The following is a 118,320-nucleotide window of genomic DNA, read 5'->3' as shown; positions in this document are numbered from 1 at the left end:
CGGAATGGTATGAACATTGAATTTTTCCAACTTTAAGTAATATCTCCTACACCTTCCTATCACCCTACTCATTTCTCTTCCATCATACACTCATCTCCCATCCCCAAGCCCCATTACCTTTTCCCTCCTCTTTCCACTCTCCCTGTCTCTTTGCAAACACTCCCTTCCCTTTCCTTTACATCTCACTCCTCCTCACTTCTTATCTGACACCACTTTGCGTACTTTTCACATCGAGCCTTTGTCGCTTATTCCATCCCTCTGCTAATCAAACCCACCTCAACTGTATGCACATCACTTGCTATGCTTTGTTCTGTCCCTACCTTGCTTTTCACACTCTTCCCCCCCCTACTCCAATCAGTTTGATGAAGGGTCCTGACCCAAAATGTTGCCTATCCATTCCCTCCCCAGATGCTGCCTGTTCCACAGCACTTTGTGTTTTCCTCAATATTCCAGCATCTGCAGTCTCTTGGGTCTACATGTAATTTTTCCCATATTCAGAAATAAAATCGCGATTTAAAAAAAATGTGAAAATGGGCAAAGTTCCCATGGCACCAAACACCTTACATTTGTACATGCAAGTATTGTCTTGGTATTGTGATCACTGATTTCTAGGTTAAACCCATTATTGCAGAATATGTATCTGCAATTGCCTGGGAAGACAGTCCATCTAGGAGAGGGAAAATTCTGATTTAAAACCTCCACTGCCTTGTTGCCATATCCAGTCATGGAAAAGGCTCCAGGAATAAACCTCAAGAAAATCCGGTCAGAGCCCCTAAGGCAGTTTGTCGTTGTCCACAACCTCGCTCTGCGAGCTCCTGCCGTTCCTTTGGATTGATCAGCGACGTGGAGAGGGAGGACGTGCTGCATGGGCAACAACCTGTCCTCCATATGACCGCCCAGGATGCATCACCCATGGTCAGTCATGACCGAGAGGGGCCTACTACTGTATATGCAATTGAAGGCTCCCTCTTAAGGAGAAAGTGAAAATAATTGTCAAACTTTTGGGAATGTTCCAGTTTTGAGATAGAGGTATGGAATGACTAAACTTGCACATAAGCGAGAGTTGTTAACATGCCATTAATTTTAACATGGATGACACTTAAAAAAAAAATGATAGCAAGGTTAACCACAGTTGTGCAGCTTTCTCCACAGGGCTCAGTTTGATAATGTATATTTGTTGCAGTTAACAACCTAAGAGAGTTGAGGCACCAAAAAGCCAATTGGGTGGCTGAAATGAGTTGCTGGTGGTTTAGACTTTCCCTCTGGTGGTCGCTCAGAGTGAAACTTGGTTGTCTTCATAATGTACGAAGGAAATTTAGATGCTGAGGTCAGAAACCAGAACAGCACTGCACTCTCGCCCACCTGTAGCCTCAACACAGTAGCCAATGTAATCTGCATGTGGTAATTTCAATCGGCTTTTGCTGAAGGGGAGGAAGTTGACATTAAGGACAATGTAAAGAAGCCTGTGTTGAGATACAAAAATGCTGTATTTTCTTTTTCCAACTATTTGTTATTACTGATAAATGTCATTTTATTACTTTATGAGTGTTTTTAAGTGAGTGTAAAGCACCTCCAGAAATGATTAAAACATGACCTTTTAAATTACCAGATGCTACTGATGATAACAATATTTCTTTTTTTTCACTCTGACGAATCTTCTTTCATTGTTGTGGCTGTATCTCCTCAACAAAGACAGAAAAGTAAAATTCCCAATCATGATTTCTAAAAACAAACCTATTGTCATTTTTTAAATTAAACTTATTATGAAATTAATAAATGGGGTATTTAAAAATACAAATGTAAGAATTGCCCACCTGAATCGGGCTCAGGGTAAATTGCTCTGCTGATAAAAATGGTCAAATTTTATCTGTAACTCTTGTTGCACGGCTCATGGCAAGCTGATAAAAGTTCTTCAACTTGTCTATCAAGGCCGTCTGCAGCCTCTTCAGCTACAAAAAAACAGCCGCCCGCCCATCAACTCTGCTGCAGCCACTGAGAGACCACCGCCATAAAATAGTAGTAGTATTAGAAGCATAAAATAACAGTGGAAGCACAAAGCAAATCTCTAATTTTGCTGCTATTACTAGTGTTGTCGGCCAGACGAGACAGAATTCAGGCAAGAGGGAGGGGGTGTGTTGGTTGATGAACAGAACGCTGTCCCCATCAACAGAACAGCTATAGAGATGACTGACAGCGTCAAGTTCCTAGCCATCATATAATCGGCAACCTAGCCGTGAGTCTTCACACTTCTATAGTGGTCAAAAACACATGTCAGCGTATTTACTCTCAGGCATCAGAAGATTCGGTATGCACACAAAGATTCTATCAAACATCGATAGAAAGTATTCCGATCGAATGCATCTCAGCCTGGTACAACAACTGCTCTGCTCTCGACAGCCTGAACTTGCTCAGCCCAGTCCATCATGAAGTCCATCTTCATGGCACATTGCATCAAGGACCAGCCACGCTGCCGTTCCATTTTATAACCTGGCTTCTGGGAGAAGATACCAGAGCTTGAAAACCCAGATGTTCAGACTTAAGAACAGCTTCTTCCCCCCCTGAATCAATCACTTCTTCCTCATCCTGTAACTAGCGGAGTTGCACAGAGGTTGGTGCGGGGGCTGCTCCTCTTCACGTTGTATATTAATAATTTGGATGAGGGGATTGAAGTCTTTGTGACCATGTTTGCGGATAATACAAAAATAAGTGGAAGATTGTGTAGAGAAAGCAGGGACTCTGCAGAAGGACTTGGACAGGGGAGTGGGCAGAGAAATGGCAGATGGAATGTAGTGTAGCTAAGTGTGGAGTCATGCATTCTGCAGTAGAAATAAAGGCGTAGACTATTTTCTATACATGAGAGAATCCAGAAACCGAAGGTACAAAGAGACTTGGAACTCTCTGCCACAGAGGGTAGTTGAGGCCACTTCATTGGCTATATTTAAGAGGGAGTTAGATGTGGCCCTTGTGGCTAAGGGGATCAGGGGGTATGGAGAGAAGGCAGGTACGGGATACTGAGTTGGATGATCAGCCATGATCATATTGAATGGCGGTGCAGGCTCGAAGGGCCGAATGGCCTACTCCTGCACCTAATTTCTATGTTTCTATGTTTCTATGTTTCTATGATTCCCAAAAAGTTAATCTGCAAGTCGAATTGGTTGCAGGGAAAGCAAACTCAATGCTAGCAATTATTTCCAGTGGGCTTGTATACAAAAACAGTGATGTGATGTTGAGGCTCCATAAGGCGTTCGTAAGGCTGCATTTGGAATTTTGTGTGCAATTTTGGGCACCGTATCTGAGGAAGGACTTGCTGGCTCTGGATAGTGTCCAGAGTTGGTTTACAAGAATGATCCCAAGAATGAGTAGGTTAACCAATGATGAGTGTGGGTCGGCACTGGGCCTGGAGTTTAGAAGAATGAGGGGGGACCTCATTAAAAAATACAGAATAGTGAAAGGCTTGGATAGAGTGGATGTGGAGAGGATGTTTCCACTAGTGGGAGCGTCTAGAACCAGATGTCATAGCCTCTGTGTTCTTTTAGGAAGGAGATGAGGAGACATTTTTTTAGTCAGAGGGTGGTGCATCTGTGGAATTCTAACTTTTACGACATTCAACCGATCGTAACGAAACTTGGCCCACTCGCAGCAATCAATCAATCAATCAACCTTTATTGTCATCTTGCAAGCAACAGTTGTTACAGTGCAAAATGAAAAGACGTTTCCCAGTGAATAGCGGAGCATCGCACATGAAATTTAAACACTTCACACATAATAACACTAAAAACAATCCAGTCCCTGATGGAACAGTATAAATAGTTAAAAGCAGGTAAAAAAAAAACACAATGTTAAAATTCAATAAACCAATCATAAAAAATGTCCGGGGCCGCTGATTCGAGTGGCCAGTGCCAGTATTAAAGTGTCCGTGCCAGCCGCAGAGTCAAGTCAAGTGACTGTGGGTGCAGAGTGACTGTTTAGCAGCCTCACAGCCTGTGGTAGGAAGCTGTTTAGCAGCCTCGTAGTCCGGGCTTTGATGCTACGATATCTCTTGCCTGATGGCAGGAGATCCAGGTGTGCGTGGAGGGGGTGCAGTTTGTCCTTGGCAATTCTCTGTGCTTTCTTCAGACAGCGGCTCTGGAACAGTTCTTGTACCGAGGGTAGGGAGACGCCAATGATCCTCTCTGCTCCCCTCACTACCCTCTGCAGAGCCTTCCTGTCCGAACAGTTGCAGGTGGAGTACCACGTATTTATGCAGTACGTGAGTACAGACTCCACCGTGCCCCTGTAGAAAGTCCTGAGGATGTTGGTGGGGAGTGAGGCCTGTTTTAGTTTCCTCAGGAAGTGCAGTCGCTGATGGGCCCGTTTGACGGTCCAAGTGGTGTTCCTGGACCAGGTGAGGCTGTCCGTTATTTGCACACCGAGGAACTTTATGCTCTCCACTCTCTCCACTGCAGTGCCACTAATGTTGAGCGGTGTATGCTTTGGCTGCGCCCTCCTGAAGTCGACAACCATCTCCTTAGTTTTGTCGACATTCAATTCTAGGTTGTTTTTGCCGCACCAGTCCACCAGTTGTTCTACTTCCTCCCTGTACATTGTTTCGTCATCTCCACTGATGAGTCCCACCACTGTAGTGTCGTCCGCGAATTTTATGATTTTATTTTCCCTGAATCTGGCAGCACAGTCATGTGTGAGCAGAGTGAACAACAGCGGGCTGAGCACACAGCCTTGAGGGGAGCCGGTGCTCAGCGTGATCGAGCCTGAAGTGTTCTTGCCCACACGGACTGACTGCGGTCTCTCTGTCAGAAAGTCCAAGATCCAGTGACACAGGGTGGTGTTGAGGCCCAGCAGGGTTAGTTTCTCCACAAGTCTCTGTGGGATGATGGTATTAAACGCTGAGCTGAAGTCAATGTACAGGATTCTGGCGTATGTGTTCTTGTGTTCCAGATGCGCGATTACTGTGTGCAGCGTGGTAGAGATGGCATCCTCTGTAGAGCGGTTGGGGCGATAGGCAAACTGTAGGGGGTCTAACGATGAGGGGAGGCTGGCAGTAATGTGGGGGTTTCACCAGGCGTTCAAAACACTTCATTATTATTGGGGTCAGGGCGACAGGGCGGTAGTCATTTAGGCAGGCAACCACTGGTTTCTTCGCTATGGGGATTATCGTGGAAGTTTTGAGGCATGTGGGGACAATGGCCTGACTAAGGGAGATGTTAAAGATGTCTGTTAGCACATCTGCTAACTCCTCAGCACATTCCTTTAGCACACGTCCTGGGATGTTGTCGGGTCCGACTGCTTTCCACGGGTTGACCTTAGACAGGATTCTCCGTGTGTCCATTGTGTCTATGGTCAGGACTGGCTGGTCGGTTTGTAGGCAGGGGCTGGCTCTCCTCTTGGGTGTGGTGTTTGCTGCATCAAAACGTGCAAAGAAGTTGTTTAATTTATCTGGGAGAGAAGTGTCCGTGTCGGTTACCTGCTGCCTTGCCTTGTACCCCGTCAATGTTTCGATTCCCTTCCACATCCTCCTGGTGTCTCCTGTGTCGCAGAGGTGTCCCTGGATTTTCCCCGCGAAGGCACGTTTCGCTGCCCTGATTCCTTTTTCCAGTGCAGTCCTGGTAGATCGAAGAGCGGCTGTGTTACCGGCTCTGTAGGCTGCATCACGAGCCCTCAGCAGCGAGCGCACCTCTGCTGTCATCCATGGCTTTTCGTTTCCACGTGCAGTGAAAGTTTTCATGATGGTGACATCCTCAGTGCACTTGGCAATGTAGCTGGTTACAGTCTCTGCGTACTCCTCGATGTTGATGAGGTCATCATAGGATGCTGCTGTCCTAGCACAGGAGACCGGTGAGTGAACTGGTGAAAAATCGTAGCGCTATCGCAAACGTTTTTGCGCAAATAGAAAGACCGCCAAAAAAGAAGATAACAAGATCAGAGTTTTAGTTATAGTTATGTATTATGTATGTATAGAAGATAAATAGATAGAAGATAGATGGGGTCTAGTGTTAATGAAAGACCCCCGCAAACACTTTCTTCTGAATGAACATCTGGTGGCCTATGGGACAGGATACATCCAGGGATGGTAATGGGGAGTTTGGAATGTTGCAAGAAACTGTGGATGCTGGAATCTTGAGCAAAAAAATAAAGTGCTGGAGGAACTCAGCAGGTGAGGCAGTACTGTATCTGTGGAGGGAATGGACAGACAACATTTCAGGACTGAAGAAGGGTCCTAACCCAAACCATCATCTCAATTCTCTCCACAGATGGTGCTTGACCTGCTGAGTTCTTTCAGCACATTGTCTTTTGTTTATGAACCAGGAAAGCTTGGTTAAGAACTGTGCCAGGCTGTTCATAACCAGGCTTTCCTGATTGTCTGAAGCTCCCCAATGTTAGTAAGGAGTGCTTCGATATATATTAGACCCATGCTGAGTGGCCCTTCGGGTTTTATTTTTGATATTGATATTTGTACTAATTTCAATACAACTCTGTCAATAGATCAGGTCAATAAAAATCAAATCACATTCCTATGATATCAGGCAGAATGCATGAAGACAGCAGATTTCCTACACTGTAAGTAACTGACAAATCAGATGAAATGTGGACAGCCAAATAGTTAGCAGATCACGATTATTGATTCTTGCTTTTTATTTCAGATTTAGTTAATTAACATTATTTAAAATTCCTATGATGGGATTTAATTCATATCTCTGGATTATTGGTTCAGGCTATTAGTGCAGTCGTATAAGCATGCTGTTGCTATACTTGATGCTTTTAGAATTTAGGGAACATTGACTGCATAAATATTTCTGATTTTTATATCACTATGTGGTAGCTCACGTTATGCTCAAGGAAAGAGCATTCACGTCGCAGTCCTGTTTCCACCAATCTTCCCAAGAAGCGACAAGACAGACACCATTGTATGCAGATGCTGAGATGTGTGTTCAGCTCTGGCTGAACAACTTCTAATCTTCTGTGTGGACTCGATAAGAAGAAGAAGAAGCTCATGTTGAAAGGACAATATAATAAATATTCTACCTGATTTATGATAGTTCACTCAGCATGGTTTTAAAACTGCACAATATATTATTTATGAACAATTTATTGTCCTAGATATGATTATGTCAAGATACTCATTTAGCAAATGCATTCCACTCTTAATTCTTACAATATCCTCTTCAAAATATTTCTTATATAATGGCCAAATAAAAGGACATATAAATTATTATAGTTATTGGATTTAATTCAACTGAAGGTGATTGCAGGATACACTTGCCTTTTAAAATGCAAAAGTGTAAAGAAATAAAAATCTAAATACGATGTACATTAGTTTGAACTTTATGCAAAATGCTTTTAGTAGTGAAGAAGCAGGATCCACAAGTAGTGTGATTATTAATTAATGAAATATTTATATGTAATAAGAGCAAAACATAATGAAACCCATCCTGTTTGGAATTACATTTCTGATTATTTAAATATTTACTGTTGTACATATTTTAATGACATTAGTTTCAGCCTTTTGTGGGTAATATTTAATGAAATGCACCATTTACTGTATTGATACTTGTTAGCAGTGAGAAAGTGTAAATACTAAAATGACAAATTATCAATGCAGATTTTGCTACATATGCCAAATAAGGCCCTTTATAGTTTAGTTTCGTTTAGATTATTGTAACATGCATTTTTGGTTGCATGCTATCCAGTCAGCACAAAGACTATACATGATTACAATCAAGCCCACCACAGTGTACAGATACAGGATAAAGTGAATACCATTTAGTACAAGATAATGTCCATAAAAGTCCAATGAAAGATATTCCGAGGGTCTCCAATGAGGTAGATTGGAGGTCAGGACCACTTTCTAGTTGGTGATAGGATGTTTCAGTTGTATGATAACAGCTGAGAATAAACTGTCCCTGAATCTGGAGGTATGCATTTTCACACTTCAGTACCTTTAACCTGATGGGAGAAGGGAGAAGAGGGAGTCTCGGGGGTGAGACACGTCCTTGATTATGCTGGTGGCCTTGCTGCAACAGCATGAAGTATAGATGGAGTCAATGGAAGGGAGGTTGTGTGATGGTCAAGGCTTCATCCACAATCTCTGCGATTTCCTGTGGTCTTGGATGGAGCTGTTTCCAAACCATGCTACGATGCATCCCAATAAAATGTTTTCTTAGGCGCATCTGTAGAAGTTGATGAGGGTTGTTGGGGACATGCCAAACTTCCTAAGCCTTCTAAGGAAGTAGAGGGATTGGCATGCTTTCTTGGCCATTGGTTCAAAATGGCTAGTCCAGGACAAGTTGCTGGTGATATTTACTCCTAGGAACTTGAAGCTTTTAACCATATCTAATTTGGCACCGGCAATGTATACCACTGTGTGTACCATTATGCTTCCTGAAGTCTCCTGTCTCCTTTCAATCTCCTTGGTCTTGCTGTTGATCACAATCTCCTATGTCTTCCTATTGTTTGTGGTGAAATATTAATTACATGAATCTACAAATGTATACCTGTTTTGTAGTCAATCATACTAAGTATGTACACTTTCAAAATAATTGTTGCATTAAGAAGGCCTATTGCTTGCTTTCAGAATTAGTGGGTGAATGTGAACACCTCTCCTTTTAGGTTCAACCAGATGCACACCATTCTGAATAGAAAGTACATGACTGATCTTTAACAATCTCCTTCTCACCGGCTTTAAAGCTTAGAACTCTCTTCACAGCATTATGGAAGTACCTTCACCAAAATAACTTAACATGGTTTAAGAATATGGCTTACCTTTAGGGTTTAAGGGATGGCCAATAAATACTAACCTTGCCAGCATATCCGTACCCCTAACCCTGATTTAAAATAAATCTCTGCGATAATGTAATATTTATGTTGTAGTCCTTTGACTTAGATATATTTATTTAAGTTGAATTTTGAGATTGGAAACTGGGTCCTTGAGGTTAAAGAAAAATGAACAGGTAGTACATTCCAGCAAGCTTCTGAAAAACAAGGTTACTTTGTGAAAACAAGAATGGGAAGCGACAGAATGATAAAGTTATGTCACTGGAATATCATCGTTGGCAAGATGACACAGATATTCCCCATGAACTATGGAAGGTTTAGAAATCTGTAGAAAGATGCACACTGGATAAATCTTCACTTTTGGAATTAACTTTGAACCTTATCTGGTAATGAGATATACCTTTTGAAATGGTTTTATCAAATTTGTACTCCCCATGATCCTGGAACGATTAGAAATTACATCCTGTGTAAGAAGGAACTGCAGACACTGGTTTAAACCGAAGATAGACACAAAAAGCTGGAGTTACTCAGCGAGACAGGCAGCATCTCTGGAGAGAAGGAATGGGTGATGTCTTGGGTCGAGACCCTTCTTCAGACATATTTCCTTTTATACTTGGTCTTTCCAGTCCCTTTTTTAATCTTTTATCAGAATTATGAAGAATGGTGATCCCACCACCATTACGTCAGTCACCAACTGACTGCTCTCTTGAGTTTATTAAATCCAATGAGCTCTGGTTTCATGAAGATGACTGTAAAGCAAAGAAGTAACAACACAACTGTCTCTCAAGATTCAAGAAATCTGCACCCTTCTCATCTTCTCAATTAATACATGACCACAATGCCAGAAACCAGCTGGGTAAGACTTTCACAGCAACACATCTGCATGTAGGTTTCCTGGGTTTGCATCACCACATTTCAAGGGTCATCATGGCCCCATTGCAGTCCACTCCGCGGTGCTAGAAACTGGAAGTATCCTGAGCTAATTCTGCTACCACCATCATCTATTGGTGGTAGCAGAATTGATGGCTCCCACTGATTGTCAACGGAAGCTTGCGTCCATTTCAGGACGGACGATGACAGCGAGGTCAACATTTGAAACATGGAAGATGGACACGAAAGATGAAGGGTCATCATGTGAGAACTGCCAGCACCACATTGGTTCCTCTGAAGCAACTGCAGAATTCCTATTGGCAGTGGTAGTTAATAACATTTTTTATAAGTATGAAGCAACAACCAATCATTGTTGACAAAATAGTTCACTAATATATTCAGAATTAAGTCATCACCTATATCAATTATGTACAATGGTCTAACATTTTATTTAATTATAGTTTGTCTGTTTGCATTGTCAGAATATCATTGATGTAGTGATCAGATTTGTTTCAATGTTCTTTCTCATAGAATGAAAAGGATGATGAATGGTAGGATATATTGTGAACAGATAGTCATCTTTTCACTTTATGATGGATTTAAGCAGCTTTGGCTTTTCGCGTTACAATGTGGTTCTTTTGTACCATTGCTGGCATTTTGCGTTTTAATGATGTTGTAGCTATATGATCAGATTCATTTGAATGCTCAGAATTTAGAAGACAATAATCTTGCTGCCTGCTATTGTTGGGTCAAATTGTACTGAAACCCTGATTGTTAAAAGAATATGGACATTGCATCCAGGTATTAATGATACTCCGTGTGGCCCAACAGTTATTTTTCTACCTATGCTGCACAGATATCCTGTAATGATAGGGATTCATGTGCCAAGAGTATCACTTGCCCCCAAGCAACCATAATCTGACACTGCAAACACTGAAAAGGCAGAGGTGAATGGATGGGCATTAAGGAACGAGGGTATGGTAACTGGTTTGATAGTGATGATAAGACAGCAGCTGAACATTGATGGAGTCAAAAAAGCTTCTGACATTCTGTGATGCCCTTAAATACTAATGCATATAATCTTTAAGGTAGATTAAAAATGCTGGAGAAACTCAGCGGGTGAGGCAAGATCTATGGAGCGAAGGAATAGATGACGTTTCGGGTCGAGACCCTTCTTCAGCCTGATGTGGGGGTGGTGGGGGAGGGAAGAATAAAGGAAGATGCAGAGACAGTGGGCTGTATGAGACCTGGGAAGGGGAGGGGAAAGAGGGAGAAAGAAAGCACTACCTGAAATTGGAGAAGTCAATGTTCATATCGCTGGGGTGTAAACTACCCAAGCGAAATATGAGGTGCTGCTCCTCCAATTTATGGTGGGACTCACTGGCCATGGAGGAGGCCCAGGACAGAAAGGTCGGATTCAGAATGGGAGGGGGAGTTGAAGTGCTGAGCCACCGGGAGATCAGGTTGGTTATTGCGACTGAGCCCCTCAAAAATGAGGGAAGGGATTCCACGCCAGTAGGCCACATGAGTGGGAAGGAGGTGAGGTAAAAAAAAGTGATTTGGGGGAAACTGTATTGTATGTATGTATAGCCTCCAAGAATGTTAGATGGAGTTTTGTAAGGGTCATGTATTGTATATATTTATTTCTCAAATTAAGTCTAGGATATTGAATAGGCGGAAGAGGAGTGGGAGAAATAGGTAGCACAGTCAACACTCTTATAGGTGTCAAGAATATCTTGCCAGAACTAGCTTTTGTTGCCAAGGAACCAACATGAATGTGGTCATTAGACCATAACAAGAACAAGGGGTCACAGTTTAAGGATGAGGGGGAAATCTTTTAGGACCGAGATGAGAAAACATTTTTCACACAGAGAGTGGTGAATCTCTGGAATTCTCTGCCACAGAAGGTAGTTGAGGTCAGTTCATTGGCTATATTTAAGAGGGAGTTAGATGTGGCCCTTGTGGCTAAAGGGATCAGGAGGTATGGAGAGAAGGCAGGTACAGGATACTGAGTTGGATGATCAGCCATGATCATATTGAAGGCTCGAAGGGCCGAATGGCCTACTCCTGCACCTATTTTCTATGTTTCTATAAGACAGATGAGCAGAATTATACCCTTTGGCCCATTGAGCTTGCTCCGCCATTTGATCGTGGCTGATCTTTTGTTCTCTCTCAACCTTTTTCTATAGACAATAGGTGCAGGAGTAGGTCATTCAGCCCTTTGAGCCAGCACCGCCATTCAATGTGATCATGGCTGATCATCCCCAATCAGTACCCTACCTTTTTCCTACCTTCTCTCCATAAACTTTGTATGCACTTACTAATTGAGAACCTATCAAATCTCTGCTTTAAAATACCCAATGACTTGGCCTCCGCTGCTGTCTGTGGTAATGAATACCACAGATTCACCACTCTAGCTAAAAAGATTCCTCCTCATCCAGATCCTTCTCATCAATTTGTCTGCCCATGATGTTGCCGTAATGAAAAACTCCCACAGACAATGTCTGTGCCAAACATGATGCCAAGATAAATTAATCTCATCTACCTGCACAGTGATGCTGCTGGTGGAGCTGTTGCCTTACAGCAGCAGGGACCCAAATTCAATCTCACCTTGAATGCTGCCTGTGTGGAGTTTATCCATTCTCCCTGTGACCATGTGGGTTTCCTCTGGGTGCTCCAGTTTCCTTCCACATCCCAAAGAAGTGCAAATTTGTAGGCTAATTGGCCTAGATGTAAATTACCCCCAGTGTATAGGGAACGGATACGAAAATGGGATAATATAGAATGGATGGTCGGTATGGACTCAGTGGACCTGATTGCATCTGTATATTTCAATCAATCAATCAATCCATAATCCCTCCATTTCCTGTACATCCAAAACTATCTAAAACCCAAAGATCCTATAGCGAGCAAGATAGTCCGATCGACGAAAAAGACGTAGTACGGTCATGGGCAGATTCATGGGTAATTTTCGGCCCCATTTCAGCAACCGGCTCTTGTCTCCGCACCAAAGATCCCATAGGATAATAGTGCGGAGACGGAAGCTGGTTACGGAAATATCCTTGTAAAAATAAAAGTTATTTGGTAAAAATCTTCTCCTCATTTTCAGAATTTTAATTTATTGACACAAACTGTTCCCCCGCAACATTGATTGCACTGCGAGTCGGGTCGGGTCCGGTTACAGAAATGGATGAAAAAAAGGCTTCCGCTCCGTTGCGTACTACACGTCAGCCCATTAAATTTAGCAGGAGTGGTCTATCTTGCTCCACTAAAGGATCTTTGCTAAAACCCTCTTTAAAGTCACTATCAGATATGTCACCAGCATCCATGGCAGCATGTTCCAAGCACCATCTTCTGCTTAAAAAATGCCACGTACTTCTCCCTTAAACTTTGTGCCTCTCACCTTAAAGATATCCCTTTGACATTCCACCCTGGAAAAATGGTTCTGACTGTCTATTCTGCCTACAGCATGCCTCTCGTTATTTTAATATACTCTGATCAGGTTACTCCTCAACCTCTTGCTTTCTAGAGAAAACAATCCCAAATTTGTCTAATCTGTCCCTGTAGCTAATGCCTCCTAATCCAGGCAGCATTCTGGGTAACCTCTTCTGTACATAAAAACTCATTTGGTACATCAATGTTTTTTTAGGTGAGGAGATCTGCAGTTCTTACATGGTCTGACCCATGTATGAGTCCCAGACCTTTCATAAACTCTGGATACATCATGTGCAACTAACCAGAACCACCAGGAATGGCAGGGCAATGGTATGCAGTCGAGAAGCAGGAGGAGCCTTCTGCATTAGCTGTGGAAATCTTGTGGAATCAGATCAAACACAAGAAAGGAAAACTGGCCGATCACTAGCTACCATCTCCCTTGCCACATTTTTGCATGTTGAACACCACTTGGATGAAGCATTGAGAATAGAAAGGGGATAGAATCTACATCTGATGGGGGATCTTTGTCTCCATCACCAAGGGTGGCTCACAGCAACACTGTTGATTGACTCAGTCGGCCAAGGCCTGAAGAACATAGTTACCAAACTGGGTTTGCAGTAAGAGATGTGAAAAATAAAACAAGTCTCATCCTAACAGATAAGTAATTGCAAACACAGCCATCATGATGCAAGTCCTTGTGAAAATGTAGTCCCATCCTTACACTGAGACCCTCCATTTTGTGCAGGAAGGAATGCAGATGCTGGTTTAAACCGAAGAGTTTGAGCTACACAATATAGAATTCCACCTAAGATTATGGAGGAACCAGGGATAAACACCCAGATAGCCATACTGATTACCTGGCACTATTAATTGGGTCAGATGCACAACAAATCAACGGCTCCAAAATTGTATGCATGAGGCACTAACGGCAAAAAAAACACAGCAGAATTGTATTGTACGCAAATCTAACTGCCCTGGCATATCCTTTACTTGGCCTTTACCATTTTCTTCATTACAATTTATCTGCAATTCTCGTGTTCTGTACCTCCCAGATTCAATGTTTTACACTCTACTCCATCTCATTCATCTCTTCTACTTACATTTACTTCAGACAGATTTTGTGCAATTAACAAACCTTAATCATCTTTTCTCAACTGGCAACACTGCCCTTGTGGTTATTGTTTCTCTTAATCTCCATCCTATCACAAATATCCCCTTCGTTCACTACACCCCTCCGTCTTCTCCATAACTAAATATGTCTTTTTTTTAACTTTACCTAGTTCAGTAGAAAGGTTAATGAAAATAAAACATTAGCTCTGTTTTGCTCTCCACAGGTTTCAAATTACAACATAAATAGATTAGCTATAGGTAGAAAAGCCACTTTAATTAATGGCATTAGTGGCAGACATTTACTTTAGAAGCTTTTAAAATGATACTAGACCAAGTGGGACCCGTTGGGTCCCATCCCTAAACGCTGGGAGGGGGGGGGCAGCGTCAAAGGGAAGGGTTGGTCCGCGAACGCAATATTCCACCACTCACCCAGAGGTCCCAATTCTCACTACTCCTTAGAGAGAGGGGGGGGTATAGAGGGGGGGGGTAGATAGAGTGGGGGGGAGGGGGGTAGAGAGGGGGGGGTTAGGGGGGGGTAGAGAGGGAGGGTAGGTAGAGAGAGAGGGGGGGGGGGGGAGGGGGGAGAGAGGGGGAGGGGGGGGGGGGGGGGAGAGAGGGAGGGGGGGGGAGGGGGGGGGTAGAGAGGGAGGGGGAGGGGGTAGAGAGAGAGGGGGGGTAGAGGGGGAGGGAGGGGGGGGGTAGAGAGGGGAGTGGGTAGAGAGGGAGGCAGACAGAGAGGAAGGGGGTAGAGACCCTTCCCCATCCCCCTCCCCTCACCCCATTCCCTGCCCCAGGTCATAGAGCAGTGCCAGACCCTGGACCACTTTGGCCTGGACAGCTTAAGAGCCCATTGTGATTGGTGCACTGTGAGAGGCATTGTGACATCATCACTGGATGCTCTCTGAGAAAGTAGTTTTTGCTTTTTTGTGAAACTTTAAATCATGAACAACTTCTGAAATAGAGATCGGAATGCGATGGGAAGATGTTTATTGCTTTGACGGGAGAAATGTGAGTAGAATATGTGAAAATGGGAAGGCTGTGGCGTAACGTTTGGAAGAAAATAGGTAAAAGCATAGCAGAGTGACATTGCCGGCACAGAGTTTTAGTGATATAGATATATACTCATCCTACCTTCCATGTATGAAAATAATGAAATTGATTATTAAAATATCAAACAACAATTTTGAATCCATTAGTTGATAGTATCAACATAGAAGCATGAGACTTTCAGCTGCCGAATCACAAAGTAGCAAGTTTATGAGCAAGTATGAAAGCACCTGCTGTCTATTGTATTTGATGAGCCTGATTAATTGTCATAATTTCAGGATTATACCAGATGTAACCCATCAAACATATAAATAAAAGCAAGATGTCACGAATGTAACCTGAACATAGCTATTAATTTAAATTTTCTTTATGTTATTTTAAAGTGCGGACCACATTGCAGCCCATTTACAGGCATTGTCTGTTGCAGATGTTGGTTTCTGTTAAAAGCAGGAAACAAAACCACTCCATTCTCTTTGAAGTATGAAAAATACTATTTGAGCAGGCACACCACATAAAGAATGAGACACAATAAAAGCAGCATGCGTGCAATGTATACATCCAAATATATGCAACTTGAAGTCGGCTTGTCCTTTTGTGTTTGCTTAATTAACATTGCAGCATGACTGTTTTCATTGTTTAAGCCTGTTGAATCCAAGAGAATTGCATGATAGTATAAATACACAAAATAAACTAGAAGATAAGTTTATCAAGTTACTGTCCAATAATGAAACTTTTGAATTGCCTTGGTGATCAGATGTATAGAACCACTGAAACATAAGGGATTTGTTAAGGGTTGGTTAGTACAAACTGAGCGGAGGTGTTGGGCGAAGTGATCAACGAGACCAAGCGCAGGCTCGTACTAACCAACCTGATCTCCCAGTTGCTAAACACTTCAACTCCCCTCCCATTACCAATCTGACCTCTCTGTCCTGGGCCTCCTCCATTGCCAGAGTGAGGCCCAGCGCAAATTTTATTCATTCTCTCATTTTAGATAGCCCTTGCTTTCTCCCTCCTTCCCCTCCCCCTTCCCAGCTCTCTCACAAAGCCTACTGTCTCCGCCTCTTCCTTTCTTTTCCCCGCCCGACATCAGTCTGAAGAAAGGCCTCGACCCGAAACGTCGCCTATTACTTCTCTCCATAGATGCTGTCTCACCCGCTGAGTTTATCCGGCATTTTTTTTCTACCTTTGATTTTTCCAGAATCTGCAGTTTTTTCTTAAACATCTGTTATACTTGTGTGTGGCTTAATTGTACTCATGAGTGGTGTGATTTAACTAGATGGCACGGAAACAAAGTTTTCCACTGAATGTCAATCCACACAACAGTAAACCAATACCGCAACATATCATAGCCTAGTTTTTGCTTGAATCCAGGTGATGGGAATGTGGGAATATGTATCTCCTGTATCAACATTTTCGGGTGGGGGAATGCACTCCTTGTGGAGAATGTCCTGCTTTGTGATCATAGTTGTAAGTGCAGCAATCAACAGATTTGAGTTACCTTTTTATGATGCAGAGATGACATGAATTAAAGTTAAGCTAACATAAATGCTCCCCAAAGATTCGTAAAGCTATGGACTCTTCTTGAGATCCACTCTCCCCTCTTGCTTCTTTCCTACTAACTCTGTGTTCCTCTCTGAGAGGCCATGTTCATTCTTCCTATCATATTCAATTATTTGACAAAGCCCTACCAAGCCATTTATGTCAAGAAGCAATTTCTTTCAGCACAAGCTTTTCAGCACAAAAAAATCACTTCTGCATCAGCCAGATATCTCTCTGTAAAATATTCAAGTGTAGCTCCTCCTTAACAATAAAACTTCACAGATGTATAACATTGGACCCGATCAAAAACAATCTGGCAACTAAACTGAGTACGTAACCCCTTTAAAGAGCTGGGGGTGGGTCCTTTTCTTTACTGTTCTGTTCAAGTGTATGTAGTTAGAACATAGAAACAGTACAGCACAGGAACAGGCTCATCGGCCCACAATGCCAGTACGGAACGTGATGCTGTTAAACTGATCTCATCTGCCTGTACATGATTCAAATCCTTCTATTCCCTACACCTCCATGTGCCTATCCAAAAGCCTCTTAAACACCACTATTGTATCTGCCTCCACCAGCCCCCCATTATTCTCTATAACAAACTTATCCCACACATCTCCATTAAACTTTCCCCTCTCACCTTATACCTATGCTCTCTAGTGTTTCCTCCTTGTGAAAAAAGCTTCTGGCTGTCTACCCTATCTATGGCTCCCATTATTTTGTACACCTCCATCAAGCCTACCCTCAATCTCCGACGTTCCACAGAAAACAAAGTGTATCCAACCTCCCCCTGATGAAACCCTCCGATCCTGTCAGCATTCTGATAAACCTCATCTGCACCCTCTCCCAAGCCTCCACATCTTTCCTGTAATGATGCAATTGAAAGTGTATACAATACTCCAAATGTGGCCAAACTGAAGTCCAATAGAGCTGTATCATGACTTCCTGATCCAATGCCCCTGGCAAAGAAGGCAAGCTTACCATAGGCTTTTTTTACCAACCCACCTTCTATGAACTTGAACTCCAAGATCCCTCTGCACATCAATGCTGTTTAGGGTCTACCATTAACTGTCTACTATCCCCTTACATTCAACCTCCCAAAGTGCAACACCTCACGCTGTCTCCACCTGTCATTTATTCACACATTTCTGCAGCTGATGTATATCCTGCTGTATCCTCTGATATTGTTCTTCGCTGTCTGCAATTCTGCCAGTTTTGGTGTCATCAGCAAATTCTACATGCCAACCCATATACATTTACATCTAGGTCATTTAACATGGGGGATTGATTGTAATTTTGAATTCAGAATGTCAGCACTGGTAACAGATTGGCACTTCCTGTCCCAAACAGGACTCTATCTTGCACCACACATTATTATTTTTATCTGTACATTGTGGACGACTTAATTGTAATCACATATAGTCTTTCCACTGACTGTTTAGCACGGAACAAAAAAGCTTTTCACTGCATCTCAGGACATGAGGCAATAAACTAAACTAACTGAACATCCTCACATTGAACATCTCCTTTAACGCTGTTCACTTCCTCCAAACAAAACCATTGACATGAAAACTTGTATCTGAGGCGTTGTGGCCTCTGTGGAACTCTGTTTCAGTTTGACTCGTGTCTCTCACTTCTTTCTGATACATTGACGTCTATATATATGACATATGAATGTGATGACCTCCACACTGCAGAGACCAAATGAACACTGGGCGAGAACTTTAATATTCTGCCTCTCATCCATTCTGACCTCTCTGTTCTTATCATCCTACACTGTTCTGATGAAACTCAATATAAACTTCATCTCTTCAGAAGCTCAACCCATGCTCAATCTCAACATTGCTTACCAAACAAGGTTTCCCCAAAATCTCCTTCATCAGACTTAAATTTCAGGGTACATCTTCATTCTCTGGTGTTGATCTGGTTCTTAAAGGAGCAATAGAAACATAGTCAATAGGTGCAGGAGTAGGCCATTCGGCCCTTTGAGCTAGCACCGCCATTCAATATGATCCTGGATGAACATCCAAAATCAGTATCCCGTTCCAGCTTTTCCCCCATATCCCTTGATTCCCTTAGCCCTAAGAGCTAAATCCAACTCTCTTGAAAACATCCAGTATTGGTCTCCACTGCCTTCTGTGGCAGAGAATTCCACAGATTCACAACTCTCTGGGTGCAAACGTTTTTCCTCATCTCAGTCCTAAATGGCCTACCCGTTATTTTTAAACTGTTACATCTGGTTCTCTACTCCCCCAACATTGGAAACATGTTTCCTGCATTTACCCTGCCCAATCCGCTAATAATTTAAAATGATTCCATAAGATTGCCTCTCATCCTTCTAAATTCCAGTGAATACAAGCCCAGTTGACCCATTCTTTCATGGTATGTCAGTTCCGCCATCCCAGGAATGGTGAGCCCACGCTGCACTCCCTCAATAGCAATAATGTCCTTCCTCAAATTAGGAGACCAAAATTGCACACAATACTCCAGGTGTGGTCTCACCAGGGCCCTTTACACTGCAGTAGGACCTCCTTGCTCCTAAACTCAAATCCTCTCACACTGAAGGCCAACATGCCATTGGCTTTCTTCACTGCCTGCTGTACCTGCATGCTTACTTTCAGTGACTGATGTACAAGCACACCCAGGTCTCGTTGCACCTCCCCTTTTCCTAACCTGACACCATTCAGATAATAATCTGCCTTGCTGTTCTTGCCACCAAAGTGGATAACCTCACATTTATCCACATTACACAGCATCTGCACCCACCTATCCAAATCATCCTGATAGCATAGCATAGCATCCTATGAATACTACAGTTTTCTATCCATGGCAGCACTCTACCCCCAATACCTTGTGCCCTAATTTTGCCCACTTATCTCCTATGTGGGACCTTATCAAATGCAGGTACACTACATCCACTGGCTCTCCCTTGTCCATTATCCAAGTTACATCCTCAAAAAATTCCAGAAGATTAGTCAAGCATGATTTCCGCTTCCTAAGTCCATGCTGACTCGGACCGATCCTGTTACTGCTTTCCAAATGTGTTGCTATTTCATCTTTTATAATTGACTCCAGCATCTTCTCCACCACCGATGTCAGGCTAACTGGTGTATAATTCCCTGTTTTCTCTCTCCCACCTTTCTTAAAAAGGCGTTCTCGCCAATTGAGTCTCAGCGCTAGGATTCGAGTCACAGACCTGTCCGCTGCTTGGATTGGAAGTGTTGTCTGCCAGACAGCTCCCCAGAGGGTGTACCCATTCGCACCGAGTTCTCCTGCACTTGCTTCATCCCCTTTCTTTCCGTCTCTACCTGTCCCACCTCCTGCACTCTTGGAGTGATGACCTGACTAGGTCCTGTCCAGGAAGTCCCAAACGGACCGCAGGCCATCCAGCTGCTGCTCCAGTTCCCTAACTCAGTCCTTGAGGAGCTGCATCGGGACACAGTTCCCACAGGTGTAGTGGTCAGTGACACCAGCACTGCCCCCTGACTTCCCACATCCTACAACAAATGCATTGCAATCACATTCCTGCCGTCACAAGTTTAAATATTTAAATTAAATTAAACACAACCGATTGAAGTGTAGCCTCCTTGCCTCAGCCTCCTCGCCAAAGACTCTTGGGCCAAAGACTCGCACTCCAAGGCACTTCCCCTCAACAATTCCCTCCCAATAGGCCATATCCTTAGACCTGAACTTAAATTTATCTAATCAATGTTTTCACAACTAAAAGCTAATTGATTATAAACACTATCAAATATTGCAGATTACTTCAGTTAAATCTAAGTGTGAAAACAGCTTGAACTCCAACGTCCCAAATATTTTCTTTAGCAGAGCTCTTGGCAATTTGCTCCTATACAACATACATCAATGCTGTTGGCTTCTAACAGTGAGTCAGTGGCATGGCTTGCAAGTAAGGCCTGCAAGTTCAAAAAAATAATCTCTCTTAAGCTTCACATTTCATATTTTCAACTGTTCTACACTCACTTCCATCCTTGTATCATGGTTCTGGTAAAACTGATTCTGCAAATAGCACATAGACAAAAATGCTGGAGAAACTCAGCGGGTGAGGCAGCATCTATGGAGCAAAGGAAATAGGGAACGTTTGAGGTCGAGACCCTTCTTCAAATAGCACCTTGTGCATTATGTCTATACTTTCAACTGCGATGACTACCATCCAAGCTGAACTCTCCTTAATGATCAACAATTAGGAAACAAGTGCATTTCTTACATTTCTCAAATGAATCAATGAGAATGAAAACAGACGATTTTTCAAAAAATGTTTTTTTGGTAACTTAGTAGCAGATACGGTGACATTTAGTCGCACCCTTTATAGACGTGTTAAACCACAACAAATGCCTTATTTTTCATCTTGTTGATACTGCACTAATTGTGTAGGTGTTATAAAACGGATGTAACTTCTTTTGCAAAATTCATTGTTTTTTTTAAAGTGAGGTCATACACAGTTTTGATCTATGTCTATTGTCAAATTCCCCATCATCAACATTCGGAGTCACTTATTAGCCAGAATAGATTCTCTTGCGCTTTAAAAACATTCATTGTGGCCTTAAGATGGTACACAGCAAACAGGTATTTTATGTGTTTGATATTTATTTGTGGGACTTAAACATTATCATTGGAAAGGTCATTATTTATTGCCCATTTCTAATTGTTCTCAGCACCAAGAGCTGAACCCCCATTTTGAACCTACACAGCCAGTGTGGTGAATGTAGTTTCATGGTATTAGTGGCGATGGAGTTAGAGTTGGTGTTGTTTCACAAGGGTTGGTGCTTTGTCCACTACTGTGTGTTACATACATTAACAATGTGGGTGGCACCTTAGACAGTGTGAAAGGTTGTCTAAGTTTATAACAGGATTTAGGTTGGTTAGGAAGGTGGGCCAATGAATTGTAAATGAAATGTAACTCTTACATTTATGAGGTGTTGCATTGTGGTATGTCGAACCATGGCAGGACTTACACACTAAATGGTAGAGCCCAGGAGATTGAGAAGGGTATTGAGTACAAAAGTTGGCAAATCATGATCCAATTGGTGGGCCCACACTTGGAGTACTGTGTGCAGTTCTCATCACCCCGCCACATTAAGGCCCATGCCATTGTTTGTGAACCTCTGAAAAATGCTTTGACAGCCAGTAACGCAAACACCCCTACCTTTCTGAGATAGGTAAGCATTTATTATCGTATTTCACTTTAATATACCAATGTATTAAGTATTATAAATATACTTTTAAAAAGTATGGAACATTTCACATATTATCAATCAACACTTACTGTTTTATGGTAGATATTCTAGATCACTGCATTTGTGAGATGCTGCTGAGCTAATGCAGTGCATCTTGCAGATGAGACAGAGTTCAGCTACGGTACCAGTTGTGGAGAGCAGGAAGCTTCATCATGGTGGGCTTGGCGTTAGTCAAGTGCCTTTCTTTCTCAACGTTGGCACTGGGCTTCTTGATTTTGGTGGATCGGCACTTATGCGTACAAATAGAGAGGATTCGACCACATTCCCGACATACCTTGTGGTGGAGAAAGTTTGGGTGATTAGTGCATGAGACACACACAATAGAATACTTGGCTTGAACCGGTGTTCACCACAACAACATTTATGTGACTGGGTAAATTCATTTGCTGGCAATTAATGATCCTAGCGTGTTTATGATGGTACAAGAGGTCAACTAAATCAAGATGAATACAATAGACAATAGATGCAGGAGTAGGCCATTCGGCCCTTCGAGCCAGCACCACCATTCAATGTGATCATGGCTGATCATCCCCAATCAGTACTCCGTTCCTGCCTTCTCCTCATATCCCCTGACTCCGCTATCTTTAAGAGCCCTATCTAGCTCTCTCTTGAAAGCATCCAGACAACCTGCCTCCGCTGCCCTCTGACAGTGGGAGGTGGGGGAGATGGGGAGAGAGTACTCAAACTCTTCTCTCTTGCTGTTGACATGCATCATCTGTGTGTGAAGTTGACAACAACAAAGCACAATCACCAGCAAACATTTGCACCTCAATCCTTCTAATGGAAGATCAATGATGATGCAGCTGAAGACATTTGAAGTGAAGAAACTACCTCCAAGAACTCCTTCACTGATGCCCTGGAATGACATTATTTATCTTCACCGACCACATTCAAGCCGTCTTTCTCTGTGTTACACATGACTAACCACTGTTGACGTTCCTTCTGACTAATTTCACCAGGGCTCCTTGATGTCACAATGTGCCAGATGATGGGAAGGCCAGTTAATCTCAACTCTACAATCAACACATTTGTCCGTGTTTGGGACAAGGCTGATTGAAGTCTGGAGCTGGATGGTGTCAGCAAAAGTACATTGAACATCAGTTTAGTTTAGTTTAGTCTATTGTCATTGGTGAGTAAGCACTGTTAAACAGCGCTGTGGCTGGCCCATCCATCCATTTTCCTGATAATTGAAAGTAGACTTGATGGGGCTGAATTGCACTTGCCCTGTTTTATGGACAAGGTGCTCCTGAAAATAACATGTCTATATCCTCCTGTATTTGCCAGTATTGGTTTGACTAGGGATTCAGCTGGTTCTGGATGCACTATAGTTGGGATGATATCAGGACACACAGTTGCATCCTGTGTGCTCAGCTTTTCCTTAATATCCATGGAGTGAATCAAATTGGTTACTGACTGATTTCTGTGATGACTAAGTTCCCAGGAAGAGCCGGAGGTTGATCTGCTGCTCAGTATATCTGGCCAAAACCTTTTGGTTTTCAGCCTTGCCTATTATACCCCACCTTATTGGTTGTGGGACTGCTTTGGCTGTTCAGTAAACAAGTAGTCTTACTTAGTTTGGGTTTTTTCTGCACAATTAACACAATTTGAAATTTCATATTTATTCCACTTGATTAAATAAAAGGTCACTGCAAGAAATAACCAGTTTTATGTTGTTCACACATTGGAAATCCCCTCAAATTGACCCAAATAACTGCCTTGTGGTGGAGTGATTGGGACACACAACTGAGATACACAACTCTATTTTTCTCCAAGGTAGACAAAAAAACTGGAGAAACTCAGCGGGTGCAGCAGCATCTATGGAGCGAAGGAAATAGGCAAAGTTTCGGGCTGAAACCCTTCTTCAGACTGATCGGGGGTGGGGGGGGCGGGGACAAGAAAGGAAAAAGGAGGAGGAGCCCGAAGGCTGGGGGATGGGAGGAGACAGCAGGGGGACTGAGGAAGGGGAGGAGACAGCAAGGACCAACAAAATTGGGAGAATTCGATGTTCATGCCCCCAGGATGCAGACTCCCCAAGCGGAATATGAGGTGCTGTTCCTCCAATTTCCGGTGTTGCTCGCTGTGGCCATGGAGGAGACCCAGAACAGAGAGGTCGGAGACAGAGTGGGAGGGGGAGTTGAAGTGCTGAGCCACCGGGAGGTCAGCTTGGTTATTGCGGACCGAGCGGAGGTGTTCAGCGAAACGATCGCCCAACCTCCGCTTGGTCTCACCGATATAGATCTGCTGACATCTAGAGCAGCGGATGCAATAGATGAGGTTGGAGGAGATGCAGGTAAACCTCTGTCACAACTGAAACGACTGCTTGGGTCCTTGAAAGGAGTCAAGGGGGGGAGGTAAAGGGACAAGTGTTGCATCTCTTGCGGTTGCAAGGGAAAGTGCCCGGGGAGGGGGTGGTACGAGAGGGAAGGGAAGAATTGACAAGGGAGTTACGGAGGGAGCGGTCTTTGGGGAAGGCAGATATGGGGGGAGATGGGAAGATGTGGCGAGTGGTGGGGTCACGTTGGAGGTGGCGAAACTGACAAGAGGATTACTTGTTCTTGCACTATTTCTCTCCAAATCTGTCTAGCCTAAAAAATCCAATGGAGATTCAAAGGTTGGGGACCCAGAGAAGTTTGACAAAATTATGAGGTGACAGTAACAGTTCAAATTGTTACTAAGCCAGTGAAGAATAAGACACTTATTACCCACCAATCTTTCATTGCCATTACTCACTGCTGTATCCCACTAGGAGTAAATTGAAAACCACATTGTTGAAGTACTGTACTTTGTCCTTATCTTTTGTGGCTTTCCCTCTGGATTGAGGATGGATAACTTGCTTGCTCTAATTCTCTGGGTTCTAAGATGGCCAATGTGTGTACGAGAGTGATAGACTCATACAGCACGGATACAAGCTCTTTGACAAAACTCGTCTACGCTGTTCAAAATGTTCTATCTAAGCTAGTCCCAGTTGCTTGTGTTTGGCCCATATCCCTTGAAACCCTTCCTATCCATGAACCTGTCAACATTTCTTTAAAATGTTGTTATTGCACCCGTCTCAACTACTTCCTCAGGCAGCTTATTCCATATATCCCCCACCTGCTGTGTGAAGAAACTGTCCCTCAGGTTCCTATGTAATCTTTCGCCTCTCACCTTTAACTCATGCTCTCCAGTTCTTGGTTTCACTACTCTGGGGAAAAGACGGTGTATTCATCCTTTCTATTCTCCTCATCATTTTATAAACCTCTAGATCACCCCTCAGCTTCCTGTGCTCCAAATGATTAATTTCCCAGGCTGCACTACCTCCCCGTACTGTTTAGTTTGTGTCTTGGCAACATCCTTGTAAAATGTCTCTGCACTCTTTCCTGCTTAAGTGCAGCTTCACCAACATCTTGTACACCCCTAACATATTGTCCCAATTTGTATACTCATTTCCTTGACGGTGAAGAACTATGTACTTGTACTCCTGGATCATTCTACATGATCCCAGGGTCCTGCCATTCATTGTGAACGTACTGACTTTGTTTCACTTCCCAAAATGCAACACCTCACAGTTATCTGCGTTAAACTCCATTTGCCATTCCTTGGCCCACTTGCAGCCCAGCTGATCAAGATCCTGCTGTAATTCCTGATAACCTTCTTCACTATCTACAAAACCACAGGGTATTCCTGCACTAGCTTCTTCCATTCCTTGTGGCCACCCATCTCCTTCCTGCCTACTCCTTAGGCATGACCACTTCAATACAACTCTTATTAATGAAGCCCTCAATGTCGCTGACAATCCTGACGTCATCCAGCTGCAGGTCCAGTTCCCTCACACGGTCGGTCAGTAGTAGATGTAGCTGGATGCACATCCCACAGGTGTAGTCCGTTGGAACACATGCAGTTTAGCCTCCGTGCCAAAACCTCTTGAGTCAAAGTTTCAACATTTACCATCAATGACAGCACTTTACCTCTATACAGCCTCTCCCATAACAGCCACTTGTGAATGGCTGCTCCAGTGTATAATGAATAATACCACAATAGATTGATTAGGTCAGTTACATCCACTGCGTAGATGCAACATTAATAAAGACTTTACTTCCAATCTGTTCCTCAAACATTTGATGTCACCCTTCAAGCCCGTCTCTGTTCCTCCTGTGTATTCTCTTCCTTCTGATTATACTTGCTCTCCCTCACACACACATGCATCTTTATCCAGTTAGATGTGGCCCTTGTGGCTAAAGGGATCAGGGGGTATGGAGAGAAGGCAGGTACAGGATACTGAGTTGGATGATCAGCCATGATCATATTGAATGGCGAATGGTGCAGGCTCGAAGGGCCGAATGGCCTACTCCTGCACCTAATTTCTATGTTTCTATGTTTTTATCCCTCTCTCATGCTGAAGAAAGTAATGTTTATTTTAAAAGCTTTTCCTCTTATGTGCTGTCAACCAATTTCCTTTCAAAACTACATTTCATGTTTCATTTATGTTTACCTCACCACTTAATTCACAAATCACGTTATTCCTTTTCATCCTTGTTTATTTTCTTAGCCTGAGCTAACCCTCAACTAGTGTGCATACACTAATAACACACCACAGACCTTGCTTGCTTCATTGAGGTGTCTCTGTGGATATTTCAAGCCTGTTTTCCTATCTCTTAATTGGTCTTCTAGACACACGTGTGTGAAAGACCGTTCTTTGTTAGCACATTCCTGATTCTGTTCTTTATCTCGAAATTAAACTCAACTAAGATGTCAGATTCATTCACGATATTTTCAAGAAATATGCTAACAATGTATTTGGTGTGTTTTTGTTTCTTTTCTTGCCATCACTGTGATACTGTGCATTGCCAGACATCACACTACACTACACTACACTGCCAGAAGCGCGGTATTTCTAAAATACAAGCGTAGATTTATGTTTTGGTATTAAATAAACAAGCGTGTTTTTCCAAAGACACATATATCTAAAACACATAAAATGCAAGGTGGCTGTACTGACCCAGGGTACGTTTGTAGATCTCATTAGGACAGTCCTGCTATTCTGGATAATTTGACACTTACGTTTCACTGGGTTCTTAGATTAAATCACCAGGCCTAATGCAATAAACTGTTCAATTTTAAAATGATATTGAATTCCTAGATTTTGTTCTATTGCTAATTTAGCAGAACACTGGTTTACCCACAGAGCAATCGAAACAAAGAAAATCCTTTGATTTTCCCCGGGTTCACACGGTTCACTTTGGCACTTTAGTTGGTGTAAAGACACATTATAACACCCATATTCCAATGTGCTAAACCACAATAAAGGATGGTAGTTACTTTATATTCTGTGGTGAGATTTGATGAACCATGCCAACTACGGCATTTTGCAAAAATCTAGATCATCCTCGATATGGCCTGAACACAACTCAATCATATACTGTACCCAACAAAAGGTTGTGAAAAGGTTGTCCCTTAGGTTCCTATTAAAACTTTCATCTCTCACCTTAAACCTATGTCCCCTGGTTCTTGATTCCCCTACATTGGGTAAAAGACTGCATTTACTCTTATGTATTTCCTTCATGAACTTATACACCTCTATGATCACCCCTCAGCCTCCTGCGCTTCAAGGAATAAAGACCATGCCTGCCCAACCTCTCCCTATAGCTCAGGCCCTCAAGTCCTGGCAACATCCTCGTAAATCCTTTCCACTCTTTCCAGCTTAACAACATTCTTCCTATAGCAAGGTGACCAAAACTGAACACAATACTCCAGAATTTGGCCTCACAACATCATACTGCATAACATCCAAACCTCTTTATCCAATGCCCTGACTGATGAAGGCCAATATACTAAAATACTATTGACCATCCCAACTACCTGTGACAGCACTTTCAAGGAGCTATGTACCTGCACTCCTAGATTCCTCTAATCTACAGCACTCCCCAGGGCCCTGCCATACACTGTAATGCTCTTGCCCTAGATTGACTTCCCAAAATGGAACAACTTGCACTTATCAGCATTAAACTCCATTAACCATTCCTCAGCCCACTTGCTCAAGATCCTGCTATAATGAGTGTAGTTGTTAGCTTGCTTATCTCCTTTCCCCTGCCAGAATCCCTCTATCCTCTTCTGATGTGGACCATTCTTCAATCTTTCTCCATGTCTGAATCTAAACAATGAATGGCAACAAGGGGTGCAACTGCAAGTATGGACAGAACGCAACCTTATCAACAACTAAAGTCTTCAGAGATCCAGCATAGAATCAGGCCCTTCAACCTATCGAGTCCGTGCAGACCACCACTCACCCTGTACACTAGTTCTAACCCACATACAGGACAATTTACAATATTTTTTTTACCAAAGCCAATTTACCTACAAATCTGTACTTTTTTGGTGTGTGGGAGGAAACCGGAGCACCTGGAGAAAACCCACAAGATCACATCGAGAACGTACAAACTCCATACAAACAGCACCCAGAGTCAGGAACGAACCCAAGTCTCTGGCGCTGTAAGGCAGCAACTCTACCCCTGCACCACTTTGCTGCCCACACCCTGATCCCCCAGCAAGATCAGCAGATAGGAATCAGGAGTCAATCTTCTCTCTTCCCACACTAGGTGCACATGCCTCCTCAGCTAAGATCAGCTCAAGCAACACAACCTGGGATTGAATTTGACATCTGTGCCAGGCATAGTATGAGTGATTGTTTGGGCACAATCAGCCATAATCCTGCACCATTGACTCCTCAGCCCTTTATACATCATATCTCAGAGCGTTGATCAGATTTTATTCTCAATAATCACTATTCTTCATATGGGAATCTTGAGAGGACACTTGTGTCACCATCTGATGTGAAGTATCAGGTACTCGGCTGGTTCTAATGGGCAGATTAAATTGTTTGCTTGACACCAGATTCCAAGAACATGGTCGATTCTGAGCTCTCTTCTAGCAAGTGACGACTGAATGTTCAAGGAGATGGTCCAAGGAAATTGCCAAAACCTTTCTGAGAAAGTGTAGCACCCACCCAACTCATGACTGCTCAAAGTGGAGGAGTATTCAGGATGGTATTGAGAACCTGGAGCTCATTCATCGGAAGCACAGGGAAGTCCACCATACGGTTCAGAGGGAGTGTGCCAAACTATTCACCTACCCGTCCCCATCGGCGACACCTGAAGCATGGTCTTCAGATACCACTTTGGCCTCACCAGCACCTTCAAAACCCACAGAATTCGCAATCCCAAGAGTCTGCCCTAGTGAAGGAGAGGATAGGAGAGGTCTGGGTCCAGAAGGCAGTTTTGGAAGTATAAACCTCATGTGCTTTTGGAAATTACTTAATTGGGAGGATGAATGCTCTCTCAAGCATCAAATAAAGGTGGCAACCCAATCTCAGTTGTGATTGAAGCCACCAAAGGGATCCTCAGTGAGAACAATATATATTTCAACACTGTTTCCAGATTATCTCCCATTACTTTGATGCCTGATCAACCACCACAGATGCGAGGGAAAATCTGATCCCATCTTGAAACTGATCATCATGGTTTGCATAATCCATTTCGGACCCACCAGTAAAGTGGTGTTTCCCATTGGGAACCACCTCTCCAAGAGCTCCTGCTATGCTGAGATCCCAGGTTTCTCTTGCAATTCTGGAAACTATGCAGTTGTTGTAATTGCACCAAAAGTATTCTTACCATTGAGGGAGTGCAGCGTAGGTTTACAAGGTTAATTCCCGGGATGGTGGGACTGTCATATGCTGAGGGAATGGAGCAGCTGGGCTTGTACACTCTGGAGTTTAGAAGGATGAGAGGGTATCTCATTGAAACATATAAGATTATTAAGGGTTTGGACCCGCTGGAGGCAGGAAACTTGTTCCCGATGTTGGGGGAGTCCAGAACCAGGGGTCACAGTTTAAGAATAAGGGGTAAGCCATTTAGAACAGAGACGAGGAAACACTTTTTCTCACAGAGAGTGGTGAGTCTGTGGAATTCTCTGCCTCAGAGGGTGGTGGAGGCCGGTTCTCTGGATGCTTTAAAGAGAGAGCTAGATAAGGCTCTTAAAGATAGTGGAGTCAGGGGATATGGGGAGAAGGCAGGAACAGGGTACTGATTGGGGATGATCAGCCATGATCACATTGAATGGCGGTGCTAGCTCGAAGGGCCAAATGGCCTACTCCTGCACCTATTGTCTATGTATACATTTTTTTTTTATTTTTTTTTTTTTTTAAATCGCTCCTCTGCGAACCCCCTCAAGAAAGTGGACTGGTTCCCTGTAGCACCATTACAGCGTGAATGTTCTTTCATTACTCATTTCCATTCCAACCATAACGTTGACATTTAAAATAAATTAAAAGTTCACCTGAGTGCAACACTGTTGGAAGAAATGCATGTAGGTGTAGAATGTTTTGAATTAGAAGATTATTTTCTAACCAGTTTTACTTTCCAATCCTACACAAAAGACTAAAAATACTAATGTATAAATGGTGACAGCAGAGGATGTTCCATGTGGTGATGTCTGTTATTTCCGTTGGTTGGTAACTTTGAGGCAGACCGCTCTCAGCAGCGGCAAACTAGAAGATAAAACCACGCGGGAACATTATACTAACAAGTATACTAAACTCATTGCACAAGCTGTTCAAGTTAGGTGCCAAATTCACTGATTTGTCTGGCTGATAAAAGTCTGACAGCCAAGATAGTGAAGACTCTTTTCCTCAGGATTAACCTTTATTAGAAGCCGCTCTGACCAATGTCTCACAGAATTAGAACGTAGAACAAAGCATTGTAGATATATTCAGAAGGTCAAACAGCATCTGCGGGGAGAGAAACAAAGTTAATGTTTCGGGTCCATAATCTTGATTAGGCTAAGGATTTACCTAGACCAGACGATGGGGAAATGAATTGAAGTTTATTTAACTATCAGGAGCTTGGAGAGATTAAAGAGAAATAAGCCATTTCCCTTTCACAGCAAAGTCAGAATCCAATGCTCATTGATTTGCTCTGATAGGGAGAAAGAATGGGATACATAGGGAAGACAATGGGATACAATTTCACACAATCAAACAACTTCAGGTGGTTGGATCTCACTGCTTGAATAGTAGATAGAGGAAGAGAAACAAGATGAAGTTGCAAGGGGCCACAGGAGCAATGAAGGTAAACAGAGGGTCCATCGATGAACAGAGGCAAATGGAAACCAAAATGAGGACGACACGAAACACCAAAGGCATTTTGAAGAGAATTGGTGATGAATGAAACAATGAAAACATTGAGTGTTGAGATATGTAGAGTCCATAGTTGTTGACTGTAAGGGACCTCTATTTGGCCATTGTTGACCACAAGGCCCACCCTGTTGAGTGCCTCCAAAAGTGTCTACACACTGCAGCTTGATGATTGATGCTGGCTGCGCTCAGTTCTGGACTGGAGGTGACCAGGCTGAAGAGTTTCCCATTGACTTTATGATGTACTTCCACTCCAACAGGAAGCTTGTTGGAAATGACAATCAGCATTGCAGTGATGGAGAATGAGGAAAGTGCTGGGGATATTGTCACAGCCTTGCTTGTACTAAGATTGGCCACATAGTGGATCCACTGATTATAAAGGCATTGCTTGTGATTGAGGCAGTGCAGCGTAGGTTCACGAGATTGATCCCTGGGATGGCGGGACTGTCATATGAGGAAAGATTGAAAAGACTTGGCTTGTATTCACTGGAGTTTAGAAGGATGAGGGGGGATCTTATAGAAACATATACAATTATAAAAGGACTGGACAAGCTAGATGCAGGAAAAATGTTCCCAATGTTGGGCGGGTCCAGAACCAGGGGCCACAGTCTTAGAATAAAGGGAAGGTCATTTAAGACTGAGGTGAGAGAAAACTTTTTAACCCAGAGAGTTGTGAATTTGTGGAATTCCCTGCCACAGAGGGCAGTGGAGGCCAAGTCACTGGATGGATTTAAGAGAGAGTTAGATAGAGCTCTAGAGGCTAGTGGAGTCAAGGGATATGGGGAGAAGGCAGGCACGGGTTATTGATAGGGGATGATCAGCCATGATCACAATGAATGGCGGTGCTGGCTCGAAGGGCCGAATGGCCTCCTCCTGCACCTATTTTCTATGTTTCTATGATTACAATAATCCTGATGAAAGCACAGACATCGTGGCCTCATATGATTAGAATATAAAGTAGTACAGCACAGGAACAGGCGAGTCTGAAGGAGGATCTCGACCCGTAACATTATTTCCTCCACAGATGTTGCCTGACCCACTGAGTTCCTCCAGCACTTGTATTTTGCACAGGAACAGGCCTTTCAGCACATGATGCTAATCTAACTAATCCCATCTGCCTGCACAAGGTCCATCTCTCTCTCTATTCCCTGTCCAAGTGCTGTCTAAAATAAACTATCCACATTGGAAGGGTCTGAAGAAGTGTCTTGACCCGAAACATCAGCCACTCCTTCTCTCCAGAGATGCTGCCTGTCCCGCTGAGTTATTCCAGCATCTTGTGTCTACTATCCATATGTTTCCACCACCTCACATTCTACTCTCTGTACAAGATAAACTTGACACGCAGCTGGTTTAAACTTTCCCTCTCACAATGTCCATTAGCATTAGTGTTCCATCCTGGTCTATCAACCCAATCTAGGCTTCTCAACTTTACATATTTCCGTCAGGTCTCCCCTCGACCTCCAGAGTGTCAAACAAAACAATCCAAGTTTGCCCAACCCAAGTTTGCCCAACCTGTCTTTATGGCCAATACAGCCTACATACTGTACTGTAGCACATGGAACAGTACAGCACAAGAACAGGCCCTTTGGCCTGCCAAATATGATGCCAAGACCAACTCTTATCTGCCTGTACATAATCCATATATCTCCCATGCCCGCATATTTTATATGCTCTCTATAAGTTTCTAAAATGCCACTGTCGTATCTGCCTTCACCATGACCCCTGGGTCTGAGTGACCCTAGTGTAAACAAGAAATTGCCCTGCACATCATCTTTAAATGTTACCCCTCTCATCTTGAAGCTATAGCCTCTAGTATTTGATATTTCCATCCTACCCTTATCAGGCACTGCCCTGGTAAACCTCCTGCACCATTTCCAACAGTGAGTCTAAGGGGTGATGTTGGTGACCGACACAGATGGTTGCCGCACACACAGAGACACCAATGGAGCACTGATTGTCACCGATGGCTCCTACTGTCACTTCATAGACAAAGGAACAATGTTGGTGATTCTCCTGTCTTCTGCATTCTCACCTGTAACTGGATACAAATATCTCAGTCCCTTAAGGCCCCAGGAATCTCCCTCCTTGCCCCCCTCAGTACGCTGCGACAGTCCACCGTGCCCTGCGGACTTGTCCACATTCATGTTTTTCAAGAAAACTTTGATTCATGTTTCTCATAATTTTGTGTCAAGAACAATACATTTTTCCATATAATGTGACAGAAATGTCTCTTCATTTCATACAATATCAATGGAACAATTTAAACAACTGTTGGGCCAACACAGAGTTATAAACAAAAGGACACAAAGTGCTGGAGTAACTCAGTGGGTCAAGCAGATTCTCTGGAGAAGATGGGTAGCTGACATTTTGGGTCAAGACCCTTCTTCAGACCCAACATGTTCTCAACACCTGATTCCAGAGCTGCTGCTTGGCCCGCTGAGTTACTCCAGCATTTTGTGTCCTTTTGTGTAAACCAGCATCTGCAGTTCCTTGTTTCTACAGACACAAATAGTTGCTAACTACTTTCAAACTGGTGGTTCTAACTTGAGTAAAGACCCTGCTTCATATTACTCTGTATTTTAAATGTTCTTTAAAGCTGCACTCACTTAATGTAATCAATGTTGAAGGGGTTTCACTAACATGAGTTGATTAACAGTAGAGGCAGCCTGATTCTACACTGATAATGCTTTGTGGATGTTGGTCTCCCTCTGCTGCTTTCTGTATGTTTCAACCAGTACTGGAAGTTGTAGTGATCAATGTCATTATATATTCCATTCATTTCTAAATATTCCACACAGAGTCCACACCGCCCAGCAGTCACCCTGCACTCTAGCATTATTCTACACATTGGGGACAATTTGACAATTTACAGAAGCCAATTTACCAACAAACCTGTGCATCTTTGGAATGTGCAAGGATACTCGAGCACCAGGGAGAAACCCAAACGCTGTCACAGGGAGAGCATACAAATCCCATATAGACAGCACTCTGTAATTTCACCCATGTTAGTTGATAGCTGTTTGCTTATCACCCAGTAAAATAATGTAGCAGATCTCACCTAGGCTGTATCAAGTGTCGCCATGTTTTGGTGCCGACAATGTTACAAACGTTCACCAAACAGTCCTATCTACTGCCTGTCACCGTAGTTCTAGTCATTGCCACCGGGGGAAACATCCTTCACCCTGTATCAATCCCTGTTCAATCCCAGTTCCCCACTGAAGCTTTCAATGAGAAATATAAACACATTTGAAACATATAAGATTGTTAAGGGCTTGGACACACTAGAGGCAGGAAACATGTTCCCCATGTTGGGGGAAGTCCAGAACCAGGGGCCACAGTTTAAGAATAAGGAGTAAGCCTTTTAGAACGGAAATGAGGAAACACTTTTTCCTCACAGAGAGTGGTGAGTCTGTTGGAGGCAGGTTCTCTGGATGCTTTCAAGAGAGAGCTAGATAGGGCTCATAAAAATAGCGGAGTCAGGGGGTATGGGGAGAAGGCAGGAACGGGGTACTGATTGGGGATGATCAGCCATGATCACATTGAATGGCGGTGCTGGCTCAAAGGGCCAAATGGCCTCTACTCCTGCACCTATTGTCCATCGAGACCACCTGTCATTATTCAAAACACCATTGCATGGGGGTCTAAACAGTCCAATGTTCACTTAAATGACAATCCATCATGCCAGGAATTTATCCAGAAGCCTTTTGCTCCACTGAATCCACAGCAAGAATATTTTTCCTTTAATAAGGAAACAATAAATGTGAAGTGCTCCAGGTGCAAAGTCACCTTAGTGTTGTGGCTGTACCAAAATGTCCTTTTTCTTGCAGTTCAACTCTGTAGCAAAAGCCAACATTCTATTTATTTTCTTAACCAGATGCTGTATCTGCATGTCAACATTCTGTTTCCTGTAGATGGATATATATATATATATAGATAGATAGATACAGTATGTGGATGGATAAGTACACACATCTAATAGTTTTACATCATTTAAATACCACTCTAGTTGAGTTACAGGACACAGCATGCTCTGTTCCTCCCGATTTAATTTATGAACATGGTTTCCAGATCAGAGCAAGATGCTTTGGTAAGAAGATAGCCCTCTTCTCCTGCTAGCTACCTTCTGAGATTGATATGGTGGCTCAGAAATCGACAGACAGATAGAGTCATAGAGCATGGAAACAGGACCTTTGCCCAACTTGCTCACGCCAACCAACATGCCCCATCTACACTAGTCCCACCTGCCCTGCTTGGCCTATAACGCTCTAAACCTGTCTTATCCATGTACCTGCACTAATGTCTCTTAATATTATGATAGTCCCTGCCTCAATTATCTCCTCCGGCAGCTCATTCCATACACCCACCATCCTTTGTGTAAAAAAGGTTACACCTAGGGATCCTATTAAATCTTCCCCCTCTCATTTTAAACTAATGTCCCTTGTTTCTCCATTCCCTTACTCTCTGCATTTACTCAATCTATTCCTCTCATGATTTTGTACACCTCTCTCATTGTCCTGTACTCCAGAGAATAAACTCCTAGCCTGCTCAACCTCCCCCTATAGCTCATGGCAACATCCTGGTAAAGATGAAGGCAAAGCTTGACTAATTGCTGGAAACTGGTATGTTTTGTTCAGTCATACATCAGCTGTACTCTCTGGGTGTGGACTCCTGGATGAATTACATTTTGGAGTTTACAAATGGCATTGACAACATGATATGCATCCAGTCAATGATCCTTTAAACCTTCAGGAACTCCCAGGAGAAAAGCCCCATCCTTGCTCTGCCTGCTGCTCTCGTGCAAGTGAGAAGGGAGTAAATTCTGCGGCCTAGTTTACATTTCCCTGCTCCAACCGTGCAAAATGTTGTAGATATTCTTGCTCCAACGCAGAAGGAGCAGGATGCATTTTAGAAAGACTGATGGCCAGTCTGATTTTGGCAAAGAGGCTCTAACTCACTCCACAGCTGTAGTCTATGGCTGCAGCACATACTGTCTACTCATAATCTGTTCAGCTGCTACATGCAGAGCTGCAAGGTTAGCTCCACACCCCATCACGTTTTTCCAATCGTTTTTAGAGGGACCAATAGTGTTATGTACTGCCCAGAACAACAGCACCAACAGAGTAAGTAATTTAACAGTAATTTACTAACTAGCTTCGAACATGGTATGTTTTGTTCAGTCACATACCAGCTGTACACTCTGGGTATGGAATCCTGGATGAATGACATTTTGGAGTTTACAAACGACATTGACAACATATGTATCCAGTCAATGATAAATAAAATGGCTGCAGCCTTTCAAATTGTGTCCCACATCATCGTCTTCTGATTGGATGGCGTTCCCTATCCACCGCGTACACACGCACTACTGGCAGCAATGCCGATGTGTATACACGCAAACTGCTAGTGTGTGTGTACACGCAAGATGCCGGCGTGTGTACACGCAAGATGCCAGTGTATACACGCAAGATGCCGGTGTGTGTACACGCAAGATGCCGGTGTGTGTACACGCAAGATGCCGGTGTGTGTTTACACATAAGATGCCGGTGTGTATACACGCAAGATGCCGGTGTGTGTACACGCAAGATGCCGGTGTGTGTACACGCAAGATGCCGGTGTGTGTACACGCAAGATGCCGGTGTGTGTACACGCAAGATGCCGGTGCATATATATGTAAGATGCCGGTGTCTGTACACGCAAGATGCCGGTGTGTATACACGCAAGATGCCGGTGTGTGTACACGCAAGATGCCGGTGCAAGAAGATGCCGGTGTGTGTACACGCAAGATGCCGGTGTGTGTACACGCAAGATGCCGGTGTGTGTACACGCAAGATGCCGGTGTGTGTACACGCAAGATGCCGGTGTGTATACACGCAAGATGCCAGTGTGTGTACACGCAAGATGCCGGTGTGTGAACACGCAAGATGCCGGTGTGTGTGCACGCAAGATGCCGGTGTGTGTGCACGCAAGATGCCGGTGTGTGTGCACGCAAGGTGCCGGTGTGTGTGCACGCAAGATGCCGGTGTGTGTACACGCAAGATGCCGGTGTGTGTACACGCAAGATGCCGGTGTGTGTACACGCAAGATGCCGGTGTGTGTACACGCAAGATGCCGGTGTGTGTACACGTTAGATGCCAGCAGGTATACACGTTAGATGCCAGCACGTATACACATAACATACCGGCGCTCACACACATAAGATGAGGGTACTTAAGGAAGTGGCTCTAGAAATTGTGGATGCATTGGTGATCATTTTCCAATCTATAGATTCAGGATCAGTTCCTGTGGATTGGAGGATACCTAATGTTATCCCACTTTTTAAAGAAAGGCGGGAAAGAGTAAACGGGGAATTATAAACTAGTTAGCCTGACATCGATGATGGGGAAAATGCTGGAATGAATCATACAAGATGAAGCAGCAGATTTGGATAGCAGTAACAGGATCTGTCCGAGCCAGCATGGATTTATGGAGGGGAAATCATGCTTGACTAATCTTTTGGAATTTTGAGGACGTAAATGGAAAATGGACTTTCAGAAAGCATTCGATAAGGTCCTAAAGTGCTGACATGCATAGAAAATTGCTTGGTAGACAGAAAACAAAGAGTAGGGATTAATGGGCCCTTTCAGAATGGCAGGCAGTGACTAGTGGGGTACTGCAAGGTTCGGTGCTGGGACCGCAGCTATTTATTATATATATTAATGATTTAGATGAAGGGATTACAAGTAACATTAGCAAATTTGGACATGATACAGAGCTGGGTGGCAGTGTGAACTGTGAGGAGGATGCTATGAGAATGCAGGGTGATTTGAACAGATTGGGTGAGCGGGCAGATTCATGGCAGATGCAGTTTAGTGTGGATAAATGTGAGGTTATCCACTTTAGTAGTAAAAACAGGAAGGCAGATTATTATCTAAATGGTGTCAAGTTGGGAAAAGGGGAAGTACAATGGGATCTGGGGGTCCTTGTTCATCAATCAATGAAAGTAAGCATGCAGGTAGAGTAGGCAGTGAAGAAAGCTAATGACATGTTGGCCTTCATAACAAGAGGAGTTAAGTAGAGGAGCAAAGAGGTCCTTCTGCTGCTGTACAGGGCCCTAGTGAGACCACACCTGGAGTATTGTGTGCAGTTTTGGTCTCCAAATTTGAGGAAGGACATTCTTACTATTGAGGGAGTGCAGCGTAGGTTTACAAGGTTAATTCCCGGGATGGCGGGACTGTCATATGCTGAGCGAATGGAACGACTGGGCTTGTACACTCTGGAGTTTAGAAGGATGAGAGGATATATTATTGAAACATATAAGATTGTTAAGGGTTTGGACACGCTAGAGGCAGGAAACATGTTCCCGATGTTGGGGGAGTCCAGAACCAGGGGCCACTGTTTAAGAATAAGGAGTAAGCCATTTAGAACGGAGACGAGGAAACACTTTTTCTCACAGGGAGTGGTGAATCTGTGGAATTCTCTGCCTCAGCGGGCGGTGGAGGCGGGTTCTCTGGATGCTTTCTAGAGAGAGCTAGATAGGGCTCTTAAAGCTAGCGGAGTCAGGGGATATGGGGAGATGGCAGGAACGGGGTACTGATTGGGGATGATCAGCCATGATCACATTGAATGGCGGTGCTGGCTCGAAGGGCTGAATGGCCTACTCCTGCACCTATTGTCTATTGTCTAAGATGCCGACGTCTATACACGCAAGATGCCCTCCCAGCCTTCATCTCAGTTCAACAGCTGTTTCACAGAGGAAAAAACAACTACTCCCTCCACCCACATCGCCACGTCCAAGAAAGGATTGAGTGTTGACGGAAATCTGCAACAGAAATGTGTAATACTCAGCAGGTCAGGCGTCCTCTGTGAAAAGAGAAATAGTTAACATTTCAAGTTCAAAGTCCTTCATCTGAAGTTTCCAGTTTTAATTCCAGTTCAAAATAACTAGCCCTACATTACATTCTACACACGGATCATAATTTGGCTCAGTTTACAGACCTTGGCACTGGGAACCAAATGTGGAACATGACATTCACCAATAGACCGGGGATGATGACAGAAGCCTCCTGGTGGCCATCCCTGGAAGCAAAAACGCGATGCACTCTATGACGTGTCGGGCGATAATTCTGTCAACATGTTGGACGAAGACCAAAGCCAAGAGCGAGCGACATCGTGTGACACAGGAGCAAACAAACCAATGGACCTCTCTTTCTCCCTCACGCTCTTGCAGTAGATGGCCCAATGTTCACAACAGCAGCAGCATACCATTCGGGATAGATACAGCGTCTATATTATACCCTCTTCATGGAACAAATGTGTGGCATAATCAGAAAAGCAATGGCAGAGTCCATGGCTAGGTTAAAAATATTGAAGGTGATATTTTCCATGCCACATCTTACTTCTTCCACTGAAGATAAACACAAAATGCTAGAGTAACTCAGCGAGTCAGGCAGCACCTCTGGAGAAAAGAAATAGATGATATTTTGGGCCGAGATCCTTCTTCAGACAGTAAGGGGATAGGTCCATCTATTTTATGTCTATTTTCAGTGTGAACCAACATCTGCAATTCCTTCCTGCACACAAGTTCTTCCACTGTTAAACTATAATTAATGGATGAGACAAACTGTATACACAGCCTACATTGCATCAAAGAGTCATTGAAAACTACCATGCTAATTTGTGCTTTGGAGATTTAATTAGTGTCCAAGAGGATGAATAAATATTGAAAATACACTTCAAATTAAATTTGGGATTGGGCTAAAAATTACAGGTTTTAAAACGCATGTCATTTTTGAGATTGGTCTTTCTCTGGCATTTAAAAAATGATGGAATGGCAGGGACATAAAGCCTATTTGTGTCCACCTTGTATTTAAGAAACACCAGGATGATGAAAAGAATGCACTTGAGGATTGTGGTTACTTCCGTTTGGCAATACTTTACTGTGCTGTATTTTCACTGTGTGTTTGCACGTGTGACAATAAAGCACCATTGACATTTGTCACTACTGCAACATCGTGGAACCTGTGAAAAAAACTGAAACTATCTGTATACCAAACCAGGCGGTTGCTGGATTCTTCTGAGATTCAAGGAAACTCCTGGAAGAGAAGTCTAACAGCAATAAAAAAAGACAGTCTGGCAACATTAAATAAACATTCATTTGAGATTTGCCAGTTTAAATTTATTTATGTGATGAGCCCGATTACTTTATTGACAGCTTTAATTTGGTTCTGTTAATTTGCCAATACTTGAACTGAATCAGTAGGTTCTGCCAATGTACAACCTGCATAAAGGACCATACCTTGCCTCTTAAACAGAGAAAATGAAAACCAAAACATATTAAAGGCTTTCTTCGTTTCTTTCAAGATGAGCCCCGATCATTCCAAGCTCCTGAACAGCTAAATATGTAGTAATGAAGTTCAGCTGTCATCTGACAGCCACTCCTAGTTCGTTATGCAGCTCAGGATCATTTATATGGAGCAGCAGTTCCCAATGAGAATCTCAACTTTAAGAAAACCTTCCAGTTATGCATGTTAGTTCACACTAGAAAGATCACAATTCTCACAGGACTCGCATCAATGCTTTGATGAAGGCTAGTTACGTGCAACACTTATGGTGACAATCTTTGTACATCGTGCGTACGAGGATATTGCCCCCTTGTGGCAAGCAAGAAGCTACCCCACATCTGCTAAAGGTGTACTTTAGAGTATATTATTTGATTCTCAGAATTCCTTGGGCTATGTGCCTTTTAATTCCTCTTTGCTGAGACCATTTTGTTGAATCACCTCGTGTGAAAAATGGGATCTTTGAAAATCTGGTTCTCTTCCAAAGTCTAGACTTAATTCTCAAGGTCAAGGATCAAATTGTAATTATTGACACATTCCATTCACAAACATAATTATAACTGATAATGTGGAAGAGGTCACCATGTACCCAGGAGAACCAAGTTTTGGCATTCTGATAACCAGAATCAACCAAAAATCAACGATAACTATTTTTAGGAAACACAAGAGAATATCGATTGAGCTTTCCCTGTTGTAGACGTCAACATAAAATGTCTATTACAAATCCACTGTCTCCCACAACTATCTCGACTACACTTCTTGCCACCCTGCTTCCTGCAAAGACTCTACCCCTTACTCCCAATTCCTCCGTCCATGTCACATCTGCGCCAAAAATGAGGTGTCCCATACCAGGATATACGAGATGTCCTCATTCTTTATGGGGGCTCCCCTCTCCCATCATAGATGAGGCCCTCACTAGTGTCTCCTCGGTACCCTGCAGGAGACTTGTCAGAGTGAGGCAAAATGCAAATTGGAGGAACTGCATCTCATATTTTGCTTGGGTAGCTTACAACCCAGTGGTATGAATTTGATTTCTCGAACTTCAAGTAACCCCGGCATTTTTCTCTCCATCCCTCCCCCACCCATGTTGCACCAGATTCTCGTTTTCACTCGACAAACAGTTAACAATGGCCTTTATCATTGTTACTTTTTTGCATATCATTCATTCATTGTTCGATATCTCCCTACATCTGTGTCTATATCGCTCGTTTCCCTTTCCGTGACTTTCAGTGTGAAGAAGGGTCTCAACCCGAAATGTCTCCCATTCCTTCTCTTCAGAGATCCTGCCTGTCCCGAAAAGTTACTCCAGCTTTTTGTGTCTATCTTCAACATAAGAACAACCTATTGCCAGAGGAGATTCAAATTAAAATGTTCGCATCTCTCAGAAAATGGGTGGCAAAGCAGTAGAATTGCTGCCTTACAGGGACGCAGACTCGATCCCACCTACATCAATGCTGCGTGTACAGAGTTAGTAAAATCTCCTTGTGACCGCGTGGAATTTCTCCGGGTGCTCTGGTTTCCTTCCACATTCCAAAGATGTGCACGTTTGTAGGTCAATTGACGTCTATAAACTGTCCCTAGTGTGTAGGATAGTTCTCTACAGGTGATCGTTGGTCAGCATGGACTCAATGGGCAAAATGCCCAGTCTTTCTATGCTGTATCTCTAAAGTAAACTGAAGCCTATATCACAAAACTGAGGAGGTATTTTTTTAAAAAGGAAAGTACTCCACAATTCTTAACAGTGTGTTTATATTTTGTTTCCCAACACCATAATGAACCCTCTTCACAATCGCAGAATTCTCTTCATGATCACAGTAAGAAAATAACACTAATGTGATTAATAAATGGACAAACATAGTGCTCGCTTGTTATGAAAACTTCAATTAAAATTTATTGGAACCCACTGATTTTTTTTGTTAATCTTCTATAATCGCATCATCTTACCTAATACATAGGAATGCAGTAAAACATATTACGTTGTTGTTTTGTAACAAAATAACAGGCTAAAGAACATTATTTGTTCTTTTGAAGTTAACCAACCCCTTCAAACAAGCATCAAGTCAATATTCAAACATAAATGCTTTATTATTGACTGACCAACAGACCAATCCATTTTCCCCCCAGTAACATCCTTCGATGCCATATTTTTCAGAATATATAAAGTGCATTATGAAGAAACGAACATACTTCACTTCAGTAATAAGAACCCATTTTAAATAGAAAATAATTGCAGCACTATACATAAAAAGCAAATTTGAGAATAAATGCACTGTAACTAATACAACTGCTTCATATTTTAGCTTTATATTACAAAGTTTATTTGCAAGCTGTAGCATCTGGCCAAATGCCAACTAGAAAAATCTATTGTAATCACCACACAATCCATTTGCCGCTTGGATTAACGCTTAGCAAACTAAGTAATTACTTAAAACGTAGAATAGCATGGATAAAACAAAATAGATGTTTCCCACTGATGCTTCCAAGGTCAACAGCAGCATACCAGACAATAAAGTGATATACATTAAAAAAAAACCCATCTTTAAATGCAAGGCATAGTGAAACAATGAAAAACAAAGTCTCTTAGAATAATTTGACACCCCTGCTTTGCTACAGTTGAGATGCGTGGTCACAAATAACATGTGAAGGAAATCTGATGCATAGTGCCATCTCCTGGTGGGTAAAAGCAAAGACAAACGTGCTGGAGGAACTCAGCAGATCAGGTAGCATCTGTGGAGGGAAATAGACAAACAACATTACAAGCCGGGATTTCCTTCAGGCGGAAGGATCCCAATCCGACATGTAATCTGTTCATTCCTCTCCATAAATGCTACCCAACACCACTGAGTTTCAACAGCAAGTTTATTTTTGATTATGATTCCAACATCTGCAGTCTTGCCTGATGGTTAAGAACTGTGTGCCAAACAACTCTCTTATACATCACATGTCCTCACGTTGGTATGTTAACACCTCTTATAGCAGCAACCTGGCACTGAATAGCAACCTGACTCTACTTGAAAATCACTTTAGTTGGCTGGCTGAAAAGATGTGTTGAGTACAGTTCAACTACTTTTTCACTGAAACAGAATGATAATCCCTCAGTTTCAATTTTATCCGTTTACATTTTCTTCCTATTCCTGTTGAAGCATTTTTAAATTAGGCGCTCGATTGGGTTGATGATAAAGAAATATGGATTTTCTTTAAAAATCTCTACACTTGTAGACAATTGTGGAGAAGCACTGTGCATCTTTGCTATGAGCTTCTGTGGTTAATTCTGGCAACATTCATGATTTTGTGCACTGTTCTGCAAATAATTGTTTGATCAGCACTGTAATAGGACATAATGCTAACCTCTGTATCACAATTGGATTACTATTTAAGAAATAAATAGCAAGTTAAATGTGTCATCTATACCTACACATAAATGCTTCTATCAGACAGCAAAATATGCTGTGTGTGTAAACGATGCTTTTAGTACTGACAATGATGACACATTACAAATGTATCCATTCCACTTGTAAGGAATTCCAGTGAAAGATTTCATACAACATAGAAATGTAATGAAACAACAACTCAGCAGGGCTGAGGCTGATGTTAACTATTAGCTATTATTTGGCAACAGTCCAACAGTTTGGAGAAAAAGGAATACAACTTCATCACCTATTGTACACACTAAGCACAAGATGTACTGAAACCTGTGCTTTGAATTCTGTTTCATTGAATTCCATGTCTTTAAACACTGTATATTTACCTTAGAAGAAACATTTCTAACCAGGTGACTGATCTGATTTAGCCACACAAACACCACAGCCTGACTTGATCTTAGTGCATTTTAGCCTTTCAGAAAATAAGCTTTTTTGACCATTCATTTTTAATGACAATAGTTGAAATTCACCCATGTATTATATAGTGTTATGGTATTTTAAAAAGGCCAGTGATTATTTGTAGCCATAAACTGAACATTAATTTGAGATCTTGTTTAGAGTGGGGGTAATGGGGAAGTGACAGGTTTCTCCACAGTTCACTCATTACACAACAGTCACATATTGAGGCATTTAGTAGTAATATCGATATTCAAGGATATGCTCTTAAATCTTTGGTTCTTACATTGATAACATTAGTTGATACGCTAAACCGAATAATCTGTATTGTAGTTTTGAAGCATTAAACTTACTACAGTAGAGACTGATTAATGAGCAGTTTTCATGGTCCCTGTATAAATGATGTATCTGAATGAACAACATGATGAAGATGCTGTAAACACCCAGAAACTCAGACAGCAAAGGACAATCAGAGACATGGTGAGCTTTCATTAGAATGGCAAGGAGATAAAAATAACTAAAGAATTAAAGACCGAAGCAGGAGAAAGGACAAGTATGGAGATTCAAAAAACTACAGATACTGGAATCATGAGCAAAAGAAAAGTGCTGGAGGAACTCAGCAGATCGGCAGCATCTTTGGAGCGAATGGACAGGCGATGTTTCAGATTTCTGAAGGAGGATTCTAACCTGAAATGCCATCTGTCCATTTCCTTCACAGATGCTGCCTGACCTGCTGAGTTCATTCAGCAATTTGCTTTTTGTGAAAGGATAAATAAGATGGTTGATGATTGTACAGTATTTCAGAAAGATGAAAGGACAAAACTTTTTCAAGTTCAGATGAAAAATCATTGATCTTTATATTTGCATTCTTGGCTGTTCCTGGTTGACTGGAATAATGCCAGTATTTTCTGTGTTTTTGCCACAGTTCTAACATCCACACTATCTTGTGGATATGCTAAAGTATTTTTTCAGACAGAGAAATCTTTAAACTCAGGGTTACATAAATTGTATATCTTGGCATCATTAATGTTATTAAGCCAAAGCTTTTAACTTCTTTGGTCAACGAAGATCTCATATTTTCATAACGTAAATAATAAACCATTAAAGTGACATTTTGTGTGTTTCTGAGGAAATAAATGTTACTTAAAAGTTCTGAAGAAGGGTTTCAGCCTGAAACGTTGCCTATTTCCTTCGCTGCCTCACCCGCTGAGTTTCTCCAGCATTATTGTCTACCTTGTTTAAAAGGGCATTGCTTTAAATGGCAGATAAAATGTTAATCACATTTATTCAAATAGAATATTTGAAGTTAATCTATTTAACGAAATTCAAAAAGTAATGGATTACATTTACTTTTCTATACAAAGACACACCAGTAAAGTGCTAATAATTGAGACCGCTACCAATTAGTTATAATGTACAGATATTTCTTTTACATTCAAAGAAAATATGCTGTAAATGCACCTAAAATATAATCTAAACTGAACTGTTTTGGACATAACATGCAAACTATGAATTCAAAATCAATACAACAGAATAGCTACACCATTTAATGGAGTTACATTCCAGAAATCAGCCCAACATATTACATTTTCTCCCAAGTTATGCCACGGTTAGAACCTTTACCCATGTAAAGCAAAGTATGTCCAGAATACAATAAGCTGTAGTTTATGGTAAGCCACGATCTTCAAGCATTCCTTCAAAGATCAAATATATTACTTTGGGCATTCACGATAAAACCAAGAGTGTGTCACAAGAAAATAGTGGTATTTTTATACTCAACTTCTTTCCTTCTGAACTGTGACCTAATTTCTACCCAGCATATAGCCCCAACTCTCCTGTCAAAAACCCATTACATACCCACCTGGAGTCTGTCTCAGAATATCCTAGATTTCTGCTAAGATTAGGTGCAAAGCAGCACTCTGGGCCTCCATGCCACGTTACAGAGTAGTTTTTCTAAGGGAGATAACATAACAATTTAAGTATGATTATGCAGTTTGTTCAAAAGTTATTACGCTTATGGCACTGTGGTTGAATATTTTCATTTGAACTGCACTGTATTTGTATATCAAAAAGGAACATGATTTTTCTGGTAAAACTCGTGCTTACCTTAAGTACTGTCTCGAAAAAAATCTTGAAATTAACTTGATTGAGCGATTTCAAAATAAATTTCAATTGTTACGGTGACTTGAGCTACACCCAATAAATATAATGATTGTCCACATTCCCTTAATTTAGAAATGCTGTCACTGTTGTTTTTACCATGTTAAATGCAGTATACATCATTAAATGATAAGTAATATATAATATATACAATATATATATATATATATAATATGTCTATTCCACCAGAACATAATTATGTTTTCTTTTCACCACAATAACTTCAAGATGAATGAAAGTGTCTATTTTTGAAAGGGAACATACTTTACATAAGCAAAAACAATTTGCCATTTTAGTTGACTGAACAAAGCTGCTTAATGGAGTAATTCAAAAGTTTTCAAAATACTACTATTAACTGCCCTCTCTTGAGCCTGTCTCTCGTAGAAATAAAGAGTTTGTGGCATGAATGAATAAATGTACGACGTTACTTTATGATCAAGGATGTATGAAAGATAGAAGGAAAACACTAAGTGCTGGTGTAACTCAGCAGGTCAGGCAGTATCTGTCAATGGAATGGAAAGGCGATGCTTTGGGTCGGAATCTTTCTTTAGACTGATTGCAGTGGGGGGGGAGACAGCAAAAAAAAAAGAGGTGGGGGCAGGACAAAGCCTTGTGAATGATAGGTGGATACAGATGAGAGGGGTTTGATTGGCAGACAGCTGGAGAAAGTAATAAAGAAGGTAGACAAAATTGCTGGAGAAACACAGTGTGTGCGGCAGCATCTATGGAGCGAAGGGAAAAGGCAATGTTTCAGGCCAAAACCCTTCTTCAGACTGGGGTCGACCCCTTCCATTTGGATCCCTCTCTCTAGCTTTTGTCTCCTTTTCATTGCTAGCTTTTGTCAGTTACTCCAACTATCTGCCAATCAAAACCTCCTCACCTGTATCTACCTATCACTTGCCACCTCTTTTCTAACTTTCTCCCTCTACTGCAATCAGGCTGAAGGGTCCCAACTCAAAAACATTGGTCATCTATTCCCTCCACAGATGCTGCCTAACCTGCTGAGTTAGTCAAGCTCTTTGTGCTTTGCTCCAGATTCCAGCATCTGCAGTTTAGTTTAGAGATGCAGCATAGAAACAGGCCCTTGGGACCATTGAGTCTGCACCGACCACGATCATTTGTACATTAGTTCCATGTTATTCCAGTTTTACATCCTACGCACCAGGGACAATTTACAAAAGCCAATTAATCTACCAACCTGCTGGGCTTTGGAATGTGGTAGGAAACCGGAGCACCCAGAGGAAACCCACGCCTTCACAGGGAGAACGTACAAACTCCATACAGACAGCACCCGTAGTCAGGATGGAATGTGGGTTTCCAGGGCACATAGGCAGCAACTCTACTGTTACACCACTGTGCCACCCTTCCTTGTGTTTTTTTTAATAAAGATAGAAGATTCTCATCAAAGGATAAGTGTAGAAATGTTATATATAGACAGACACAATGCTGGAGTAACTCAGCCAGTCAGGCAGCATCCCTGGAGAACATGGATAGGTTTTATCTATGTTCCCCAGGGATGATGCCTGACCTGTTGAATTAGTCCAATGTTTCGAAAGCATGATTATAAACTAGTCCCTAGAAGGTCTTTATTCTTTAACTGAAATATTGCAAACAAAATAAAAAATTAAAGGCTCTAATGTTGAAGAAGGAAATCCATCTGGAATTTTAAGCTATTTGGCAGCACGGAATTTCTTGTAAAAAGCAAGTTTTGCAAATGCAATAAACCTTTGTCTCAGTATCCCTGTCATGCTGATCCCAGTGATCACCAAAATGCTTCCCAAATATCTGAGTGGAAAGGCTGTGAAAAGAGGGACACAATTAATTTGTTATAAAGGAACTGCAGATGCTGGAAAATTGAAGGTAGACAAAATTGCTGGAGAAACTCAGCGGGTGCGGCAGCATCTATGGAGCAAAGGAGATAGGTAACGTTTCGGGCTGAAACCCTTCTTCAGCCTGACACAATTTGTTGGCCATATGGTTAGATAGTTAGACACAAAATGCTGCAGTAACTCAGCGGGGCAGGCAGCATCTCTGGAGAGAAGGACTGGGCTGCTTGTCTTGTTGAGTTACTCTGGCATTTTGTGTCTACTTTCGATTGAAACCAGCATCTGCAGTTCTTTCCTACACATGGCTAGATAGACAGATATGGATGCAAGAACTCTTTACACAGAGCACCAAAATGAAAAATAAGGGCAAAATGCAATCCTAAAGATAGACACAAAAAGTTGGAGTAAGTCAGCGGGTCAGACAGCATCTCTGCAGAACAGGAATAGGTGATGTTTCGGGTCGACACTTCATCAGACTGGTTCATCTGCAATTACTGAGCCTCCACTATTCCCTCACAGACAGCAGCACTGCAAGCAATTCCAATGTCTCTTGTTTTTCATCCTATTACAAATAATCCTTTTGCTGCCTTCAACCCTCTCCTTTTCTAAATCTAAAAACAAACTATTTGAAACGTTCTGACCTAAACCATAAATGTTTTGTTGTCTGCAGGTGACATGTTTAGTATTTCAGTATTTCCTGTTTTACCATCTGGAAAATGATCACTGCCGATTAACACCTAAACTTTTTTGTCACAGGGTTGGTGCAAACGCTACAGTAAAATTTGATTAAAAAATCAATGTAAAATGATGATGCTTGTAAACTTAAAATAGAATTGTAGTTAAATTTTGAACGATAGTCAACCTGGTGAAAATTTTCTCCCTGAAATTTTAGCCACAGCAGAACAAAATTGCTTATAGCATCAAACTACAATCAAGAAATTCAAACTTGTTCAAAAATGGGAACCAATATAGAAATTTGCTATCGACAGAAGAAGAAACAAGAATGCGCAGCAGAGCATGTGACTTTATAAAAAAAAAGCATGATTATCTTCAAGAGAGGATCATCTCAAATGATTTTCTATCCTGCAGTCAGTCGCATCCCATGGTACATGGGATGAATTGAAAAGAACAGCTGACAAAGCGATAATAATGGCCATTCTGATTGATTATTCTGTCAACTTAGGACTGAAATCTCAATTTCACGCATGCCTGATTTTTTTCTCTTTCATGGGCAATTTTAACTTTGAATAAAAATCTTTTCAATTCTTTAGCCCTTTAAGTTAGCCTGAGATAAATCTTATTACCAAATATGTTTCAACTCATTTTCCATCATTTATTACCACATTCACATTTTTTAAATTATTCAAGTTCAAACTAGGGAGCAGTAGGCTCTTCATCTGCTCTGCTTGTATGTCCTCTTTATTCATTCAAATTCTATACTCAAAGGAAATAATCTTCTGCATCAAATAACGTCTCTAAACGTTTGAATGTCTTCAACTTAGTACATCATTGACTTTGCCTATATTTATACTGATCCAAGTCAAAAGATTGATCACTAGAGTGATTACAACCTCTGCAGACTATATTGAGTCAGAGAGTCATAGAGTGATACAGTGTGGAAACAGGCCCTTTGGCCCAACTTGCCCACACCAGCCAACATGTCCCAGCTACACTAGTCCCACCTACCTGCGTTTGGTCCATATCCCTCCAAACTTGTCCTATCCATGTACCTGTCTAACTGTTTCTTAAACGTTGGGATAGTCCCAGCCTCAACTACCTCCTCTGGCAACTTGTTCCTTACACCCACAACCCTTTGTGTGAAAAAGTTACCCCTCAGATTCCTATTAAATCTTTTCCCCTTCACCTTGAACCTATCCTCTGGTCCTCGATTCCCCTACTTTGGGCAAGAGATTCTGTGCATCTACCCGATCTATTCCTCTCATAACTATATGGGGGTATATAACTATATACGATAACTATATGGGGGCCACTGGAACGCACAGGGTTTTTAATTTGCTCTGAAGTATTACAATTATATATTTCTTGCGTGATATATTAAAGTCTACATGGTGAATAATCTACACATGGAACAAAAGCAGTAGTTTGAAAAAAAAAAATACCACCTCCGTCCTTTGTGGGAATTTTCTCTCCTTGTGGGCAAAACATTTAAACTTGTACTATCAATATGCTTTATAGTACTGGGTTCTTTTCTGCAAAGGAAATATCCATATGCAAAAAGGATGCTTTAGAATTGCATGACTTGAAAAGTCATTTATTCAGACAGTATAACGATCTGTAATTTTAATACATTTTCACTTGTTTTCAATGTACAAAAACCTATTATTACGATAGATGATAAGCAACAAATTCAAAGTACTTGAAATACTAGAAAATTATTTTGAAGTACAGCAATATATTCTGTAAATTCGTTTTTTGGCAGAGGTCAGTAGGTGTAAAGTATGCTGTAACACTAAAATTAATTTTGATTTCTAACTCTTAAAAGCCATTCTGGGAACAAAGCTGGTGGTTTAACCTATTTGGCCATTTACTCAGCTACTTTGTTAATGGCCATAATGTCACAGACTTGTGGGGACTGTCAAGTGTCAACCAGACACAAAAATATTCACAAATCCCAATCTACTATGAATTCATAAAAAGCAAGTGGGCTCTTAGTAGAACATTCATCCCGTCTCAATCTCCAGCAGAACATATTGCTTATGGACAACATCTCTGTACAATATTATTAGCTTTTAATGGCCAAAAACACATTAAGAAATGGCAAATGAACTTTTTTTTTTCTGCATCTACAAAGCTCCTTTTTTCCCCCCATAAACATTGCGCAAAAAAAAACTTTACTTAATGTTGCCCACCAAAAAAGCTAGTCATTCACAAGACTGCAGAACTTGGAACCAAGTTTAAAATTCAGTTCACAACTTAAAAAGCACCGACTGAATGTTTTAGTGTTGAGGCAGTGATTTCAGGAACCCTTAATCCTCATAGGATCAAACTCTGGAAAAGCAGGAGTCAGTCACAAAAATAATATGTAAAACACAGATAAATTGTTGACCATCATTGAAAATACAAAATAAAAAAAACCACAACTGTTATTTCTTCTTAGCTCAGCCACTGAACCATGTTACCAGCTTGTAAATGTAGGAATAAGGCAAGTGATAAGCTTGTGGGTTCTTTGTGAAGACATCAAATGCTATACAGTGTCTAAGGAGAAGTAAACGATTGTCGCTATTGCTCTCACAATCATTCTTGTTTGAATGTACTGGATATTTGTTGCAGTCACTCTGTGGCCTTGCCAGAACCACATCATTAAATGCTTCTCAGGATTTCACTTCCTCACAGTCATGGTCAGTAGAGAGTTCTATGTCAGAAAGTCCAACTTCAACAGCCAGAATCAGTGAGGTGTCCGAATCACTACTCACAATTGGTCCTTCACCATCTTCAGGGAAGAGAAAAGAAAGAAAAAGTGTGCGTTTAATCAACATCTTATAACTGGAATAAAATTAAACAGAAGCTTTCAGTTACAAATTACTACATTTTTCATCTGAATGATTTGGAATCTTCATTTATACTTTAATTTGAAATAAAACTTTATCTTTCCAGTCTTGAATAAAAGTATAATTGAAAAGTCTGTACTTATTAAACCAATTGATGATTTTTGCAGATTGGAAATCGTCAATTGAATTAAAGAATCCCATTAACCAAATCATTTCTCCACTATGAATCATTTCTCACCCTTGGTCAGTGAAGAGACATGTCCTACCTATATTCCATTAATATATAGTCTCACACACCACACCTTCTTAACCAAAAAAAGTGTAAGAGATGGCGAGCTACGTGAAATAGCATTTACAAAATTCTCATTAGATGACTGGCCCCAGCATTCCTAGGAATCAAATTAATAAACCGTAACTCCTATATGGAAATACAAATCCATTCAAGAGATAAAAGTTACATGGTGTACATGATCTTATCAAATACGATTCCAAACCATCACCAAGTCAACGTTGTGAAGCTAGTGGAGCTGCTACCTCACAGCTCCAGCAACCAGCTTCAATCCTGACATCCAGTACTGGCTCTGGAGTTTTCATATTGTCTCTACGACTGGTTGGGTTTCTCCACAATATTCCTGTTCCCTCCCACACCACAAAGGCAAGTAGGTTGAAGAGGTAAATTACCCTAAGTGCATACATGAGTGATATAATCTGTGGGGAGTTGAGGGAAATGTGGGGAGAATAAAATTAGATTAGTATTGGATAACAATCTGGGTGTTTTATGGTTGATATGGACCCAGTGTGTGAAAGGGTTCATTTCCATTCTTATCTCAACCATTCATCTTAATTACAGAATGAGTTGGTTTCATCTGCAAAATAGTAGAGACAAATATGATAAATGGATGTCCATCATATAGGCATGTGGCAAACTAAGGCACTGTAAAGATACCACCAATCCATTTCTGCAAAATCCTTCAAATTCACTGGAAGAATAAATGAATCAATTTCAATATTTTTTCCCCATCTAGCTTCCCAAGAAATGAGGTCGTACACTGCTCACATGCCCAACACCACACACCAAAACAAATAACACATGATGTTTTAATACAAGTCTTTGTCGAGGATAGCAAACAGACAGAGGGAAAGTTTCCATTGCAATCTCCCCAATGCCACATGGGAATCCCCAGGCTCTGAGAAGCAGGAGATAAAGCATCCCAGATTTTTCAAGCGAGAGTTAGATTTAACTCTTAGGGCTAAAGGAATCAGTGGATATGGGGAAAAAGCAGGAAGGGGGTATTGATTTTAGATGATCGGCCATGATCATATTGAATGAAGGGTTGGCTCGAAGGGCCGAATGGCCTCTCCTGCACCTATTATTCTGTTTCTTCATTCATTGTCTGTGATGATATTGCGACCTCCTCCAACCGTAAATACAACCAGATCTATGATTTGTCTATGGAGGTCAGTGTCATAGGATCACCTCAAACTACTGTTGCTGATCTCAGCCAGATCTCAGACTTACTCTTTGTTACTGCAGTAGGAAGGTCACTCACATTCCATACTCAAGGTGACTTCAACTCCTTTTTCTTTGGTTTACAGCAACAGGCAGAGGGATTTATCTGTATTGCAGATATCCGCAAAGTACATACTGTGCATTCAGAGACTGTGCTCATATTCTTGTAGGGATAATCCTAACAACTTTTGGCTTTCAGCATTATAGAATCTCCCAAGTCCCCACAGAAAAGTAGTCCAGCCTGGTCTCCCTGATCCCTAGCACAAACTCTCCCATACCCACATTCATTCAGTAGCAAGCATTAATTTGATGGGTTGAATGTCCTTTTATGTTAAAACGAAAATGGCAAACATTTAACAACTAAATGGTTAATGATCATAAAAACGTACAGACAAGAGAGAGGCACAAGCATTCATTTTGCCTATAAAACATCACATGATTATCACTTCAGGGTAAATTGCACAAGCTCTCATTGTTTCCATAATTCTTTGAAATTTGGCTACAATTAACCACAAAGATCCACTTCCAATACTACTTTGCAAAAAGACTAAAATATTCACAGTATTCCATAAAAAACAATAATTGTAAACTGCAGGCATTATAGTTTTGACATCAGGGACTGAATTGTAGCTTCAAACACCAGGGAACAACTGCGTTCATAATTGGCATACCTCTGTAGAAACAATGACTACCTCTGGTTGTTGGGATATACTCACAATTTGTAAATCGTACGTTGCACAATGTGTGACAATATCTATGTAACGTATGCGTATGAACTGTACTCATTCTCGCACATGCACAGAAAATCAGCCAGTGACCTTTGACTTGGAAATAAATCATTCCTGTTTTTGATCCCAATACGAGTGCGTGTGCAGCCATCTTTCTCTGTATATTATGTGTTAGTTTATTTATTTTGTAAGCAGACATATATCAAAACATGGTGGCAGCTGAGAAAGTGAAGATTTGTGAATCTAATAGACACTATGATGATTAGTAACAAATGCTTTGAAAAGCTTTCAGGAATCAGTGTTTCAACGCTCAGTGACCGGACTAGCTGCATGCATGAGTTAATGCAGGTCAGTGAACACACAAATATATGACACTGCGTGTAAATCAGTGCTGTGGGAATCGAAGTTTAAAAGGACGTGCTGTGGGAGACTGCTTAAAGATAAGCTATTAAGAGCGAGGGAATACGCTGATAATTCAAAATGGCGCAGACCAGTCCATCTTTTGACGTGGCTCCACCACCCAATCTAAAGCTTAAAGAGAACTGGGTGGAAGAGTGGAAAATGTTTAAACAAATATATGAAAATTATGCAGTATAAGAGAACTGGATAAGAAGGAGAAACATAGAAACATAGAAATAGGTGCAGGAGTAGGCCATTCGGCCCTTCGAGCCTGCACCGCCATTATCAATCATCCAAGCAGTATCCCTGCCTTCTCTCCATTGGAGCCACAAGGGCCACATCTAACGATAAATATAGCAATGAACTGGCCTCAACTACCCTTGCGGGTAGATTCGTATCAAAAAGCAGACCTGCATTCTGTTGGACAGAGGGTGTGCGAATATCAATACCCTGATAAGACGGTCTACCAGACAGATGTGAAAGTCATCGATAAGATGTCTACCAGCATAGGAGACGAATGAAACCTATGAAAGATTCATTTTTCAATAAACGAGACCACATATCAGGGGAAAGCATTGCAGCTAAAACATGCAACTTCTGCGATTGCCTGAGAGAAATCCTCATTCGAGATTGCATCATCATTGGTATTGCAGACGGGTCAACTAGGAAGACACTCCTTCAGAAGAGGAATCTGACACTGCAGAGGACTGTGGACATATGTAGATCCTTGGAGGTAACAGTGGCAAGAATGCAGGACATTGGCGAAGAGCCGACAATACACAAGGTGGAACGATTCCAACCGAGGGAAAAGGTGGTTGATTTTCCTTCGCAGTAGAAGAATTAGGGACCATTTAAGTGCAAGTTCTGTCCAAGGACACACAAGCGTAGGAAGGAGGAATGCCCAGTGTATGGGAAGGACTGCAACAGATACGGACACAAAACCACTTCGCCTGCTGCTGCAAGCAGAGGAAGGAGAGCATGCAGAAACGGGGTCTGCACAAGGTCGTAGAGACATCTGACACAACGTCCATTTCCGACAGAGTCTGGGAGTTGCATTGAGATCAATGCAGCTGGATACAATTCTTCTTCAGGCCTATTCGCTGAGATGCAATTCGGCCCAGAAGCCATCAAGTTTCTGATTGACTCTGGTGCCAGTGTTAACGTGATTCCCAATGATCTTGTACCCAACAAAACATCTGATACCAAGCTATTGATTAGAAGATAGAAAATCACTGAATGGCACAGATGTGAACAATCCTACTTTTTTAAATTCTTTCTCTCATAGCCAGCCCATAATAAAAACACTATTTTAAATGAAAGCTTTATTAAAAAGTCTTTATTTTTAAAAGATCATTATACGATCAAATGTATAACCTTGAACAACCATTCAAGATCGGAAGCTAGCAAGGACCACAATCCCAAGGGCATATCTCAAGTGTTCTCCTGGGACACTGCAATTTCTCAGTTTAGGGTGAGAGCAAAGGGCTTTACCTGCACTACTTTCACCTTGCATGGGGTTTGGTACGCTGAAGCTATCTCCAGACCAAATATACAGTGCATAGTGAAATAGATAGCCGACCAACCGAGGGTTCATTTATTAAACTGTTCACAAAATAGTCCAGCCAATGGATGATTGCTCCTTGGTTAATGTGCTGAATGATGCACACTGAGCTCTTGGGATGTTCCATACCTTACGTCATAGAATGCAAGTCTGCTGGCAATCAGCCCAGTGCTCAGTGACATGATGGCATTAGTTTTTGAAAGCATCCTGCCCTGGAGGTATTGTGGAGAACCAAGTTATTGGCTCTCCTTTTGGATGGCTTGACTGTCTCATCCCTCTGCCCAGCTACTTACTTTATGTACACTGATAATTAGTGTTAAGAAGGGTAGGACCTGAGGAAGTGCATGGTTGGGTAGAGGTGGTATGAGTTAAGTACTGTTAAGTCTCTTTTAGAATACTTGCTTCAGTCAGTGCATTGGAGCCATGCTCCCATGGGTCCCTTTGCTCTTATGCAGCTTCACAAGATGTTCTCCTACTATCTGGTGGATCAGTCCTATCTGTAACTAGCCTTAACTATCAAGAGCCACAGTTGTGCTTGGAACTACTCCACAACTGGACAAATTCTAATCGACTTCCTTTAAGTGAAAGCTGCCTTTAAATATTGTAAATGATCCACAATGACGGCAAGGTGAATGATGGCAACACTTATTTCATACACAAAGCAGTTTAATTATGCCCATGAAAATAATTTAACATGAACCCAGGATGCAATCAGCTAATATCAGTAATTGTAAGCACAAAGCTAATATAACAAATCTATGTTGAACGTAAGATCATAAGACACATGAGCAGAATTTAGCCATTCAGCCCATTGACTCTACTCCGCCATTCTATTATGACTGATCTATTTTTCCCTCTCAATCCCATTCTCTTCAATTATCCCCGTAACCTTGACATCCTTACTAATCAAAAATCTATTAATCGCCATTTTAAAAATACCCATAGACTTGGCCTCCACAGCAGTTGTGGCAATGAATTCAAAATTCACCACCCTCTGGCTAAAGAAATTCTTCCTCATCTTGGCTCATTAATACCATTCAGGGAAGGAAATCTGCTATCCTTATCCACTGACCAGACCCACCAATGAGTTTTAACTGCCTCATCATTCAATAGCAATTAGTGCTATGCAATGAACACTGGTGTTGCCACTGAAATTCATATGCGCTATTTTCTATGTTTCATGCACCAGGACTTTCACATCTCTCTCTGTATCAGCATTTGACAGTCATCTAAATTGTAGGAAGCAAAAATATATTTTAACATCATTATATTTTTTCTTAATTTATGGAGGTAAAAATCACCGTAGTGTTTTCCTATTTACAAGTAAAAAGGCAACTTACTGTTGCTAGCAGTAACATTAATCTCATCAACTTGCTGAAGAGATTCATTGTCTTGAATTGTCTGTGAAAGTCCAACATTTCGAGCAGGAGGCTCAAACCCCACCGAACTCTCATTGACCGTCACGTCACTTGCGCCTGTAATCTGATTAGTTGCTGGCCCTCCTATGGATCCTTCAAAATCAGTTGTTACATCGTCTGCACAATCTGCATTTGGCTAGAAAAAGGACACAAGTTACAAACCAAACAACATTACCTGGTACATGAAAATAAATAGTTATGCATGTAACTTACTGCGATTTCACATCATAATTTTAATATTTCAACTGAAGTTAGAATGGCCAGAAGCTAAAGATATAAAAGAAATCACAGGTTTGATAAATATAAAGCACAGCAGGTTAAAGTCATCTATCAATTGCTGTCTTGAACATTCTCAATGATTGAGCATTCACAGCTGTGACATAAACATTCAAAAGATTTATAACCATTTAAATAAACACATTTCTCCTTCAGTTAATCCTAAATGGTTAACCTTTAGATCCAAAATCCCAAACAAAATCAACATGTTCCCTGCTTCAGTCAAGTTATTTTAAAAATGTATATGCTTCAATGACGTTACCTCATGCTTCTTCAAGCCAATAAAGTCATCATTTCATGGACAATTTTCCTTAGTGTAGAATTTTGCTCAATGAATCTTTAATGCTTTACCTTTGTCAAGTGTGCAAAAGTTTTATCAGTAATTGAGAGATGTTGCAAGGAAATAGGTCCTGCACCAATCAAACCCATTTTTACACTAATCCTACATTAGTTTTATTTTATTTTCCACAAATTTCCATCAACTGTGCTTCTTATCCCCCCCCCCCCCCTAGTAGTTTTCCTATTAAACTTTAAACCATTGATCATTCACACCACAGTATGCTCATGTCAATTCTTCTTCTCAAATCACACCATCTCCCTCTTCCCATGATCTATTCTGTTATACAATCTGCAGATGGGGTAAGCATACATGCTTTACTTTTCCATCACCTTATTGCCTCCAACAGAACACCAAGAACTCTCACTGGTCAGATAGTGGGTATTGATAGTGAAATGGCAAGGGTGATTTGAAATGGCACGTCACTTGATCGAGGACTTTCAGCCACAACTGGCACTCTGGATATTGAGGATTGTGAAGTTGCAAAACCTGTACCAGGTGATAATCAGGTGCAGCTACTCAGAGGGCAATGTAGGATGCCATCTTTAAAGGGGCTGCTTTAAGATGAATACTGATAATGCACGCACAATGTGCTGCTCGAGAGACAAGCTGTCGTCCTGGAAATCTCCTGCCACGGGGATGTCACGAGGAAGTCCAGTTATTGGTTAGAGAGTTCCAAGATATAGACCACAGGAATATGAAAAACAGAAATATTTCCAAGCTAGGATGGTGAACGAATTGGAAAGGAAGCTGCCTTTGACAGTCCTTATGATGTAGGGTTTGGGAGATGCTGTTGAAGAAGCAGTTGTGTACTTACTAAAGAGCATTTTATACATGGAACAAATTGCAACCACAAAGAGGAATTAGTGTTTGGAACGATAATCAGATAGAGGGCATTTGTTCTGAATGGAGTTGAACTACTTTAGTGTTGTTAAGCGTTGTACAATTCAGGTTTGTGACAAATATTGCATTCATGGCCTGCATATTGTCAAAGTGGAAAGGGCAGCACACTTAGTAAATGAGCTGCATATGCAGAATACCTAGCCTCAACCATGGTGCTGTAGAACCACTAATTAGATGACTGGTCCTATTCCGTTTATGCTCAAAGGTGACATCCAAAATCCTAATAAATAAGCATATGATCATTAATATCATTGAATATTAGGTGCAGATCATTAAAGTCACTCTATTTGGAGATACTAATTACTAAGCACTTGAGCGCTGAGAATTTTATTTATTAATTAACAGAGCAAGTCTCAGTGCTGCATTGCTACAAACTGCTTTGTCATCCAAAATATTACAAACAAAACTGAATGCTGTGCAATCATCAGAAAATATCCCCACATCAAAGGTAAAATCAATGTACAAATTAAATATGGAAGGGAATAGGATATTGCCGGAATATTGACCGAAATAGCAGGTCTTCAGAAACACCAACCATTTTTTTTTGCAAAATATGACAGGAGCAATGAGATATTTTGCTGATTCCCAACAACTTCAATTTTACTAGGTCGCCTTGAAGAAACCTTATTTTAAATCATATCCTGACATCCACTCTCAACTCTGCTCTGGAATGCAACTTTTATCCATATTTGACCCAAGATTTAATAAATGTCTGAAATAATCCCCACTGATCATCAGTGAGTATGGTGTTAGCATTAACATCAAATATCAAACTCTAAATTTACTACCAGTTGAGAAGGTGGAGTAATTGTACCATATCTGAAAAAATAAATTTGTTAAACATAGTTTTTGTATTCTAAGGTTATGCACTGAACTTCTCTTTAGAATTTAGCAATTTATAATAAGTGCAAATTTCTGCTCAAGATACTCCCAAAATATTAAGTTATTGCTTGTCTTATAATATATAACGATGTAAAGCCACAATGCTGAATGTATATCCTGGGCTCCACATGATTTGGGCTTCTGGAAATAATCACATGTACTTACAGAATAATTCAAACTATTTACTTTGCTTACAGAAGACATATTTTGGAATATTCACACATGTTTGGCTTCAACACCTAAATTGTTACAACTTTCAAATACATTCCATTCAATAATTCAGTCCGAATTCTGATATTTGGTCAGAGGAGAATTTTAGCTTGTGCCATGATTAGATTTCAATCAACACACAGAACTAAAGAAAAGACAGACAAAAATGGAAAGCTTTTGCATAGTTCAACATACAAAATGGTGCAAAACAAATTGCCAGGTCAATAATCAGTGATTAAAATATTACAAGCATGATCATCTGTATTATATAATCCAAAACATCTTCAACTCACTTTCTATTTTACACAATTGATCGATTGAGAGATACAGCATTGAAAGGTCCTATGGCCCATGAGGCCATGCCTGTCATGTCACACTACCTCTATGTTGCTCCACTTTTACATCAACTCCTTACACACCTGGGGCCATTTATAGAGGCCAAGCAACCTATAAACCTGCACATCATTGGTATGTGGGAGAAAACCAGAGCACCCAGAGGGCACACACGTTTTCACAGGGAAAACATGCAATTCCATACAGACGGCACCCGAGATCGGTCAAAAACGCGTCTGGCGCTGTGAAGCATGAATTTTACTAGGTTGACATAAAAACTGAATAGTTAAAGCTTTACAAATTAGCATTTTGGTTTATTTTGTGCACACAATTTCTCATAAACATCAGGCTCTTTGAATGTTAGATGGATCTCAGTGCATGCAATAAATCCCACAGATGTCAAAACCTGGAAAAATAATTACTGAATCTTACAAAACAGGTCTGTCTTGGCACTTTCAATCTAAAAATGATATTTTCCTGCAGCTTTGAAAAAAAAATCACATATTTTCAAGTATAAATCCAAATCATATTTAGAGTTATTATGGACTCTACATGATTTCAGTGATCACATTCCAAATTGTAATAATTTTCTATATTTAAAAACGTTTTTGTTTCTTTCACATTTTTTGCCAATTATTTTTACATCAAAGTTCTCTGTTATTAGCCTTTCTGTCAGTGGAAACAAATGTTCCTAATCGACTCTACTGAATCCTTGCTTCATAATATTGAATCGTCCCTTAACCTTCGATACAAAGGAGAACCACAGCTTCTTCAGTCTGAACACATTGTCGATACTCCTCGACCATGGCATCATTTATTGTTGGTTCAGATTTATTATTGAGATTTGGAAAAAATGCAGGTTAACTCTAAAGGGCAATATTTACCGATGCTACACTGTGAATAGTGCCATCTTTGTGACCCTCTCCAAAGCAAGAATCATCTTATTGAAGGTGGGAATACTTCAAGTGGAAACAAATAGTAATTTACTATGGTTTATCAGAGCTTCCTTGCTTTTTACTCGACATCTTCACACAAATCTAAGGTTACATATTACTTTTGAACAAGTTGCAGATTAGACACCTTCATTTGTTGGAATTTTGAGATTGGTTTCAACTCAAGAATTCACTGAATGATTTGTATGTACCAAGTCTCCTTGCTTCTGGATCCATTTAAAAAAAACTATACGGCTTTGTTCCTGTTGGCTCACTTCATTTGTTTCACAAAAAAAACACTACTTTATATTTCTATGTATTAACTTTCAACTGCCCTAATCTTCCCATTTTATCAACTTGCGCATTAAGACAATGATTGTATCAATTTGAGTGAAAGCAACAAGACTATAAAAGAGAAAGAGAACGAGAAATTCCTTTGTGCATGAACTTGTACCAAATGGTTGCAAGATCATGAAGGAGCAAAGGATTACCATAGCATAATAGTTCATAGAATCTTCTGACTTGAGGTTAAATGCATCCAAAACATTTGTTACTAATTAAATAAAAACTTTGCAAATCAATGTCAAATATTAGGTGAGCCATTAATACCTCAATAATAACTATTTCTTGCCATTTAAGGACAAATCTACCATTGACTGGACCAGGCACTAGTTTAGTTTTGTTTAGTTTAGTTTTGTTTAGAGATGCAGCACGGAAACCGGCCATTCAGCCCACTGAGTCCATGCCGACCAGCGATCCCCGCACACTAACACTATTTTACACACACTAGGGACAATTGATTTTACAATTTTACCAAGTCAATTAACCAATAAACCTGTACGTCTGGAGTGTGGGAGGAAACCAGAGCTCCCGGGGAAAACCCACGAAGGTCAAGGGGAGAACGTACAAACTCCTTACAGACAAGCACCCATAGTCAGGATCGAACCTGGGTCACTGGCGCTGTGAGGCAGCAACTCCACCACTGATCACCGTGCCGCGCAAATTATGTTACGGATCACAGAGTCACGGAATCCTAGCTGAGAGATTTAACTACAAGATGGCTTAAATGAAGGCATCATTGCTCTACCTGATTCAAGAAACTCGGGCCAGTGCAGGCTAGGGACTTGGGTAAGACCTGCATTAGACCTGCTCCTGCAGTTGAGGCCATGTCAATAACAAACTCCACACACAACATCAATTCACAACAGTGACATCATTCACTAGTTTCACAGATAATATAATACTGTATGTGATCAAAGTCATATCTAAGTAAATTTATAAAATGTTAAATTTCACAATACTATAAATTAATGCAGAAAGCATTCCTAACAAGCATTCCAATCAAAATGGACAAATAAGGAAAATTAGTTTAATCAAGGAGGCATGATTGCAGCATTGTTAAGATTGGTTGCTAAATGTTCAAAAACATTCGGCATTTATAAAAGAGGCAAAAGGATGTGCATTAATCGAGATATAAATACAAGGTTGAGATAAAGACATTAGTAAGCACTACTGCACTGCATGTGAACATATAAAATTAGTAGGGATAGGCCATTTGATCCCTCAACTCTCCTATTCCATTCAATAAAATAATGGCTGATCTGATTGGACTCCCACCGTAACCATATTTTTTAAACTTTTGACTCTCTTATTAAGACCCTGTCGCCCTCTGCCTTAAAAATATTTCAAGGTTCTGCTTGTTACTGCCCCCTTTGAAAAGGACCAAAAATTCACAATCCCGTGAGAAACATAGAAAATAGGTGCAGGAGTAGGCCATTCGGCCCTTCAAGCCAGCACCGCCATTCAATATGATCATGGCTGATCATCCAAAATCAGTACCCCGTTCCAGCTTTTTCCCCCATATGCCTTGATTCCATTAGCCCTAAGAGCTAAATCTAACTCTCTCTTGAAAGCTAAATCTAACTCTCTCTTGTTAAAAAGTATTGCCTCATCTCTGCCTTAAATGGGTGACCCTTTATTTTTAAATATTGATCCTTTGTTTGAGATTCTCCCACAAGGCGAAATATTCTCTCTCCACCCTACCTAGACCCCCAGGATCTTATGTACCTCAATCATCCCCAATTTGTCTGGATTCCACTGGACACATGCCTTGGCAGTTCAGCCTATCCCTACAAGAAAAATTGCACATTCCAGGTATTCATCTAGTAAACTGAATTGCTTCAAATGCATTTACATTCCTCCTTAAATAAGAAAGGCAATACCATATACAATTCTCCAGACACTCTCTAGATGATCTCATCAATGACCTATACAACTGAAGAATAACCACCCTACTTTTGTATTTAATTCCACTTGCAAATTATAACAACATCTGTTAGTTTGCCTACCATTCTGTATTTCCATACGACATAGAGGGAGGCATTTCAGCCTCCCTGTGTCTGTGCTGACTCATCGGAGCATAAATAAGTTAGAGGAGCATGTACCATGGATAATGCAATCATTCTGGGAGGATATTTTCACAGTAGCCTAGAAAGATCCGAAAGAGTAAAAAATATGTACCAGCTTAGAAATTCTGTGAGCATTTACAACAATAACGGCAGAACATCAAACCATACAGTACAGAAACAGGCCTTTTGTCATTTTTCCTTAGCTCCATAGATGCTGCTGCACCCGCTGAGTTTCTCCAGCATTTTTGTGTACCTTTTGGCTCACAATGTCTGTGTCAACCATGATGCCAATTTAAACTAATCCTTTCTGTCTACATCGCTCCATCTTATCTGCTTGTTCACGTACCTATCAAATGTTGCTATCATATCATATCTATTTCCTAGCACTTTGTGTAAAAAAAAATTGTCTCATACATGCCACTTAAACTTTTCCACTCTCAACTTAAACTTAAACCCTCGAACACCCTCCAAGCCATTTCCACCTTGGGGAAAAAGGCACTAATTTTCCGATCTGGGCCTCTCATAATCAGTCTGAAGAGGGTTTTGGCCCGAAATATTGTCTATTTCCTTCGCTCCATAGATGCTGCTGCACCCACTGAGTTTCTCCAGCATTTTTGTCCACCCTCTCATAATCATATATTATCAGGTTGCCCCTCAGCCTCAAATGCTCCAGAGAAAAAAAAAATCACTTCAGGGAAAAACAAACTGCATCCAATCGCTCCTTGTAGCTAATACTTTCCAATCCAAACACCATCCTGGTGAATCTCCTATGTACGATCACATTCTTCCTGTAAATGTGGAGACCAGAATTGCACACAACATTCCAAATGTAGTCTAACTAAAATTTTATACAGCTGTAATATAACATGAAATTTTATACAATGCCCAGCTAGGTTCAGGCTAGGTTCAGCTCCAATTCAATAATTAAGTTTGCTGATGACACTGTGGTGGTGGGCCTGATCTCAGACAATGATGAGAGGGCCTACCGGGAGGAGGTGGCTGATCTAGCACTCTGGTGCCAGGAGAACAGCCTCCTCTTGAACATCAAAAAAACGAAGGAGCTGATCATGGACTTTAGGAGGGCACATCATCCGAGGACGTACACCCCATTGAGTATAAATGGGGATCCTGTGGATAGGGTGAACTGTTTTAAATATCTGGGAGTCCACATCTCTGAGGATATGACATGGTCATCACACGCCTCAGCACTCGTGAGTAAGGCAAGGCAGCGCCTTTACCACCTCAGGCAATTGAGGAAATTCAGAGTGTCTCCGAGGATCCTCCAGTGCTAACGCAGCGGCGGTGGAAAGATCTTGTCCGGGAACATTACCATCTGGTTCGGGAATTGCTCTGCCAAGGACAAGAAGGCTCTGCAGAGAGTAGTGCGTTCGGCCGAACGCACTATGGGAACTTCACTCACCCCCCTGCAGGAACTATACAACAGGAGGTGCAACTCCAGAGCAAACAAAATCATGAGAGACCTCTTCCACCCCTGCAACGGACTGTTCCACCAAGTACGGTCAGGCAAACGCCTCCGTTGCCATGCAGTGAGAACGGAGAGGTTGAGAAGGAGTTTCTTCCCAGAGGCAATTCGGACTGTAAACGCCTTTCTCACCAGGGACTAACTCCACAGAACGTTTTTCCTTCTATTATTTATTATGTAAAATAATATGTGTGTTATGGTTGTGTTTATAATTTGTTTGGTTGTTTTGTTGTTCCGCGAGCATTGCCACTTTCATTTCACTGCACATCTCGTATGTGTATGTGACAAATAAACTTGACTTGACTGACTTGAGCAATTGAAATCAGATGAAAAAAAGCAAATAATGTACTACTTGAATCAAATTTTTGTGAATTTAAAACCCTATCGTGCACAATAGATATCATTTTCAAGTTGTTAAAAATAGACAATATCTTCAACTTTAAACACAACCTGAACATCAAACTAATACCTGTAGGTCACTGCCTCCAACAACTTGTCATCTTGCAATCGCTATTAAAATGGAAATATTAATTATATTAGAAGGCTCCCTGTCATGGATGCCCTCCACCGAAAACGGTGTCTGAGACGGGCCGGGAAGATCATCAAAGACCCCTCCCACCCTAACCATGGACTGTTTGCCCTCCTCCCATCAGGGAGGCGGTACAGGAGCCTCAGGTCACGTACTAGTAGGATGAGGAACAGCTTCTACAACAACACTATCACATTGCTGAACTCGGAGTCCCGCCGATAGATTTCTCCAGTCTCTCCGTCCACATTGTTTGCTTATTCTGTATTTTTTATTTCTATATTGCACTATTACTACGGACTGATGCTAAACTGCATTTCGTTGTACCCATACTTGTATCTGTGCAATGACAATAAAGTTGAATTGAATTGAATTGAAGACTAATGTCAAACACTTAATGTATATTTCATTAAGCAAACCAAGGAGAAAATCCAGATTTATGCAACATCAGTAATTTAATGAGCAATATTACCGGAATTCCAAGTGCTTTCAGAATGTTCATTTTGCACATTGGACAGGTGCGGTGATCTAGCAGCCATGGATCCACACATGTCCTATGGAAAAGATGCCTACAACAGTACACAAGAAACTTCCCGTTACATTGTTTTACAGAAAGTAAGGACATTCTCAAGGAACCCATATAGTCTAGATTTGGATTTCAAGAAGGCATGAATAAAGCATTGATAATTCCCAAGTGAAAACTTAATGTTTTACATTTCACATGAAAAGTTCAGTTATACATTTGCAATACATTTAGTAACATTTCTTCAATCCATTCATACTTCTCTTGAACAAAATCTGCTTATTAAACAAAGCATAATTCTGTGAAAAGTTTGGCAAAGCTGCACATAACATGGTGAATATTTGTGTGGACCATTGCCAAAATGTGACAAATATATTAAAACATTGCTGATTCCCCAGGTATAACGTTACTGGCTTGATTTCCCGTCACAGCTGCATGTTATTGGAAATTCATACGCCTGGTTTTTCAAATTTCCTTTTAATGAATCATAAATTTCTAATATTTTCTTTTTAATTTGTACAATGCAAAATTGTATGGTCAAAGCAAATGAGTCTTTTATTAAAGATCCATCTAAACCTCCATGTGAATTTGTGGAGCGATTCCAGATCCAATAACTCTGGCTCAGGAAAGCATAACAGACATCGCTGAAGTATGCATCACCAAGTAACCCAAGTATCTGGAAAAAAACCTAAAACAGCAGAAAAACATCCTTCCATTTTTAATTGAAGTGGAACAAATAGGTATTGTCAATGTTAATTTCATCCAGGATCCACACCCACATGCTGGGAGAGAGTAAACTGCACATCAGATGGTGAGGAGTGGGGGGGACGGAGGGGGGGAAGAAACATCTGGATAGTATCAGCTAATTAACATTTTGTGAGATGTTATCAGTGCTCTTCTACCATACAGATGTCACAATATTTAGACACCACAGATTTGCAATGAACAGTCTTGACATTTGAAGTCTGAGGAATTATCTAAAATGAAATCAGCAATGTGGTAATAAATTCTGAAGATGCCATTTTTAATCCTCATTAATGTATACAAACAATTCAGAACAGCTTTGATTTGTAATGTTAATAGATAATATTACACCACATGGACAGTTGGAAGGTAAGATAACCGCAAAGCTTGCAAGCTGATTTATTAATTCATGTTCTGGTATGGGAGCATCATTGGCAAGGCCAACATTTTTGTCCATCTCTATATGCCCTTAAGGTGATATAGTCATCTTCCTGAACTCCTGCAATCCCTTTTGTGAAGGTAATTCCACAATGCTGTTGCAGAGTTTATGGTGCAGAGTCAACCCAGCAATGATAAAGGAAAAATATAATTTTTCAGAGTGAAGATGGGAACACAAAGATGGTGGTGATCCCATGTCAGAGCCTTTTTTTGGTGATTAGCTTCATGGGTTTGGGAAGAGCTACTGTTATTTGAAGTGTTTAAGAGGGAACTGCAGATGCTGGAGAATCGAAGGTTACACAAAAAAGCTGGAGAAACTCAGCGGGTGCAGCAGCATCTGTGGAGCGAAGGAAATAGGCAACGTTTCGGGCCGAAACGTTGCCTATTTCCTTCGCTCCATAGATGCTGCTGCACCCGCTGAGTTTCTCCAGCTTTTTTGTGTAACCTACTGTTATTTGAAGCTGCACTCATCTAAATATGTGGAGAGTATTCTCTATCACACACCTAACTCGTGCCTCATTGATGTTGAAAAGGGTTCAAGGGGTTTGGGGTGTCAAATAGTGAGCCACTTGCCACGTTTCCCAGCCTGATGACTTCTTGCATTTTGTAGCTGTTTCTGTGTTCACATTATGGTGATACAAATTGCAAAAGTCCGTACCAACTCTGATGTATCTAGAGTCCACAAACAAAGCTGAATGCACCGGCAACTCACCGGCATGGTAAAATTCGCACTACGTCATTTGGCTTATAGCCTTCAATGCAAACAGCACAATTATCGAAGTCTGACTCTGTTTCCTGAGAAGAAGAAAAAAATCAGCAGCATTAAAATTGTGCTATGTAATGAAATTTATTGTTTTGTAATGAGCAAAGTTGAATCTCAGAGATTAAGCACCTAGCTGCGATTCCACTGTACCGTACCAAAATAAATAAAATAATACCAGTAAATAGAAGTGGTTTAGTTGGCTTAATTAGAATGGAATACAGGCTGAGGAAATTAAAAATGTATATAACAATGGCGTATACTGACAATTCCCGACTAACATCAAAGGTGGTGTGAATCTACTACAGGTGCACAACCTTTTATCCGAAAGCCTTGGGACCAGACACTTGTCGGATTTCGGACATTTTCGGATTTCCGAATGGAAGATTTTTAGCGTAGATTAGGTAGATAGCGCGGGCGGCTTGAAAAGTCTGGAGCGGCTGCCTCCTCCCCGGAGACTGGGAGAATCATTGCATAAATGTTAGTCAGTTAGTTTGGAGGGATTTTATGTGGTGGTGGTGGAGTAGGGGTGAAGGGGGAAACTTTAATTCTTAGTCCCCTACCTGGTCGGCGACTCCCAACCTCGCGGAGCTGGGGGCTCCGTCCGGCCGCGGGCGGTGCTGGTTGGAGCTCCGACCCCGGCAACTCTACCCCTAGCTGCGCGGCTCCAAATCCAGCGACGCTCCGCGAACGTTGGGAGTCGGCGGCCACAGCGCTCCGGAGCTTGCCGCACGGTGACCCGGTAAGGCATTGCCCGCTCCACGCTGGTATCCCAGCGCTGCGACGCCGCCGACTCCCGACATTCGCGGAGCTGGGGCTTCCGGCAGCGGGCCGCGCTGGATTTGCAGCGCCTCGCAGCCAGGGGTAGCGTTGCCGGGGTCGGAGCTACAACTGGCGCCGCCCGCAGCCCCACCGGCCACAGCGCTGCGGAGCTTACTGCACGGCGACCCGGTAAGGCATTGACCGCTCCCCGCCTCTCCGACCAGGTAGGGGACTAAGTATTAAAGTTTACCCCTTCACATAAAAGCCCTCCAAACTAACTGACTAACATTTAAGCAATGATTTACAGATGTTTAAGCGTCTCCCGGTCTCCGGGGAGGAGGCAGCCGCTACAGTAGTACAGACCTGGGTTGACCGTGGGTCGTTTCGGGTCAAGTTTGGCGCCAAACGCGAGCTTTGGTGCGCAGACGACATCTGGAAACAATGGCCGGTTTTCGGAGTTTTTCGGTTTCAGGAACACCGGATAAAAGGTTGTGCACCTGTACTTAAATTGTTACCATTCATCGAATGGAGGTACCTTTGCCACTGGTGTGAGATAAGGAGTCTCGAGATATAGATCCAATAAAGAAGAATCTGCAATGTATTTCCAAATCAAGATGCTGTGTAAGTTAATGAGTTATTTTTAAATGGGGAATCCTTACAGATCTGCTATCTTTGTTCTCGTGGATCAGAGAGGTCATGGATTTTGGAGTTGCAAGTGGAAGAAGCATTTGTAATTTTTTGAAATTCATCTTGTGCAAGGCACAATCAGCAACTTGGTGCAGTCAATGCAAAAAATAAGTATTTAGTGTTGTGGACTGGTGTCAAACAGACTGAGCTGCTTGACCGAGATTGAACTAACATTCATCCAATTAACATTGAAACATAGAAAATAGGTGCAGGAGTAGGCCATTCGGCCCTTCGAGCCTGCACCGCCATTCAATATGATCATGGCTGATCATCCAATTAAGTTGGGGATAGGTCATCACATTACAGACTACTAACTTACAGATATTAGAAAGGGCTGGGAGCGTCAAGTGGCGAAACATTCACTCCAGAACCTTAATCATGCACCAATTGGTACAGTGAAATTTGAGTTACCATACAGCCACACAACTCTAGCTCAGCACGGCTAAGGATTTGTATGTGGGTGAACTCGCTACTTTTGGCTTGCACTATTATGGCCCGGTTTGACAAGGATAATGGATCATTTATTGTACATTTTGTTTTATGTGTTGCAGCATTAAATCTGCTTGTAAAGCTGCAGCAAGTATGAATTTCACTGTTCTGGTCCCAGTTCATATGAAAATTAAACACTCATGACTCAGAGCCCCTGTGGCCACTGTACCATATAATCCAATATTTTCACAGATGTTATTACCTTATCACCTTTCTTGATTGTTCTAATTTGAAGTTTACCAATGGCTTTTTTAGCAGCATCTCCAAGACGACGCTGAAAAATAAATAAAATTATTTATTAAATAACTTCCACTAACCTGTTCAACATTCATCAAACTGGATGGCAATATTTATAACATCAGAGAATAGCCAGCAGCATTTTATAGGAAAATATTGGCTCAACTGTTCGTCACTTAATGTTTATGGACTTCCATCCGTGCCCAAAACCCATCAGTTGCTGTCGGTAATTTGAAGCTGGGTAAATGACCGCACTTGGATACTAAACACTGAAGGTCAGCATGGGTGTGTACAATTGCAGAGATTCACCAGCACTTAAACTAAGGTATGCATATAAAGATCCTGTGCCAAGTTGGTGGAGGCACTGAAAGTGCTTCTTTGTTCATTTCAATGGAGGTGAACAGCTCCTGAGGACTGAGATTAACATTGGTACTTTTGAGTATTTTATGATTTTGACCTTGTTTTTGAAAATAATTTTTAAATATTTTGAATGCCAGAAACATTAAATGTTTCCCCAGTTTAATCCGTCAGGAGCAAGGCGCACATAGGTATTTAGAGCTTCTTTTGACTCACTCCCTCTTTGATCTGGAAGAGGGGGGGGGGGGGGCAGGGGAAATGTTGTCCATTATTGCCGATTGTCCACTATAAGCAAATCAGGTATTATCATTGTATAACTAGTAGAAACAAACAACTGCAGTTGCTGGTTAATACACAAAAAGATACAAAGCGCTGGAATAACTCAGTAGCTCAGGCAGCATCTCTGGAAAACATGGGTAGTTAATGTGTCTGGTCTAACTGAGCCTGGAATCAAGGTGTGTCGATGGCCCCGGCTTGCTGAGGTGAAGATCGGCAGAGTCAATGGTTCGCGGCCCGCAGGGAGGAGTGCAGGGAATTTTCAGCAGCCGATTCGGCTTGGAAGCGGCCAAGGAAGCTGTGTGGGCAGGCAGTGGTGGCAGAAGGCCCAGCCTGGGAAACGGCACAAGCTGGAGACAGTGGGACACTGGGTGCTGGGCCCAGCCTGGGAAACGGCACAAGCTGGAGACAGTGGGACACTGGGTGCTGGGCCCAGCCTGGGAAACGGCACAAGCTGGAGACAGCTGGGGGCACTGGGTGCTGGGCCCAGCCTGGGAAACGGCACAAGCTGGAGACAGCATTGGGTGCTGGGCCCAGCCTGGGAAACGGCACAAGCTGGAGACAGCAGGGGTAGCAGGCTGGGAAACGGCACAAGCTGGAGACAGCTGGGGTACTGGGTGCTGGGCCCAGCCTGGGAAACGGCACAAGCTGGAGACAGCAGGGGCACTGGGTGCTGGGCCCAGCCTGGGAAACGGCACAAGCTGGAGACAGCAGGGGCACTGGGTGCTGGGCCCAGCCTGGGAAACGGCACAAGCTGGAGACAGCTGGGGTACCGGGTGCTGGGCCCAGCCTGGGAAACGGCACAAGCTGGAGACAGCAGGGACATTGGGTGCTGGGCCCAGCCTGGGAAACGGCACAAGCTGGAGACAGCAGGGGCACTGGGTGCTGGGCCCAGCCTGGGAAACGGCACAAGCTGGAGACAGCTGGGGCATTGGGTGCTGGGCCCAGCCTGGGAAACGGCACAAGCTGGAGACAGCAGGGACACTGGGTGCTGGGCCCAGCCTGGGAAACGGCACAAGCTGGAGACAGCTGGGGTATTGGATGCTGGGCCCAGCCTGGGAAACGGCACAAGCTGGAGACAGCAGGGGCATTGGGTGCTGGGCCCAGCCTGGGAAACGGCACAAGCTGGAGACAGCAGGGGCATTGGATGCTGCGAGTAGCCTGGGAAACGGCACAAGCTGGAGACAGCAGGGACATTGGGTGCTGGGCCCAGCCTGGGAAACGGCACAAGTTGGGGGTGACGACAGCGGCCAGCGTTGCGAGCTGGCAGGGGAGGCGGCTTGAGCCAGGGGCAGCATGGCCGGATGGCGCTGTGAGCGGTGGGGGAGGTGGCGCAAACTAGGGAAGGTGCGGGCAGCCGTCGATAACTCCATCCATTATAACTGAAATCCGTTAAAAAGAGGTCCGTTAAATGTGGGTTTACTGTATAACTTTATTTAGCTATATAGCTATACCAATTTGTGAGAAGGCAAATACATTTATAAAAATCTTCTAACCATTTCCACACGTATACATCAAAACAGCCACTACAAAACCTAAAGTGTATCGCTCTTCTATATAATATTCATTTGATATTAGAAGGGTTATATAACATTTCTCCTTCAACTGTGTATGCAAACACTAGAACTGTTGTTTCCAACTGTCAATATAACTCAAAAGGTGACTATGTTGTTATTTCACTGCAATCTTAGTGTCCAGGCCTGACTTGTATGCTGGTGGCATGCCAAAATACAAAATGCTGTAATTTACAGCAATCCAAATGATCTGCTAACTATCTTAAGAGCTAAGCACAAACTATGCAAGTACAACAAACTCCAAATTTATTTTAATGAACATCGTTGAAAAACTCAAACAGATGTTGAATTAAATTTGAGAAATGTTAAATAGTCATTTAGTGCAGCATACCAAGAAGATCAAGGTTGCACAGAAAAACATGTCAAAGAATGACTAAAGCCTCCAGTCTAGAAAGAAAAAAAATAAGTCTGCTAAAATCAAATTTAAGGGTGTGTACATTTTAAAAGACAAGAGTTGGAAACCACAATCTGAGGAAATATTCCCATTTTCTTTGCAACACCTTTTCATAAGCTTGGCGGCCATTCTACAGTAATTGGAAGAGTATAAAAATAAGAGATTGTGGATTTGACATTGAGAAAGTCATATTTAAAGTCTTTTCAGCATTTCACAGTATATGCACTAAATATATTTCAAAACCATGCTGTCCCCATTCATTAATCCCCCCGCGCAAACACTTACAATGTCATGGTTATGGCCTGCTCATACTCATAGGCCTCATTAATATCTTTTTTCAGTCAGTAAGAATTTAGAACTGGTGTGCAGCTATTTTCTCTCACTAACAACATCCCCAAGGAATATGACCCAAATCAAAACTAAGTGCCCACCAATCAATTGAAGATCAAATTAGGATTTGTTGAGAAATTTAACACAGGCAATAATTAGGACAAAAAAACATAAGCAGAGCACCTCAACAACCCAATCCACATTAGATCAAGCATAATGTTATTTATGGGGCACAGGATGCACCTTTTTGAGACTGTAGTTAATGTTGCTTATATTATTGGTGTAGAAGGTGTCTACAAATTGTCTCTTTTCTGTAAACTGTACTGAGACCAAAAATAATTGTGATAATTACCTCAATGTATTCAGTTTATAAAAATATCGATCATGCTGTGGTAAAAAAGTGAATCAGCACAACATCTAATTCTCTACCATATATACCATATACCTTTGCAAGAATGGGAACATTTTGCAAACTCTAAGGCTCCCCATTCAAAAATCATGGCCATTAAATTTTTAATCGTTGAACTGCAAATGTAAATTAATCTCACAGCAACCATTTATTCATGTTAATACATGATAATACCTGCTCTAAAGGCCTGGCACTACACTGAGAATGATTGATTAGCTTGCAATCTAATTTTGCTAAATCCATACAGCTCAGATCCGGAAACATCTGTGAAAACAGAAAGACTTACATTTTCAGGTGGAAACATGTATGAAAGATTTAGAGACGTGAATCAACTCGAATGATTGAACACCATTTCAAACTGTTAGCTACAGTCACAGATCCATAGAATTCTAAATATAATTTTTTCCATAGCTAGAGTAGGTTAGAAACAAAAGACTAAAGGGCCTGTCCCACGAGCGCGGCAAGCGCGACCTAATGTGGTCGCTTGAGTCATACAGCCTCGCGGGGCCGGTCCCACTTCAATCGCCGGAGCTGTATGTTGTTGTGCGTAGCTGGTCCCGACATCGCGCGAGGCTCCAGAACACTGACAGCCGCATTGAGGCCGTACACACGCCTTGACGGGCATACACAGCATCTTGAAGCCGTACGCAGCGTCTTGATGCCGTACGTCATGCGCGGACTTCGCTCGAACTTCACGTCACTCACTCAACCTCCCCGCGGCTCTCGCTTCTGGTTTGGTCGCGCTCGCCGCATGCAGTCGCATGCTGGTGGGACCGACCCTGTACGGGGATCACTCGACCTCCGCGCGAACCCCGCTTCCGGTTTGGTCACGCTCGCCGCATGCAGTCGCATGCTCGTGGGACAGGCCCTTTAGGATCAGGATGAAGGGTACTTTCTTCACTTCCGGAATAACTAAATCATTTAGAATTCCCTTGTCTATCTTTAGTTGCCCAAGAAAGTGGCAAAGCACTAACCTTCATGAATTATTAATCAATCTGATGAATGTATTCCCCCAATGCCATTAGTGGGGAGTTTCAATCCAGTAATCATACCCAGCAACAGGGGCAAATTTATTTTTCCAAATCAGGACATTGTGTGACTTAAAGGAACGCATTCAGGGGGTAATAACCACCCAGATGGCTAAAAGTTGCAGTTCTAGGAGAACCGATCAAGGATGCCTTGGTAAGTTGTTGGGAGTGCATTTTGTAGATGATGCTCATTACAGCCACAAGGCACTGAAAGTGCAGGGAGTAGAAGCTTGTGGTAGTTGATGAAGTACCAAGTGGGTTGGTTGCTTCATCCTGAATGGTTTCATTATTGAGTACTCGAAGAGTTTCATATCATATTCCTGATTTGTGACTTCCAGATGGTAGGAGAGATTTGGGGAATTTGTAGGATACCGTAATGTAAGGGTTAACTAGACTGTGAGCTGGAATGGAGTTGCCAGCTAAATCAGCAGCATATTTCCCACCTGATTTAGAAAAAACAAGTAGATGTTTTCGAAGAATGCTTGAGCTAATTCTGAGAGCTCTAGATCATGAGACACCTGCGAGGTCACTGAGATAAGCTTTGCTTTCGCAGACACATCCGAGGCTAGATCGGTGTCTGAAAGGACACAAAACTCACGCCATTATGGTACTACGGAGAATAGCTGGTTGACACATAATCACCTGCTATTCTGAATGAAAAAGTTATTATGTAAAGAAATGATTCTATCATGAGGAAATGAAGCCAATATTCGGGGAGAGAAAAGAGCTTCACCACGGGGGGGGGGGGGGGGGGGGGAGAGAGAGAGAGAGAGAGAGAGAGAGAGAGAGAGAGAGAGAGAGAGAGAGAGAGAGAGAGAGAGAGAGAGAGAAAGAGAGAGAGAGAGAGAGAGAGAGAGAGAGAGAGAGAGAGAGAGAGAGAGAGAAAGAGAGAGAGAGCGAGCGAGAATATGCAAATGTTATACCATTGGTTTACAAATTACCCAAGCGGAATATGCGGTGCTGTTCCTCCAGTTCGCATGTAGCTATGTTCAGGACAGAAAGGTCAGTATGGGAATAGAAAGGGGAGTTAAAATAGTGAGCAACGAGGTGATCCAGCAGGCCTTATGCCCCTGTCCCACTTAGGAAACCTGAACGGAAACCTCTGGAGACTTTGCTCCCCACCCAAGGTTTCCGTGCGGTTCCCGGAGGTTGCAGGTGGTTGCCGGAGGTTGCAGGTAGTGGAAGCAGGTAGGGAGACTGACAAATACCTCTGGGAACCACACGGAAACCTTGGGTGCGGAGCAAAGTCTCCAGAGGTTTCCGTTCAGGTTTCCTAAGTGGGACAGGGGCATTAGCAGACCAAGTGCAAGTGTTCACCGAAAGTGTCGCCTAATTTATACTTGTTTTCGACAGAGTGAAGGAAGTAATTTCAGGGGCATCAAATGCAGTAGACAAGGTTTGAAGAGGTACACGTGATGCTGAAACCTCCTTGAAAATAGATTACAATGATTTCTCCATGATTGATTGTTCCCCATTTGTGAGATAATCTGTGATTTCCTAAATAGCGGAAAATAACGACCTATGCTGTGACCTTTTCCCATTACAACTTCCTTCAAAATACCAGGACCTAGGTTCTGTCAGATCCTGGGAACCTAGCACCTTAAAGGGCCTGTCCCACTTTCACGACCTAATTCACGACCCTATTTCGGGAGCTCGCGAGTCCAGGGGGAGAGACCGCTTCCCGGAGCTCCCGCAACGCGACTTCTCAGCCCATGTCGCGGGGTTGGAATAACCTGTAGCGGGGACGTACATCGCCCGGCGCGGCTTCATGGCCGTGGGACATTCCAGCGCCCGCCGGTGCTCCAACTTTGTGACTTTTAGACCGGGGCGGGGCTGTAAATCGCCCGGCACGGCCTAAAATGGCCGTGGGACTTAGCATCGCCCGCCTGGGGCTTGGACATCGGGAGAGAAATGGAGAACAGGGGAGAGAAAAGACTTTGCCTTCCATCACAGTGGGTCCACTGTGATGGATGTTTGTGTGAATTAAATTGTGTGTATGTCTGTAGGAAATTGTCTTTGTTTGCATGGCTGTGGAAACAGAATTTCATTTGTGCCTCACTGAGGGTCACATGAGAATAAATGGTATTGTATTGTATTTACTCGTGGGCATTTTTCATCAGGCTAGAAAAACGCCCCGACCTACTTGATGCCAAGAGTACCTATGTGTCTAGCATCACGACCTACCTACAACCTGCCTACGACCTCGTGACGACCATGCTACGAGTACGAGTCAAGGGCAAACTCGACAGAGGTCGTGAAACCGGGACAGGCCCTTTAGTCTAAATAATTCCTCCAATGCATTTTTTAAAATTCATGCCAATTTCTTTGATGTCATTTATTCCTGATTTATTTACCCTGCTATTTCTAGGAGGCTGACCAGTTTAGGGAAGATGGTATTCACGGGATTTCCTAGTCAGTATTTGACACGGCACCATACTGACCGTTCCAGATTTAGTGGATAGGAAGTGCAATTGCTGGGTTAATGTTGGGTGGACTATGTGGCTTAATCCAATACTAATCTCTCTGGACATCTATTTCAATACTGTATCAAAATAGCATAAAATGATCTCTGCTCAAAGCTTCCAATGGCAATACTTGAACCAGAGATCATTCGTATAAATAACTTTCTGCTACTGCAATTTTAAATCTGATCTCTTGATACTGATTTCCCAAATGTAGAAACTAATTTTTACTTATTCATTTTATCAAAAACTCCTCATAATTAAATAAACCTATCCTTTACTGCTTTAGTGGAAACAGTCGCCTTTTAATTACTGTTTTGCATCATTAATATCATCCTGATGAAAATGGATTTAACAACCAGTTTCTTCACATGTACTTCTAGCAGGTCAAATGTCACTTTGCAATGCCATTCACCTGTCCCAAAAACACATGTCAATGCTTTGTCAATAGGCAACTTCACCCCATGGCACTGATCTTTTTTGAAAATGGGAAAGCTACTCTTACATTAAGGAAACAAACATTAGTTGGTTACCATCTATGTTCTGCATATTATTATTGTGCTATATGGATTTCAGAGAGATGTTTTTATTTCAATATCCCCAAAAGGCCAGTCATGCTAAAGACAGTTAAATATTTCAACCTCTAATTTCTTAATTAATTTTATTCAAGAATGTTTTCTTTTTCATTATTTTTTTAAGTTTCATTCCCATATAATTATGAACTTTAGATTGAATCCACTAACTGACGCCTCTCTCTCCTGCTCAAGTCTTTTATGGTCCTTTTGCTGTTGTCAGCCAATTCCAAAAATTGTCCTGCCTTGATATGTAAATCAACTATTCTTTTCGAAATGTGAAATATCCCTGGCATTGACATGGAGCGAACATATACTTCCAGCTCTTTAGTCCAAACACTTCCTTTCTTGACTTTTAGCTGCACAATTCTGTACTTCCTCTTGCATCTACATCTGAATTTTCCATTTTGGTTTGAATCTGAAGTGCTGTCCTCATCTTTAGATGTTTGGCCTCCAGTTTGCTAGTTTCTATTCTCATCTGGGACATCATGGGCTGTGAAGAATATTTGCACCATTCACAGTAATTCAAATGCATTTTGAAAAATACCAATACAGTTTTCTATTCCGCTTTAGTTATTCTCATATTCACATTAAAATACCTTAAAACAATAGTGAAAACACGCCTACTTCACATAAATTGGCTTTGTCGTTATTTCTTAAATGACCCTCCACTAATGATCATCATCATAATGCAAAGATTGGCAGGGACATTTTGATCATTTGTTATTCTTTTGAACACTTCAAAAGTTTATTATGATTGAAGTTAACTAGCTGTATCTTATGTACTTCGAGCATGTCAATTGGGACACTCACTTTGCAATGCCATTTAATGTACTGAAAACAGAAATCAATGCCACACTCTGCACGTTATTGTACTGTCTAGATTGCAGATATTGATACTTGCATTTTCTAACCAGCTTAGAATTTAGCATTTCTATACCATCTATTGACTTGCTGATGGAAACATTAACATCATTCCGTTTGCTTCACTAATTTGTCCGTAGTTTGCCATTAGCCTTGGAATACTACACATGTTGAAGCTGAGTTTTTCTCTTTACCTTGGTGAATAGTAAAGTAATAGATCTTACAAATCATCTATCAGTAATTCCATCGCAGGATATTTGACATTTTGGTATGGTCTTTCAATTAAACCCCATTGGAAGTAACAACAATTATTAACCCGAGAACTTTGACTAACCAGATTTCATCAAGTGTGTGGACACAAGGAACAGTAAATGCTGGTTTACAAAAAAAGACAAAGTGCTGGAGTAACTCAGTGGATCCGGCATATCCTGACCCACTGCGTTACTCCAGCACTTTGCTCTTTTTTCATTTCACCAAGGGTGGCCTGCCTACCACACCTATTGCTTGGATTTGCAATTATCCTGCAGTCACTTTATGTATACCCAGAAACAATACACAGCCGGCCAAAAGCTTCTTGGACCAGTACAGTGAGGCTATATGTAGCACAATGGACCAAGGTCACATGTGTAGGCCGTTAGCCCCACCAATAATATTGCTCAAGATAAAACGCTCAGGAAGCACCAAAACCTTGCTTCCCCATTTGCATCTGTCAAAACTATAATTTCAATGTTCCTGAATATTAGGGGCATTCAAAATTCTTCAAAAACTAATACAATTAAAAAAGAATCAAGAACTGTAAATAAAAATCACCAAAAACACAGATTTTAAAGCATTACAGCAAACACATCTACATGGTTTTGGCTTAGCTTTACTTTTCTACCTCCATTTAAATGAATGGGCCCCACAGTCTAGTTTGGCACAGGATCTGCAAGCAGTATCACCCAGGTTATTGCTGGGGAATTCCAGCAAGTTCATACTCAGCTGCTGCTGCGCATTGTTCAGCAGCAAATCTTTGTGACAGATTTCCTGGCAGGAATATATCACCAAGTTTGGATATGCAAACACTTCAAGTCCCAAACTACTAAAATCTAGATCTGTAAGTAAGTGGATTATGTAGTTTCTCACACAATTTCTGTTTGTATTTGTGTGAACAGCAATGTATGTATTGCTTGTAGTTCTATTTCTGATTATTCCATTATCTTTATCAGGACATACACATTAATGTTTATATTTTTTAGAGATAGAATTGGTGATGTTGATCATTAAAATAAATCTTCAGTATTGATCAATGGGAATTGACAGTGGCTCTATTTCATTCAGCTTTGGAAGAGTATCTATAGTTTTTAGATACAATTCTACATATCCTCCATCTATCAATCTGGAATATACTCAATGCATCTCCTTCATTCATTTTGTCAATCTTGTGAAGTAGAAAACTACAGGTCCTGCACACATTTCCAAACGAACTGGGTTCTACAACTGATTAAAAACACATATTTCCCGATTTTGTCACCTGTACTTAATTTTCTTAAACTCACCCGAGTGCCAAAGAATGAAATACTTTGTTAGTTTTGATACTTTGCCAACGATTCTAGGCCAAAGATCTAAAACAGACATTATATCAAACCTCAGATTGTCAATTTTGTGCTAAAGAACATGCTTTGAAATTCTTAATATTGGTAAGGAGTACTCCATGCATTAATCTGGGATGGATCTAATCTAGCAAGCCAGCTATGTTCGACCCACTACGACAAACAATCCATTCTCATGTCATTTTAATTATTTTTATAGTATTACTTTCCATGAAAATGAATTGCACAGGATGAAATATATCTTCATATAAGGCCATGAAGGATAACATTGTATTCATCCCAGCCAAGGGTTAAAATCCAGGCTTGAAATCCACGTTTCAGAGCACATGGGAGCCAAGCCCTTTGCCTGGAATTACAGCTGAACAGATCTATTTATTTTTCTTTTTTTTGTGGCTTTTCTCTCCTAATGTAAAGTAGAAATAATGAGCTGAAGCCAAATCTTGAGAAAGCCAGATTGCTGGGTGGAATTGGAATGAGTAATGGCTGGCAAGTTATTAGTCAGAAAACATAGAATTTAGTATTCCTCCGCGTGCAGTAGTATTTTGCTTTGATCGAGTCCATACTTATAAGAAAGTCTGATCAACATATCTTGCTTTCAGGCAGTTGTTCAGAACAACCTAAAGTCATGGATAAATGAACTGATGCTCCCAGTGTAAGTGTAAACTCCCAGGGAAAGCAGCATCCAATTCATAGACTGAGAAATTAGCTAGGAGCTGGGGTCTAATTATTGGGGGTGGACATTAGCGGACCAGGACAATGCACTTTTAAATCTGTCCTTCAATACCTTCCAGCAACTCAGTTTTCCAAAGGACTAGAAAACCTAATCTGTTAATGCTTATCCCAGCAAAGCAAGTTAAATCAGAGGCCATCAGGCACTACGATATGTGAACAGCCTAACATCTATTAAATGTAGAAGTGTACAGATTGGAGAGAGGGTAGATTAGGTTCAATCATTTTGAAACATTTTAGATCTCGCCCTGTCCTCAATCCAGCTATCTGTGGCAAATAGGATTTAATTCAATAATTATCATTCCAATAAACATTTTTTCTGAATACAAAACAGTAAACTAATCCGTTTAATTCAAAGGGTTAAAATTACCTTACCTGATTCCGGTCTCGAGCATTTGCATATCTGAACCTCTGGATATAGTAGAAGACCAACCAGGCCAGCGAAATTATCATCAGTACAATAAATGATATCGACACAAATACAACTGAGGTACGGCTAACATATTTTTGTAAATTACGTGTTCCAATTGTTATGTGCATCATAATGGTGATATTCCTTTCAAGTAGGCTCATAATCTCGCGTCCTTTTAACTCAGGAATCATAATGGCAACAATTTCTCCTGTACCTGCAAAAACAAAATGAGAAACAATGAAAATTAATTGAGAATTAAGTTTACAAAATTACTTTTCCTTTCGATCCCGCAAATGATCCATTTTGCAAACTAATTACCAAACACATTATTTGGATTGCGTAGGAAGGAACTGCAGATACTGGTTTACACGGAAGACAGACACAAAAAGCTGAAGTCACTCGGCGTGTCAGATAGCATCTCTGGAGAAAAGGAATAGGTGATGTTTCGGGTCGAGGGAGGAGGTATAGCGACAGGTGTTGCATTTCCTGCGGTTACATCCCTTCCCACCCAAACAACACCTTCCCCAGAGTTTTTCCCTCTGCAACTGCAGGAGATGCAACACCTGTCCCAATACCTCCTCCCTCGACTCTGCAGGGACCCTGACAGTCCTTTCAGGTGAGGCAGAGGTTCACTTGCACCTCCTCCAACATAATCTACTGTATCAGCTTTTCTAGGTGTGGACTCCCATATATCGGCAAGACCAAGCGCAGACTGGGCAATCGTTCCGCGAACACCTTCGCTCAGTCCACCTTGGCCCATGCGATCTCCCGGATGCCAAACTCCCCTTCCCATAGTGGGAATATAATGCAATTCTAATGCAGACAAGAGCAAATTGCTTGACAACGCATACATGCAGCACAACATTTTCTCACCGCAAGCCGAGGACTTGATTCAAAAATGTGTGTAGCAGGAACTCACCATTATTACTGCTGCAAATTCTGTATTAACTTTGCTAATGCAGGAGAATGTCATAAGAGAAAGACCACACCACAGTCTAGTTATATTAAGCTACCTCTATCCTCATTCTTCTAATATGACGTGTCCACCTTGCCTGACGGCAGTTCCTGAGAACTGTTCACGTCAGAAATGTGGCTACTTGGGAAATACTAAATAGTTAACCTGATCTGCGACCCGCCTTTTGATATTGCCCCTGTACACAAAAAAACGATCTCACCTTCACTGAATGACTTCATCCAGCTTTCATAGAAAATAGAAACATAGAAAATAGGTGCAGGAGTAGGCCATTCAGCCCTTCGAGCCTGCGCCGTTATTCAATATGATCATGGCTGATCATCCAACTCAGTATCCCATACATGCCTTCTCTCCATACCCCCTGATCCCCATAGCCACAAGGACCACATCTAACTCCCTCTTAAATATAGCCAATTAACTGGCCTCAACTACCTTCTGTGGCAGAGAATTCCACAGATTCACCACTCTCTGTGTAAAAAATGATTTTCTCATCTCGGTCCTAAAGGACTCTTATCCTTAAACTGTGACCCCTAGTTCTGGACTTCCCCAACATCGGGAATAATCTTCCTGCATCTAGCCTGTCCAACCCCTTAAGAATTTTGTAAGTTTCTATAAGATCCCCCCATAATCTTCTAAATTCTAGTGAGTACAAGCCGAGTCTATCCAGTCTTTCTTCATATGAAAGTCCTGCCATCCCAGGAATCAGTCTGGTGAACCTTCTCTGTACTCCCTCTATGGCAAGAATGTCTTTCCTCAGATTAGGAGACCAAAACTGTACGCAATACTCCAGGTGTGGTCTCACCAAGACCCTGTACAACTGCAGTAGAACCTCTGAAGTCTGAAGCCAGTCTGAAGAAGGGTTTCGGCCCGAAACGTTGCCTATTTCCTTCGCTCCATAGATGCTGCTGCACCTGCTGAGTTTCTCCAGCTTTTTTGTGTACCTGCAGTAGAACCTCCCTGCTCTTATACTCAGATCCTTTTGCTATGAATGCTAACATACCATTTGCTTTCTTCACTGCCTGCTGCACCTGCATTCCTACTTTCAATGACTGGTGTACCATGACACCCAGGTCTCGTTGCGTCCACTGGTTTTCCCTTATCCAATTTACTAGTTACATCCTCAAAAAATTCAATAAGATTCGTCAGACACGATTTACCTTTCATAAATCCATGCTGAGTTTGTCCAATGAATTCACCACTTTCCAAATGTGCTGCTATCCCATCTTTAATAACTGACTCCAGAATTTTCCCCACCACCGATGTTAGACTAACTGGTCTGTAATTCCTCGTTTTCTCTCTCCCTCCCTTTTTAAAAAATGGGGTTACATTAGCTATCCTCCAGTCCTCAGGAACTACTCCAGAATCTAAAGAGATTTCACAATTTAAACAAAATGTTCCAACAATTTAAATTAAAAACCAGCTGTCTTTTGCTTCACAGAACTAAATGGCATGTTCAATTGATTGAGAGTGCCTTGACAATTTTAGTCAACCTTTGAATTGAAATGCATGTCCCTGCTTAGTGTCAATTTCACTTAGTGTCACATTTTAATAAGATATTTATGTTGTATTGCCCAATTTCATACTTCTCAAATTTCCATATTTGGGTTAAATTATAACTGCCATTGATAGCAGCGTTAAGGAATGGCAGACAGATTTGTTACATATAAAATTGGGATGGTTAATCCCGATCCAATGTTCCAAGATCATCAATAGAATTTAAATGAATTAACTGTGCAAACCATTTTTTTTAGAGCAAGCAAAAGATGATGTCAATAGTCCTACGAATTTAGAAGTGCCTTTGGCGACAAGAATTTTCCATTTGGATTAGGTTTAGATTCTTTAAACTTTGCATCTATGTTATGCCCAGAAAAAAAGACACCTCAACAATTAGTGCAAAAGTGTAGAGGTGGAGGAAATATATTCTGCCAGACCGCCAATTTTTAAATTATAACAGGGCTCAGCAATATAACATTTTCAGTGCTATAAATTGCAAATGTGAAATAATGATGCAAAGAGGGATTTACCAATGTGGTCAGTACAACCATTTTTAAGACAGTTTTTGAATAGTTAAACATAAACATAACAAACACACTCAACTGTGAAGAAACAGGCCTGTTTTATTTTACAAGAAAATGGATAATTGGACATTAAATGCAAATTACTGAAAATCCACAAGCACTAAAGGATTAAAAAGAGCAAATATTCGCCTATTGTATGTTCTAATTCTGGGCTGTGTGTTTTTGAGACTGCCAACAGACCTCGCATATATTGGAATTCCTTGTGAAAATGAGTCTCTTTCATGATTCTTCTAGTGTTTGGCATTGTGGATCGTGACACACCAGTCATTGGGCTTTGTTGACTCCAAAATTCCTTTAATATGCTTTTGCCTCCAGTATGATATTCAATTTATAATAGAGCCACACCTATTAGGATTCTCAAGCTTTATTATACCAAAAGGGTCCAACTTTGAAATGTAATGGCTCAGATTCTGGCCTGATATCATCAATAACCTCAAGGTCTTACCCACCATCATCACACAAGGCCAACCAAACTGCTGGGAGATGAAATTGAAGTCTATGAGAATGGGGAGATGGTTGACCTGATTGAAAACCTATCGTGGAAACAAGTCTCAACGTTGAGAGACATATCAATTCCCTCCATGTTACAGATCTCCAGAAGGAAACGACTCCCGCAATCAAAGCCGCAGAAGATCACCTCCTTCAATCCTCAAGATGCATCTACAAAGACTGCCTGGTGCAGAATCAGCCAGATCGTCATTTGCAAAGCACAAGAGGAATTTTTATTTCATAACTTCATCTGGTTGTAATTTGTAAGTAGATGTCTTACCAAGACTATTAACTCATTTTTTAATTTAAATATTAGCCATAAAGAAAAAAAAAGTCACCAAATATTGGTACCTGTACCTTCTTTTCCATATACTTAAATGTTTTGAATTACAAACTTTCATCTTTCTCAGTATCATATTCATTGGGTAACTCTGGGTTTGACAGAGTAAAGCAGTTGTACCAAGTATAACCTCCCTCATCTGTTTATCAAAACAGGAAAGTGGGCAGCAATAACCAAAATTCACAGTATCTTAAATACTTCAAACAGGCAGAGAACACGATTCTTACGTTCTCAAATACAAATAATGATATTAAAATATTCTTAACTATTGACCAGATGCAAGAAAAATGCTATACAGTTCATTAGATCATCCACTAATCAAAACCATTTGTTCAGAATGCCTATATTACTGTCTGTAAAGACATTACGTTGCATGCACAAAAGAGTGAAGTGTTTATGCAATCTAATAAAATTATCAACTGGAGGTTGGATATCTAAAAGGCAAGGATAACTCAAATGTATGATCTTCCTTCTTATCTGAAGTGGCAATCCAAATAATGTCATCAATAATAATAATACATTTTATTTATGGGAGCCTTTCAAGAGTCTCAAGGACACCTTACAAAATTTAGCAAATAGAGTAAAAACATGCAAGCGGAATGAAATAAATAGTAAAGACATCACCAATACACAAATTAAAGACAGAATTCAATCCAAGGACAAAAATCAACTTGTTAAATTTAATGGTAAATGAAATCGGCATAACAATACTCTGCCAAGTGAGATTTATACGGTAATGGAAAAAGACTTCTAACAGTATTATAAAAATAAATTACTCATAACACTCAAATTCCCTTGTGTAAAATCATATAACTATATATCCATATAACAATTACAGCACGGAAACAGGCCATCTCGTCCCTTCTAGTCCGTGCCGAACACTTATTCTCCCCTAGTCCCATCTACCTGCACTCGGACCATAACCCTCCATTCCTTTCCCGTTCATATACCTACCCAATTTATTTTTAAATGATAAAATCGAACCTGCCTCCACCACTTCCACTGGAAGCTCATTCTGAGTAAAGATCCACACAGCTACCACTCCCTGAGTAAAGAAGTTCCCCCTCATGTTACCCCTAAACTTCTGTCCCTTAATTCTCAAGTCATGTCCTCTTGTTTGAATCTTCCCTACTCTCAATGGAAAAAGCTTATCCTCGTCAACTCTGTCTATCCCTCTCATCATTTAAAAAACCTCTATCAAGTCCCCCCTTAACCTTCTGCGCTCCAAAGAATAAAGCCCTAACTTGTTCAACCTTTCTCTGTAACTTAGTTGCTGAAACCCAGGCACCATTCTAGTAAATCTCCTCTGTACTCTCTCTATTTTGTTGACATCATTCCTATAATTTGACGACCAAAATTGTACACCATACTCCAGAATTGGCCTCACCAATGCCTTGTACAATTTTACCATTACATCCCAACTTCTATCATATCAAATCATATTATTTAGAATCTCTGCGCGATATAAGGTGATGTTTTTTAGATAATTTGAAATGCTTTCATTGAAACGATACTGAAAAAATAAAAACAGCCAATGCTACAAATCTGGAATACAAACAAATTGTCGTAATTTGAAAGACCGTTTAGCATGACTTTGTGCTTGGAAGATCATTTCACAAATTTGACCAAGCTTTTTCAAGTGACCGTGGAGGTCAATGAGGACAGGGAAGTAGACATGGTCTATGGACTTCAGCAAGGCCTTTGATACGGTTCCACATTGAAGGTTGTTCTAGAAATTGTTGTAGCAGTTGTACAAGACATTTGTGAGGCCACACTTTAAGTTTTGGTCACTCTGCCAGAAGAATACCATTAATCTGCAAAGAGTGCAGAAACGATTTACAATGATGTTGCCACGACTCAAAGGATAGGAGAGATTGGACAGGTTAAGTATTCCTTGCAGCCGAGAGGATGAAAGGCTGATTTTAGAGGTGATCTAAAATTATGAGGCACATACATAGTGTAAATACACACAGTTCCTCCCCTACCCTTATCTCCACGAATTGGGGAATCTAGAACTAGAGACCATATGTTTAAGATGAGGGGAAAGGTATAATAAGAAACAGGACACATTTTCCACACAGAGGGACAGAGGGTGGTACGTGTAATGGATTGTTATGTATTGTCTTTCTGCTGACTGGATAGCATGCAACAAAAGCATTGTACTGTACCTCGGTACACGTGACAATAAACTAAACTGAACTGTCAGATTAAGTGGTTGAGACAGAGTAACAAGATGCATACTCCGACAGATCATTTGATGGTGCTCGCAGGTATTGCACCTGCCAAGCTTCGCAGAGAGTACTTCACTCATAGGCTGGTGTGCAAGGCCCCATCGGATGCTAAAAATTCTTTGCACCACCTCGCCCAGGACTCACAGCAACTGGGACCTCAACGCCTGTCATCTCGTTGTCGGTTTCAACACACTAGGAGCATGGAGAGCCAGCTGGGAACAGACTTTGCGACCTCCTCAATTCAATGTTGCACCTGAACACCACAGCCCCACCCAGCTCGGATCTGCCCCGCAAAGAGTGGGTCGCCCTGAACTGGCTCTGTACAGTCAGTTCAACGCCAGCATACATCGCTGGGGGCTGTGTTCATCAGCAGCCTGCATGTGTGGAGCAGACCAGCAAACAGCGCAGCACGTCATTTTCGAGAGCGCTGTCCTCCACATCCCTGGTGGAGGAGTAGACCTCACAGCCCTCGACAACAGCACATTGAACTGGCTACAGCGCCTGGAGGGCATTACATAACCTCTGCTGCCTCAAACACAGGAAGTATAAGATACATTGATAGCGAAGGACTAGTGGGATATGGATCATAAATGGACAAATGCGATAGATGGTATCTTGGACAGCAAGGACAAGTTGGGTTTGATGGGCCTGTTTCATGATCTACAGTGTGTCTCTATAGAAACACTCAGCAAATTAAACAACATTTGTGGAAAGAGGAACAGTTAGCATTTCGGGTCATGCCCGTCACACTTAGGAAAACTGAATGGAAACCTCTGGTGACCGTGAGGTTCCCGGAGGTTTTGGTCACTCTCCCTAATGATCGAAAGTGGTTTCCGCTAGTTGAGGCTTCTTCTATGTTCCTACGAATATTTCAACAAAACCAAAACCGGCCTCGACTAAAAATAGGTTGCCGTTTGGTCGAAGCCAGTGGAGTGGGGTTGATGTTTACTTACAGGCAGTCCTTCGCTGACTGGCCATTTTGATTGGCCCTTTGGAGTTTTCAGCAAAGATCCTGTAGGATATTTGGTTTTCAGGACCTAGAAGATCCGCCGGAAGGTAAAATGCCCGCTAACTTTATTAAACTTCTTAAAACTATCTCCACTTCTTCTTCCACCCCCCCCTTCGCTCCCTTTCTCCCCCTTTCTCTGTCCTTCTCTCCCTCCCTCCTGCGCTCTCTAAAGGACTTACCGTGCTCCGTGGCAGCCGTTTACCTTCATCTTCATCGCGCAGACAGCGCTCCACTGCTGCTCTTGGCCCCCACCCTCGCTGTGTGTGTGTGTGTGTGTGTGTGTGTGTGTGTGTGTGTGTGTGTGTGTGTGTGTGTGTGTGTGTGTGTGTGTGTGTGTGTGTGTGTGTGTGTGTGTGTGTGCGTGAGTGCGCGAGTGCGTGTGCGGTCGGTAGCAAAGATCCTGTAGGATCTGTGGCCCGTAGGTGCAACTCGCGCTTCGGTCAAGGCTTCCCAGGCAAGTGACCAAAACCTCTGGCAACTCATGGAAACCTTGGGTGGAGCGCAAGGTCACCAGAGGTTTCTGTTCAGGTTTCCTAGGTGGGACAGGGGCATCATTCAGACACTTAACTCAACTGGGAAGGAAAGAAAATGAGCTAGTTTTCAGTAGGAGAGAAGATGGAGAAGGGGTAAGGCTAAAGTATTACCATGGCTTGAGGTTTGGCTTCAATTAAACATTATTTTAACACGAACCATTTCAGCGATCAATAAACTATTCATCAAACTTGTCACTTCTGAAGGTAAAAAAGCTGTATTAATTATTGACTGCGCTTGGAAAACATTTTGGAAAACGCCACCAACTAATGACATTTATTTTCATTTACCTCATTTTTATTCACCGCTCACCTTTTTGATAGGTATAATAGTTTGTTATCCTTCAGTCTGAACATTTAAACTTCTACTTGACTTTACAACCAAATAATCTTTAGTATTAGTGGTTAGCATACTTTATTTAGATCAGATTCAGATTCAGATTCAATTTTAATTGTCATTGTCAGTGTACAGTACAGAGACAACGAAATGCATTTAGCATCTCCCTGGAAGAGCGACATAGCAAATGATTTGAATAAATAATAATAAGTGTCCGGGTGGGGGGTGGTGATTGGCAGTCACCGAGGTACGTTGTTGAGTAGAGCGACAGCCGCCGGGAAGAAGCTGTTCCTCGACCTGCTGGTTCGGCAACAGAGAGACCTGTAGCGCCTCCCGGATGGTAGGAGGGTAAACAGTCCATGGTTGGGGTGAGAGCAGTCCTTGGCGATGCTGAGCGCCCTCAGCAGACAACGCTTGCTTTGGACAGACTCAATGGAGGGCAGCGAGGAACCGGTGATGCGTTGGGCAATTTTCTACTTGCCACCTACCGATGCTACCAATAAACTCGTATTCACATTCCTTTCCAAGCTATTGTAATTCTTTCAACATGATTCTTTCAACATGAATCTTAGAGACAAGATGACAGAGTATATTTTTACTTTACATACTTCAATAACCTGAAAAACGGTGGCTTGCTGTTAAGGTAGAAGGTTGACCACTTCAGAAACATGAAACATCTTTTGGGTAGAAATTAAACTCAAGGCTGCCCTTCCAACCTTCCAGTTCCATGTATAAGATTCTATGGCACTTATTAGAAGAGCAGTTGAATCATCCTCACCATTTGTCATTCTTTCCTACTTAACAGTAACAATGTTTTAAGAAGTCCTTATCCAACAACTTCATGTATTTCTTTTGCATGTAACCTGACAAGAGAATTGATACATTTTTATGGCAGTAAATTAGAGAAATGTTGGCTCTTATTGCAGTTGATACTTAAAATTTCAGTGCAAAGCTACTCATAAATGTAATATTAACGCAAGGGCTGTGGACTTCATCTTACAAAGAGTCCAGATGGTTAATTGCAAAATGCACCTGGAACAGAACAATTGCTGCGGCTTTACAGGCTCATTAACATAATCAATAAATATAGAAAAATCGATAACACAATAAATTAATAATCAGTAATACTAGGTACATAGACCATAATAATGCAAAACCAAAAGATGTAGTATATACAAAACAAAGGCCATAGCAGATAGTTGCTGAGGTATGATTGTGGTTAGGGTTGTGCAGTGTGGTTCAAGAGCTCAATGGTTGCTGGGAGGAGCTGGTGGCCATGATGTTTAGCTTTTGTGCCTCCTGCCCGGTGGTATGCATCTTTCATGAGATTAGTTGCCATTTTGAGGCAGCGTTTTCAGTGGATCCCTTCCATGGTGGGAAGGTCAATAGCTGTGATGGACAGAGCAATGACAAAAATCAGCTCCTTGGTCTTGCTAACGTTGAGAGCGATATTGTTGTTCTGGCACAATTCAGATTATAAATCTCCCTCCTGTATTCTGACATCGTTACCCATTAGTTGTCCAACACCAGTGGTATTGTAAGTGAATTCAGCCCATTTTACCTCTTAGAGTCATAGTGATACAGTGTGGAAACAGGCCCTTCGGCCCAACTTGCCCACACTGGCCAACAATGTCCCAACTACACTAGTCTCACTAGCCTGCGCTTGGTCCATATCCCTCCAAACCTGTCCTATCCACGTACCTGTCTAAATGGTTCTTAAATGATGGGATAGTCCCAACCTCAACCATCTCCTCTGGCAGGTTGTTCCATACAACCACCACCCTTCATTTATAAAAGTATACAAATAAATTAAGAGATTTAGGCATGGCTTAGCAAAACATTATCATGTAATGCAGAAGGTCACACGACTATGGCATGCACCTCCAGCTTTGGTGGCTGAACGAAAGACCAATCTACATAGAATAGTTAATTATGCCATTGAAACAAAAGACAATAAAGGGAAATGATGTTTCAGATATTTATAGCATTCACTTTCTGAACCACCATCTGGATAGGGGAGGAAGGAGAACTACAAGTAATTAGGTTTTCTCAAGTTTGTGCAGAACAGCTTACTTGCTGTCAAACATTTCTTTAATTTTTAAGTTCTTATGTTCATTTTCCAACATGCAACACTGAAATTTCCAATTTTTGAACTCCTTGATCAAATCAATTTGAGACTTCAAAGATCTCTGGACGAGACTAGACTACCGTATTCCTAGGTTTGTGCTCCGAGGACATCCCATGCCACTCTTGTACTGAATGTATTTTGCTAATTGAGTCTGTATGTAAAGCCACACTGTATTTAAGAAAGCAATCTCCATACAAGTGATGCAGCCAGGCGAGCTGCTGCCTCACAGTGCCAGAGACCTGGGCTAAATCCTGACACGTGTGTTGTACGTGGAGTCAGCATATTCTCTCCGTGATCGTGTGGCTTTCCTCTGGGTGCTCCAGTTTCCTCCCACATCCCTAAAGATATGCAGGTTTGAAGGTTAATAGGCTTTGTAAATTGCCCCGATTGTGGCGGGAGTGGATGTGAAAGTGGGATAACATAGAACTAGTGTGAAGAGGTGATTGGTGGTCGGCATGGCATTCGGTGGGCTGAAGGGCCTATTTCCATGCTGTATCTTTCTAACAATTCAATAATCTATGCATTTGTGAATGCATGTTTTGCTTTATCTTATTGCTTTAACAAGTGGAACACACATACCTGTTTTTAAATATTTTAAAACGCAATTTAGAAATTAAATAATAAATTCTTCAATTAGACAAATCATGAGTTTTTTTTGTATTTTCCTTTATCTTGTAATGGGCATCTGTTCCAGTTAAGCAAAAGTCATGAAATAGTTAGCGGTGCTGTGAAATCCTTAAAGATTCAATGCAGTTTTGCAGTATGCTCCAGAGATATTAATTGCTTCATAACAAAGTAATCATTGTGCCTGGTCTATCACTTTGAAGGTACAGCAGGTTTATTAAGCTAATTTGGTTATTAAGTTATTTAGTGAAGATATTCCTCTTTGTTTTGTTGGAACCAATTTGCCATTTTGTTTATGTGGGGGAAGGCGTGCAGTGATGAGGCATGCAGATTTACAAGAAAATCTGTTCCTTTCAGAACTTCTGGGATGTTAAATCAGATTTCTAGACCTTGCCAGGAACTGCCTGTTGCTTCCTGTGAAACTACTTCTGGGACCCAGTTGCCATGACTTCAAAGCTAATCTGAGATTTGAGCAGCCTGGGGAAGTACAACACATTATTATTAATGGAACAGCTTGGGGGTGAGAGGAAAGCTGGTTTGTACTGATTTTAGACAAACTGAGAGATATCTCTGACGTGGTTTGACTTGTTTTTTTAATCAATTATGCTTTTAAATCAACCGGATTTATCTAATATATTAGTCTGTGCTGAGAGAGCCTCCTTATATTTTACCACAGAACATCTTACCAACTTTCCATTTCTTCCAACATGGGCCCCATTCCCTGTCCTATTCATTGTTCTCAAAACAGATTCATTTTCAGAGCAACTACCACCAGTGAGAGTTGGATGACAGTTTTATAAACTGCAGACCAGATTTAACTGGAGCAGTCAACAAGCTTTATCGATAGACACAAAATGCTGGAGTAGCTCAGCGGTTCAGGCAGCATCTCTGGAGAAAAGGAATAGGTGACATTTCGGGTCTAGACACTTCTTCGAGGACCCGAAACGTCACCAATTCCTTTTTTTCAGAAACATTGCCTGACCCGGTGAGTTACTCCAACATTTTGTGTTTATCTTCGGTGTAACCCAGCATCTGCAGTTCCTTCCTTCACATTATTGGTTCCCAATAAACAATGCATTACACACTGGTTACAATAATGAAATTTAGGAAGCAACATGAACAGGCAAGAGTTTTCAGGTTTAGCCCATATAATAATTTTGGGATCTTAAAACAATGCTCTTGGTGTAGTGTTGCATGTCACATTGTTGTTTTAAAAGAGCAATCTTTCTTCATCAACCTCATGCAAATGTGCAGGTGATTTTTTTCCCCCTCAAGAAGTTTTCCCTTAAAAGGCAACCAAAAAAACCCCATAAGAATGTCAGCTGATGACTTCTAAAGGCACAGCTGCAACTCAGGCTCTGGGCCTTAAAGGGACCACCACAGCATACACAGCTTTACATAGAAAAACATGCCATGCCAAAAGACGAGAAGCATGCATGCACGTTGACTGATCATGTCCTATAAATACCAGGGGAGAGGTGTCAATGAGATGATGAGACCCATGGCATCAATAGTATCAAAGGGAAGATACTAGCATGGACAGCAGGTTGGCTGGATGGCAGAAGGCAAAGAGTGGTAATAAAGGGGGCTTTTACTGGATGGCTGCCAGTGACTAGCGGAGTTCCACAGAGTTCAGTGCTGGGGCCTCTACTCTTCACGTGTTATATTAATGATTTGGATGAGGAGATTGAAAGCTTTCTGACCAAGTTTGCAGATGATATGAAGATAGGTGGAGGGGCAGGTAGTGTATAGAGAGCAGGGATTCTGCAGAAGGACTTGGACAGGTTGGGAGAGTGGTCAGAGTCGTGGCAGATGGAATATAGCGAAGTAGCAAAGTCTAGGAGTCATGCATTTTGGTAGCAATTTTAGAGAATTCAGAAATCGGAGGTGCAAAGGAACTTGGGAATGGTGGTGCAGGATTCCCAAAAAAGGCTAATTTGCAAGTTGAATTGGTAGTAAGGAAGGCAAATGCGAGAGAGACACAAAAAGCTTGAGTAACTCAGGCAGCATCTCTGGAGAAAAGGAATGGGTGACGTTTTGGGTCAAAACCCTTCTTTAGACTGGTTATGGAAAAGGGAAGCGAGAGATATAGACGGTGATGTGGAGAGATAAAGAACAATGAATGAAAGATATGCAAAAAAGTAGTGATAAAGGAAACAGGCCATTGTTAGCTGTTTGTAGGGTGAAAATGAGAAGCTAGTGCGGCTTGGGTGGGGGAGGGATAGATAGAGAGAGAGCGAGAGAGAGAGAGAGAGAGGGATGCAGGGGCTACCTGAAGTGAGAGAAATCAATATTCACACCACTGGGCCGTAAGCTGCCCAAGTGAAATATGAGATGCTGTTCCTCCAATTTACATTTAGCCTCACTATGACAATGGAGGAGACTGAGGACAGAAAGGTCTGTGTAGGAATGGGAAGGAGAATTAAAGTGTCCAACAAGCGGAAGATCAGGTTGGTTCAAGTGGGCTGGGCGAAGATGTTCTGCGAAATGATTGCCCAGTTTGCTTTTGGTGTCGCCCATGTATAACAGTCCATTTCAAGAGGACTAGAATACAAAAAAAAGCGATGGAATGCTAAGGTTCTATCAGGCGCTGGTCAGAACGCATTTGGAGTATTGTGAACAATTTTGGGCCCCATATCCGAGGAGGGATGTTCTGGCACTGGAGAGGGTCCAGAGGAGATATACAAGAATGATGCCAGGAATGAGTTGGTTAACATATGATGAGCGTTTGACGGCACTGGGCCTCTACTCGCTAAAATTTAGAAGAATGAGGGGAGACCTCATTGAAACTTACCGAATAGTAAAAGGCATGGATAGAGTGAATGTGGAGAGGATGTTTCCACTAGTGGGAGAGTCTAGGACCAGAGGTCATAGCCTCAGAATAAAAGGACGTTACTTTAGGAAGGAGATGAGGAGGAATTTCTTTAGTCAGATGGTGGTAAACCTGTGGAATTCATTGCACAGAAGGCCAGGTCAATGGGTATTTTTAAGGCAGAGATAGATAGATTCTTGATTAGTAGGTATCGGGAGAATGCAGGAGAATGAGGTTAAGAGGGAAATATAGATCAAACATGATTGAATGGCGGAGTAGACCTGATGAGCCGAATGGCCTAATTCTGCTCCTATCGCTTATGAGCCGATGAGAGCGATTATTGAACATTTAGGAATCAACATTTGACTATTATGCCTCCATGTGATATACCAAATTAAGAATGCCATTATATCAGATCTCATCGGCTATTGCTTCATATGTAGATTTGTCCAGATTCTGCCTGACCAATGCACATGTAACATTGAGTTCCAGTTGCAGCAGATTCTCATGATGCACCCGATTATCTCTCATCTACCTCCAATGCTTCCAGCCTGCAGAAGGGCCTCAATAAAAGCTTTGCACACCCATGTTCCAAGTTGTGTAGTAAGCAGTGGATATCAACATGGTACAAGACTTGGTCTGATACGGTTTGGAATATATCCTGGAGGTAATAGAGATTGGAGAGTGTCATTTGATACCAACAGTGGTCTTTTATTATAGTGATACTCAGATGTAACGGCTGAAGAAAAGCACAGGAGTGAGCAACTACATTAAAAGGTATAAGGCCACACTTCCTTAGGTCTATCACTTGGCAACTGCAACAGCCATAGAATGAAAGAGTCATGAGATCCGTCATTGCTCATGGGGTGGCACGGCGATACAGATGCTGTCTGCATGGAGTTTGTACGTTCTCCCCATGACTGAGATCGTTGGTTTCCTCCCACACTCCAAAGACATACAGATTTCTAGGTTAATTGGCCTGCTATAAATGTAAGTTGGCCCTTGTGTGTGTGGGATAGTGTTAATGTGCGGGGATCACTTGAAGGTCGAGTCGCAGGTAGATAAGGTGGTCAAAAAGGCTTTTGGCACATTGGCCTTCATCAGTCAGAGTATTGTGTATAGAAGTTGGGAGGTCATGTTGCAGTTGTACAAGACGTTGGTGAGTGCATTTAGTGTATTGTGTTCAGTTCTGGGCACCATGTTATAGGAAAGATATTGTCAAGCTTGAAAGGGTACAGAGAAGATTTACGAGGATCTTGAGTAAGCCGGGTCTCTATGCCTTGGAGCGCAGGAGGATGAGGGGTGATCTTATAGAGGTGTATAAAATCATGGGGAATAAATAATAATAATAATAATATCTTTTATTGTCATTGCACGTCAGTGCAACGAGATTTAGTATGCAGCTTCCAACCGATGTAAAAGAAGAGTAAAATAAATAAATAAGCTGTGTGTCGTGACCATCCGAGGGAGACAGTCCAGGGGGGGTGGGGGTGGGGGGCACTCAGCAGGGCCAGTTCAGAGCCGCTATAGCTCTGGGAATAAAGCTGTTTCTGAATCTGGAGGTTCGGGCGTAGAAGGCCTTGTAACGTCTGCCGGAGGGAAGTAGTTTGAACAGTCCGTTACAAGGGTGTGAGGAGTCTTTATGGATGCTGACGGCCTTCCTGAGGCACCGTGTGTGGTAGATGCCCTCCAAGGCTGGTAGCTGTGCCCCAATGATCCTCTGCGCTCTGTGGACGACGCGCTGAAGAGCTCTCCTCTCCGTCTCCGTGCAGCTGAGATACCACACAGAGATGCCATACGTTAATATGCTCTCTGTAGTGCAGCGGTAGAAGGTTGTCAGCAGCTGTTGGGGCAGACCAGTCTTTTTTAATGTCCTCAGGAAGAACAGTCGTTGCTGTGCCTTCTTGACCAGCGCAGCGGTGTTGGTGGACCATGTGAGGTCCTCAGAAACTTGAAGCTGGACACTCTCTCCACACTTTCCCCCTAAATGGAGATTGGGGCGTATTCTCCATTATGGGACCTCCTGAAGTCTATAGTCAGCTCCTTGGTCTTGGAGGTGTTTAGTGACAAGTTGTTATGTGTGCACCAGTCCGCCAGGTTCTGCACCTCCGCTCTGTATTTTGTTTCATCACCGTTGGTGATCAGCCCAATCACTGTTGTGTCGTCTGCAAACTTCACGATGGTGTTGGTGTCGAATGCAGGAACAGTCGTGAGTGAAGAGTAAATCGGGTAGATGCACAGAATCTCTTGTCCGGAGCGAGGGAATCGTGGACCAGAGGACATAGGTTCAATGTGAAGGGGAAAAGATTTAATCGGAATCTGAGGGGTAACTTTTTCACACAAAGGGTGGTGGGTGTATGGAACAAGTTGCCAGAGGAGGTAGTTGAGGCTGGGACTATTCCAACAGTTAGACATGGATAGGACAAGTTTGGAGGGATATGGACCAAACACAGGCAGATGGGACTAGTGTAGCTGGGACATGTTCAGCGGTGTGGGCAAGTTGGGCCTGTTTCCACAATATCGCTTTATGACTTTAGTCAACAACATCCTAAACATTGAATGATTGGATACCCTTCATGAGAAGCTCTGGGTCCTGGACCCAACACCAAATGAGGATTATGAGCCTTTGAACCTGAGGAATTCAGCAGTGCTGACAAACAACTATATTCACTGAAACTCATCTTTTGGTGTAATGGGGAAATAGTAATCATTTCTTCCAGAGGAGAAAAACATCAGTGACCTTAATTTTGCAGTGAATCTCTAACCGGAATATGGCACAGATTAGCTGCATCCATCATGGATGATCCCAAATCAGGTAAGAAATAAGATTGTGACCGTAATCACAGCTTCAAATTTTAAAGAATGCAAGCTTTTAGTTAGTAGTTCCTTGGAGAGGGCTAGTTAGCAGCACAGTTCACTCTAGTCCTCAATGGCATGAGATTTTCAGAACAAGCCCTGCCACACCTCTTTCCACAGAGTTCTCAATCATGGCTGCACCTCCTTTGATACCCCTGGAAAGATTCAATGTCTTCTGGCAGAAATAGCAATGGTGGCACAAAAATATCTGTTGCAAGTCTTTTCCAAAGAGAAATAAGAATGAGGTCTGTTGGAGGTTAAACATTAAGCGAGAGCAAGCAGTTTTTGTAAATAATAGCCAAAGAGAGAAAATTAGTCACATTATATTGGAAAATAGTGCTGCATTAAAGACGTCACTAAACATGTGTTTCATGCTGAAAATCGGAAACATGTCACTAATTCATATGGAAACGTTTCTGGAGCAACCTCCAGTGTTACAAAATGGTTGTTACAACATTTCACACTGAGAAAATGAATTTCCAATCAAAGCATGGTGTTGAAATTTCTAGACTTAAATGGTGAAAAAGATTCTAATAACACCAGTATGTTATTACGTCACTGTATCTACAGTTATTGTTAATAATTATATATTTTTTCTATAAACTACATTTGAAAATGTCATTCTTTAAAAAAAATGGCACCTTCTTGCAGATAGTCTATGAGTCAGCAGTTTTCCTAAAATATGAGAAAGCAATTAAAACAGCATTAAAATATTATGCAATTAGCAGCATTAATTTGCTGATCATCAATTAAAATGTCAGCATTAATTTAATGGAACTCCTGCTGCTTCTGAACAGTTTATGTAACTAACGTTGTGACAGCTATGAAAAATGACCTTTCAGAACACAGCTCTCCCATTCCGCTTCCATATGGGGAAATCAAAATTCAAATGTTACAAGATGTTCCAGGCATTTATATAAAATATTATTCAACTGTTGAAGTATGACCCAGATTAACCTAGTTGGGACATTCTAATTTTTCTCAGTTTTTTTCAAATATCAAGCATTTCAGAATAAATATTCTGGATTAAAATTTGTAATCTTTGTTTTCTTTATCATTCTTGATTAATGCAAAACTGCTGATAACATTATTATTATTATAATGCTTAGCAATAGAGAGCTTTGTTACATTTTGAATTGAATTGAAGGCATATTTTCACATCAATTATAATCCTAGTCAATAGCACAGTAAACAATTCAAGCCTGTTCAGTCATTAAACTAGATAACTGTACCTTAACCATTGAAGCCTTTGTGGCCAAGTTGGCAGATGATACGAAGATAGGTGGGGGGGTAGGTAGTGTAAAGAAAGCAAGGACTCTGCAGAACGACTTGCACGGGTAGGGAGAGTGGGCTGTAAAGATGAAATACAGCGTAGGAAAGTGTGGAGTCATGTATTTTGGTAGTAGGAATAAAGGCATAGCCAATTTTCTAAATGGAGTGAAAATTCAGAAATCGGAGATCCAAAGGGACTTGGGAGTGCTGGTGCAGGATACCAAAAAGTGAAAGGCCTGGCCAGAGTGAATGTGGAGAGGATGTTTCCACTAATGGGAGAGTCTAAGACCAGAGGCCAGAATAAAAGGATGTACCTTTAGAAAGGAGATAAGGAATTTATTTAGTCAGAGGGTGGTGAATCCATGCAATTCGTTGCCACAGACGGCTGTGGAGGCCAAGTCAATCAATATTTTTAAGGCAGAGATTGACAGATTTTTGATTAGTAAGGGGATATGGGGCTAAGGCAGGAGAATAAGGTTGGGAGGGTAAGATAGATTAGCCATGATTGAATGGCGGAGAAGATGAGCCGAATGGCCTTATTCTGCTCCTCGAAGTTAATCCAAGATGAGATTCCCTCAAAATCTTGCTGTTCTTCCATAACGGCTTAAATTTTTGATTGAGCAATAATATTGCTGTGCATAAAGTTTAGGATTTCGTACCAGCAATTATGAACGCCCTTACATTTCTAAGTCGGGATGTGGAACTGGAAGGTAGACACAAAATGCTGGAGTAACTCAGCGGGCCAGGCAACATCCCTGGAGAGAAGGAATGGGTGACGTTTCCGGTCGACACCCTTCTTCAGACTGACGTCAGGAGAGTGGGCAAGACAGAGATAGAATGTAGTCGGAGACAGTAAGACTGGTAGGAGAACTTGGAAGGGGATGGGGAGAGAGAGGGAAAGCAAGGGTTATTTGAATTTAGAGGTCAATGTTCATACTGCTGGGGTGTAAGCTACCCAAGGGAAATATGAGGTGCTGTTCCTCCAATTTGTGCAGGGCCTCACTCTTGACAATGACAGGCCCAGGACAAAAAGATCAGGTTGGGAATGGGAGGGGGTTAAAGTGCTGAGCAACCGGGAGATCAGGTAGGTTAAGGCGGAGATGTTCAGCGAAACGATTGCCGAGCCTGTGCTTAGTCTCGCCGATGTACAGTTTACACCTGGAAACATCGGAGCCCCAGTTCGCCTCGACACTGCAGTTGGACTGCTGAACCGCGGGAGAAGGAACAAAGGGAAGAGATAAAATCTTTGCCTTCCATCACAGTGAGGAGATGTTGGAGACTCACTGTGATGGATGTTTATGTAAACTGTGTTAAGTGTGGATCTTGGATTGTTTTGTAATGTAAAAAACTGTAGAAATGATATTTCGTTCAAACCTAGGTTTGAATGACAATGAATAGCATTCTATTCTATGAACAGCGGATACAGCAGATGAGGTTGGAGGAGGTGCAAGTGAATCTCTGCCTCACCTGGAAAGACTGTCGGGGTCCTTGGATGGAGTCAAGGGGAGAGGCAAAGGGACAGGTGTTGCATCTCCTGCGGTTGCAGGGCAAAGTACCTGAGGAAGGGGTGGTTTGGGTGGGAAGGGAAGAGTTGACCAGGGATTTGCCGAGGGAACGGTCTCTGCAGAAAGCAGAAAAGGGTGGAGAAGGGAAGATGTGGCTAGTAGTGGGATCCCATTGGAGGTTGTGAAAATGTTGGAGCATTACAGTATATGCTGTTTGCTACAGTTGATAGGGTGGAAAGCGAGGACAAGGGGGACTCTCCTTGTTACGAATACGGGAGCGGGAGGGGTAGCAAGGGCAGAGCTGTGGGATATCGAGGAGACCCTAGTGAGAGCCTCATATATAATGGAGATGGGGAACCCATCGTTTCCTAAAGAATGAGGATATCTCCAATGCCCTGGTATGGAAAATCTCATTCTTGGTGCAGATGCGGCATAGACAGAGGAATTGGGAGTTAGGGATGGAGTCTTTACGGGAGGTAGGGTGGGAAGAAGGTTCAAAGGTTCAAATCTATTTGTCACATGCACCATAAGGTGCAGTGAAATTAATTAAAAAAAGGACATAATACACAACATAATTCAACACAGACATCCACCACAGCATTTTTCATTCTGGTGGAAGGCAATACAGTTCAGACAGTCCTCCTCCTCCTCCCTTGTTCCCCCGCGGTCGGGGCCTTGACCCTCCATAGTCGCCGTTACGGATGTCCCGATGTTCAAGCCCTCTGGTCGGGATGGTCGGAAAAACTGGACAACACCCCGCGGCCCGGAGCCCCCAAATAGACCACCTCCTTACGGGAGACTGCGACTTCAAGTGTAGTCTAGCTAGCTATGGGAGTCAGTGGGTTTGTAGTGCATGTCGGTCAATAGTCTGTCTCCTGTGATGGAGACGGTGAGATCTAGAAACAGACTGTGGAATTGAAAGGGCAAGTTGCAGGTGGAGTCCATCTTGTAGGTTGCAAAGACTGCAGCCACAGTGCAATCGCAGTAGAGTGAAAGAAAGTTTAAGCTGATGGGTAGGTCATAGTAATTGTCAAACCCAGGGCTCTCACTTAACTTTTTTTCCCTGTTTCCAGCTGGGCAACCTTGGGAGCTTTTTAGGTTGCCAAATGACAGTTTAGGTGGTCATTTAAGACAGTTTGCACGGCGCGTGCGATAATGTGCTTGGACGAAGTGCGTAGTTACCAGTCGGAATTATGCTCAATGAAGTAGTCACATATTATTTCTGCTTCAAATAAAGTCACAAACTAAGCATATTCACCAATCAAGACATGATATATACCACAATGACATGCAGCAAAATTATAATACAGCACCTCAACTCTTTTTACACATTGCAATGAATGGAATTTCTATTAGTTCTTTCCACTTCCAAACAAAAATGTGGTTGGATTATTCAGCGTATGATCAACCCGTGTCAATAAATCCTGGACCATGGTAACATATATCCTTAACCATGCACACTACAGATTGATGCAAGCATGTTTTCTGTGAAGGACCGAAAATTACCATGACTTGGCCATAGCATGGGTTGTTATTGCTATTGGTACAGAAACACTCTCGCTTCCCACATAATTTATCCTTAACGAAATATACAGGTTGCAAGGAAATTTCTAAAGGCATTTTATGATAATAACTGTTAAAACCGACTATACCCATCTGACAGGTTAAACATTACACTAACTGACAAGAGATGGCTAAAGGACATAACTGCAGCAAATGTTCTTTTGGTAATATGTTTAAAGGTGTCAAAACGCCACATTACTGGACATTCAGATTATATGTACGTGTTGTGAACAGCAATGAAGATACCCAGTTTGTACGCACCAGATTTAAAAAAAAGTATTGATAAACGCTGTTTCCATCATTCCCACTTCAGAATTAACATTAAAATTTCAACTGAAATATCTCCTGACCCAATTTGTGATGTATATGACTGACTGTAGAAGTAAAACCTGGATAAATCCAACATATAGTTATGAATGTTGCTCATTAAATAACTACAGTACTGATACTCCATATTAAGAGCATTGATTTGTCGTTAAAATGAATTATGTAATAATGTGTCAACAGTAGCAGTGACAATCGAACACTGCGGTTTTAACGTTTCACGTGTTCACAATTTAATTAATCCATCTTTATGGACTAAAACAAATAATAGCATTGGGAATTAAAACACATTTGATTGCATTCCATTATCAAACATAGTCAATGTTCGCTCTGAAGATATTTCCAGCACAATAGGGTCAGGGAGGGGTGGATAGGATAGGGGGGGGGGGGGGGGGGGGGGGGGGGGGGGGGGGGGGGGGGGGGGGGGGGGGGGGGGGTTGATAAGGCAATCGGTGGAATGGATGGAATGGTTGGATGCTGGTGAATTAGTACATGTTGGTTGGAGTATGTAAAATTGTGAGGGGAGAGCACGGGGGATGTCAGTGGTGTTGAATGGGGGGGGGGATCAGTACGGGATGGATGGGGAGGGGGGGGGGGATCAGCGCAAAATGAACAGGGGGGGATCAGTACAGGATGGAGGGGGGGGGGGGGGGTCAGTACAGTGTGGATAGGAGGGTCTGTGCAGGATAAATGGGGGATCACTACAGGATGAATGGGAGGGGATCAGTACAGGATGAAGGGGAGAGGGGGAGGAGGTGGGGAGGAAGGAAGGTCAGCGCTCCTCGGACAACATCGCCCCACTGCCTTGACCGTCCCTGTCCACCGCCAAGTGCCGCCGCCAAAGGGGGAGGCGGTTGGGATCTCCTCGCCACCGCCAGCCAACAGCAAGGTGCAGGGCCGAGTGGTGCAGCTCAAAGATCCTATAGCTATAGGAATTTTGGTGCAGCTGCTTCAGACGGCGGAAGGAGGCCTCCCCCTCCCTCCCTCCTCCTGGCCTCGGCATGCGGGAGGGTTTGTTTTGAAAGCGTTGTTGGCAGAGTGGCAGGCAGCGGCTGTTACCAGGGCGGGCGGGGTGTGGGAGCCGATGGATCCACTGTCGCGGCCGCTGTTCGGGGCCCGTCATTTGCTCCGACCCTTCGCCACCCCGCACCTAATATCTTTGCCCCGCACAACAGCCGTCGCCATATCTCCAGTGCGGCTCCAGTGCGCCGTGTAACCAGTATCTCCAGTGCCAAGCCGGGCAAAATGACTCGGCGTTTAGGTTGCCCAGCGGCACTTTGGGTGGTCATTGGCACCCAGGCAACCGTTAATTTCGAGCCCTGTGTAATACAGCACAGAAATAGACCCATCAGTCCATCATATCCAATGCAACTATCAACTATCCATCTTTTCTAAATCTTATTTATCAGCACATCGTCTGTAGCCTTCTATGTCTCAGTGATTTAAGCACAATACCAATTAAGCAGACTTCTTTTCACAGATGGTGTTGTACTTCAGGTAATTTTAAGAGCTACACTTATACAACCACGTAGAGAGAATTCCATTATGCTCGACTTATGCAGTGTGGGTGGCAGAAAGGCTTTAGAGTGGTTATTCAGTTGCAGGATGCACAGCTACTGACTTGTTCCCGTAGTTGGTTCAGTTTTGCATCTGATAAATATATTGTCAGTGGGGAAACCTGATGATGGTAATGCAACTTAATATCAAAAGGTGGTCCGCTTACCTCTTGTTAGAGATGGTTAGTCCCTGACACTTTTGAGATACAAATGTTACTTGCCATCCACTAGCCCATTTCTGAATGTTGTTCAGATCTCGCTGAGCACGAGCCGTATCATTTTCTAAGGAGTTGAAATTGCTCATTGTGTCATTGTCAGCAAACATCCCCACTGAAGGAATAGATGTGAATGAAAAAGCTGAAGATGGCTGTAGCTAGTTGTGTGCAGCAATAATAATCTTTGAATCCAAAATGCAATTTCAGGGTCTTTTGAAGTCCTACAGGGGAAGTTAGACAATTCTTGAGTGGCCCCAAATTAAGTTGATCTTTCCAATGAAATGTTGCATTGCTTTATAGGTCTCCCATTATTTTATTTTTTTAAGCATGCTTTCCTTAGTGTGCCTTGCTCTTAAAATCAGCTTTATTCCTAAATACTCATCTTGAATCCTACATTATAGTCATATTTCTTTGATGTTCTCATTTGCTTTTCTTCCAGCTCATGTTCCATTACTAGATTCAGATTGGATTCATCACTAATGTAGCTGAGCAAGGAAGGACATATTGTGAAACATTTACGATTGCCAGTTTTACAATCTCTTGCCACATACTTCTGTTGGTATGTCTCACCACTCCTTACTATTTAAATTTGTTTCAACCCTGTTAGTTTGTTATGGCTGTTTTATATCTCATGAACTATATAGTATGTGGATTTTTCATGCAAGCCCAGCATTCACTAAATAGTCCTAATTGCCCTGAAAATTGCTTACAAACCTACTCACTGCTCTTAAATAATGGGTTCCAGGGTATTCTTGTACGGGTGAAGGAATTGGAAGACCTTGCCAATGATGCCTGTGCTTATTGGTGGTAAATACAGGTTTGGCAATGTTGTTGAAAAAACTTGATGAGTTGCCACAGCATGGTTTGGAGGTGTTACCCAAAGCCACATGCACAGCAGTGAACATTTAAGCAGTCCAGACAACACAAATGCTTTGTTATGGATGTAGTCAAGCTTCTTGAGTTTTGAAGAAGATGCAATCTTGCAGACAATTGAAATGCATTCCATTACATCTCAAAATCATTTCTTATTAATGTTGTAAAGATTCTGAGAAATCAAGAAACCAGTTGTAAGATACCCACATCTGGTTTGCAGTCATGGCCTTACATTCATGTGGCTAGCGCAAGTTCTTGGTCAATTTAAAATCTACTGCATTAATATGTCTCTAAACGCGATAGGCCCACATTTAAACTTCAAGCTGAAGCTAGTCATTGGTTGACATTTGTGCCAAGAATTTGTGCCTACTATCCTAGTGCGCCTTCAATTAGTGCACCAACTTTATTTTCCCCCATCCTATTTGATGATATAAATGCAATATTTACTTGACAGTTCTATCCTTTATATAGACATAGTTGTTAATTTTAATCACAGCTGTTTGTACATTGCAAATCACTGAAATTTCCAAGTTTTAGATACTGTGCATGCTGTTAATTTTTTGTTTCTTTTATTTTTAAATGTTGTCCTTTTAAGCTAGTTTATAAATGTTGCAGTGTCAAGGATGACGCTAGGTTCGCCAATGACCACACCGAAACTCAGTAAGGTGAACTCACGTGATATGATTTATTTACAGTGATAAGAAAGGACCACAGTGCCACATGGGCGTGCTGTCACTCATCGTCACGGTGCATAGGTGGCTGTGCTGGAAATCTTTGGCTTGGACCGGCAGCTGTGTCTTGGTCTCGAAGGATGAGGTGTGATGATCTCAGGCTTCTCCCTGCACTGCATCCTTGCCTTGAGAGAAGGCACTGGCAGTCGCAGGCCTATTTTTGAAGTTCAGCTTTGGTGCTTGAATAGAGAGCGCTGGTGGTTTCTAGCTTATCCTGGTAGCTCAGTATTTGCCCCTGTGTGTCGGCAGTCGCTCGTTGTCCGTGGGCATGAAGAGATACTGGCGTCTCAGGCTTGCCCTGGCCACTCAGCCTTAGACTCAGTAGAGGCGCTGGCTGTCTAGGGCTTCTTCCCGGGCAGCCTAGTCTTGATCACACAGGGCTCGAAATTAACGGTTGCCCGGGTGCCATTGACCACTCAAAGCGCCACTGGGCAACCTAAACACCGAGTCATTTTGCCCGGCTTGGCAACCAGATACCGGTTTGTACCGAAGACAGACACAAAAAACTGGAGTAACTCCGCGCCATCTCCCTGGCATTCCCGGAACTCCTACATAAGAAGGACACCTACGTCAGACTCCTAATCATCAACCAGAGCTTTGTTTTCAATACCATTATCACAACCAAACTCAACTTTAAACACACAACTGGATCCTCAACTTCCTGACCCACAGACTACAATCATTAAGGAAAGTAAACAAATTATTCTCAACACTGGTGCCCCACGAGGATGCATTCTCAGCCGCCTACTAGAATCCTTATACACTCACGCCAGTGCAGCCAAATGCCAATCCAACTAAATCTACAGGTTTACAGACAACACCACCATAGTAGGCTGGATATCGAACAATGACAAGACAGAATACAGAAAGGAGATTGAGAACCTTGTAATTCATTAGCAAGATAACAACCTTTCCCTCAATGTCAGCATTGAAGGAATTGTGATCGACTACAGGAAGCGAAGCAGTACACAAACCCCAATTCACATTGATGGTGTTAAGAGAGATGGTCAAAAGCTTCAAGTTCCTAGAAATAAATATCACCGGCAATTGAGCCAGCAACATTGAGCTATTGGCAAGAAAGTATACCAATGCCTCTCATTCCTTAGAAAGCTTAGGAAGATTGATATGTCCACAACAACCCCCAACTTATACAGATGCACCAAAGAAAGCATCTAATCGGAATGAACAGCCTGTTTTGGGAAAATCTCCATCCAAGACCACAAGAAATTGCAGAGTTGTGGATGTAGCCCAGACCATCATAAAACCAACCTCACTTCCATTAACTCCATCTACACTTCACGCTGCCTCAGCAAGGCCACCAGCATAGTCTGAAGAAGGGTCTCGACCCGAAACGTCACCCATTCCATCTCTCCAGAGATGCTGCCTCCAGAGTTACTCCAGCATTTTGTGGCACATTCAAAATTGAATGTGCCAGAACAGCTTTAGGTTGCCCAATAGAAAAAAACATTTCAAGAGCAAGACATCACATTTAACACAAAGCTCAAGATCTATTTGGCAGTAATGAAAGCTGCCCCCAAAATGCTTCTGAACACTGGAGAATTACCACTAACACAGCTCTCTTCCAGTGGAATTGTGAGGATTTTGGGAGAAACCAAGAAAATTCCCCAATTTGGGAGGGATTGGGAGAAATCATATTTAAAGAAACATCCCTGGCACTAAGGCCTTAAATACTCAGTTAGCCCCGATTGGTATGCCCCTGTTATTGGTAGGCACAACAGGAGACTCCAGAAACACAGTTTCAAGCTCCATGATGAAGACGTTCTCAAGGCCTTCTTGAAAAAATATAACTTCTCCACTTTACACTGGTCCAGAAACTTTTCTGTTGGGTTGTGAACTGTGTGTCTTTGTTTTATCAGTACACAGCCGCTCAACATAAACATTGGAAGAAATGTATACCCCCCTGAATCTAAACACATGCATGCCAAATCTAGTACCTCCTGACCCACATTGACCTCATTAGCCTTCTCAGACAAATTGTACATTCTACAATTTGCAGATTATCATCCACAAACAATGACAAAAAAACTAGATTTTGTGCAGTAAGATAAACATTTTTATTAAATATAGAAAATACATGTGGTTTCATGAGAAATTACCTTAATAAGCACCACTGTATCTAAAGTAAAAACTTCCATTATGATGTTCATGTATCTCAATCAAACATTACTTAAACATGAACACAAACTTTTCAAATGAACCTTTCCTGAAATAATAGCTCTGTTTATCTCTACAGACGGAAATTTGATAGCATTTTCTGTTTATATGAACACACATACAACACTTTCAGCATCTGGCAGAACCATACAAGTCCCAAGAACATGCTAATGATGTGGACTACCAAACAGAGCTGAGATTTAGCTTTACACAATTTATGAGATATAATTGTCATGCCCCTACATAATGCTTGTGAACTAAGTTACTAGAAATTATTTCTTCAATACTCAGGCTCATAAAAAATGAATTTACTACCTGAATTTACTACCTACATGGTATATAAGTTCATATAAGATATAATTCCCTTAAGTTGCTTAAGCAAAAGTTACTTGCCCGGAGCCCGACTCAAACTCATTCCAAAAACATCACAAAAACATCACAAAATACTTTACCATCAATTTTCAGTTACTTTCCTTCAAAACTATTAAAAGTCCTAGCGTAGAAAATTCAGGTGCTCTATTAGTGATTTGGTCTGAAGTGCATCAATGTGTTTCGACACAACCTTTCCTTTCAAAAAACGTGACGATGCAGCAAAGACATTTGCACGGGACAGAAACATTTATTTTCTAACAATTTTCAACTTGTTCAATGACCAAAGTATGACAAGATTACTAATGGAAGAAAGTCATACAAAATCACTTGATAAGGTACTGAATCAGGAAAAAATTAGCGCCATCACAGCAGCAAGGATCTAAAGTGAATTTATACTTTCAACCCTGAAGGACCCACTAGCTAATCAAAGAATGGACAGAGAAATCAGTTTTATTGTTTTGCCCAAGGCATGTGAATTTAAACAAAAGTGGAAATAAATGATCTGTTGGAAGTCACAGAGTGGTGCAGTAGCCCAGTGACTCAGGCAGAATCTCAGAAGAACATGGATAGGCCACATTCCAAATCGGGACTCATCTTCAGATTGATGGAAGCGCCTATCCATGTTCTCCTAAGGTGCTGCCTGATCCACTGAGCTACTCCAGCACTCTATGTCTTCATTCGTAAACTAACATCTGCAGTTCCTTGTTTCTAAAATAAATGTTATATACTTCATTTGTCAAGTAAAAACAAACTGCAGAAGGGATATATAATAAGCACCCATTTCACACAATGCCATTTTAGAAATATTCGGAAAAGAGACGTGTACCTTCACTATATTATTTGATTTCTATCAATTTTCCCCAATCACACATGGTCTTTCCAAACTTATTGAACACAATTTTACTGAATTACTTTAGGTTACTTTTAATAACTTTAAATCAATTAATACCACTTACCACCAACAATCGGATACCAGCTATTTAAAAATAGGATCAAATTTAAGTCTCTGAGGCAGTCGCTAATTTGATTTTTTGATAAAGCAATTCAATACAAGCTTAATCTACTACATTTAATTAAAGGTGACATAGCTCCAGGATATATTTAAAGATGAATCTTAAAACCAGGTTTATTAACTTAAGTATAACATGTTTGTTTCATTTAAAGTTTTAACTAATATCGATCGCAACTTAGCAACTACTACTTTCAAGGTAACCCATTTCTTTTTATATACCTTACAGATTAAATAATTATTATTGGCATATTAAGATTAACAACAGCACAACAAGTATAATTATAGTGTATTTAATGTACCAAAACAGATAAATATTAAAACTTGACATACGGTTGGGTAGATGTAACATTGAGAGCTAATGCAAGATGCCTCCAAATAATATTAGTTGTGGAGGTGATTTAACAAAGGTTTTAGGATGAGCCTACAATTATAGACCTCGAGTTAAAAATACCACTTAGCTTCTTCTAACCCTATTCTGTCTCACCTGCATTGCACAGGGACGAAAGACTGAAAAATATTATAGAATAACAGAATACAAATTCATTAAAGTGATAAATAGTGTTTTACTTTCACGCCAACATTTTGGGGAAGGAGGAAGTGGCAGATATGGTGTTTGTTAGTTACGTAGATAAAATAATCAACTTTTCCCCATCTATAAACCAGCACATACATCCCCATTCACCCTGCAAACCGGCTCACCTCCATGAGGCATCGTGATAGTCTCATTGACGTTGCTAGCCCCCAAGTTGTAAATGACCACAGCGGATGCATTCTGCCTGACAGCGTGCCAGATTTTCTCCTTGTAAGTGCAGTTCCCCCTGGGTATGACTGCGATCCAGCCCCGGGTGGCAGCAGCGGCGGGCACCTGAAACTTGGCCTGAGGGTCACACGCCAGCTTGTCATGGTGAGAGGGCAGAGCCAGCAACCCCCTGGCGTCCTGCTTGAGCGAATGCTGTCCGTAGCGGCCGCACTCGCTCTTCTCCGACCTCCACTCCGAGGTGGCCGGTTCCACGTACGTGATGTTGACGAAAGCCGTGTACCATTCCTCCTTCTCCGCCACCGTGAAGTCCAGGCACAACAAATGCACGAAGCAGAAAGAAAGCAGCCATGTTGAGAGAGCCAGACTGCGGCAGGCTTGCACCAGAGACATGGGCATTACTAATAGTATCCGACTTCTTGCTGGTCTCCAGCACACCTTCTTCCCAGACTTCTCTCACCTTTTTTTTCCTTTTATGTACACACGAGGTGTGTGTGTGTGAGAGGAGGAAACCCCCTTTCAGATCGTCTGTGTTTGTATTCTTGCTGAATGATGCTGCTCGCCGTGCAGTGGTAGACGTTAATCGTTGCTTTAAACAAGATGCATTCTTTTTTTATTTGCCTGGACTTCAAAATAAACGCTTGCACGGAGATACAGCAGATAAACAGGCGCAAGTGGCGATGCACTTTTCCCCGTCTCTCCCCTCCTGGCTCTCAGTGGAGCTGGCGTTGCAGGACCATGTTAATAGCGCGTTGTTGGACCTTATTCCTCCCCCTCTCCACCTCTTCCTCCTCCAACAACAAGACTAGCAGCGAAAAATGGTCTTATTTGTTTGTTTACTATTTTTTTTAAAGCCCCCCCACCCACACGGACTGCAGCGCTCCAGAGCGGCCCACCGCCGGTGGATGGCGTTCACTGTGCGCGTCCAGGCCGCAGCTTCATGGCCGCCGCCTCCTCCTCCTATCTCCCTGGAGACCGGCGCCGACCCCCGTCACCCGGCGTCATCACGTAACGGGCCTGCGCGAGGGGGCGGGGCGGGGCTGCGCGGGGACGGGGTGGACGGTTTGGATCCAACGGTCGATGGTGACATCATGGTGAAGCCGGGCCCGCCCTCGCGCCCTCCCTCGCGCCCGCCCGCTCGACAACCAGCGCTGCAGAGACACACACACTATATAGGATCTTTACACACACACACTATATAGGATCTTTGCACACACACACACACACACTATATAGGATCTTTGCACACACACACACACACTATATAGGATCTTTGCACACACACACACACACTATAGGATATTTGCACACACACTATAGGATCTTTGCACACACACACACTATAGGATCTTTGCACACACACACACACTATAGGATATTTGCACACACACTATAGGATCTTTGCACACACACACTATAGGATCTTTGCACACACACTATAGGATATTTGCACACACACTATAGGATCTTTACACACACACACACACTATAGGATCTTTACACACACACACACACTATAGGATGTTTGCGCACACACACACACTATAGGATCTTTGCACACACACACACTATGATCTTTGCACACACACACACTCTATAGGATCTTTGCACACACACACACTATAGGATCTTTGCACACACACACTATAGGATATTTACACACACAAACTAGGATATTTGCACACACACGTACACTATAGGATCTTTACACACACACTATAGGATCTTTGCACACACACACACACTAGGATCTTTGCACACACAAACTAGGATCTTTGCACACACACTAGGATCTGTGCACACATACAAGGATCTTTGCACACACACACACTAGGATCTTTGCACACACACACACACACACTATATGACCTTTGCACACACCCACTATATAGGATCTTTGCACACACATTAGGATATTTGCACACACACTATAGGATCTTTGCACACACACACACACAATAGGATCTTTGCACACACACACACACAATAGGATCTATACACACACACACTAGGATCTGTGCACACACACATGCACTATAGGATCTTTGCACACACACACACTATAGGATCTTTGCACACACACTAGGATCTTTGCACACACACACTCTATAGGATCTTTGCACACACACACACACTATAGGATCTTTGCACACACACACGCAAAACTAATATCTTTACACACACACACTATAGGATCTTTACACACACTATAGGATCTTTGCACACACACACACTATAGGATATTTGCACACACACACAAACCAGGATCTTTGCACACACACACTATAGGATCTTTACACACACACACACTATAGGATCTTTGCACACACACACTATAGGATCTTTGCACACACACACACACTATAGGATCTTTGCACACACACACTATAGGATATTTGCACACACACACACAAACTAGGATCTTTGCACACACACGCTATAGGATCTTTACACACACTATAGGAACTTTGCGCACACACACACACTATAGGATCTTTGCACACACACACACACTATAGGATCTTTGCACACACACACACTAGGATCTTTGCACACACACACTATATAGGATATTTGCACACACACACACTATAGGATCTTTGCACACACACATACTATAGGATCTTGGCACACACACACTATAGGATCTTTGCACATACACACACTATATAGGATCTTTGCACACACACACACACTATAGGATCTTTGCACACACACACTATAGGACCTTTGCACACACACACTATATAGGATCTTTGCACACACACACTATAGAATCTTTGCACACACACACACACTAGGATCTTTGCACACACAAACACTGGGATCTTTGCACACACACACTATATAGGATCTTTGCACACACTCACACTATAGGATATTTGCACACACCCACACACACATCTTTGCACACACACAGGATCTTTGCACACACACACACTATAGGATCTTTGCACACACACACACTATAGGATATTTGCACACACACACTATAGGATATTTGCACACACACACAAACTAGGAACTTTGCACACACACACACACTATAGGATCTTTACACACACTATATAGAATCTTTGCACACACACACACTATAGGATCGTTGCGCACACACACACACTATATAGGATCTTTGCACACACACACACTATAGGATCTTTGCACATACACACACACACTAGGGTCTTTACACATACTATAGGATCTTTGCACACACACACACTATAGGATATTTGCACACACACTACAGGATCTTTACACACACACACACACTATAGGATGTTTGCGCACACACACACACTATAGGATCTTTGCACACACACACACTCTCATCTTTGCACACACACACTCTATAGGATCTTTGCACACACACACACTATAGGATCTTTGCACACACACACTATAGGATATTTACACACACAAACTAGGATATTTGCACACACACGTACACTATAGGATCTTTACACACACACTATAGGATCTTTGCACACACACACACTAGGATCTTTGCACACACAAACTAGGATCTTTGCACACACACTAGGATCTGTGCACACATACAAGGATCTTTACACACACACACACACCATATGATCTTTGCACACACCCACTATATAGGATCTTTGCACACACATTAGCATATTTGCACACACACTATAGGATCTTTGCGCACACACACACTATAGGATCTTTGCACACACACACACACAATAGGATCTTTACACACACACACTAGGATCTTTGCACACACATGCACTATAGGATCTTTGCACACACACACACTATAGGATCTTTGCACACACACTAGGATCTTTGCACACACACTATATAGGATCTTTGCACACACACACACTATAGGATCTTTGCACACACACACGCAAACTAGGATCTTTGCACACACACACTATAGGATCTTTACACACACTATAGGATCTTTGCACACACACACACTATAGGATATTTGCACACACACACAAACCAGGATCTTTGCACACACACGCTATAGGATCTTTACACACACTATAGGATCTTTGCACACACACACTATAGGATCTTTGCACACACACACACACTATAGGATCTTTGCACACACACACACTATAGGATATTTGCACACACACACACACACGATGAGATATGCACACACACACGCTATAGGATCTTTACACACACTATAGGATCTTTGCGCACACACACACACTATAGGATCTTTGCACACACACACTATAGGATCTTTGCACACACACACACTAGGATCTTTGCACACACACACACTATATAGGATATTTACACACACACACTAGGATCTTTGCACACACACATACTATAGGATCTTTGCACACACACACTATAGGATCTTTGCACATACACACACTATATAGGATCTTTGCACACACACACACACACTATAGGATCTTTGCACACACACACTATAGGACCTTTGCACACACACACTATATAGGATCTTTGCACACACACACTATAGAATCTTTGCACACACACACACTAGGATCTTTGCACACACACACACTGGGATCTTTGCACACACACACTATATAGGATCTTTGCACACACTCACACTATAGGATATTTGCACACACCCACACACACACAAACTAGGATCTTTGCACACACACACACTATAGGATCTTTGCACACACACACACTATAGGATATTTGCACACACACACTATAGGATATTTGCACACACACAAAAACTAGGAACTTTGCACACTCACACACACTATAGGATCTTTACACACACTATAGGGTCTTTGCACACACACACACACACTATAGGATCGTTGCACACACACACACACACTATATAGGATCTTTGCACACACACGCACTATAGGATATTTGCACACGCACACACACACTATAGGATATTTGCACACGCACTAGGATCTTTGCACACACACACACACTATAGGATATTTGCACACACACTATAGGATCTTTGCGCACACACACACACTATAGGATCTTTGCACACACACACACACTATAGGATCTTTGCACATACACACACACACACAAACTAGGATCTTTGCGCGCACACACACACAAACTAGGATCTTTGCGCACACACACTATAGGATCTATGCGCCAACACACACACAATAGGATCTTTGCACACACACACACACACACTAGGATATTTGCACACACACACACTATAGGATATATTTGCACACACACAAAAACTAGGATCTTTGCACACACACACACACCCACACTATAGGATCTTTACACACACTATAGGGTCTTTGCACACACACACACTATAGGATCATTGCACACACACACTATAGGATCTTTGCACACACACACACACTATAGGATCTTTGCACACACACAAACACTAGGATCTTTGCACACACACACACTATCGGTGCACACACACACACACACACTATAGGATCTTTGCACATACACACACACACAAACTAGGATCTTTGCGCACACACACACACTATAGGATCTTTGCACACACACTATAGGATCTTTGCACACACACACACACACATTATAGGATCTTTGCACACACACTATAGGATATTTGCACACACCCACACTATAGGATATTTGCACACACACACACTAGGATCTTTGCACACACACACACTAGGATCTTTGCACACACACGTACCATAGGATCTTTGCACACACACACACTATAGGATCTTTGCACACACACACACACTATAGGATATTTGCACACACACACACTAGGATATTTGCACACACACACTATAGGATCTTTGCACACACGCGTACTATAGGATCTTTGCACACACACTATAGGATCTTTGCACACACACACACTCAAGGAACTTTGCACACACACACAATATAGGATCTTTACACACACACACACTAGGATCTTTGCACACACACACTATATAGGATCTTTGCACACACACACACTATAGGATCTTTGCGCACACACACTATATAGGATCTTTGCACACACACACACTATAGGATCTTTGCACACACACACGCACTAACAGATCTTCGTACACACACACACACTAGGATCTTTGCACACACACACACTATAGGATCTTTGCACACACACACACACTATAGGATCTTTGCACACACACACACACACTATAGGATCTTTGCACACACACACACACACACTATAGGATATTTACACACACACTATAGGATCTTTGCACACACACACACACACTATAGGATCTTTGCACACACACACACACACACTATAGGACCTTTGCACACGCACACACTATAGGATCTTTGCACACACACACACACTATAGGATCTTTGCACACACACACACTAGGATATTTGCACACACACACACTAGGATATTTGCACACACACTAGGATATTTGCACACACACACACACTATAGGATATTTGCACACACACACACACTATAGGATATTTGCACACACACTCGGTATCTTTGGGTCTTTGCACACACACACACACACACTATAGGATCTTTGCGCACACACACACTATAGGATCTTTACACATACACACGATAGGATCTTTGCACACACACACACACACACAGATGTGACAGGGTCAGCTGCAGCCTGTACCAAAGATCCTATAGCAAGCCTGCACTGCACCGCACCACCATTCGCTTAGCTAGAGCGCGGGGTTGCTTTAAAAAAAAATCTCCTCCTCCTCATCGCTGTTATAAAACTTTCAAAAGTGCAATACACCAAAGGGTCTGCAGATGCCGGTTTACCAACAAAAAAAAGACACAGCGCTGAAGTAGTTGATAGCGGCTGGGTCAGCCGCAACCTGTACAACATCATGCCCACTCGTTTTGGAGCGCATAGTATAGTTGTTTATTTTTCCTTCTCCTCACTCGTCCGTCCACATTGTCGTAAAACTTTTTAAAAGTGCCAACACAAAGAGACTGCAGATGGTGGTTTACAAAAAAAAAGATGCAAAGCGGGGAAGCTGCTAGAGGATCTTTGGTTAGAGGTCAGGCAACAGCCCTGAGGCAAGTCCACCAAGTACTTACTACCAAAGATTATAGCTCCTCTAATATCTTTGCTTACTACCTGCTCATTTAGAGTGACAACCACTTTTATAGGTTGGTTCCCTCTTTTAAAAAATAAGCAGCTGCATCTATTTTACAAAATGTTTGGTTGCCGTCATCATTCCTTAATATTTCATTGATTTTTAAAAAATATTTATGATTTTTCACAAGGTGAGAGGAAATATATTTTTCAGCTCAGGGCACAAATACTTGCAGTGTAACATGCAATGTTGCTGTTTCTGACATATATTGCAGATTGAAATCAAAGAGCTGCGTGTGAATTAATCGTAATTTCCTTGAGACCTCAATGTATGAGTGTTATGTGTGTAAAGGATACGGAGAATAACAAATCAATCGGAACCTTGTCACTTAACCGAGTCAATTAGATCAGAGGTGACCCGTAATTCTACGCAATGTATCCATTTGACCCATGTCACTTGATATCTTTACCTCGCAAAAATATATTGAACGCAATCTTGTCATTTCAATTAATTGCAACATTTACAGCCTTTGGGGAGAGCACGCTTCGGATATAGAAACATAGAAATTAGGTGCAGGAGTAGGCCATTCGGCCCTTCGAGCCTGCACCGCCATTCAATATGATCATGGCTGATCATCCAACTCAGTATCCCGTACCTGCCTTCTCTCCATACCCCCTGATCCCCTTAGCCACAAGGGCCACATCTAACCCTCTTAAATATAGCCAATGAACTGGCCTCAACTACCCTCTGTGGCAGAGAGTTCCAGAGATTCACCACTCTCTGGAACTTGAAATGGAAGCCATATCTGGGTCGTTTTATGTAGACTAATTCCTGGCTTCACTTACATAATATTTACGCCTGATATTCCTAACAGAGGAAATAGCTTTTCCTGTGTATCTTATTAAATCCCATAATTGCTTCAAACATTTGGATTAAATCATTCCCTGAAGGTTCTAAACACAGGGGAGTACAACTAACGCTTATGCAACATATCCTTACAACATCAAACTGATATAATTCTGATAAATCTACACTTTATTCTTTCCAAGATTCTGCACAATTGAAATATCTTTCTTATTTCATTTTAACTCTCTTGAAATGGAAGCCAGTTTTTCAAAAGATATTTTGATTATTCAGATCCAAATCCCAGTCTTCAAACATATATTGA

General features: G+C 41.9%; 1 protein-coding gene across 1 annotated transcript; it reads right to left on the bottom strand.

Annotated features, from left to right (window-relative positions):
• Window positions 1-42,574: 42,574 nt before the first annotated feature.
• rnf150a (ring finger protein 150a) lies at window positions 42,575-111,117 on the bottom strand. The gene is made up of 7 exons (XM_055647829.1): window positions 110,071-111,117; window positions 81,330-81,580; window positions 70,333-70,404; window positions 68,145-68,227; window positions 66,200-66,296; window positions 57,360-57,573; window positions 42,575-51,763 (listed from the first exon to the last, which is right to left on the bottom strand). The coding sequence occupies exons 1-7, from the start codon at window positions 110,525-110,527 to the stop codon at window positions 51,645-51,647; spliced, it is 1,293 nt and encodes a 430-aa protein (XP_055503804.1). The 5' UTR covers window positions 110,528-111,117; the 3' UTR covers window positions 42,575-51,644.
• Window positions 111,118-118,320: the final 7,203 nt, after the last annotated feature.

Source organism: Leucoraja erinacea, chromosome 1 (genome assembly GCF_028641065.1).
Source record: "Leucoraja erinacea ecotype New England chromosome 1, Leri_hhj_1, whole genome shotgun sequence".
NCBI classification, from domain to species: Eukaryota; Metazoa; Chordata; class Chondrichthyes; order Rajiformes; family Rajidae; genus Leucoraja; species Leucoraja erinaceus.
The sequence above is the reverse complement of the archived record's forward strand: the minus strand, read 5'-3'. Positions and strand labels throughout refer to the sequence as shown.

Coding starts and splice junctions, on each gene's coding strand:
- rnf150a (XM_055647829.1), bottom strand. CDS start 110,527: ATGCCCATGTCTCTGGTGCAAGCCTGCCGCAGTCTGGCTCTCTCAACA. Junction 57,574..66,199: donor TGAAAGCACTTGGAATTCCG/GTAATATTGCTC, acceptor TCCTTTTTCTAG/CCAAATGCAGATTGTGCAGA. Junction 51,764..57,359: donor TAATGTTACTGCTAGCAACA/GTAAGTTGCCTT, acceptor TCTTCCCTGAAG/ATGGTGAAGGACCAATTGTG.